This window comes from Nansenia antarctica, assembly GCF_963989245.1.
Source record: "Nansenia antarctica genome assembly, chromosome: 17".
Lineage (NCBI taxonomy): Eukaryota > Metazoa > Chordata > Actinopteri > Argentiniformes > Microstomatidae > Nansenia > Nansenia antarctica.
In genome coordinates this window covers 15,403,839-15,511,338 of record NC_137687.1, presented here as the reverse complement: position 1 = coordinate 15,511,338, position 107,500 = coordinate 15,403,839, and the positions used below count along the sequence as shown (strand labels likewise).

Here is a 107,500-nt window from a genome sequence, read left to right as displayed (position 1 = left end):
AGAACCGTCGGAAACCTCCGAAACCTCCGAACGTTGGCGCTGTCTGGCGAACGAGCCACGGTTCTTTGCCGGTGTGAAAGCCCCAATAGTCACCTGTATCTCACCCCCCCCCCCCCCACCATGATGAGGTGTATGAATCACTCTGCTCACCTGTACTGTCGGTGCAGCAGGTGAGTCTGGCTGAGGGGCTCCCTGAGACGCAGCTGGTCTCCCTGCTGGTCTCCCGGCTGGAGGGTGGAAGCTCCGGGGTGCTGGGGGAACCAATCACAGAGGCGTTATAAATGTTACACATCCCTACAATCAATCAACCAATCAATCAATCAATCAATCAGCACATGTTATACACAAATGCAACACAATGTGCTTCATTGGAACACCAACTCTCTCCTCCTCTCCTCCTCCCACCAGCAGGATGACCAGTGTGGGAGTTGGACAGACTGCTTCTGACACCCTCCTCCTCCTCCTCTCCTCCTCCTCCTCCTCTCCTCCAGTTCTACCTGGGAGGCGTCTCTCCAGGGCCGGTGTCCACTCCTCCTCCTCCTCAGAGTCTCTGGGTGCAGGAGGGGGGGGCATATGGCCCCTGCGCCGCTGCATAAATGCAGGTACGGTGGAGGGCACCCCTGCGACACACACACACACACACAAAATATTATATGACAGAGTGCACCAGTTTGGCTTGCACTGTGGCTATGAGGAGACTGAGTACCAGATTACACTATTAATGTACTTGATAATAAAAACATTTGTATAAAATAAAAAATTATAAATACATTAATGATATATATATCTTCATGCCATCCACACAGCCCTGTATAATATAATATATATATACAGTATATATCCATGCCATCCACACAGCCCTGTATAATATATATATATATATATATATATATATATATATATATATATATATATATATATATATCTCCATGCCATCCACACAGCCCTGTCTCCCCAGCAGCAGTCACCTAGAGCTCGCAGGGCCAGGTGGTTCCGCTTCATGCTCTTGTAGCGGACCTTCTCGTCTTCTGCCAGGCGGGCCCACTCCACCATGGAGAAATGTCTCCGCACGTCTTGAAACACGTCCTGCTAGCGGGGAGAAGGTGTGTCAGCCTCCAGCATAGGTGTGTGTCCTCAACACTTCTCATGCTTAACTACTACTAGTGCAGCATAGGTGTGTGTCCTCAACACTTCTCATGCATAACTACTACTAGTGCAGCGTAAACTAACATTCTACCTGACACAGGGCTCTACGCTAACCTTTTTCACTAGGAGCACATGTGCTCCTAAATGAAAAATGTTAGGGGCACACAAAGAAATTTAGGAGCACAGTGAAAAATGTAATTATAACACATTTTTATTAGTGATTTTGCAATTTTTGCACCAAAATCACACATTGGCCCATGCCTACAGCCCTACTAGACGCAGAGTTGATGGCATTGTATTATGGTAACTAGCTGTGTCAAGTTCTCCTGGTTAGCAGCATGTTCATTCATTCATCCATGTCATGCCTGTCAGCTAGCAGCTAGCAGCCCAGCCAGGCTTTAGGGCTAGGTCTGTCAGCTAGCAGCCCAGCCAGGCCATGCAGAGGTCTGTCTCCATGCTGCCCACCTCCCTGCTGCTGGGTCAGGCTACATCAGTCACACACGGTGGCCAGACAACTCCACATCTAGGGGTATTAAACTACCCCACATCCAGATGACCAGTCCCCAGCCCCATGCTGCCCGGGGTGGTGACATGTGGAGGTGGCCAGCCCAGCACGGTGCCTCTGCGGCGGCTAGCTGTTAGCACACCACCATCCCCGGGGGTCCCACCTCTCTGCCACACTCAAGTACAACATGTTGCATTTTCATGCCATTAGGCAACTTGCTGCCTAGGGTTTCCTAGGATTAGAGATGCATTTGGACTTCTGGAGTACCTCCACTACTTTCAATGGGTTCTGAAGGTCTGAGAGCTTTCTACTTTCTACCCTGGGTAGTTAACCCTGGTTGTAACCTTAGGTTCAAATCTGGAGTGTGTGGGACCAAATCTGTAGATGTGGTGAGCTAATGAAGCTAATGAAGCTTGAGATGAGAAAAGGGCGCTTGTCTCTTTAAGGCCCAGGAGGGAGTTAGCGATTAGCGATGTTAGCTTAGCGCCAGTTTAACAGAAGTAACTTCACTTTTAACATGACTTCCCGTGGTCGTAGCGGGCTGGCTGGCGGCTTAAAATGTGGCCACACGGTTCGCGCAGATTTATTTTTAGAATATTATTATTATTTTATTTTTTTTTAATAATAATCGGTACTCGCACGTGTGCTCGTGAATTTATTTCTCTAGTCGCACAGATGTATTTTTAGTCGCAAATGCGAGTGAAATGGTCGCACTGTAGAGCCCTGTGACATAACATGGCTGGCTGGCCTGCCTACCTGTAGCTCTCTAACCCTGTAGCTGCCCTGTAGCCCTCTAACCCTGTAGCTGGCTGACCTGCCTTGTAGCTAGCGACCACTCACCTCTGAACTCATGTTACCTATAGGCTCCGTCGCTCTGTTGCTCTTCCACTGTTCTGTGTTAGAAAAGTACATGACATCACATTTTAGACATGTAGCAGACGCCTTTATCCACAACTTACAACAAGTACCCTACATTTGTCTAAGTAAGTGAATCATCTATACATCAGTCGTCATGAGAAAAAATTATTCATGCTAGGACCAGGGGCCATTGGCAGTCACAATGCTAGAATAATTAATTAAAATATCACAGGTTTCCTTTACCATAGCATTGTGCAGGCTGATATTTAGTATCCACTGTTCATTAAAAGTCAGATCTATCCTTGAAATTCCAGAAGTTTTTTAAAGCAATTTGGCTGTGAATGTGAGTTGTCGATTGTTCATGTTTGTTGAGGCTACGTGGCTCCATACAGAGTATTGAATACGCGCCCTCAGTGAAGCAGACGACTAGCTGCCGCTCCTCTCTGGTGCCTTTACATTGCGGTTGTAACAGGCACGCTTATTGCCCGCGCTCCATTCAGTTTCTAAGGAGGGGGTGATGCGTTGCCGCACTTCTCCTCTCCCTGTATTTGGCGATTTTGACTATTAAAAAAAATATTGGAATCATACAGAAATGACAATTATAACACAAATTAGTGGAACATTTTTATACTGAATTTATTTTATTATTTTACTTTTCATAACAGCTATTTTCATTTGGAGTATGGTGAGGCTCTGCCTCCCCTGACCGCACGTGCCTGCAGGGCAGCAGCAACAGGGTTACCAGGGTTACCAGGGTTACCAGGGTTACCGGTATCTCGCTAGAATATCCATGGCTGCGGTCGTCCATTTACGTTGCAATTTAATTGATCAAAAGATAACGTCATAATCTTTCGTATAAATGAAAATGAGCGTCAATACAACATAATGTATGTGAACAATGTTTTGGCTCAATAAAAAACATTTGAAACAAAATATATCATCTCACTATTACTGCTAATACTGGCTAAACTACTAGTTGTAATTTATATTAGGCGTTATTTGTGTTTTTACCAGCAGTTTACCATTGGTAGCTATGTACTAGCTAGATACATTAGCTAGTAGTTAGCTGTGTGCTGTCAACCGTCGACAAGCTGACTAACTAGTAGCCTAGCCTTAGTAGCCCCATCACTAGTAATATTAACCTCTCTATATCACAGAAACAGTTCCCAAGTGCTTGGAAATCTGCTATTGTCACTCCCATTTTTAAGGCTGGTGATCCACGCATAATCTCCAACTACAGGCCAATTAGCATCACCCCCACAGAGTCGAAGGTGGCAGAGAAATGGGTAGCCAAGCAGATCATCTCCCACCTCAACAGTAGTTCTTTCCCCTTACATCCCATGCAGTTTGGCTTTAGGGCCAAACACTCTACTGAGACCGCAAACTGTCTCTTTATAGAGAAAATAAAATCTCTCATGGATAAGGGTGGTGTCGTAGGTGCTGTGTTCCTCGACCTTAGAAAAGCATTTGACACTGTCGATCACAAAGTCCTCCTCTCCAAGCTAGCCACTTTTAACTTCTCTGAGGGTGCTTTGAAATGGATGAAAACGTATCTCTCTGGCCGCTCTCAATCAGTCTGTGTAAACGGTCGCCTATCTGAGCCACTGAATCTATCTACCGGTGTTCCGCAAGGATCCATACTGGGGCCAGTCTTATTCAGCATGTTTATTAACGATCTGCCATCAGTGTGTCCTGAGGTTGATACACTAATGTATGCTGACGACACTGTACTATTTGTACAGGGTCAGACCAAGACGGAGGTAGCTGCTGTACTCACCAAATCTATGGCTCAGGTGACTACATGGTTGAACCACTGTCGTCTCCAACTTAATGTTTCCAAGACGGTCAGCATGTTTTTTTTACCAAAACAAACCGTTCTGCTGAAGAAGCATATGTCATTATCTCAGGGGAACAACTACAAGTTGTGAACGAGTTCAAATATCTTGGGGTGCTGTTAGATTCCAACCTCACTTTTAAGGCACATATCAAAAAGGTCTGTAAAATTGTCAAGTTCAATCTGTCCAACTTCCGCTTTATAAGGGACTACATGTCAACAGAGGCAGCTACCATGTATGTCCACGCCATGATCTTCACACACATCAACTACTGCATAACAAGCTGGTCACAAGCAAATCCCACAACCTGCAAAGCACTCGAGTCACTATACAAACAAACAATCAAAACACTAGACAAGAAGCCAAGACACTTTCACCACTGCACAATACTGAAGAAACACAACATTCTAAGCTGGGACAATCTGAAAACCTACACAAACCTCTGCCTTGTCTATAAAACTATCCACAATTTAGCCCCACCACCACTTAACACCTTCATCTCACGACCAGGAAGTACAGCACGCACCACAAGGGGTGTCACCAGAGGGGACTGCACCATCCCATTTAGGAGGAGTGCCTTTAGTCAGTCTGCCTGGTCAGTTAGAGGGGCACGTGAACGGAACCTGATTCCAGGGCACCTTAAAGAATTAGGCACCTTTAAATCATTTAGAAAGCACCTAAAACAGTGGATGATCAAAACACACACCTGCCAACATTGAAATGTCCTGTCCTATACTTGTATGTCATGTGTACCGCCTGTCTGTGTACCGCCTAACATGTCTTACCTGTACAGTCTGTGTGCTTGTTTTTAGTCTGCTTACCGTGCGTATATGTTGCTTGCTTTTAGTCTGCTTACCGAATATGTACCCTCCCTTTTACCGCCTATGATTAATGTATGCTCTTTTAACCCCCTGCTTATATGTACCCTCCTTTTAACCGCCTATGATTAATGTATGCTCTTTTAACCCCCTATGTTATGCCCTTAAGCTAAATGCTTGTCCTGTCTACTTTTTTGTGCCTAGGTCTACCTATATTTTATCTTTTAGATGTACTTTTTTCCTCCAGGGAGCCGTATACAACATCATGGCATAGGGACTGCGGATGAAAACTAGCTTTCGGGCTAACTCTGGCATATTTACAATTTATTTTTGTTTTATTAATATGCACTGTCCCTTGATAAATAAATGAATAAAAAATAAATAAAAAAAATACTAGATTTTGTTGCGGTCGTGATAAACACAGCCGGGCATTGCCCTTGTACAATGAATAACTATAGCATATTATTATTATGGTAACTTAGTTAGCTAGTCTAGGGAGTAACTCCCCGCGTCCATAACAGTCAAGTCACGTTTAAACCACATCTCATGTTATTTAAACAACATCTCATGTTATTTGGCTGATTAATTTACTGACATTTCAGAGGCTAATTAGCTTCAGATGTCAGTCCAGCTGGTTAACTAGCTCTAACTAACTGTGCCACATCCTCAAAGTCTTGACAATCGTATTTTCTAGCTGAACAACAACAACACCGTTTCAGAGAGCGGTTATTTCAGTGTGACGTTATTATAAGTATTATATTATTACCTGGTTAACATCGCGTGTTGATGCCGTGTATTGAGCCACTTGAGGTCGGTTTCCGTTCTTTCAGACAATCAAACGGAGACAGTTGACTTCTGACAGAGACAGTTGACTTCTGACAGAGACCATTGACGTGTTGAGGGTTTCTGACGCCGTGAGAAGAGGCGGGAGATGGCGGCCGTGCTGCTCCAGGTGCTCGAGCGGCCCGAGCTCAACAAGCTGCCCAAGGCGGTGCAGAACAAGCTCGAGCGCTGCCTCACAGACCTGCAGCGCGAGAACGGCGCCCTCAGAACGCAGCACGAGCGGCTCACCGCGGACTGTGGTGAGCTAACGGCTAGTTAGCATGTAGCTAACACGTCTGGCGGCCGAGAAACGAGTTTGTAAAAGTGATATCTAACCCTAGTTAACTAAGCCTAACCCTAGTTAACTAAGCCTAACCCTAGTTAACTAAGCCTAACCCTAGTTAACTAAGCCTAACCCTAGTTTTACACTGTAATTTAATTGATCAAAAGATAACGTCTCTATATTTGAAGATAAGTGAATATATTTTGTATCTCTTTCTTATAAATGAAAATGAGCATCGATACAACATCATGTATGTGAACAAGTTTTGGCTCAATAAAAAACATTTGAGATAAAAGATAACTTCTCACTATTACTGCTAATAGTATACTGGCTAAACTACTAGTTGTAATTTATATTAGGCGTTATTTGTGTTTTTACCAGCAGTTTACCGTTGGTAGCTATGTAGTAGATACATTAGCTAGTAGTTAGCTGTGTGCTGTCAACCGTCGACAAGCATATTAGCCTGTTTAATACATAATAATGTATAATAACTATAGTATATTAGCCTGTTTAATACATAATAATGCATAATAACTATAGCATATTAGCCTGTTTAATACATAATAATGTATATTAACCTTTTCTCCGTCGTCTCTGCTGTGCTGCTCTCAGAGTCTCTCTCCCGTTAGACAGACAGATAGATAAGAGGCTTTCTGAGGTAAACTTCTGAACGTTCTGAAGCGGCCCGGGTCACGTGACCACTTCTCATTGGCGCCGAAAGCAGAACGGCGAAGAGTCAATGGCTGCGTTCGTAAATTCGCTTCGATTTTTTTTTTTGTTCTCAACTCCAAAACATTTGTTTACAAAGCTCAACTTTCTTTTGCTAAATTAAAATATTTGTTTGCTAAACATGAGATTTGCAAAAAAAAGTTCAGAGTCCAGTCAGGGCGGGGCCTACAGCAGAAAGAAGTAACGCACGTCCCTATTGGCCAGTGACGTCATTCTACTGCTCTGCGCTTACTGCCACAGCAGATGAATGTGTGAATCTTAAACGGCGAAGACAAATGTCATCTTCTTGCACTTGAATAGCATTAAGGTTGATGCAGGCTCACTAGTCAGCTATGGCTGATATAATATCTAACATGTCATATGAAAACACCTGCTAGCATGCTCATTCCACACGTAATTCGCTCCGCTAACGTACGGAGTTGGCTAGTTAAATCACATCACAGTGATAAATATAATTCCATAACTACATACTACTAGCACACGCACACACGCACACACACACACACACGCACACGCACACGCACACACACAAACACACACACACACACACACACACACACACACACACACACACACACACACACACACACACACACACACACACACACAGAGGAGAGAGCCCGGAGCGCACCCGCGTCTCGGGCGGAGAGCTTGGTAAAATCATATCCCCCTGTCCAATTAAACAATGTTGGCAATATTCTCTATTGGTTAAGCGCTCCCGGTTTCAATGGTATCAGAATCTACAACCTCAACCTGTCTAAACCAGCCTCGACGGTGATATTGTAATCAAAATCAAATTCATGATTGATGAAAACGATGAATGTGTGGGCAAGTAGGCCTGACACACAACCGAACTGCCATTAATCCCCAACAACGTATGATATTGATTAGTGAAATACCTATAATGCAGTCAACAAGAGAAAGAAACGGAGGTCTGATCAGCAGATCATTTCTTATAAAGTTGCAAACGCAAGTTGAATAGAGGCGACAGAGGTCACTACACACAACACATTACAGTGTTAGAAAATAGCAATACACTTTATTATATTCAACAAAATCCCCCCAAAAACACAAACATACATTTTGACAAAGATCCAATTTGAAACCAATCAGAACATTTTTCCTAAGCTCGCCATAATCGAACAGGACGAGTTGCAGGGTTGAATTACAAACAACCGATTCACCATGCAGTGGGTATCGCCCCCTGGTGGAGCGTACGCCACATGAACACTATATCCTTTTATCCTGTGATCCTTGACAGCTCCACTAAACGGAGACCAACTTCTCTATAAGTCTCAGAGTGGCGGGAATGCTGCTCAGTCTGTGTACAGGCACTCTGGAGGCATCCTAGAAGTCTGTCTGTCTCCTCACCTTACATTAAGACTTTAGTCTGACAGAGAGACTTATAATGAGTACATTTACCTCATAGAGTAACCTTACATTAAGACTTCAGTCTGACAGACTTATAATGAGTACATTTACCTAGAGTAACCTTACATTAAGACTTTAGTCTGACAGAGAGACTTATAATGAGTACATTTACCTAGAGTAACCTTACATTAAGACTTTAGTCTGACAGAGAGACTTATAATGAGTACATTTACCTAGAGTAACCTTACATTAAGACTTTAGTCTGACAGACTTATAATGAGTACATTTACCTAGAGTAACCTTACATTAAGACTTTAGTCTGACAGACTTATAATGAGTACATTTACCTAGAGTAAGAACCAACTACACATCACAATCACCGCAAGACATTCTACCAGAATAAGAGCTGGAAGCCATCTTAGTGTTAGGAAAGGGGAAGAAAACTATTGTTAGTATTATTTTTTTGGGGGGGGGTCAAAAGTTAATGTTCAACACAAGTGGAGTATGAATGAATGAATGAATGAATGAATGAATGGACTTTATTGTCATTGCTACAGTACAGGTACCAAACAACGAAATTTAGTATATTGGAGTATGTTGGGGAGGGCTAGGAGGGAGAGAGGTCTGAGGAGAAGGAGCACACACTGCAAAGAGCAAATCTATGTAAGATGAAATATCTTAAATCAAGGCGATATATACTTGTTTTTTGTCTGACCGCACCAGTTTTAGGCAAGGCAAGTTTATTGTATAACACGTTTCATACAACAGGGGCAATTCAAAGTGCTTAACATATAGCATTAGTTTTCAGATATATTTGACTTGTTTTAAGAAAATCTTGGCAAGTGAAATTTTCCTGTTCTGTTGGAAGATCATGTTGCTTATTTTAAGTAATATTCCCCCATTTTAGTGCTTTTTTGTCTTGTTTTTGAGAACTGACTTTTTGCAATGCAAGGCAAGGCAAGTTTATTTGTATAGGCCTAGCATATTTAATTTCACAACAGGGGCAATTCAAAGTGCTTTACATATAGCATTAAAAGAAATACAGAAAAAGAAGTATGTAATAGAAAAAATATATATAAATAAAAATGGCAAGAATAGATACATATATCTAGAAAATAAATTGATAAACATTTAACAACATGATAAGACAATGAATAAAAAGATATAGATAAAAGTGTTATTACTGCAACTGTATTCAAGCGCTGTTCTTCCTGATACGGCGTGAGAGACTGCCGGTACTGCGTCTGTGTTTAGCCGCTATCTTACGCGATACGATGTGTGAGATCGCAGTGTACAATGACACATTTGCAAACACCTTTAGCCTATATTTGCAGCGAATTTATAGGCGGTCAGAGAGGCGGTCAGGGAGGTGGTCAGAGAGGCGGTCAGAGAGGAGGTCAGAGAGGAGGTCAGAGAGGGGGTCAGAGAGGGGGTCAGAGAGGGGGTCAGAGAGGCGGTGTGTCCAGGTCCTCTGGGACGGGGTCCAGTAAGGGAGGGGGCGAGTCTCTCTCAGGTCTACCTCCTCTGTGCCGCAACTGTGAGGTTAGCTTCTCCTTCTCTTCTAGAACAACGGTCCTGCCCAGAGACTGCACAGGATAGGAGACACAGACAAAAGATAATGCAAACATATGCTTTAACACTACAACAACCTATCTTACCCTCTAGTAGAGCCGCCTTGGGGGTCAAATAGACCCCCTTTTTAGAATGTAAATCTGCTATTTACACACAGAGATCACTAGAGGGCGCTTCTTTTTTTTAGCCTGCCTCCTACACAGAAAAACTGCAAAACAGCTTTATACTATCTTATCCTGAAGTGATTTTGAAAATGTAAGGATACTGGGGTGGTAGAACGCACATATCTAGGAAAAGTCATGAAAGGAGGGTCCTGAAATATGAGTGCAAAGATAGAATTTTCTTTTACTCACGGCTCTTCTAGTGTTAATTAGATTGGTGTTGTCCTCATGCATTCAGGCAATATTATGTAATGTGCCTTGAGTTGTGGAGCAACAGTAATTTCTACAGAGATACAACTAACTGTCTCACCTACTAACTGTCTCACCTACTAACTGTCTCACCTGGTTCTCGGCCAGAGCCTCCTTGGCCATGTAGTGTTCTCTCTTGATCTTGACCTCTACCTCCTCAGGGATGTCTGGGACCATCATGTCAATCAAATGGCCGATGAAGAACACAACATGCTGACGACAGACAGAGCAACGTTATGGAGAGTGACGACAGACAGAAGGAGACAGAGGATGTTTACTGGAACTTCAAACCTGATCTTATGCTGACTGTCGCGTTCACATATTCACAAACAATTGAATGAATTAATCAGAAAATCTGTCAGATGTTGGGTTTTTAACAACTCTGGAGGTAGAGCCGGTGTCTAATGAGGAGAAGTTGGCAGATCGGCGGTTCAAACCCCGGCTGGCACATGTCGAGGTGTCCTTGGGCAAGACACTGAACCCCAAATTGCTCCTAATGAGCGGGCCGGCGCCTTGCATGGTAGCTTGCCGCCATTGGTGTGTGTGTGAATGGGTGAATGAGAGGCCGTTGTAAAGCGCTTTGGAATAAGGCGCTATATAAGTCAGTCCATTTACCATTTAACGCAGGATAGTAAAGGTTAATTTATTTCTGTAAAAAGTCAGTCAGATGTTTGCAGATTTTAATTGTAATGGCTTGTAATCTCATCTGAACTCTATGAAACTTACCTCAAAAATGATGACAAAGCCCAGCCTGATAGCCAGAAGGTGGAAGTAATCTGGTAGGAAATCTCCATTTTTGTCTCTGTATCCTCTGTAACTACAGAATATATACACTAGATAACAATGCCACTTGCAGATGTAATAAGGGTTTGGAATAAATGTATCCTCAGGCCAAACCAAATCATGGTATCCGTTAACACTAGTGAACAGCCGTGCCTTTTTACCTACTAAAATGCTAACCTGCTATTTACACACAATGACCACTAGTTGATTCCCACACAGAAAAACTGCAAAATAGCTTTATACTAGCGTATCCTGAAGTGATTTTGAAAATGTAAAGATACTGGGTGGTCTTCTTCTTTTCGTGTCCACAAGAGAGTCAGTTACAAGGCTTGGCTAGATGTGGTTCAACCACAGCTGAACACATTGCTGTCCCTTCTCATTGAACTCTGCCAAGTCCGTTGATGTGCAGGGCTGTTCCAGCAGGGGGCATATCAGGAGGTGCTGCATGGTCTGTGGTTCAGTGCCACAGTCACACACAACGTCCCCGTCATTTAGGTATCCCCATTTGGCGAGAGTGGCTTTTGTAAGTCCAACACCAGATCTTATCCTGTTTAGGCATTTCCACACTGCGTAGTTGGTGTCTGCTCCAGGGGGCAGTGCCTCGCTCGCCTTTAGCTCCATTGTTGTTGCTGGTGGGAGTTTGTCCAGCCTTTCTTCCCAAACAACCGATTCACCATGCAGTGGGTATCGCCCCCTGGTGGAGCGTACGCCACATGAACACTATATCCTTTTATCCTGTGATCCTTGACAGCTCCACTAAACGGAGACCAACTTCTCTATAAGTCTCAGAGTGGCGGGAATGCTGCTCAGTCTGTGTACAGGCACTCTGGAGGCATCCTAGAAGTCTGTCTGTCTCCTCACCTTACATTAAGACTTTAGTCTGACAGAGAGACTTATAATGAGTACATTTACCTCATAGAGTAACCTTACATTAAGACTTCAGTCTGACAGACTTATAATGAGTACATTTACCTAGAGTAACCTTACATTAAGACTTTAGTCTGACAGAGAGACTTATAATGAGTACATTTACCTAGAGTAACCTTACATTAAGACTTTAGTCTGACAGAGAGACTTATAATGAGTACATTTACCTAGAGTAACCTTACATTAAGACTTTAGTCTGACAGACTTATAATGAGTACATTTACCTAGAGTAACCTTACATTAAGACTTTAGTCTGACAGACTTATAATGAGTACATTTACCTAGAGTAAGAACCAACTACACATCACAATCACCGCAAGACATTCTACCAGAATAAGAGCTGGAAGCCATCTTAGTGTTAGGAAAGGGGAAGAAAACTATTGTTAGTATTATTTTTTTGGGGGGGGGGTCAAAAGTTAATGTTCAACACAAGTGGAGTATGAATGAATGAATGAATGAATGAATGGACTTTATTGTCATTGCTACAGTACAGGTACCAAACAACGAAATTTAGTATATTGGAGTATGTTGGGGAGGGCTAGGAGGGAGAGAGGTCTGAGGAGAAGGAGCACACACTGCAAAGAGCAAATCTATGTAAGATGAAATATCTTAAATCAAGGCGATATATACTTGTTTTTTGTCTGACCGCACCAGTTTTAGGCAAGGCAAGTTTATTGTATAACACGTTTCATACAACAGGGGCAATTCAAAGTGCTTAACATATAGCATTAGTTTTCAGATATATTTGACTTGTTTTAAGAAAATCTTGGCAAGTGAAATTTTCCTGTTCTGTTGGAAGATCATGTTGCTTATTTTAAGTAATATTCCCCCATTTTAGTGCTTTTTTGTCTTGTTTTTGAGAACTGACTTTTTGCAATGCAAGGCAAGGCAAGTTTATTTGTATAGGCCTAGCATATTTAATTTCACAACAGGGGCAATTCAAAGTGCTTTACATATAGCATTAAAAGAAATACAGAAAAAGAAGTATGTAATAGAAAAAATATATATAAATAAAAATGGCAAGAATAGATACATATATCTAGAAAATAAATTGATAAACATTTAACAACATGATAAGACAATGAATAAAAAGATATAGATAAAAGTGTTATTACTGCAACTGTATTCAAGCGCTGTTCTTCCTGATACGGCGTGAGAGACTGCCGGTACTGCGTCTGTGTTTAGCCGCTATCTTACGCGATACGATGTGTGAGATCGCAGTGTACAATGACACATTTGCAAACACCTTTAGCCTATATTTGCAGCGAATTTATAGGCGGTCAGAGAGGCGGTCAGGGAGGTGGTCAGAGAGGCGGTCAGAGAGGAGGTCAGAGAGGAGGTCAGAGAGGGGGTCAGAGAGGGGGTCAGAGAGGGGGTCAGAGAGGCGGTGTGTCCAGGTCCTCTGGGACGGGGTCCAGTAAGGGAGGGGGCGAGTCTCTCTCAGGTCTACCTCCTCTGTGCCGCAACTGTGAGGTTAGCTTCTCCTTCTCTTCTAGAACAACGGTCCTGCCCAGAGACTGCACAGGATAGGAGACACAGACAAAAGATAATGCAAACATATGCTTTAACACTACAACAACCTATCTTACCCTCTAGTAGAGCCGCCTTGGGGGTCAAATAGACCCCCTTTTTAGAATGTAAATCTGCTATTTACACACAGAGATCACTAGAGGGCGCTTCTTTTTTTTAGCCTGCCTCCTACACAGAAAAACTGCAAAACAGCTTTATACTATCTTATCCTGAAGTGATTTTGAAAATGTAAGGATACTGGGGTGGTAGAACGCACATATCTAGGAAAAGTCATGAAAGGAGGGTCCTGAAATATGAGTGCAAAGATAGAATTTTCTTTTACTCACGGCTCTTCTAGTGTTAATTAGATTGGTGTTGTCCTCATGCATTCAGGCAATATTATGTAATGTGCCTTGAGTTGTGGAGCAACAGTAATTTCTACAGAGATACAACTAACTGTCTCACCTACTAACTGTCTCACCTACTAACTGTCTCACCTGGTTCTCGGCCAGAGCCTCCTTGGCCATGTAGTGTTCTCTCTTGATCTTGACCTCTACCTCCTCAGGGATGTCTGGGACCATCATGTCAATCAAATGGCCGATGAAGAACACAACATGCTGACGACAGACAGAGCAACGTTATGGAGAGTGACGACAGACAGAAGGAGACAGAGGATGTTTACTGGAACTTCAAACCTGATCTTATGCTGACTGTCGCGTTCACATATTCACAAACAATTGAATGAATTAATCAGAAAATCTGTCAGATGTTGGGTTTTTAACAACTCTGGAGGTAGAGCCGGTGTCTAATGAGGAGAAGTTGGCAGATCGGCGGTTCAAACCCCGGCTGGCACATGTCGAGGTGTCCTTGGGCAAGACACTGAACCCCAAATTGCTCCTAATGAGCGGGCCGGCGCCTTGCATGGTAGCTTGCCGCCATTGGTGTGTGTGTGAATGGGTGAATGAGAGGCCGTTGTAAAGCGCTTTGGAATAAGGCGCTATATAAGTCAGTCCATTTACCATTTAACGCAGGATAGTAAAGGTTAATTTATTTCTGTAAAAAGTCAGTCAGATGTTTGCAGATTTTAATTGTAATGGCTTGTAATCTCATCTGAACTCTATGAAACTTACCTCAAAAATGATGACAAAGCCCAGCCTGATAGCCAGAAGGTGGAAGTAATCTGGTAGGAAATCTCCATTTTTGTCTCTGTATCCTCTGTAACTACAGAATATATACACTAGATAACAATGCCACTTGCAGATGTAATAAGGGTTTGGAATAAATGTATCCTCAGGCCAAACCAAATCATGGTATCCGTTAACACTAGTGAACAGCCGTGCCTTTTTACCTACTAAAATGCTAACCTGCTATTTACACACAATGACCACTAGTTGATTCCCACACAGAAAAACTGCAAAATAGCTTTATACTAGCGTATCCTGAAGTGATTTTGAAAATGTAAAGATACTGGGTGGTCTTCTTCTTTTCGTGTCCACAAGAGAGTCAGTTACAAGGCTTGGCTAGATGTGGTTCAACCACAGCTGAACACATTGCTGTCCCTTCTCATTGAACTCTGCCAAGTCCGTTGATGTGCAGGGCTGTTCCAGCAGGGGGCATATCAGGAGGTGCTGCATGGTCTGTGGTTCAGTGCCACAGTCACACACAACGTCCCCGTCATTTAGGTATCCCCATTTGGCGAGAGTGGCTTTTGTAAGTCCAACACCAGATCTTATCCTGTTTAGGCATTTCCACACTGCGTAGTTGGTGTCTGCTCCAGGGGGCAGTGCCTCGCTCGCCTTTAGCTCCATTGTTGTTGCTGGTGGGAGTTTGTCCAGCCTTTCTTCCCAAACAACCGATTCACCATGCAGTGGGTATCGCCCCCTGGTGGAGCGTACGCCACATGAACACTATATCCTTTTATCCTGTGATCCTTGACAGCTCCACTAAACGGAGACCAACTTCTCTATAAGTCTCAGAGTGGCGGGAATGCTGCTCAGTCTGTGTACAGGCACTCTGGAGGCATCCTAGAAGTCTGTCTGTCTCCTCACCTTACATTAAGACTTTAGTCTGACAGAGAGACTTATAATGAGTACATTTACCTCATAGAGTAACCTTACATTAAGACTTCAGTCTGACAGACTTATAATGAGTACATTTACCTAGAGTAACCTTACATTAAGACTTTAGTCTGACAGAGAGACTTATAATGAGTACATTTACCTAGAGTAACCTTACATTAAGACTTTAGTCTGACAGAGAGACTTATAATGAGTACATTTACCTAGAGTAACCTTACATTAAGACTTTAGTCTGACAGACTTATAATGAGTACATTTACCTAGAGTAACCTTACATTAAGACTTTAGTCTGACAGACTTATAATGAGTACATTTACCTAGAGTAAGAACCAACTACACATCACAATCACCGCAAGACATTCTACCAGAATAAGAGCTGGAAGCCATCTTAGTGTTAGGAAAGGGGAAGAAAACTATTGTTAGTATTATTTTTTTGGGGGGGGGGTCAAAAGTTAATGTTCAACACAAGTGGAGTATGAATGAATGAATGAATGAATGAATGGACTTTATTGTCATTGCTACAGTACAGGTACCAAACAACGAAATTTAGTATATTGGAGTATGTTGGGGAGGGCTAGGAGGGAGAGAGGTCTGAGGAGAAGGAGCACACACTGCAAAGAGCAAATCTATGTAAGATGAAATATCTTAAATCAAGGCGATATATACTTGTTTTTTGTCTGACCGCACCAGTTTTAGGCAAGGCAAGTTTATTGTATAACACGTTTCATACAACAGGGGCAATTCAAAGTGCTTAACATATAGCATTAGTTTTCAGATATATTTGACTTGTTTTAAGAAAATCTTGGCAAGTGAAATTTTCCTGTTCTGTTGGAAGATCATGTTGCTTATTTTAAGTAATATTCCCCCATTTTAGTGCTTTTTTGTCTTGTTTTTGAGAACTGACTTTTTGCAATGCAAGGCAAGGCAAGTTTATTTGTATAGGCCTAGCATATTTAATTTCACAACAGGGGCAATTCAAAGTGCTTTACATATAGCATTAAAAGAAATACAGAAAAAGAAGTATGTAATAGAAAAAATATATATAAATAAAAATGGCAAGAATAGATACATATATCTAGAAAATAAATTGATAAACATTTAACAACATGATAAGACAATGAATAAAAAGATATAGATAAAAGTGTTATTACTGCAACTGTATTCAAGCGCTGTTCTTCCTGATACGGCGTGAGAGACTGCCGGTACTGCGTCTGTGTTTAGCCGCTATCTTACGCGATACGATGTGTGAGATCGCAGTGTACAATGACACATTTGCAAACACCTTTAGCCTATATTTGCAGCGAATTTATAGGCGGTCAGAGAGGCGGTCAGGGAGGTGGTCAGAGAGGCGGTCAGAGAGGAGGTCAGAGAGGAGGTCAGAGAGGGGGTCAGAGAGGGGGTCAGAGAGGGGGTCAGAGAGGCGGTGTGTCCAGGTCCTCTGGGACGGGGTCCAGTAAGGGAGGGGGCGAGTCTCTCTCAGGTCTACCTCCTCTGTGCCGCAACTGTGAGGTTAGCTTCTCCTTCTCTTCTAGAACAACGGTCCTGCCCAGAGACTGCACAGGATAGGAGACACAGACAAAAGATAATGCAAACATATGCTTTAACACTACAACAACCTATCTTACCCTCTAGTAGAGCCGCCTTGGGGGTCAAATAGACCCCCTTTTTAGAATGTAAATCTGCTATTTACACACAGAGATCACTAGAGGGCGCTTCTTTTTTTTAGCCTGCCTCCTACACAGAAAAACTGCAAAACAGCTTTATACTATCTTATCCTGAAGTGATTTTGAAAATGTAAGGATACTGGGGTGGTAGAACGCACATATCTAGGAAAAGTCATGAAAGGAGGGTCCTGAAATATGAGTGCAAAGATAGAATTTTCTTTTACTCACGGCTCTTCTAGTGTTAATTAGATTGGTGTTGTCCTCATGCATTCAGGCAATATTATGTAATGTGCCTTGAGTTGTGGAGCAACAGTAATTTCTACAGAGATACAACTAACTGTCTCACCTACTAACTGTCTCACCTACTAACTGTCTCACCTGGTTCTCGGCCAGAGCCTCCTTGGCCATGTAGTGTTCTCTCTTGATCTTGACCTCTACCTCCTCAGGGATGTCTGGGACCATCATGTCAATCAAATGGCCGATGAAGAACACAACATGCTGACGACAGACAGAGCAACGTTATGGAGAGTGACGACAGACAGAAGGAGACAGAGGATGTTTACTGGAACTTCAAACCTGATCTTATGCTGACTGTCGCGTTCACATATTCACAAACAATTGAATGAATTAATCAGAAAATCTGTCAGATGTTGGGTTTTTAACAACTCTGGAGGTAGAGCCGGTGTCTAATGAGGAGAAGTTGGCAGATCGGCGGTTCAAACCCCGGCTGGCACATGTCGAGGTGTCCTTGGGCAAGACACTGAACCCCAAATTGCTCCTAATGAGCGGGCCGGCGCCTTGCATGGTAGCTTGCCGCCATTGGTGTGTGTGTGAATGGGTGAATGAGAGGCCGTTGTAAAGCGCTTTGGAATAAGGCGCTATATAAGTCAGTCCATTTACCATTTAACGCAGGATAGTAAAGGTTAATTTATTTCTGTAAAAAGTCAGTCAGATGTTTGCAGATTTTAATTGTAATGGCTTGTAATCTCATCTGAACTCTATGAAACTTACCTCAAAAATGATGACAAAGCCCAGCCTGATAGCCAGAAGGTGGAAGTAATCTGGTAGGAAATCTCCATTTTTGTCTCTGTATCCTCTGTAACTACAGAATATATACACTAGATAACAATGCCACTTGCAGATGTAATAAGGGTTTGGAATAAATGTATCCTCAGGCCAAACCAAATCATGGTATCCGTTAACACTAGTGAACAGCCGTGCCTTTTTACCTACTAAAATGCTAACCTGCTATTTACACACAATGACCACTAGTTGATTCCCACACAGAAAAACTGCAAAATAGCTTTATACTAGCGTATCCTGAAGTGATTTTGAAAATGTAAAGATACTGGGTGGTCTTCTTCTTTTCGTGTCCACAAGAGAGTCAGTTACAAGGCTTGGCTAGATGTGGTTCAACCACAGCTGAACACATTGCTGTCCCTTCTCATTGAACTCTGCCAAGTCCGTTGATGTGCAGGGCTGTTCCAGCAGGGGGCATATCAGGAGGTGCTGCATGGTCTGTGGTTCAGTGCCACAGTCACACACAACGTCCCCGTCATTTAGGTATCCCCATTTGGCGAGAGTGGCTTTTGTAAGTCCAACACCAGATCTTATCCTGTTTAGGCATTTCCACACTGCGTAGTTGGTGTCTGCTCCAGGGGGCAGTGCCTCGCTCGCCTTTAGCTCCATTGTTGTTGCTGGTGGGAGTTTGTCCAGCCTTTCTTCCCAAACAACCGATTCACCATGCAGTGGGTATCGCCCCCTGGTGGAGCGTACGCCACATGAACACTATATCCTTTTATCCTGTGATCCTTGACAGCTCCACTAAACGGAGACCAACTTCTCTATAAGTCTCAGAGTGGCGGGAATGCTGCTCAGTCTGTGTACAGGCACTCTGGAGGCATCCTAGAAGTCTGTCTGTCTCCTCACCTTACATTAAGACTTTAGTCTGACAGAGAGACTTATAATGAGTACATTTACCTCATAGAGTAACCTTACATTAAGACTTCAGTCTGACAGACTTATAATGAGTACATTTACCTAGAGTAACCTTACATTAAGACTTTAGTCTGACAGAGAGACTTATAATGAGTACATTTACCTAGAGTAACCTTACATTAAGACTTTAGTCTGACAGAGAGACTTATAATGAGTACATTTACCTAGAGTAACCTTACATTAAGACTTTAGTCTGACAGACTTATAATGAGTACATTTACCTAGAGTAACCTTACATTAAGACTTTAGTCTGACAGACTTATAATGAGTACATTTACCTAGAGTAAGAACCAACTACACATCACAATCACCGCAAGACATTCTACCAGAATAAGAGCTGGAAGCCATCTTAGTGTTAGGAAAGGGGAAGAAAACTATTGTTAGTATTATTTTTTTGGGGGGGGGGTCAAAAGTTAATGTTCAACACAAGTGGAGTATGAATGAATGAATGAATGAATGAATGGACTTTATTGTCATTGCTACAGTACAGGTACCAAACAACGAAATTTAGTATATTGGAGTATGTTGGGGAGGGCTAGGAGGGAGAGAGGTCTGAGGAGAAGGAGCACACACTGCAAAGAGCAAATCTATGTAAGATGAAATATCTTAAATCAAGGCGATATATACTTGTTTTTTGTCTGACCGCACCAGTTTTAGGCAAGGCAAGTTTATTGTATAACACGTTTCATACAACAGGGGCAATTCAAAGTGCTTAACATATAGCATTAGTTTTCAGATATATTTGACTTGTTTTAAGAAAATCTTGGCAAGTGAAATTTTCCTGTTCTGTTGGAAGATCATGTTGCTTATTTTAAGTAATATTCCCCCATTTTAGTGCTTTTTTGTCTTGTTTTTGAGAACTGACTTTTTGCAATGCAAGGCAAGGCAAGTTTATTTGTATAGGCCTAGCATATTTAATTTCACAACAGGGGCAATTCAAAGTGCTTTACATATAGCATTAAAAGAAATACAGAAAAAGAAGTATGTAATAGAAAAAATATATATAAATAAAAATGGCAAGAATAGATACATATATCTAGAAAATAAATTGATAAACATTTAACAACATGATAAGACAATGAATAAAAAGATATAGATAAAAGTGTTATTACTGCAACTGTATTCAAGCGCTGTTCTTCCTGATACGGCGTGAGAGACTGCCGGTACTGCGTCTGTGTTTAGCCGCTATCTTACGCGATACGATGTGTGAGATCGCAGTGTACAATGACACATTTGCAAACACCTTTAGCCTATATTTGCAGCGAATTTATAGGCGGTCAGAGAGGCGGTCAGGGAGGTGGTCAGAGAGGCGGTCAGAGAGGAGGTCAGAGAGGAGGTCAGAGAGGGGGTCAGAGAGGGGGTCAGAGAGGGGGTCAGAGAGGCGGTGTGTCCAGGTCCTCTGGGACGGGGTCCAGTAAGGGAGGGGGCGAGTCTCTCTCAGGTCTACCTCCTCTGTGCCGCAACTGTGAGGTTAGCTTCTCCTTCTCTTCTAGAACAACGGTCCTGCCCAGAGACTGCACAGGATAGGAGACACAGACAAAAGATAATGCAAACATATGCTTTAACACTACAACAACCTATCTTACCCTCTAGTAGAGCCGCCTTGGGGGTCAAATAGACCCCCTTTTTAGAATGTAAATCTGCTATTTACACACAGAGATCACTAGAGGGCGCTTCTTTTTTTTAGCCTGCCTCCTACACAGAAAAACTGCAAAACAGCTTTATACTATCTTATCCTGAAGTGATTTTGAAAATGTAAGGATACTGGGGTGGTAGAACGCACATATCTAGGAAAAGTCATGAAAGGAGGGTCCTGAAATATGAGTGCAAAGATAGAATTTTCTTTTACTCACGGCTCTTCTAGTGTTAATTAGATTGGTGTTGTCCTCATGCATTCAGGCAATATTATGTAATGTGCCTTGAGTTGTGGAGCAACAGTAATTTCTACAGAGATACAACTAACTGTCTCACCTACTAACTGTCTCACCTACTAACTGTCTCACCTGGTTCTCGGCCAGAGCCTCCTTGGCCATGTAGTGTTCTCTCTTGATCTTGACCTCTACCTCCTCAGGGATGTCTGGGACCATCATGTCAATCAAATGGCCGATGAAGAACACAACATGCTGACGACAGACAGAGCAACGTTATGGAGAGTGACGACAGACAGAAGGAGACAGAGGATGTTTACTGGAACTTCAAACCTGATCTTATGCTGACTGTCGCGTTCACATATTCACAAACAATTGAATGAATTAATCAGAAAATCTGTCAGATGTTGGGTTTTTAACAACTCTGGAGGTAGAGCCGGTGTCTAATGAGGAGAAGTTGGCAGATCGGCGGTTCAAACCCCGGCTGGCACATGTCGAGGTGTCCTTGGGCAAGACACTGAACCCCAAATTGCTCCTAATGAGCGGGCCGGCGCCTTGCATGGTAGCTTGCCGCCATTGGTGTGTGTGTGAATGGGTGAATGAGAGGCCGTTGTAAAGCGCTTTGGAATAAGGCGCTATATAAGTCAGTCCATTTACCATTTAACGCAGGATAGTAAAGGTTAATTTATTTCTGTAAAAAGTCAGTCAGATGTTTGCAGATTTTAATTGTAATGGCTTGTAATCTCATCTGAACTCTATGAAACTTACCTCAAAAATGATGACAAAGCCCAGCCTGATAGCCAGAAGGTGGAAGTAATCTGGTAGGAAATCTCCATTTTTGTCTCTGTATCCTCTGTAACTACAGAATATATACACTAGATAACAATGCCACTTGCAGATGTAATAAGGGTTTGGAATAAATGTATCCTCAGGCCAAACCAAATCATGGTATCCGTTAACACTAGTGAACAGCCGTGCCTTTTTACCTACTAAAATGCTAACCTGCTATTTACACACAATGACCACTAGTTGATTCCCACACAGAAAAACTGCAAAATAGCTTTATACTAGCGTATCCTGAAGTGATTTTGAAAATGTAAAGATACTGGGTGGTCTTCTTCTTTTCGTGTCCACAAGAGAGTCAGTTACAAGGCTTGGCTAGATGTGGTTCAACCACAGCTGAACACATTGCTGTCCCTTCTCATTGAACTCTGCCAAGTCCGTTGATGTGCAGGGCTGTTCCAGCAGGGGGCATATCAGGAGGTGCTGCATGGTCTGTGGTTCAGTGCCACAGTCACACACAACGTCCCCGTCATTTAGGTATCCCCATTTGGCGAGAGTGGCTTTTGTAAGTCCAACACCAGATCTTATCCTGTTTAGGCATTTCCACACTGCGTAGTTGGTGTCTGCTCCAGGGGGCAGTGCCTCGCTCGCCTTTAGCTCCATTGTTGTTGCTGGTGGGAGTTTGTCCAGCCTTTCTTCCCACCGAGTGACTCTTTCACTGCTTGTGCTCGGTGTTCCGAGGGGCGGGACGCTCTTCAGGAAACGTTTCCTTGATTTAAGGCGGCTTTTGGCTGGCACATGGCCAAAGGGAGGATGTCTTTGGTCAGTAGACTGTTGTTGGCGCTCTTTTTTACTTGCTGCATTTCGTCGTATCTCTGGTGGGGCTATGCCTGCCAGGATGTACAGACGGTCTGTTGGTGTTGATTTCAGACAGCCTGTGATAAGGCGACAGCTAGCATTGAGGGCGGGATCCAGCTTCTTGGCATGGGCAGCTCGCTCCCATACTGGGCAGGCATACTCGGCAACTGAGTAGCAGAGAGCTAGTGCGGTTGACTTCAGAGTCTGTGGGTTAGCACCCCAGGTTGTGCCAGTGAGCTTGCGGATGATGTTGTTCCTCGCACTCACTTTACACTTGGTCTTCTCAGTGTGGGTCTTAAAAGAGAGGCATCTGTCCAGGGTTACCCCTAGGTAGACTGGGTGCTCACAGTGTTCAAGGGAGGTTCCTGACCAGCTGACCTTCAGTTGGCGCTTGGCTTCACGGTTTCTCAGGTGGAAGGCACACACCTGTGTCTTAGATGGGTTTGCACGTAGGTGGTTCTCTTCATAGTACGGTGTTAGCTCTGCCAGAGCGTTGGAGAGTCTGTCTTCCACAACTGTGAAATCAGTGGCTTGTGCACCTATGCCAAGATCGTCTGCATAGATGAAGCGGCGGGTGTCTGCGCTTTTTGGTTGGTCGTTGGTGTAGATATTAAAGAGAAGTGGTGCAAGCACACTTCCTTGTGGAAGGCCATTCTTGAGTTTTCGCCACCTGCTTTTCTTTCCTCCTAGCTCAACGAAGAAGTGCCTATTTTCAAGCATGCTTTCAATCAGTTCTGTCAGACGGGTGTCTCTTGTGGTCTCCAGGATCTTGCTGAGGAGACGTCTGTGATTGACTGTGTCATAGGCAGCTGAGAGGTCGACTAACACCACACCAGTTACCATCCCTTCCTCATATCCGTCTTCGATGTACTGGGTGAGGTTGAGTACTTGGCTAGTTGTTGACTTGCCAGGGCGGAAACCTGCTTGTTCAGGGATGAGGTGTTCGTCAACAAAGGTACAGATTCTGTTGAGGATCAGACGTTCAAAGAGCTTGTAGGTGTGACTCAAAAGTGAGATTGGTCTGAAGTTCTTAGGAGCGGATGGATCTTTCCCCGGTTTCAACAGTGCTATAATGTGGGCTTTCTTCCAGATGTTAGGGAGCTTGTGTGTTGTTAAGCACTCATTGTAGAGCTGTAGAAGCCTCGTCTTTGCCTTGTGACCGAAGTGCTTGATCTGTTCGGTTGCGATGTTATCCAGTCCAATTGCCTTTCCTGGTTTGAGGATAGAGATTCCCCCTTCCAGCTCTTCCATAGTAAGCTGTCTTGTAAAAGCAGGGTCCGCGATGTATTTCTTGCGGTTCAGCTTGGTCTTTTTCCTACTGGGTGGTAGAACGCACATATCTAGGAAAATTCATGAACGGAGGGTCCTCATGGCTGATTAAATGTTACAGATTGAGTCATGGTTTCTCGATGAGAGCCATCCGTTGACGGGCAGCAGAGTTGTCGAGGGTCTGTCCGTGTCGTTTCATAGGCTTTGGCAGTTTTTGTAACAGACAAAAAACAGTTTGAAGAAGTTAAACTTTCTACAGTCCGTTCGTCTGTTTAGAAAACAAGGTTTCGTATTGACTTATTGTTTCAAAAGACATGAATACCTGAATACCACGGATCAAATCCATCGTGTTTTCATGCGTATATATGTATATATATATATATTTTAATATCAGTTTTCTGATAGTTTGGTGTGGCCTGAGGGTTAGGGTTTAGGGTTTAGGGTTGGGTTGTCTCAAGGATCCCACTTAGCGCAGGGTTCGACAGTAACGCTTGCCCGCTTGCCTGGAGCAAGTCAAAAATTCTCCGGGTTTGTTTGCGCGAGCCCGACGATGCTGCTGGATCCTGGATATTTTTACCTGTGCGCAGGAAGAACAACAGACGGCGCAGGCGCCAGACCAGACTAGATGATCGTGGAGTGAAGATATTATCAAAGCGTATGCGATGCGACGGGTGATCGACAAGCACGTATGCTTTAATAATATCTTCACTCCACGATCATCTAGTCTGGTCTGGCCCCGTCTGCACACAGGTAAACATATCCATGATCCAGCAGCGTCGTCGGGCTCACGCAAACAAACCCAGCGAATGTTTTACTTGCTCCGGGCAAGCGCTACTGTCGAAGCCTGCTTAGCCTCTACCGTACTCTTACCGACATTGTACATGGCTGTTGGTGAAGTTGCTAGGGGACGTAGCCAGGGTGAAGTTGATGAAGCCCTTCAGACTGCCGTTAGTGTTGTGGCGGTAGTACAGGCGCGGCACGAGGTCAGAGGTGAAAGCTATCAGGAAGGCCTGGGGAAAACAGACAGAAAACTGAATTACCTTGAAGCCCACTACATACAGTACATATAAGCACACATAGAGACACATGTGCATGCTATCTCTCTCTCTCTCTCTCTCTCTCTCTCTCTCTCTCTCTCACACACACACACACACACACACACACACACACACACACACACACACACACACACACACACAGTTGAGAGAAGCTCTCTTACGTTGCTAATGACAGCCAGGTGGGTGATGACTTGCAGGATGTTGAGCCAGATCCCAATGTCCTGCGCCCGCTCCACCACAGGCCGGCGGTATTCACACACAAACTTCTGTGCGTCTAAACGAACCTCCACCCAGTTGTTGAACAAGGCGAAGAGGGGAGCCAGGGGACACGCTGCTACGAAGATGGTGATGAACCCAAACTGGAGCACTGCAAAGAAAACAGCACAGTCAGAGGACAGGAACGGTTTTTACAATGTCAAGCGTCTGTGTCTCAGGAGGTAGAGCCGCCGTCTAATGATCGCAAGGTGGGCAGATCGGCGGTTCGAGCCCCGGCTGGCCACATGTCGAAGTGTCCTTGGGCAAGACACTGAACCCCAAATTGCTCCCAGTGAGCGGGCCGGCGCCTTGCATGGAAGCTTGCCGCCATTGGTGTGTGAATGTGTGTGTGAATGGGTGAATGAGAGGCCGTTGTCAAGCGCTTTGGATAAAGGCGCTATATAAGTGCAGTCCATTTACCATTTACCAAGCCGATTCCCTATCCATCTAAATGTTATACATTCAGAGAGTGTATTATACAGAGCGCAAGTGAATTCATTTGGTAGATATGATATTGTAGTTTTATATCATTTTATACTGAGAATTGAAGTCTCTCTACATTCTGGGGAATCTAGCACTAAAGGAAGGCCTTCCCTTCCTGTAAGAGATGTGCCAAGAACTGTGGCGCAGATGATTATGATTGGTTAAGCAACAGTAGTGACCTCATCAGACAGGAAACTGCTATAAATGTGTGTCCCTCTGACAGGAGGGGGCTTTTTGACTCTTCTATTTTCTCTCTGAGCTCATGTAACTTTGCTTAATAAAAGGCCTCTTTGGAGTCAATTGATTTAAGCTCTTTGTGCTTTATAAGTTCTACTCAATCTACTAAGAATCAATTAAATCCACAACAATATCGTTTGACTTTCTCTTTTTCGTAAAGTTTCGTGGCAAGGTCTCTATGACCTACGTAGCACATGGATCTTTGGAATGATGGAACAATAACATTGACTAAGGGCTAATGTAAGAAGTGAAACAGTAAGACAGCATGTCAGTATTTCTCCCTTCAGCTGTGTTTCTCCATTGCTGGCCCAATAAAACATTGACTTTTAACACTAGAACAGCCATGAGGGGTCATTTGACTGTGAGTAAAGAAAAATGTTATATCTTTGCATTCGATCAAATTTCAGGACCCTCCTTTCATGACTTTTCCTAGATATGTGCGTTCTACCACCCAGTATCCTTACATTTTCAAAATCACAATAGGCTAATATAGAGCTATTTTGTAGTTTTTCTGTGTAGGAAGCAGGCTAATTTACAAGCGGCCAACTAGTGGTCGTTGTGTGTAAGTAGCAGCTTGAGTATTGTAAAGAGGGGGTCTTTTAATAGGTAAAAAAGGCACGGCTGTTGCAGTGTTAACCAAGTGACTCAGGCGTAGGCGACACGATGACCAAATGCAATCTTGGAGCCGATCTGATCTCTGGCCACACAAGCGTTTTCACACCGTCGCGCAAAAGGATCTCTGGCCACATGGAATCGCGTATTCAAGTACACTGGGCATGCGCGTGCTCTGCTGCAATGACGTGCACTGCGACCAATAGTTGGGGAGGCACTGGTTAATATCAGAGTGATTGACACAGATACCAGCAGCAGCAGTTTAACCATAGCCTTTATATTTCCTTTACGTTAATCACCAAGACCACTTAGATCAAGTTTATAGTCGTCTGCAATTTTCAGAAGCTGATCTTTAGTGCCACGATGCAAAAGCTCCTCACATGGAGCAGAGACAGAGTCCGTTCTACAAAAACACAACAGAACTAACAGACCGTGTTGCCAACATCGTCTAGTGCATAAATGTGACACGGTTTGATGAAAAGGTCTGCATGTCAGGAATTGTGAAACCTGGCATTCCAGAAAATTTAAGCGATGAAGAACCCACTCAATATCATAACCAACAGTTTTACATTCACTAAATACCTACAGTTAGTTAGCAAACTTGGGTGGGGGGGGGGTAGTATTCGTATTTGTGTGGGGGTGTATTTCATTCTAGTGTAGGTGAGAGGAAACACTTACCCATCTCCAGATACTCAGTGAACAGTCCCTCACACAGCAGGAGCTGGTAGTCTGTCTCCCAGGGTGTGGCGCCCTGCCCCCCCTCCTCTCGCGCCTCCCCGTCATCAGCTCTGACCTTAGGATGGAGCTTCCGCTTCTGCCACCACGCCTTCAGTTTCCTATGAAGAGACGAAGGAGAGAAATGGAGCCTGTTAAGAGGCGTTCTCTCTCTCTTTTGGGGCGGCTGTGGTTCAGGAGGTAGAGCCGCCGTCTAATGAACGCAAGGTTGGCAGATCGGCGGTTCGAGCCCCGGCTGGCCACATATCGCAATGTCCTTGGGCAAGACACTGAACCCCAAATTGCTCCCAGTGAACGGGCCGGCGCCTTGCATGGTAGCTTGCCGCCATTGGTGTGTGAATGTGTGTGTGAACGGGTGAATGAGAGGCCGTTGTAAAGTGCTTTGGATAAAGGCGCTATATAAGTGCAGTCCATTTCTTTAAGCATGCATAACTTGTAAATGGACTGACTTATATAGCGCCTTTATCCAAAGCGCTTTACAACGGCCTCTCATTCACCAATGGCGGCAAGCTACCATGCAAGGCGCCGGCCCGCTCACTGGGAGCAATTTGGGGTTCAGTGTCTTGCCCAAGGACACTTCAACATGTGGCATCATTAGACATCAACATCATTAGAAGGTGGCTCTACCTCCGGCGCCACAGCTGCCCCGAGCGTTCTCTCTTTAAGCACGCATAACTTGTGGATCTGTCTGTTTTTGTTGTCAACAATTAATAGGTCACTATAAATAAAAGACAAAAGTAGGGGGAGCTATGGTGCTATAGGACTACCCGATCACGTCTCTTCACGACACTGGCTCCCCGCTGGTGGAATGAGCTTCCCACGGCTGTCAGAGCTGCAGAGTCACTACCCATCTTCCGTCGGAGAATGAAGACCTCCATCTCTTCAGGTTACACCTTAACTGCTCCTCCTGAGACTTCTACTGCCCCCCAGCACTGCATCTCCTGAAGACACCCGCTTTTCCCCCTTTACTGTGTCCCCTAAAACTTCTATTGCACCCCTTGTACTGTTTCTCTGTTTCTCCAGTGTCTATATAATAATAAATAAATAAATAAAAAGTCTAGGTTTTTTAGAAGTTGATTTTTCCATCACAGAGACTGCCAATGGCCCCGGGCCTGAGCTGGATTATTCTTCCTGCTACGACTGGTGGATTGATGATTCACTTGCTGCAATGTATTGATTGTAAGTCGCTTTGGAATAAGGTGTCTGCTAAATGCCAAAAATGTAAATGTAAATGACTCACGGGCAAACAAACTCCTGGATGTTGTTGATGACCTGTTTGCCCACCATGATGATCAGCAGCTCCTGGGCCAGTTCAATAAGACATCCTCCAGCACCACACTGCAAATGAACAGAAAGACTTAACACTAGAACAGCCGTGCCTTTTTTACCTACTAAAAGACACAATGCTCAAACTGCTATTTACACACAACGACCACTAGTTGGCCGCTTGTAAATCAGCCTGCTTCCTACACAGAAAAACTGCAAAATAGCTTTATATTAGAGCTTATCCTGATGTGATTTTGAAAGTGTAAGGATACTGGGTGGTAGAATGCACATATCTAGGGAAAGTCATGAAAGGAGGGTCTTGAAATTTGATCGAGTGCAAAGATATAACTTTTTATTTTATTCACAGGGGTCAAATTACCCCTCATGGCTGATTAAGTGTTAAAGGATATCACTCACATCCTCGTTCCTTATTCCCAAGAGGGTGTAGTAGTTCCCAGGGTAACCAACAAACCTGAAAAAACACAAGGATATCAATGTGGGAGGCACTATTGTTGATTTGCATAATCTGATAAGGACAGGATCCTTCGTGGCCTTTTCTGATATTACTTACCTGCCTTTGAAGAACGCAATGTATACAGGGGAGGAGTAGAAGTTGACAAACTGGAAGATGAAGACCTTCAGAACGAACATATCCTCATATTTGCTCTGTGTCCGGTGCATCTCTGACAACACAGTAAAGCAAATAACGTGAGCAAACATTTGAGTATTTGAGTAGCCATTGACTATGAGTCATAATCTTCTGATCTGCCCAACTGAGAGTTCAACTCACCCCAGCGTGTCAGGATCTTGGCTAGGAACGTGTAGACGCGTGACAGCATTAAGATCACCAGCAGGTTCAACACAGACCCGGTCAGGCTGGCTATCCTCCCTGCCTGTAGTTAACGGGGGTTTCATTCAAGTTTATAATGCTGCTCTGTGTTACCATACAGTGTTTATCAATCCAGGGTTCCCACACCTTCTGAAACATCAAATTCAAGCACCTTTTAAGGACTTTCAAGCACCCTTCAAGGACTTTCAAGACTCAATTCCCTCAAATTCAAGGACCCAAAATAGCATAGTTTGAGACAGAACTAGTTGACGAGCTAAGTAAAACATTTTTGAATATATATATTATTTTTTTTAGAGAGAGAGAGAGAGAGGGGAATTCAAGCACTTTCAATGACCCATGTCTACTTTTCAACTTGTAAAAGCAAAATAACTAGTCAAAAGACCTTGATTTCTTTTTCTCAAATTCACAAACTTTCAAGGACCCGTGGGAACCCTGTCAATCTCACTACGTAGGACTCACAGACAAAATGAAGAAAGCATTGCCGGATTTGTGGATGATAATGCTCAGAATCGTCCGGTATAAGATGATTGCAATCAGGAATATTACGACCACAGCCACCTGTGAAAGACAAATAGTTCCAAATAGTGAAGGTCAGAGCTTCTGGGAAGGGATTAAGTATGCCATAATAAGACAACATATTTGTGGACAGCATAGTTAATTTGCATTGGTATGGTATACATGCTGTCTCATGTACAAGTATACAATCTCCTATAGCATCTACCTGTTCCCCCATGCTTACAACCTTCCCTACCCCTAACCATCTCCCCTAACCCTGCCACCCCCCCCCCCTCCCCAGACATGCATACAACCTCCCCTACCCCTAACCATCTCCTCTAACCCTGCCACCCCCCCCCCCCCCCCCCCCCCTGGACATGCATACAACCTCCCCTACCCATCTCCTCTAACCCTGTCACCCCCCTCCACCCCTCCCCCCCTGGACATGCATACAACCTCCCCTACCCATCTCCCCTAACCCTGTCACCCCCCTCCACCCCCCCCCCCCCCCCTGGACATGCATACAACCTCCCCTACCCATCTCCTCTAACCCTGCCACTCCCCCTCCCCCCTGGACATGCATACAACCTCCCCTAACCCTGCCACCCCCCCTCCCCGTTCGTTAACTATGTGCTCATGTTATCTATTGCTTGTTGTTTCTGTGTTTTCCGTTTCTCCCATATTGTCAGCGTCTTTGAGCCTCGGAAAAGCGCTATATAAATACAATGAATTATTATTATTATTATTATTATTATTATTATTATTATGATCTCACCATGGTGATTATGACCATGCAGCCAGTCAGGGTGCGGTTGAAGCGCCTCCGCTCGGGGAAGTAGGGTTCCTCTGCTCCGGTCACTGGGTTCCGCACGGTCATGGGCGCCATGGCGGTGAACTCTGGCCTCGGGCGCTCCTGCATAGAAGAGGGCGACGTAATCAACTCCTTGTTGCTGCTAGAGTTGTTTTCCAATCAGGGTTCCTGCACGTCTCAACAAGTCTAACCCTAACCCTTTTCTCAGGACCCTGTGGGAACCCTGCCATTCTTTTAGGCTTAGACATCATCTACCTCAATATCCTCAAACTCTGAGCAGTCCCAGTGGTGAGACAACACAGCGCTGGTACGCTTCCAGTACTCCAGGAAGGTGACGGCCCAGAGAGACATGAAGATACTGAAGAACACCGTCCCCCCGTTGTCAAACAGCAACCCTGCCTGCCAAGAGAGGGTAAGTAAGTAAGTAAGTAAAGCTTTATTTATATAGCGCCTTTCGTACATGAAATGCAACTCAAAGGGTGGTAATACAGTTAACAGTGACTAAAACATGCACACTCATACTAGAACATAATGAACGATGCAGTACACAGCACAGCAATTGAACACACACACACACACACACACACACATACATACACATACATACAAACACACACACACACACACACACCTTGAAGGTGTAGCAGATGCTGGACAGGTTCCAGTAGGAGCAGATGTTGCACAAAGGACACATGACGTAGTCCTGCCCGCTCTCACAGATCTCCTGTCTGCGGGACAGAGGACGTGCATCATGAGCTAAGACGTTTTTAAGAGGATGTACAGTATATGTGACACGTTCTAATGCTTTGCTTCTCATGTCGGGATCTGATGTAAAGATCTGACTTTTCTTTCAAAAAAGGTGAATACATTTCCTCGTTGAAAATCAACGACACCTAGCTAGTCAACTAACACAGCTTGTTCTGTGAGCCTGCTAACAATGTAAAGTAGTGTTCTAGTTAACTAGGTAGCAGTGGGGATTACTCACCCAATCCATTGCGTTGTTGTAGTATTTTGGCTTGACTAGCGAGTTTGTGTTGTGATTCTCAACAACGTTGAAACGTAGTTCCGTGTTTCAAAAGAAAAGTCGGAACATTTTGATTGGTTGCCGACATGCGGACCAAATGATCAGACTGTGTCACATATGTTGTTCCCTAGAGACCTCCCCTCCTCATACTCACGCTGGCACATCAGTGACCGTCTCCCAGATGCCAAACAGAAACACCAACGTTCCAACAACCGCTGCCGGGACCAGCCAGCCTGTGTAGAATCCTTCAAGAGATAGATAGATGGATAGATGGAGGGAGGGAGGGAGGGAGGGAGGGAGGGTGTGAGGGATGGATGGATGGATAGATGGATAGATGGATAGATGGATAGATGGATATATGGATAGATGGAGGGAGGGAGGGAGGGAGAGAGAGAGGGAGGGAGGGTGTGAGGGATGGATGGATGGATGGAGGGATAGATCGATGGATGGATGGAGGGATAGATGGATGGATGGATGGAGGGATGGAGGGAGGGTGTGAAGGATGGATGGATGGAGGGATGGAGGGATGGATGGATGGAGGGATGGAGGGGTGGATGGAGGGAGGGATGGATGGAGGGATGGAGGGAGGGATGGAGGGATGGATGGATGGATAGATAGTTGGATGGATAGATAGATAGATGGATAGATAGATAGATAGATGGATAGATAGATGGATGGATAGATGGATGGATAGATGGATGGATAGATGGATGGATAGATGGATGGATAGATGGATGGATAGATGGATAGAGAGAAAGAGAGTTGGGGGGTTGTCAGAGTCGGCCATGGAGTAGGGTACAATCCATCTAACAGTGGTAGAATGAACTAAAGCTTAGTAGGTAGTTGACATCAGTGTAGTTCAGTACCCTTATAGTAGTCAGTTCAGGGCAGTTGAGTATACGGGTTAGGGTTACATAGGCAGTGTCTAAATCTAGCCTTCAAGACACGGCCCAAAGCGTACCTAGCCAGGCGTAGTACAGTGCGATCTTCTCGCCGAAGTACTGGCGGATGTGGTCCAGAGGCTGGTACTTCCTCCAGCAGGCCCAGGTAGCCCAGTACCGGTACAGAACCTGCCTCTGGCTGAGGGTCTGGGGGGCGCCTGTCTGGGGGTCACCTGGAGCCTCCAGTGTATCAAAGGGGCCCTACAGGGTCAAAGGGGGAGAGTGGCTTAGGATGGCAACATCAATAATAATAATAATAATAATAATAATAATTCATTGTATTCATATAGCGTTTTTCCGGGGCTCAAAGACGCTGACAATACGGTAAAAACAGAAAACACAGAAACAACAAGCAACAGATAACATGAGCACATAGAACACAGAGTTAACGAACAGGCACAGGGAACAATTAACACAGCAATATCCAGGGGGGGAGGGGGGGGGGGTGGCAGGGTTAGGGGAGACGGTTAGGGGTAGGGAAGGTTGTATGCGTGGGAGAACAGGTAGGCCTTGAGGTAGGATTTAAAAGTGGAGAGTGAGGGTGAGTCTCTGAGTGGTTGAGGGAGAGAGTTCCAGAGGCAGGGTGCAGCTCGTGAGAAAGCACGGTCTCCGAAGCCTTTGAGTTTCGAGGGTGGGACAGTGATCGGAACAGTGGATGAGGATCGGAGGGTATGGGTAGGGCGGTGGGGGAGAAGGAGGTCAGTCAGGTAAAGGGGGTGCCAGGCTATGGAGGGCTTTGTAGGTGAGGAGGAGTACAGCATCATATTTAGATTCAATGTTCAGTGTAGGGGGAGGACACTAACCTCATGCAGGGGGTATGCAGCAGAGAAGGCGTTCTCACTAAGTAGCCGGTCGATGCCCACCTCTCCCCTCTTCAATACTCCATACGGTGTTCGTGCTAAGATCTCATAGAGCTAGGAGGCCAGAGGAAGGAATACAAGTACTTCAGATATTGCAACTCTGACAACAGGTCTCTGACAGACTCTGAAAACTGTGAAAACAGCTCTCTGAGAGACTGTCAAAAGAGAGTCTGAAAACAAAACGTTGATCACATTTCCACTATTATTTGTTGAGTGGATTTACATTACATTTACCTACAGTACATAAAGAAACCACTCAAACCATTACAAAAGTTTACAGTGCACAGTGGAAGTCAAAGTAGTGTTTGGCTATTGGCTCATGTTTCCATAAGTTATTCAGACACTGTTGAAATCTCAAGTTGAAAGCGTAATGTTCAACTCACCACTTGATGTCTCTGGGTGGTCTTGAAGAAAGTATCATTATTGTCACTACCCAGAAACCTATAGTCGTGTAAAAATAAGTGCAGTCCATTTAAGAATACCAAAAGATTTGTGAATAAAGGACTCAATCAAATCAATAAATGACTCACTCAATCAATTAAAGTTAAACATTGAATAAGTTTCCATGCAACTCGTCAAACACAAACACAACTCTTATGTGATTAAACATGAGAGCTGATTTAGTTTTAACTTAATTTTACACACTTCCAGCTGGAATATACTCATGCCTGAAGGTTTACAGTGTGATCTTACTGAAGGTTTACAGTGTGATCTTAGTGAAGGTTTACAGTACACAGGGTTCCTACAAGTTTCAACAAGTCACATTTAAGACTTTTTTAGACCTCTTTGAATATAATTTTAGACCTATTCGCGACACCATATGATAGCTTTTTGTCATCCTCGAGGTGATTAAATTAGGGATTTCACTGCCATACAGACAAAAAAGTCTGAAGGATAATTAATATAATTCCCATAAAAAAGTCCCATAATTACTCAAAAGTAAATTTCCATTTCCGTGTAAATAGATGTGGTCGGACTGATTTCCTAAGCTAATCTCATTCTTAATACCTAGCACCTAATTTTTCTGACCTAATAACTGAAATGTAAGACCTTTTTAGGCCTTATAAATCACATTGCTGGATTTTAGACTTAAAGGCTTTTTAAGACCAGCGCGGGAACCCTGAGTACAATACCTCTCCAGCTTGTTATTGCGGAACTGGCAAGTGTAGAAGTTTGGGGGCTGGTTGGGGACGTCCTGGGCCATGAGGTTTGGGACGCCCAGCCTCTCCAGCACCCTCTCTGACCAGTTACAGTTTGGCGTGGTCACCACCTAGAGGATACAATTAAGCAATATCACACGAGAGGTCGTGCTGTTATACTGCCGATGACTGCGGCCTCGTACCTACGACCGAATCACAGCCGTGCTGATATTCAGTATAACAGCACGACCTCGAGTGTGATATTGCTTTTATACAACAGTTCTACTGTACAGCGCCATTTATTAGTTAACAGTAATAAGCGACAACAGATTATGATTTGTTAGTTTATTTAATCATTTGTTTTTTATATTTCAACAAAAAATTGTTCTGCAAATGAACTTCAACTGGACTGTTGCCTAGTAACCTGAACACAAACATCCGCAGGCTAGCTACTTTGTATTAACGGTCATTTCATCAACGGAACACCTGTGCTGCGGAGTGATACATATAGTTAAAAGTCCCAGTGCTGTTATACTGTATATCGGCACTCATGGAATGCCTCTTGTCCAATCAAATTACTTGGTCGGAACTAACTGTTGTATAATAAACATTATCACTGTCCATGTCTCATATGTTACCAATGTATCTCAGTGACGTATCAAAACCTCTGTGTTTCTCCACAGCCATAACCATGTTCCCACATGGTCCAAAAAAATAAATAATAATAATAATAATAATAATAATAATAATAATAATAATAATAATAATAATAATAATAATTCAGTGTAGCCTATATAGCGCTATATAGCGCTTTTCCGGGGCTCAAAGACGCTGACAATATGGGAAAAACAGAAAACACAGAAACAACAAGCAACAGATAACATGAGCACATAGAACACAGAGTTAACCAACAGCCACAGGGAACAATTAACCCAGCAATGTCCAGGAGGGGAGGAGGGGGGGTGGCAGGGTTAGGGGAGATGGTTAGGGGTAGGGGAGTTTGTATGCATGGGAGAACAGGTAGGTTTTGAGGTGGGATTTAAAAAGTCAAAGCAGTTTCCAAGGTCCAAGGCTGATTCTCTGATTCTTGGCATGAGTCTAGGCATGTCTTTATGTGTGACAGGAAAACTACAGGGACCTGGGGACATGGGGACATGGGGACCTGGGGACATGGGGCCATGGGGACATGGGGACTGACTGACCTGCAGGGGGACTCTGAGACTGATCTCCTCGGCGTAGTAGCACAGCAGACTCCAGGGGGCGCTGAGGAGGACGTAGAAGATCTTCTTCTTTGTTTGCCGAACTTCCTTCTGATGGAACACAGGCAAACAGGGAAACATAAACCGTTGAATGTTTTGAATTTGTGCAGAAGAAGTGCAGAAGAAGTGCATACCTGAGTCATACCTGAGTCAAATCGCTAGTTTCTCAGTTTAGCGTGTGTAACCAAGTTGAGATGGTTAATACACTCCTCAAGCTGAAACACCCCAATTTGCGCCATTAAATTGGTTTTTGGTGGCGTATCGTAGTTGGTTTTCATCTGTGTATTTCAATCTCAGAAACATGTGTTGGAAATATAGAGTATGCAAGTTTGAGACTGGTAAATGGTAAATGGACTGCACTTATATAGCGCCTTTATCCAAAGCGCTTTACAATGGCCTCTCATTCACCCATTCACACACCAATGGCGGCAAGCTACCATGCAAGGCGCCGGCCCGCTCACTGGGAGCAATTTGGGGTTCAGTGTCTTGCTCAAGGACACTTCAACATGTGGCCAGCCGGGGCTCGAACCGCCGATCTGCCAATCTTGCGATCATTAGACGGCAGCTCTACCTCCTGAGACACAGCCGCCCCTGTAGACTTGTGTGAGCTTGGAGTGCGAGGAAGCAACACTGAAGGGAACCAACAGCTACTTCCCCCAGCCGATCAGGCTCATAAACAAGCCAACCGTAGACAACTGACTATCATCCCCAAGCACAGCCCATGTGTACGGACTACCTAACCTTAAGCACACAGTCTCTTTACTCAATACTACCTCTCATACCCACTGCCACATGTGCAAGTGCAATACTCGACATTCTACTTGTACTATTTTATTGTGTTTTACTATTTGTGCTGCTAATTGTATCCTGTCTTATTTGTCTATTTGTCTCCTACAACTTGTCACTTGTCCAAATGTCTCACTTTTGACCTCTACTATTGTCACATGTTTTATCTGGCCTTATCTTGCCTATTGCCTTGTTGTCTTGTGCTGCAATGCCAGGAACCAAAGCCTAGTATTTCTTTCTCTTACACTTGTGTAATGTGACGTGACAATACAACTTGAAACGTGTTTGTAGCAGCGTGTCACCTGACTAATGTAGCACCAAGAAATGTCCTGTGAGGAAGCAATATGTACAGAAACTACATGATATACTGTAGTATTTACTGTAGTTAATACTATTAATTCTACTACAATACTACTACTACTAGTAATAATACTAGTTATTATTGTGTACCACATGTACAAAAAATAATACTAGTTATTATTGTGTACCACAATAATTATTGTGGTACACAATAATACCAAATGACCATTTCCATAGATTTAGACAAAAGGGTTCTATACACTAAGAAAGTCTACAAGACACTCATCTTTGTTACGTAACATTAAATAAAAGTGTGAAAAATGAACTGTATCATATGAACTGTATCATATGAACTGTATCATATGAACACAGTTGTGATGACCATCTGATGTAAACAGAAACCTGACAGGAACGTGGCTTGTTGACTCTGCTGCCCTCAGAAAGGTACACAGCAAATCACTAGTTAGACAAGCTCCCCGAAGGCCGTGTTAAAGCACCTGTTCAATATTGACACAGTGTTCCTACACCTGTCTGGATTCTGGACTGTACACTGTGGAAGGCAAACCATTTGGTATATTGCATTTATTAACCATTTTGTATAACCAATGTTACATGTTAATTACAATTAATTGCATTCATAATTTTGCATAACCATAGTTGCATAAAGAACACAATGCAGAGTAATATGTACAGTTGGAAGTTTCTCAAGAAACTTTCTCTCCAATAAGTATTGCCCTTTTCTTTGTTGTTTGACGTCCTCTGGTTATCTCTTAGAGAGAGATAGTACTGTACACCTGCCGGCTTGTATTCAAACATTATTAATCATTGTTATTAGATTTGTACCTGTCTTCATTCACTGAATTTTGGAGTTCCATATCCAACCGAATTTATTAGGGAAAAATGTAGTCTTTCTCTACAACACCTCAGAGACAGCCTGTCTGGGAACAGTTAAGATGACAGTTGTGTATGCTACGTCTTTAATGTGTGAAGTGTTACGCTACATCTTTAATGTGTGACGTATTATGCTATTACGTGGGCCGGCTGTGGCGCAGGAGGTAGAGTCTAATGATCACAAGGTTGGCAGATCGGCGGTTCGAGCCCCGGCTGGCCACATGTCGAAGTGTCCTTGGGCAAGACACCGAACCCCAAATTGCTCCCAGTGAGCGGGCCAGCACCTTGCATGGCAGCTTGGCCGCCATCGGTGTGTGAATGGGTGAATGAGAGGCCGTTGTAAAGCGCTTTGGAGCAGCAAAAAAAGCGCTATATAAGTGCAGTCCATTTACCCTTTACATCTTTACTGTGTGAAGTGTTATCACAGCTCACCGTCTCCTGTTTGAGGCCTGCAGCCTGGAGGCGGGACATGAACTCTTCCCTCCACCTCCGGTGGGTGTCCCGGGTGGCATGGCTGGACTTCTGGTCTCCTTCCACCTCGTCCTTCTGCACGGCCAAACTCTCCTCCCAAACCAACACAAAGTCTGTCCGCCGAGGGGCCCAAGAGTATATTGTACATATTGGATACATACATACATACATACATACATACATTCATGCAGTTTCCACTTAGCACTGCAGATACTGTAAACATATTAATTCTGCTCAGTAACCTGACCATCCTTTATTAGGATAACTAGTGGTTTGTACCTTGCAGTGAAGTGTCTGTAGTTTGGCTCTGACATATTCACGCTTACTTCCTGGGGAGCGTTCCTGATCTGTAGGACAGCTGTTTTGGGGGGTTTCTTAGTTATGGTGAGCATTCACCCATTTCATCCACTGTAGAAGTCTGCCTCGGTCTACACTATAGAAGTCTGCCTCACCAGTATACATTTACATTACATGTTTGGCATTTAGCAGACGCCTTATTCCAAAGCGACTTACACTCAATACATTTGACTAAGCAAGTGAATCATCAATCCAGTTGTAGCAGGAAGAATAATCCAGCCCATGGCCCGGGGCCAATGGCAGTCTGTGATAGAGTACTTTTTATTTCTTTTTAATGATCCAAACTGTTGGTTTTGGCGCGCCAAAGGTTTTGGGCCTCATGTTGACAGACACCAATAGCAAACTCCAAAGGCAAATGCAAACTCTAGAATCAATACTAGACATGAGCAGCTCTCTTATGCTGCACACATGATGTGAGGGAACACACCTGACTTATCAGAAACACTTGTCAAACCAACTGTCTCATTGCTTTTGGGTACCATAAAATCGGGGGAACTATGCATAAAAAGTATTGTACTTTCTGTACTCATACTCATACCACATCTATACTCACACCACATTCAGCCAGCAGTACTCACCGATGCGGGTGACGCCATCGCTGAACACATTTCTGTCTCTGGAGCTGAGCTGAGACCTCTGGGGATATTAGGAAACATCTTATTTCAACGCACACACAGACACACTCACTAAGCACCCTCTTTTGTCAAGATAATAATAATTATAATAATAATAATACATTAGACTTATATAGCGCTTTTCTAGACACTCAAAGACGTACAAACTGAAAAGATCGAGGAGTAATAATAGAAGAAAAAAAAAAAAGTATAGGGGCCTAATTAAGGAAGTTCTGGGGACACAGGGGAAGGGGAAACAGATTGTTCTTGTTTCTACTTCCGTCATTAATTGCACTTTTCCTAAAGACGGAAGTCTGAGTCACTAATTAACCAAGTCATAACCGCGTGGTCGGACGCTGACATTCTGTACTGTACAAACACACACACACACACACACACACACACACACTTTCCTCCCTTACCCCTTCATCCAGACTCCCATAGTTGAGGTCTGGCTGACTGGTCATGGTGATGAGGGTGGTGCTGTCCTCCCTCTCCTCCCCTCTCTTCATCATGGTACCTCAGTCTGTCTGCAGTCCTCCCCTCAGCAGCCCTGGAGCACAACACCGACATGATGGCTGATCGATAACCAATCAAGTGACCACCGACCACATAGAGCCAAACTTTTTATTTTATTTTTATTTTTATTATTATTATTATTATTATTATTATTATTATTATTATTATTATTATTATTATGTAATATTTGATGTAATGTTTTTCTTGAGTGTAAAGTGTGACGTTTTTATTTCCTGTAGTTGTGTTTTATGTGATAATTAGTTCTGTAGTTCTGTTTTAAATAGTTTATAACACCTGAGGCCGTATTTCCCCTGTGGATTTACCTGCCCAGGGACTGCTGATGTCATTTAGCTACCCAGCTAATTCAGGGAGAGTCAATGACTGTCCCTTTTAAATAAACGAAATAAATAAAAAATAAAAAAAACTATAAGAAATCTTATGTACCTGTGGTGCAGATGCCTTGGGACTCACAGTACACTCTTTACAGTGGCTTTCACCAAAACACACAACAGTGCACAACACAAACTTAAAAAACACAAACATTAACACATTCATGATGGAATTCCCCATACCTGCATGTCAAACGTAAATTCCACAAGTAATACAATTATACTGATTAAGTTGTTAGCTTAGAGTCGTATAGGAATACTGTATGTCTCAGGAGCTAGTCAGTTACCCTTCTCAGGAGCTAGTCAGTTACCCTTCTCAGGAGCTAGTCAGTCACCCTTCCACATTGCAAATACAGCTGAACAACAGAACAGCAGTCATGTTCTGAATTCATTTGAGGCCATTAGGTAGCAAATTAATTCGGGGCCTAGAATATGGTTTCACAACAGTAACCGAAGACAGTTTGAGAGTAGCAACGAACATTGAGTAAAATTGAGTACATTTTTATTTTTATTTTCCTATTCACAACCTATCCAAACACTGTACCAGCCAGTCTGCTATGTGGCATTAGAGTGTAAGCACATGTTTCTCATCAGGCTGTGGTATTGGAGACATTCAGCCGACCAGCTGGCTCAGACCAACAGTGATGTCTTCAGGGGCAGCAGGAGGGCAGGGGGCTTTCTCTAGTTTAGTTTCATGCATCACCTCCAGATTACAACTCTTTCCTGTAATCTTAATTCTCCTTTTCAAGATCGTCCACACAACATGTATCTTGTTACTGTTACATTCTCAGAGGTGAAAGCAACACAGTTAACACTAGAACAGCCGTGCGTTTTTACCTACTAAAAGAGCTGCCTCTTTAGAATGGGAATCTGCTATTTACACACAATGACCACTAGTTGGCCGCTGGTAAATTACCCTGCTTCCTACACAGAAAAATGGCTAAATATCTTCATACTAGCTTATCCTGATGTGATTTTGAAAATGTAAGGATACTGGGTGGTAGAACGCACATATCTAGGAAAAGTCATGAAAGGAGGGTCCTGAAATTTTGATTGAGTGCAAAGATATAAAGATCTTTCTTTACTCACAGGGGTCAAATGACCTCTCTCAGCTCTCATGGCTGATTAAGTGTTACTCACCCTTTATGCAGTGTATGTTCCTGTCTCCTCTCTTCTCTAGAGCACCTTTCTCAGTCCAGTTTAGCTGTTCTGGTAAAGATCAAGACAGGTGCTTCACTCATTCACCATTACAACTCTTAAGGTGAAGTCCCTTGGTTCCAGAAAAGGTCAAAAAGATGGAGCCCCTGCAAGTATACTCCCTAGACTCTGGGTTGGTCATTGTGGTTTTACTCCAGCAACTCTACCTCTTCTACTGTAGCCCTTGTTGTGATTGCTGTAGTCACTGCAGGATACATCACTCAGTGTAACATACCCGGCAGAACAGATAAGAGAGGGAAGGAGGGAGAGAACAAGTTTGCTGTAAAGGGTGGAGCTCCTTCCAGCACCCTCCGCCCCATACACTCACACACACATCCACCAAGGCGGGTTGCCATTGGTGGAGGTAATCTTAGTAATATCCTGACTCCTGTGGCTGTCAACATTGGCATGAGAGCAGAGCACTCACTGAGACGAACTTCACTGAAGTATGAACTATTTAGCAGGAACTACTGATTGTAATAAGTAGGCTTGCTCCAAGTCCAACTATTTTTCTTTGACATACTAATTTATATTATTATTAGTGGGCTTGCTTAAGGAAGTCCAACTGTTGCTAGAATCATACCCAAACACTACGACTCCTTTGACTTTTAAGCTTGACAGTCCAATCCAACGTTAAACTGTATCCACTGCCCTCTGTGTACTACCTATGGGGGTGTTCTCACGAGAACATTTGCTTCCCTTGGAATTGGAGTTTAGGATAAAATTCGCTTTGCTCTGCGTCGTTTGGAGCTGTGAGAACGCGCATTCGAAGTCGCTCCCGGAGCAAACAACCGACACATGCTCCGCTTGAAAAGGGTGGTTTCGCTCCGGTTAGTTGCAATCTCATCTGAAACTCCCTTAACATTTCCCCATTCATTGTCATAGTAGGCTTTCCTATAATGTATTATATCTTCGACCACTGGTTGGTTTTGTGGCGCTGTTCCGACTTTCAGTACTTCAGCAGCAGAGAACAATGTTATAACCAGGGGTGCACATAACTTTTTGGGGCCAGTGCTCAGAGGAGCACCTAGGGATGCTGCTTGGTGCTCCCCGAGCTCGCGAGTCACGACCCGTCCCACAGGATGGATGAAAAAGGGATACATGGATAACTTATATTAGCAAAACGACATTTATTCATAAATAAAGATGAACGAACAAATGATTGCAAAACAAAAGAAACAAATGCAAAATCAAATGACTGCTCTTTAAGCATGAAAGTCTGTCAGACTCCTTTAAACACAATGAAATCAACTGATCTCTTTAAGCACTGCTCTGTTCTGTAAACACTGAAATCAACTTTTCAACAAAAAGTTACAGCCTAATTTCAACCATGGTAGAGGATGTTTTTTTTGTGATCAACTTTTTTATTTTATTTTTTTATTTTTTTGGGTGCGCAAAAGCGCCCTCATGCGGCTGATCTGCCGCGCAGCATGCATTTTGGCGACGCATGCGCACTGGCGCACCAGTTATGTGCACCCCTGGTTATAACGATGTTAGTTCAGTTATGGGTTTCTGCGCTCATAGCCTCCACAGGTTAAACGGGTAACCTTAAAGGCAAAGGCTCGCCAGTTTAGTCACCTACTGTATATCCAAGGTTTTATGAAAGTGCACGGTTTACAGCTGACTGCTATTTTTATAAAATGTTCAGACATTTTTGTTCACTGCCAGAGAATAGTTACACTCTGATCCTTCAGTCACGGACACAAGAAAATGACACACTTTCTAATATATACCTCCTTTATTTCAGTTTCATTCTTTTCTGTTTACAGTCTTGTACTACAGCAGAACGTTGTACTACGGGTGTGGTACAACCCTCCCCATGACAGATATATCTGGGCCTTTGCTTTCATCGAAAGAAAAGAACAAAAAACATCCAAACAAAATAACACATACTAATGAGTAAAAAGCACTTGGATTGAGTTTACCACCCAATTACAGAGAAATAACATACCACACACAGTCAGAACGAGAACTCTAAATTAAATAAGGCAAAATCCCACAACATGATTACACAGATACACCAACATAATTTACAGTGGCCAGTGACAAGAAACTTTAATACTGTAATTACATACTTACACAGAACAGACCGTCAGCTGTATGTTATCTGTGCTAAGACAGATCGATTTTGAGTGTTTTGCATGGAAAAATAACTGATGGTCTGATTTGTCACAGGGAGATGGGAAGCGTGGAGAGTCGTCACCAGTTCACTGGATGGTTACCTAGCGGGTATCTCTGTGTCACTAACAAGACAAATCTGGGCATCACACTGACGTCTGTTATCAGCTACTCATCTCCCACAGATGCAGGCCACCCAGCTGAGACAGTTGGCTGCATGTCGACCATGCTTTAAGACTAGTTTACACAGGCTGCATGGAGAAATGGCTACATGGCACATCAGTCCCAAGAGAGACAATTTTAGCTGGCTAATAAAGGCTTTTACAACAGTTTCAAGTTTTCACTTTGAATATACATATAGCGCCATGCATAAGTAATGGGGCAATTAAGTATGTTTTCTTATTTTGGGTCTTTTCTCCAAAAGAATTGATTAAAATTAAACATTATTGTAAGGTTAAAGCGAGATTCTCAGCTGTCATTTGATGGTATTTGTTTACATATTGGTTTCACCGTTTAGAAATGAACCAATATTATGTCCACAAATACCTTCAAATAAAAGCTGAGCATCTCTACTTTAACCTGACAGTAATTGTTTGATTTCAAATCCGAACATTTGGAGTGTAGAGCAAAAATAATTAAAATGCTTCACTGTCCCATTACTTATGCAGGACACTGTAGATCTATATTTTCTTGAGTACATTTTTAAGGCTAACTCCATTCCTCCATGTATACAGTGGGGGAAATAAGTATTTGATCCCCTGCCGATTTTGTAAGTTTGCCCACTGACAAAGAAATGAACGGTCTATAATTGTAATAGTAGGTTTATTTTAACAGTGAGAGACAGATTATTCGGTGATATTGTTACCATTTTATACAAAAGTTGTATAAGTCAAGAAATGTGTTTATTGAAAAATTCAATAAAATACTGATTACAAAAAAAACAGTGAGAGACAGAATATCAACAAAAAATAAATTGATTTGCATTTGATCAAGGGAAATTATTTCCGCCAGACCTTGAACTGTTTATGAACTAAGGTCCTGTTTGAACCTGCGTCAATCCTCGGCCCTTTCTTGAAAAGCAACCATACTGATCTTACTTGACAAAGCTAGTCTTGAACAATCTAATCATATTAGATCAGTGATTACTTATTAAAAATCAAAAAATAAGTACCAGTAGAATCTTTGTGGGCTTGTAAAAAGTAAAGTTTTGGTAAGGGAAACCTTTTAACCTTTTAAAGATGGGTAGACAATAGATAGATAGATTTGTAGGTAGTGGAAAGACAGTGAGATCTATCTTATTATGGTAGTGTTAAAGTGACAATTACTTTTTTTACAATTGCAGGGCACTGTATATGTGAACCCTCACTCAGAGGACTCAGAGGAAAAGGTAGACTACTTAGACCAGTAACAGAGGATGAATTAAGAAACAAACAACCAAAAACAGGACATAATCAATACTCTCTCATATTGGAGATACAGTTGGTCCATGGATGTCCATGAACACATGGTCAGTGACATTCCACCCTACCAAACCAATCTACTAAACCACCCTACTATACCACACGTGGCTATGCTGCCCACAGTCTAGCCAGGACTACAAAAGCTGTGAGCAAACAGCCAACAGGTTACAGTAGAGACCAAGACAGGCAGTTCATCTTAACACTAGAACAGCCGTGCCTTTTTTTACCTACTATAAGAGCCGCCTCGGGGGTCAAACCATAGTCTTTACAATGCTCAAGCTGCTATTTACACACAACGACCACTAGTTGGCCACTTGTAAATTAGCCTGCTTCCTACACAGAACAACGGCAAAACAGCTTTATACTAGCTTATCCTGATGTGATTTTGACAATGAAAGGATACTGGGTGGTAGAACGCACATATCTAGGAAAAGTCATGAAAGGAGGGTCCTGAAACTTGACATTTTGCAAAGATATAACACTTTTCTTTACTCACAAATGACCCCTCATGGCTGTTCTAGTGTTAATGGGCAGCCTGGCAGCGTCTAGATAGGTAGTCTAGAGGAAGAGGGGGATGGGGTACAGTGGTAGTAGAGGAAGAGGATGTTGGGGTACAGTGGTAGTAGAGGAAGAGGATGTTGGGGTACAGTGGTAGTCTAGAGGATGTCCCACCTCTCTAATAATGAAATATATTTGCCAAATGCAGACAGGAGCAAAGAGCACTGTATGTTTCTTATGGTGGTTGACGTAAAAACGTAACACTATTGTTTGAACAAGACCCCGACACCAAACGACAGCCTGCTTTGGAGAGGGGGGGGGTTTAAAACAAGGAATTATGTTCACATCCCTTCAACATATCTATTGTAAATGAGTGCTTTTTGGAACGTGAGGTGAAATTAATGCCGCAGACATGTCAGTTGATACGTCAACATAAGTGGAGTGGAATATCAAAGCAATACACACACACACACACACACACTCACACACTCACACACTCACACACTCACACACTCATACACACACACACACACACACACACACACACACACACACACACACACTTCAGCAAATATATCTCAAATACAAGGTTTAGTTTACAGAGAAACAATGAAAAAACTGAACACCAAGAACCAAAATAAATCTTTGGCAAAAAGCAGTTTTGAATGAGAATCTCAATGTCAACGTCAGAAAATGCAAATAACAACAACAAAAACACACACAGGTAAGCGAGTGGTGAGCGTCCCTGTGAGTCACAGCCAGTCTAATTCGGCCCTTTCTCAATTATCTTCTCGCAAAATTCATCTCCTCCTCTCCTCCCGTAGCTTATCTGTGTCCTCCTCAAAACGTCCCAGGGAAACAAGGAGGAAAGGAGGAATCTACGCCGTGAGAACTGAGATGTCCTCGTCCCCTCCTGCGTCATGCGATGCCTCATGCCATCGACGCCTCTCCCACCGAGCTGATCCTAACGTTGGGGTTCGATTACTTTACAAGCGCCCTCTGGACCTCACGACTCAATCATTTAGCCCACAGATGGGGAATGAGTGTCCCAATGATGATCTGTTGTGATTTTCCCCACTCCAAACTAACTTTTGGTTTATTGTTTAGCAATGTGTTATTAATGTAATAACTCCTAGAATGTATTTCATTGTAAGAAGTGTCTACATGCATGACGTACAGGTCTCCCGCACGGGCCACGTTATGGACAGACTTGTGTCCTTCAGCGGGGGGGGGGGCACCTCCGTAAGGGGAGGACAGGGAGGAGTCCACCTGTCTGACTGATTGATATGGTGGTGACCACTTTTTGCGGTTTCTGGGGGTCATGGGTCAAGGACAGGAGGACAGAGTGGAGCAGAGGACAGGTTTAGACAGGGCTGCTATGGGGGTCCCACAGGGAGCTGAGCTCATCCATACTATCAGTACTGCTACGTGGTTTCCTTTCCTACTGACTCAAACTGCTCCAACTACATTTCTTTTAAAGGTAACAGCAGTATAGCAGCAAGGCCTATGAGTAGGCCAGGCGGCCATACTACTTTTACCTGTCCAGTGCTTTAGTATCACTAGGCAGTTCGGACAAAAGGACATAGGAAGGAAGGAAGGCCGTTTCAAAGTACTGAATTATGATCCCCACGCCTCTGTGAGGTCACCGTGACTTCCTTTGCGTTCTTTGTGATGTCACAGAGGGAGCTGGACACTGGTCTGGGAGCTTCCCCAGAAGCTGGTGCACTTCCTGTGACCAGGGTTGCCAGATGGGATTGACCATTTCCAGCCTAACCACAGTCTAAAAACAACCGCTAAATCCACCAAAAACCACCAGCCAACCTACTAGGGTGTGTGTTTTAACTTAAAGAATTTTGTAACTTTCAGGCACTGACATTTTGATACCGCCTAAATGCTATTTATCCAGCCCAGTGTGATCGAAAGTAGCCCATTCGGGAGGAACCCGCCCCATCTGGCAACCCTGCCTGTGACGGTACAGAGGAAGCCGAGTCTAGAATGTAACATCACAGTGAAGTTTGTGCACTTCTACTAGTGAGGTGACAGAGGCAGCGGAACCCGTTCTGCGACATCACTAGTGAAGGTTCTATGCTTCTCAGGCGGTCCAGAGAGACCTGCACTCACAGTGGTTTCATTGAGAGGCCCTGTGTAGAAACAGGGGCTCTGGTTTCAACTGTACACATGGAGCACAGCCACAATGACAATGACAGAAGCATAGAAAAGGGCTTGTAGAGTGACGGGCTGTTGCGGGCGGCTCTGCTCCTCTTTCCCTCTTTAGTGCTGCGTACACTCAAATAAGACCCGTGGTGGTGGTGGTGGTGGTGGTGGTGGGGGAGGGGGGGTAGGGTTGTTACTGGGTTTCAGAGAGGGAGAAACACACCATACCCTAACACTGCACTACACACACTCTCTCTCTCTCTCGTTCACCTTTGAGTCCATCCAGACCAACCCACCCACCAGTGATCCAGTATGTTCTGTTCAACTACAAATAAGCAAAGCAACAAAAAAAACAGACAACAAAAAAATCTGTTAGAAGTCCAATGCGGGGGAGAGTAGCTCCTCCTCCTCTGGGTCCATACAGCCCTAACAGCAGCGCCCCCCCCCCCCCCCCCCCTAGTGGCTCTCTGACCCCTGACCCCCCCAGGGTCCCCTACCAAACCTCACAGCCGTGACCCGAGTTCATGGGCGTGCCGGTGGGACACTGGAAGTGCTGCGCAAAGTCCGGCGAGTTGGAGAGGGTGCCGATGACGCGGTACTTTGGTGGGCTGTGGGGGTCTGTCATGATCCCCTCGTGAGCGCTCTCTGGCGTTCGCACTGAACACCACACCTGCAGGAAAGGAGGGAGGGGGGAGAGATGGGAGACTGGTAGGTGATATCAGGGTTCCTACAAGTTTCAACAAGTCAAATCTAAGACCTTTTGGACCTTTTTTAGACCTCTTTGAATATAATTTTAGACCTATTAGCGACACCATGTGATAGCTTTTTGTCATCCTCGAGGTGATGAAATTAGGGATTTCACTGCCATACAGACAAAAAAGGAAGCGAATTGTAATTTTTGGGTTCCAGCTTGATTAATTTCTGCGTATATAGATGTGGTCGGACTGATTTCCTTGCAGGATCTAATTTTTAAGACGTAGCACCTCTAAAGTGCACAATTCCTCATAATATGAGAGCTTAGCCGCTGTACTACTCATTTTTAGACCGAATAACTGAAATGTAGGACCTTTTTAGGCCTTATAAATCGGATTGCTGGATTTTAGACTTTACGGCTTTTTAAGACCAGCGGGGGAACCCTGTAATATAGAGGTTCACTGGAGAATTCTCCTCCTCCCAAATCTTTTTGAACCCGAACTCTCCAAACCCTAACTTTTTCAAGGCAAGGGACTCTTAAATATTTTCAAGGCAAGGGACTCAGATTAAGACTGTGTTATTAATGTTTTATCTATTTATTTCTTACATTTGTTTCTCTTCTTTTATTGTATGTTATTTGTACCTTCTTTTTACTGTTTTATATACTTCCCCTGCTTTTATATTCGTTTGATGCTTGTATATGTTTTTATCCTGTTGTAAAGCACTTTGAGCTGCATTTCTTGTATGAAAGGTGCTGTATAAATAAAGCTTTACTTACTTACTTACTTACTACTCTCCTTTCTTCTCACAGGCAGTCAGTGATACATCAACTATGTCAACTCTAGAAGGATTTCGAAAAAATTAACACTTTAGGCACTGTTCATCACCTACCTGGGCAAATCCCACAAAGAACAGCTGGTCGTTGGTCAGATTGACCGCTGGCAGCCTCTTCTCCTCTCCGTTCTTCTGCACCCAGGTCTTGTAAGCCTGAACAGACCAGACACACATCCATCAGTACAGAAACACCTACCGCTGTGCTGCTCTTCATGTAAATGGTAAATGGACTGCACTTACATAGCGCCTTTATCCAAAGCGCTTTACAACAGCCTCTCATTCACCCATTCATACACACATTCACACACCAGTGGCGGCAAGCTACCATGCAAGGCGCCGGCCGGCCCGCTCACTGGGAGCAATTTGGAGTTCAGTGTCTTGCCCAAGGACACTTCGACATGTGGCCAGCCGGGGCTCGACTCGAACCGCCGATCTGCCGACCTTGTGATCATTAGACGCCGGCTCTACCTCCTGAGACACAGCCACCCCTCACCGTGTGGTGAGACTCACATGATAGGCTGCCTTCAGACCGCCGTTGTCAGCGATGTTCTCTCCGAGCGTCTGCTTCCCGTTGATGTGCTCCCCGTTGATGGTGTACTGGGTGTACTGGTCCACCATGCACTCTGTCCGGTTCTTAAAGGCATCCACAGAGGAGTTCTGCCACCATGGCCGGAGGTTCCCGTCTTGGTCATATTCCCTGCCTGGTCGAGGGGGAAAAGGGGGGTAACATTTAACACTAGAAGAGACCACTGTGAGTATATATTTTTTTTATATATATCTTTGCACTCGATCAAATTTCAGGACCCTCCTTTCATGACTTTTCCTAGATATGTGCGTTCTACCACCCAGTATCCTTCCATTTTCAAAATCACTTCAGGATAAGATAGTATAAAGCTGTTTTGCAGTTTTTCTGTGTAGGAGGCAGGCTAAAAAAATAAGCGCCCTCTAGTGATCTCTGTGTGTAAATAAAAGATTTACATTCTAAAAAGGGGGTCTATTTGACCCCCAAGGCGGCTCTACTAGTAGGTAAAATAGGCACGGCTGTTGTAGTGTTAAAAAAATATTAAAAAAATAGGAAAGTTGACATGTTCACCTATCTCATCTATGCATAGATTCAGACTCGTATGTATCTGTTTCGATGTTTATGTGTGAGCATAATGCTGTTTTCCCGTAAGTGTTGTGGACACTTACCCTGGTCGTCAAAGGCGTGTGTGAGCTCGTGTCCCATCACGACTCCAATGCCCCCAAAGTTCAGTGCTCTGCAGAAACGTACGCAACGTCAGTAACACACTCCAACATGCATGCACGGGCGCACACATGCACGCACACACTCACGTCAGTCTGATTACAGGTGAATAGTAGCATTACCCTGCTAACCTGTAAAACTCTGCTACTATTCACCTGTATAACCCTGCTACTATTCACCTGTATAACCCTGCTACTATTCACCTGTATAACCCTGCTACTATTCACCTGTATAACCCTGCTACTATTCACCTGTATAACCCTGCTACTATTCACCTGTATAACCCTGCTACTATTCACCTGTAAAACCCTGCTACTATTCGGCGGTAAACATTAGGTCCTTTCACACATTCGGCCGAATACAGAATGAGTACAAATTATTCGTCCCAATACATTGGGCGGCCGGACCTTGGGTGCATCCCTGTTACAAACACACAAGTTACAGAACGTTGACACAAGGAAGGCGCACACACTTACTTGGGGTGGTCTTGGGCATAGAAGGGAGCCTGAAGGATTCCAGCAGGAAACACAATGCCGTTCTTGGTGGGCATGTAGTAGGCGTTGACTGTGGGAGGCGTCATGCTCCATCTACAGGGGTGTGGAAGAGACAAGTCACAGTGTAAGAGTGGAACTCTTGCAGTCTTTGGGTCTGTTTGCTGTTTCGTGCTGAGTCACCAGGACGTAAGTGATGATTCATATTAATAAGCAATGAGATCTCCACAGTCATCTCCTCATCTTCAATCAGGTCTTCAAACAGTTTGCTCCTCCAGGTCCCCAATACCAGGCTCTGCAGCATGGGGGGCCAAGCCTTCTGTTCGGCTGCGCCACGCCTGTGGAAGAGCCTTCCTAGCCAGCTAAGGGCAGTACAGAGCCTGTGGAACAGCCTTCCTAGCCAGCTAAGGGCAGTACAGAGCCTGTGGAACAGCCTTCCTAGCCAGCTACGGGCAGTACAGAGCCTGTGGAACAGCCTTCCTAGCCAGCTAAGGGCAGTACAGAGCCTGTGGAACAGCCTTCCTAGCCAACTAAGGGCAGTACAGAGCCTGTGGAAGAGCCTTCCTAGCCAGCTAAGGGCAGTACAGAGCCTGTGAAAGAGCCTTCCTAGCCAGCTAAGGGCAGTACAGAGCCTGTGGAAGAGCCTTCCTAGCCAACTAAGGGCAGTACAGAGCCTGTGGAACAGCCGCCCTAGCCAGCTAAGGACAGTACAGAGCCTGGACTCTTTTAAGACAGGCCTAAAAACCTTTTTATTCAGACTGCTGAACCTGTGTTCATTCTTGTGATTTATTTTGTTTACTATGTTTTTAACTTACCGTATTATGTTTTTAGGTTGTTGTTTTTTTCTCTCTGTAGCACTCTGAGATTCTTTTGAATGAAAAGTGCAATACAAATAAAATGCATTATTATTAATATTATTATTATTATTATTATTATTAAGACTCACTGGTCTCGGTTGGGCGGTTTGCGCAGCTGGTCGGCCATCACCCTGGCAGAGAAGTTGTAGAAGTTCAGCATGTTCTGGAAGAAGTTGTCTTCAGAGACGTCATACTGTAGACAGAGAGAGAGCAGAGCGTTACTCAGATCATAGGGTTTATGGTACATTATCATCATCACTGAAATTGTAGAGTTAGCTCAAATCACATGTCCAAAGGAGTTGCCTGCGACGTCTAGTCTTAAGCCCGGTACACACATAAAGGTTTTCTAAATCTTAACAGATTTATTTGTCTGAGGATGGTGCCCAGATTTTTGCACCCCACTGTAACTGCACAAACAGCATTTCCTCACCCCATCATAAACATCATCCAGCTCTTTAGGGTCCAGGATGAAGTCAGGGAAACCGATCATGTCATAAATAGCGTCTGCCTGAGGAGGAAGAAAGGCACGCATGTTTAGTATTCGGTTAACAATCCTTTGCATGCAATAACTGCCTGAAGTCTGTGACCCACTGACCCACCAGACACTCAACGTTTGCAGTGTAGAGCCAAAAGAAGAACAAATGTTTCACTGTTCCATTACTTAAGCAGGGCACTCTGTGTACAGTATATAGATACCCTCTGGCACACACACTTTACACACACACACTTTACACACACACACACACACACACACACACACTTTACATGAACAGTAAATGGACTGCACTTATATAGCGCCTTTATCCAAAGCGCTTTACAACGGCCTCTCATTCACCCATTCACACACACATGTCATTGCCACCAATGGCGGCAAGCTACCATGCAAGGCGCCTGCTCACTGGGAGCAATTTGGGGTTCAGTGTCTTGCCCAAGGACACTTCGACATGTGTCCCCAGGACACTTCGACATCCCCCCACCTGGGGCTCGAACCGCCGATCTGCCAACCTTGCAATCATCAGACGGCAGCTCTACCTCCTGAGACACAGCCGCCCCTACCACAACAGTAAGTTCCATCTCTCACCTTGTCCTTGGCTGCCTGCCGCGTCTGTCTGTCCATCCACCTCAGGTGATCCAGAGCATCTTTGAACGCAGTGCGGATCTCGTTGATCATCCCTTCTGCCTGTTAGGAGGAGAGAGAGATCAGAAAGAGAGAGGGATTAGAAAGAGAGAGAGATCAGAAAGAGAGAGAGATTAGAAAGGAAGAATGAAGGCGGAAAGAGAGAGAGATTAGAAAGGAAGAATGAAGGTGGAAAGAGAGAGAGATTAGAAGAAAGGAAATGATGTGCTGTGGCCCAGGGGAAATCCCCGAAGGTCAAAGGTAAAAATATTTAGTAGAATGTGACATTACTCAACTACTTGGGGGCAGTCATAGATCATTCACCATGGTAAGAAAGTGTGAATGAATGAATGAATGATCTTTATTGTCATTGTACGGGTACAACGAAATTGAAATGCAAACCCTAGGTGCTAACAATCAACACTGTCCTAAGATAATAAAACACAGTCCTAAGATAATAAAACACAGTCCTAAGATAATAAAACACAGCCCTAAGATAATAAAACACAGTCCTAAGATAATAAAACACCGTCCTAAGATAATAAAACACAGTCCTAAGATAATAAAACACAGTCCTACGATAATAAAAAACAAGAATGAGACATAAATAGGGGGATAAGTAATCGGTAGGAGAATGTATCTATTATGTAAACTTATATACGTATATGGCCTATTCACAGGGGGTATAGTCAGGGGGTATATAGACAGGGGGTATATTGACAGGGGGGGTATAGACAGGGGGGTGTTAGCATGTAACTATGTACTCAGTAGTAGTAGTCTATGTAAAGTAGACTTGACTCTAACTTAGTTTGGTCCTATGGTAAGGCAAGGCCATGCTCCTCTGGTGGTACTCACAATCTCTTTGCTGTGTTTGTCAAACGTGGCTTTGACAAAGAGTGCTCCGAGAGCGAACCCTAGCGTGTCGTCTGTGTTCCCGATACAGGTCTGCCATCGAGGTGTGCAGGACTGCAGGAGACAGCAGAAGAGACAGAGGACAAGAGCAATGTATACACACTCTAAATGCAATGGTGAATGATGTTTGTGCGAATGTTTGCCTATAACAGCAAGTAAAAATATCTATTTGAGTTTTTGACTGGCAAACTAGTGAACTCTCATCAGATGTGGACTGTTACAGCATTCTCTCAGTAAATTCACAATTGAATAATTTCAACAGCTGTTTTTCCCTGCCTTAACATGGTTATCAAATCAAATCAAATCAAATTGTATTTGTATAGCGCATTTCTTACAAGATGCAACTCAATGCGCTTGTGTTATATAAGTAGCCTATGTGTTCTGGGATAGCAGAACATTTCTTATTACGAGCCCCAAATACAGACTCACACAGAACACAACACCAGGAGGGATATTCCATGTGTCAGTGTTTCATGACAGGAGAAAGTTCACAAATATCAAGTATTGCATGATGAATGGTAAATGGACTGACTTATATAGCACCTTTATCCAAAGCGCTTTACAACGGCCTCTCATTCACCCATTCACACACACATTCACACACCAACCTAGGTTCTAGGCCCTGGACAATCTAGACAATTTAATGGCAGCTACTAGATTGAAATCAAGTGCAACACTGAAACACAACTGTGAACATTTCAAACCTGCAAACTGCGACACTTTAAATGAATGTGCAATAACACTATGTGCAATATGACAACCCTCGGGTACATAAGGTTCAGAGATAGGAAATGTTAGAATAGGTATAGCATAGCATAGAGTACAGCACAGTGTTTTATTTGTATAGTATAGTATAGTGGATAGTGTACATAGCCTTTATTTATGTAAACCAGCTCTTTTCCCTTCTTGTTTTTAGTTTTTTTTTTTTTCTAGCACCAGGGGAGCCCCCCCTCCCAAATGTCGTTGTTTGGTACCTGTACTATATCAATGACAATAAAGACCATTCATTCATTCATTCATTCATTCATTCAATGGCGGCAAGCTACCATGCAAGGCGCCGGCCCGCTCACTGGGAGCAATGTGGGGTTCAGTGTCTTGCCCAAGGACACTTTGACATGTGGCAGCTTACCTTCTTGGTGCCATATAGGCTCTCCAGCAGCTTGTCCTGGGCGTTCTCAAAGCGCTGGTCCAGACTGGACGCTCCTTTCTGCACCAGGTTCCACATCATGTAGTTATTCAGCAGACTAGGGGAAAGGACGAGTTGGGTGATGAGCAACAAAGAGCTATGAAATCCCAAACACCTGCCATGTGATGTATCTGGGGAACATTGCTGATGTTGTAATGAGGGAAGACGTCTACCTGACTAAAGTTTTACTTGCAGCAAGTAAAAAAGCTATTACCAGAAACTGGCTTAATATTAACCCCCCAAAACAGGAACAGTGGCTGGAAATTGTCCAAGACATTTTTGTTATGGAAAATATGACATACCTTTTAAGACTCAAAATCAATATATTTGAAAAATACTCGGAAAATTGTAACATTTGTATGAAACGTGACACGTTCTAATTTAATACCCATTCAGAATATATGACCAGTAACATGTTTATTGAAACACCTCCGGACTTCTTATTTCTTCTTATTTTCTTTTTTTTCTTACTTTTTTTCCTTTCCTTTTCACTTTTTTACCCCTCTGTTTAGGGGTTATGCTATGTTTCTTTACCCTTTGTTTTACCATTCAATATGTAGATATGATGTTCTGTCCATGTATATGCTGAAACCCAATAAAAACAAAGAGCGACAGTAAACGCCCTGTTGCACTAACGGTGGTCTAACAATGATGCACGTGTAAGTAGCGGCCCTGACCTTAACACCTGCAGAATCACTTTGAAAACAGTTTACTGTGACTGTGTTTCACCACGCTGTCTGGAATTGTATCTAGCGCCCTGAAGCTAAACGTTATTTCAACAGCAGTGGAGTTTAGCAGACAGGAAGATTAGTTAGCTCGCGCATCATGTGACTTGGATGAGAAATAAAAACATTTTTTGCAGATCTACACGATTCACATGAATTACCTATTTTGAGGTAAAAACGGCTAATTTAGCAGAAAGGTGACAAGTTTGCACCCCTGGTTACAAGGCACTTGCAGTCCAACCGGTTAAGACGTACAGGTGTTATGTGTACAGGTGTTATGTGTACAGGTGTTAAGTGTACAGGTGTTAAGTCGTACAGGTGTTAAGACGTACAGGTGTTAAGACGTACAGGTGTTATGTGTACAGGTGTTAAGTGTACAGGTGTTATGTGTACAGGTGTTAAGTGTACAGGTGTTAAGTCGTACAGGTGTTAAGACGTACAGGTGTTATGTGTACAGGTGTTATGTGTACAGGTGTTAAGACGTACAGGTGTTATGTGAGGATACAGCGGACATGCCCAGGCCTGACCTGTGGTCTGTTTTGTTGATGAGGTCAGAGACCTGCTGCAGGTACTCCTTGGCATAGACCACCACAGGCTCTGTGTCGTTCAGGTCCAGAGGGGACAGCGCCGACGTCAGGTAGTCCAGCCAGTCCACCGACGGGGCCAGTAGCTAGCAGGAGGAGAAGACAGGGGAGTCAAAATGATCCACTAGAACAGCCGTGCCTTTTTTACCTACTAAAAGAACCGCCTCTTTACAATGCTCAAGCTGCTATTTACACACAACGACCACTAGTTGGCCGCTTGTACTGTAAACTAGCCTGCTTCCTACACAGAAAAACAGCAAAATAGCTTTATACTAGCTTATCCTGATGTGATTTTGAAAATGTAAGGATACTGGGTGGTAGAACGCACATATCTAGGAAAAGTCATGAAAGGAGGGTCCTGAAATTTGATCGAGTGCAAAGATATAACTCTCATTTTTACTCACAAATGACCACAAATGACCCCTCCTACCCCCCTCACGGCTGTTAAGTGTTAAGAGGCTTGGCCCATATACACCCTTGTTCATTATTGAATGAGCCTCAAGGACGTCATTGGCTCCCATGGGTGTGATCATGATACACTGCTCTTCCCTGACATCCACACCAGTAGAATGGTTGCTACATTGCATACACTGCACTTTTATATACTGTATGTAGCACTATCCAATGCACTGTTGTCTGTCCTGTGTTGTCCTGCTTTTTGCATTTGTTTTTGTTCATGTATAGACGTGAAAAAAAAGTATAAACGCACTTACTGTAATGCCAAAGCAAATTCCTATATGTGTATGCATAATGGCAATAAACGTTATCTGAATCTGAATACACATTTCAGTAGGACAAAAACAATGCCCAGATTTAGATCCATGCAACAGTTTCCATGTAGGAGACAATATTATAACAGAGAACCGCCTCTATTGTCAATAATGAATAGAGTATCCTCTACTTGCATTCCCTTCACCCTCTCCCCGTACAGTTCTGTTGCTGCCAGAGAGATAAAAGGACCTAGCAACGGCTCTTGACAACCGTCACTGTAGCAACCACTAGAGAATTCACAAACAAAAGGAGAGAGATACAGAGCGTTTCAGCCAGGGGGAGAAGATACTGAGGAGAAGAAAGGCATGTTTGGACACCTGTCGTGGGGAATTATTAAGAAGATGCAAGATTGACTTGATTCAAAGTAATTCCAGTGACATTGGGTCTGTGTCTGAATCTCTATTAGACAACGGATAGATCCGGTTCATTGTCTCTATTGGTCAGTTTGCGTTCCAGCCGTTATATACGATATCCATGATATAGCACGGCTTCTCGTTCCATAACGCTTAATTAAGGCTTCTGTCTGTCTGTCTGTCTGTCTGTCTGTCTGTCTGTCTGTCTGTCTGTCTGTCTCTCACACCTGCAGTTCAGCGATGGTCATCTTGTGGTAGATCTTCTCCTCGTCCCGGCGTTCGTCCTGTGGGACGGTGATGTTGGCCAGCGCCGTCTCAAAGTCCAGGATCTGCTGCATCTGGCCCTGCGTGCTGTTCTTATCCCCGCCCAGCAGCAGACCCAGCTCCACCATGTACTCCTGGTACGCCTTCAGAACCTGGGGGCAGACGGGACAGGGAAGACGTCACTACTGGGCCAGGTCACGTCTCTTCACTACCCTGGCTCCCCGCTGGGGAGCACTGTCCCTCCTGAGACATCTACTACCCCCCAGCACTGTCCCTCCTGAGACATCTACTACCCCCCAGCACTGTCCCTCCTGAGACATCTACTACCCGCCAGCACTGTCCCTCCTGAGACATCTACTACCCCCCAGCACTGTCCCTCCTGAGACATCTACTACCCCCCAGCACTGTCCCTCTTGAGACATCTACTACCCCCCAGCACTGTCCCTCCTGAGACATCTACTACCCCCCAGCACTGTCCCTCCTGAGACATCTACTACCCCCCAGCACTGTCCCTCCTGAGACATCTACTACCCCCCAGCACTGTCCCTCCTGAGACATCTACTACCCCCCAGCACTGTCCCTCCTGAGACATCTACTACCCCCCCAGCACTGTCCCTCCTGAGACATCTACTACCCCCCAGCACTGTCCCTCCTGAGACATCTACTACCCCCAGCACTGTCCCTCCTGAGACATCTACTACCCCCCAGCACTGTCCCTCCTGAGACATCTACTACCCCCCAGCACTGTCCCTCCTGAGACATCTACTACCCCCCAGCACTGTCCCTCCTGAGACATCTACTACCCCCCAGCACTGTCCCTCCTGAGACATCTACTACCCCCCAGCACTGTCCCTCCTGAGACATCTACTACCCCCCAGCACTGTCCCTCCTGAGACATCTACTACCCCCCAGCACTGTCCCTCCTGAGACATCTACTACCCCCCAGCACTGTCCCTCCTGAGACATCTACTACCCCCCAGCACTGTCCCTCCTGAGACATCTACTAACCCCCCAGCACTGTCCCTCCTGAGACATCTACTACCCCCCAGCACTGTCCCTCCTGAGACATCTACTAACCCCCCAGCACTGTCCCTCCTGAGACATCTACTACCCCCCAGCACTGTCCCTCCTGAGACATCTACTACCCCCCAGCACTGTCCCTCCTGAGACATCTACTACCCCCAGCACTGTGTCTCCTGAGACATCTACTAACCCCCCAGCACTGTCCCTCCTGAGACATCTACTACCCCCAGCACTGTGTCTCCTGAGACATCTACTAACCCCCCAGCACTGTCCCTCCTGAGACATCTACTACCCCCAGCACTGTCCCTCCTGAGACATCTACTACCCCCAGCACTGTCCCTCCTGAGACATCTACTACCCCCAGCACTGTGTCTCCTAAGACATCTACTACCCCCAGCACTGTGTCTCCTAAGACATCTACTACCCCCCTTGCTCCAGTGTCTAATCATTTAAAATAAATAAATAAATAAATATATATTTCTTTCTTTCTTCTTCTATCACAGAGACTGCCAGTGGCCCCTGGCCTGAGCTGGATTACTCTTCCTGCTGCAACTGGTGAATTGATGATTCACTTGCTTAGTCAAATGTATTGATTGTAAGTCACTTAGGAATAAGGTGTCTGCTAAATGCCAAAAATGTAAATGTAAAAAATGTGTGGAAAAACAGTCACATGACACTGACCGACACACAGGAGATGAAACAGGTAAAACACCTGGTAAAGCACAGGATATAGTACTACATGGAGCAGCAACAGGTTTATAACATTGTTTGTAACAGCATCTGATATCGACAACTACCGTTATTTCCGGACTATAAGTCACACTTTTTTTCATAGTTTGGCTGGTCCTGCGACTTATAGTCAGGTGCGACTTATATATCAAATTCACTTATATATCATATTCACGTATATATCATATTCATATTCATATTAATATATCACATTCATATTCATATTCATATATCATATTCAGTGATGTGGAATGAGATCGGGAGCTTGGTGAACTTGATTACTGGTAACTTGCTTGTTGGACTCGCTGGCTTGTTATGTTAATTTAGCCTATTCAGCCTCCCAGGTATGTTCTTTATGCTATTGTGTAGCTGAATAACTGTTAATGTGTTACGTTAACATACCGGACACCTATTCAGCCTGTTGTTCTGTGTGCTATTGTGTAGTTTAATAACTTGCCTTTCCAGATTAAATGTCTGTTCTTGGTCTTGGATTTTGTGAAATACATTTTAAGACTTATAGTCCAGTGCGACTTATATATGTTTTTTTTCCTCTTCATGGCGCATTTTTTGGCTGATGAGACTTATACTCCGGAGCGACTTATAGTCCGGAAAATACGGTATGCACTATCTGTTACGGCTGGGCCGTCACACACGCCCTCCCCCGCCCCCACAGCTCGAGCACCCGCCCCTACAACTCGAGCACAGCGTGCTCTCCGCCGCAGGTGAATCTCGTTCCCGGTGATTGGAGGGTTATCCAGCCACAGTCAAACCAACACACCTGTCTCCACTCCCAATTAACCCTCTGGCTACATCTACCCTGGACTCCCTTCATTCATCGTCAGTTCTTCCCTAAGAATGACCTGGCAAGTATCCTCTGTGATTAGTTATGAACTTTGCTCTTGTGCCTATTCTTGTGATTCATTGATATCTTCTGTACTGGCCTACCGTGGAGACTTACCCTGCTTTCCTGTTCCTCCACAGCCCATGCCAACCACTACCGCCATCCCGCCAGGTTGAAACCCCCAGCCCGCCAGGCTGAAACCTCCGGACTCATCATCTGTGTTTCCACCCACCTGCACTGTAAATAAATACCCTACGGGGCTAACACTGTATTCTGCCTCCGGTGTCGTGTCCTTGAGCTCCCTCGCCCCCGTGTCATAACAGAAGAACTGACCATGCAATTGGGCTCAGACGACACGAAGGACCGGGCACCATCTCCCACCCCTGGATCCGGTCCGACGGCTATCCAGATCCTCGCTGAACACACTCACCTCCTCCAGGCGGCCGCTACAGCGTGCCAAGCCCTGAACACTCGCATGACAACCCAGGAGGCTAACCAGGAGCACCGCGCCACCCAGATGCAGCACCTCATCTCTACGACCCAAGCGCTTACAGCACAGGTGGCCGCGCTCGCAGCCTTTGCCCCCCCCCCTGCTCTCCCTGACCCTGCCCAGCTACCGGCACCACCTACTGGACAGCCACGGGAGCCCCACCTAGCCAGCCCCCGCCCCTTCGACGGAGCCTTCGCCCAGTTCCGAGGCTTCATCCTCCAGTGCGAGTTGGTGTTCTCGCATCAGCCCAGCCAGTTCTGGTCGCCGGCAGCCCGGGTGGCGTTCATCACCAACCTCACCACCGGCGACGCCCTGAATTGGGTCCAGGCCACCCTCTGCGCCCGCCCTGACCTGTTCGGTGACTACGCTACCTTCCTCACGGAGTTCAAGAGGGTTTTCGACCACCCCACTGCAGGACAGGAGGACGGGGCGCGACTGATGTCACTCCACCAGGGGAACCGGACCGCGGCGGCCTACTCTACCGAGTTTCGCACCCTGGCAGCCGGAAGCGGATGGAATGACAGGGCACTGCGATCTGCTTTCCGCCAGGGGCTGAGTGAGGCCATCAAGGACGAGCTCGTCCGGGACAGACCCGCCGCCCTGGACGAACTAGTGGCCCTAGCCATCGACGTTGACGAGCGCTCCCGGGAGCGTCGGAGAGAGAGAGGGCGCTACCAGACCAGCTCGCCACGCCCCCAGGACCCTATCGTCACAGCCAACCCCTCCTCCGCACGGGAGTCGACCTACACCCCATGCACTGGCGAGGAGCCGATGCAGCTTGGTCGAGCCCGCCTCACCACGGCGGAGAAGGAGAGGAGAAGGGCCCAGGGCCTGTGCCTCTACTGTGGAGAGAAGGGACACCTCCGTGACACCTGCCCGTCCCTATCAAAAGGGCAGGCTCACCCGAAGGGGGAATCCGGGTGAGCCGTGTCTCTCAATCCCCACCTACCACCAGCCCAGCCAGGTTCTCTGTCACCCTCTCCTGGCAGGGGCAGAACCTCACGGTCGAGGCCATTATTGACTCGGGAGCAGACGAGAACTTTATGGACGCCCAGCTGGCCCGCTCAGCTGCCGTTCCCCTCGTTGCCCTCGAGACCCCCCTCTCCGTCTCAGCCCTAGACGGACACAGCCTGGGGCCTCTCACCCACCGCTCTACACCCCTCTCCTTGACCGTCTCTGGGAACCATGTGGAGGAGATCCGGTTTTACATCCTCAAGACCCCCCAGTCCCCGCTCATCCTGGGACGACCGTGGCTCGAGCTCCACATTCCCCATGTCAGCTATGGTGAGGGACGTATCCTGAGCTGGAGTACCGCATGCTACGCCCGGTGCCTCCGTGCCGCCCATACCCCCACATCGCCTCTGCGACCGCCTCCGGCTCCCCCTGACCTCTCCTCCATCCCAGAGGTCTACCACGACCTCGGAGAGGCCTTCAGCAAGGAGCGTGCTCGCACCCTGCCGCCTCACCGGCCCTACGACTGTGCCGTCGAGCTCCGCCCTGGCAACAAACTTCCGGTCAGTCGCCTCTACAACCTTGCCCCCCCGGAGAAGGCAGCCATGGACACCTACATCTCCGACTGTCTGGCTGAGGGGCTCATCCGTCCATCACACTCCCCGGTGGCAGCGGGGTTTTTCTTCGTGAAGAAGAAGGATGGAACCCTCAGGCCATGCATTGACTACCGTGAGCTCAATGCCATCACCGTCCGGAACACCTATCCTCTCCCCCTCATGAGCTCCAACTTTGAGCCCCTCCTTGGGGCCACCATCTTCACTAAGCTGGACCTCCGGAACGCCTACCATCTGGTCCGGATTCGTGAGGGTGACGAGTGGAAGACGGCGTTCAAGACCCCCCGTGGCCACTATGAGTACCTTGTCATGCCCTTTGGTCTCACTAACGCCCCCTCCGTCTTTCAGGCCCTCATGAACGACGTCCTCAGGGACATGCTGGACATCTTTGTCGTCCTCTACCTGGATGACATCCTAGTATTCTCCAGGAACCCTGAGGAGCATGTCCAACATGTCCGCCTAGTCCTCCAGCGCCTACTGGAGAATCGCCTTTTTATTAAGGCTGAGAAGTGCTCGTTCCACACTCACTCTGTGGAATTCCTGGGGCTCATCGTGGAGGGTGGGTTGACTCGCCCTGACCCCAAGAAGACTCGGGCCGTCGTCGAGTGGGGCCAACCTACCACCCGGAAACAGCTGCAGTCATTCCTCGGCTTTGCCAACTTCTACCGGCGATTCATCCGGGACTTCAGCCGGGTAGCCGCCCCCCTCACTGCCCTCACCTCCCCCCTGCGCCAGTTCACGTGGACACCAGCAGCCAGCGCTGCCTTCAGTGACCTGAAGAGGCTCTTCACCTCGGCGCCGGTCCTAATCAACCCAGACCCCTCTAGGCCCTTCATTGTGGAAGTGGACGCCTCAGACACGGGCGTCGGTGGCGTGCTCTCTCAACGATCGGAGGACCAGACCGTGCACCCCTGCGCCTTCTACTCCCGCCGTTATACCTCCGCCGAGGCCAACTACGACATCGGGAACCGCGAGCTGTTGGCGGTGGTGGAGGCGTTCCACGAGTGGCGGCACTGGCTGGAGGGCGCAGAGCACCCCTTCACCGTCTGGTTGGACCACAAGAACCTAACCTACATCAAGTCGGCCAGGCGGTTGAACTCCCGTCAGGCACGCTGGGCCCTGTTCCTCGGGCGGTTTAACTTCCACCTCACGTTCCGTCCGGGCTCCCTGAACGCCAAGGCTGACTCCCTTTCTCGGCTCCATGCCGCAGAGGAGGAACCCACCACTCCCGACACCATCGTTCCATCCTCCCGGGTCGTTGGAGTGGTCACCCTGGAGATCGAGGCGGTGGTCAGAGCTGCACAGCGCACCCAGCCAGATCCCCGACCGGGGTCCCCCGGCCGTCTCTTCGTCCCGGACGCCGTCAGGACCAAGGTGATGCAGTGGGGCCACGCCAGCCGCTTCGCCTGCCATCCTGGGGCCCTACGCACACTGTCCTTCCTGCGCCGGCGGTTCTGGTGGCCCACCATGGCCGCGAACGTCAGGGAGTTCGTCTCGGCCTGCCCTACCTGCGCTCGCAGCAAGGCATCCCACCGGCCGCCTTCAGGACTGCTGCGGCCTCTACCCGTGCCCGGTCGACCGTGGTCCCACCTCGCCATGGACTTCGTGACCGGCCTTCCCCCGTCTCTAGGCAACACGGTCATCCTCACCATCGTGGACCGCTTCTCCAAGTCCGTGCGGTTGGTAGCTCTGGCAAAGCTACCGACCTCGGCGGAGACGGCGGAGCTACTCACCACCCACGTCTTCCGGCTTTACGGGCTTCCCCAGGATGTGGTTTCCGACCGTGGCCCCCAGTTCACATCCAAGGTGTGGCAGGCCTTCTGTTCTGGGATTGGGGCCACGACCAGCCTCTCCTCCGGCTACCATCCTCAGACCAATGGGCAGGCGGAGAGAGCCAACCAGAGCCTGGAGTCGGCGCTCCGCTGCATGTCCTCCCTCCATCCATCCTCCTGGAGCAAGGACCTACCCTGGGTGGAGTACTCTCTGAACGCCATGGTGAATGAAGCCACCGGCCGGTCCCCCTTCGAGTGCTCCTTGGGGTACCAGCCACCCCTGCTTTCTACCCAGGAGGGCGAAGCGTCGGTACCATCAGTCCAGGCACACCTCCTTCGCTGTCGTCGGGTCTGGACCTCCGTACGCTCGGCCTTGCTTCGGGCCACCGCCCGAACTACCCGAAGCGCCAACCGTCGTCGCACTCCAGCTCCGGTGTACCAGGTGGGCCAGAGGGTCTGGCTCTCCACGGCGGATCTCCCCCTCAATGTCCCCTCCCGGAAGTTGGCGTCGAGGTACATCGGCCCCTACGCCATCGACCGGGTCATCAACCCCGCTGCCATCCGGCTGGCCCTCCCTCACTCCCTCCGTCGGATCCACCCGGTGTTCCACGTCTCCCGGGTTAAGCCCCATGTCGCCAGCGACCTGATGCCACCAGCCCCTGCACCGCCCCCTCCTCAGTTGGTGGATGGCCACCCCCAGTGGGCGGTAAGGAGGCTCCTCAGGGCTCGTCGCTGTGGCCGGGGTTTCCAGTACCTGGTGGACTGGGAAGGATATGGCCCAGAGGAACGGAGCTGGATTCCCCGGTCCCAGATCATGTCCCCAGTCCTCCTCAGGGACTTCTATCGGGCCCACCCGGAGGCTCCGGGCCGGTCGCCAGGAGGCTCCCCCTCGGGGGGGGGTCCTGTTACGGCTGGGCCGTCACACACGCCCTCCCCCGCCCCCACAGCTCGAGCACCTGCCCCTACAACTCGAGCACAGCGTGCTCTCCGCCGCAGGTGAATCTCGTTCCCGGTGATTGGAGGGTTATCCAGCCACAGTCAAACCAACACACCTGTCTCCACTCCCAATTAACCCTCTGGCTACATCTACCCTGGACTCCCTTCATTCATCGTCAGTTCTTCCCTAAGAATGACCTGGCAAGTATCCTCTGTGATTAGTTATGAACTTTGCTCTTGTGCCTATTCTTGTGATTCATTGATATCTTCTGTACTGGCCTACCGTGGAGACTTACCCTGCTTTCCTGTTCCTCCACAGCCCATGCCAACCACTACCGCCATCCCGCCAGGTTGAAACCCCCAGCCCGCCAGGCTGAAACCTCCGGACTCATCATCTGTGTTTCCACCCACCTGCACTGTAAATAAATACCCTACGGGGCTAACACTGTATTCTGCCTCCGGTGTCGTGTCCTTGAGCTCCCTCGCCCCCGTGTCATAACACTATCTCAGGAGGGAACCTACAGTACTGGGCTCCTTGACCCTCTCACCTTCTCATTGGCTGTCTTGTTGAGGTAATAGTCCCTGGAGGGAAGGAACAGCCCTGATTGGTCCACCTGGTGGAAGACATTGACAGGGGAGCAAAACGCTGTAATCCACATACATATGATCTCTCTGAAACATGGAGTCAACGGGGAAACCAGGGGCCGGTTGCATAAACATAGATTAAGACTGGTCTAAGCCTTAGACTAGTTTTATATTCTCATAAACATAGATTAAGACTGGTCTAAGCCTTAGACTCGTTTTATATTCTCATAAACATAGATTACGACTGGTCTAAGCCTTAGACTAGTTTTATATTCTCATAAACATAGATTAAGACTGGTCTAAGCCTTAGACTAGTTTTATATTCTCATAAACATAGATTACGACTGGTCTAAGCCTTAGACTAGTTTTATATTCTCATAAACATAGATTAAGACTGGTCTAAGCCTTAGACTAGTTTTATATTCTCATAAACATAGATTAAGACTGGTCTAAGCCTTAGACTAGTCTTATATTCTCAGGTTAGACCAGTCTAATTAAGACTGCCTGTTGCATAAAAAACAAGCCTGACTTATCTTGAGGTTAGAAAGTTAGCCTCCTTCCCCCCTGGCTAAGCTTGACTTAAGAGCTGTGTTGCTATGGGAACGAGTCAGGGCTAGTAGCTAGCTAACACTGTAACTCCAGTGTGGTAAACTACTTCAAGTATACTTTTCTCCACATTATATTCATCCAATATACATACGTCTTCAGCAGAAGAACCCCTCACCTGGATGACGTTGCTGTTGGAGTTTTTGGGGTCCACACTGACCCCGATAGTGAAGAAAGGTTGTGCTCGGTACGGCCCAGACACGGTCTTCAGAACCTCCATGAAGTTGTCCTTTTCCCAGGGCCCTGTGATATTCCAACCCCCGCTCTGCCAACACAGAAACATTCACATTTACATGTTTGGCATTTAGCAGACGCCTTATTCCAAAGGGATTTACAATCAATACATTTGACTAAGCAAGTGAATCATCAATTCACCAGTCTTATCAGGAAGAGTAATCTAGCTCAGGCCAGGGGCCATTGGTAGTCTCAGTGATAGTCTCTTTTTTATATATATATATAGACACATTAGAACAGAGAGACAGTACAAGGGGGGCAGTAGAAGTCATAGGGGACACAGTAAAGGGGAAAAGCGGGTGTCTCAGGAGACGCAGTGCTGGGGGGTAGTGGATGTCTCAGGAGGAGCAGTTGAAACACAACAGAGGGACTCTAACGCAGAGGCAGAGATAGGACATGTGTAAGGGAAGTATTTCAGTTCGAAAATCTGCAACACTGCAATTGCATATAGTCAGACAAATAGTATAGTGGCCTGTCAGAGGGGGTGAATGAGAAGATACTTTTCCAAAGCCTAGACACATGAAAGTGTAAAGAAAAACTTACTTGGGGGGAATAAAAAATAAAAAATAAAATCTGTCTCACTCTTAAAATGAACCTACCATTACAATTATAGACTGTTCATTTCTTTGTAAGGGGGTAAACTCCCAAAATCAGCAGGGGGTGAAATACGTATTCTCCCTACTGTATCTGTACATTGAGTATTCTACATGTATCATGCCAAGTCTTCAACCGAAACATTTTAAATTACCAATCTCCCCAAAATCTACCGTCTACCAATGACGAGACAGCAGACAGGTGACCCTGTGCTTCACGCTGCTTCTCACCAGGCAGAGACCTGTGTGTGTGTGTGTGTGTGTGTGTGTGTGTGTGTGTGTGTGTGTGTGTGTGTGTGTGTGTGTGAGTGTGAGTGTGTGTGTGTGTGTGAGTGTGTGTGTGTGTGTGTGTGTGTGTGTGTGTGTGTGTGTGAGTGTGAGTGTGAGTGTGTGTGTGTGTGTGTGTGTGTGTGTGTGTGTAGGGAAGGTAACCTTAGTGATGAGGTCAATGAGGGGCTGGGCTCCCAGCTCTTGAATGCGCTGCTCGTTCAGACAGGACAGGTAGTAGAACTGGGTCTTCCTCTCTGCCTCGCTGCTGGAGTTGAACGTGCCGTTCTCTAGAAGACAACACACAGGGAGGGAGGGGAGGAGAGGGGTGAGGAGAGGGGTGAGGAGAGCCGTGTGGAGCAGAGACAGACCTGAACAGGACAGTACAGTAAGATGACAGGGGCTGTGAGACACAATCTGGAGCATAAAATGAGAATGCAGCCTCACCAAATCTCTTCTTTTGTACTGTTCATGTGGTACACAGAGAAAACCAGCGTCAGAAGACCTGAGAGCTCTATTGGGCTGATGTGCTAGCAAAAGGTCTGAACATAATCTGAAACCAGTGTAGAGTTTCTAAAATAGGAGTTATTATATGAGCTCGTCTGCTTGTTTTGGTTAAAACTCTCGTTTAGACCTGATATCATTCACCTGCTAACAGCGTATTTCTACACCTGCATAAAAGGGCCAAAGCAGTTATATATCTATAAATCGAAGATCATGTCAGCAATCCGACATTAAATATCATATATAATGCTTGAGAGAAATCTATTTTCTCTAGCTGCCATTCTTCACTCCCTCTGGTTTGGCTTCATTGGCATGCTAGTCTTGAGTATGACACGTACAAATACACAGGTATAAAGGGTATGCAATACAGACATTTGAGATATCATAATTCCCACTCTCCCAAACCAAGGACACAAACTATGAAATGTGTGTGTGTGTCGGTGTGTTAAATAACACGGGGACCTCCATGTGAAGCCTGTTGCACATGAGAGGGCCCCCCAACACAGCCTCCCCTCCCGCCTGACTGACTGCCTCTGGGTCAATGACGAATAAGGCTTCTAAAAAGTTTTTTTTTTAAACTTTGTTCAAAATACATATTTTTTTTATTTTTGAGTATGTGACAATGTGCTTAAACATGACGCATTTGTTAATTTGTTTAAATGTTATTTGTAAAAGTATTTATATTTTCCTATTATTTATTTATTAAGTGAAATCTTTGTAATGTATCTATTATCTATATCTATCTATATCTATTAGACAAAATAAATAAATAATAATCATTGTTTTTGGGCTGCTTTTTCCTTCACTGATAGTGGCATCTAAAATGATTAAAATTTAAGACATTATAATCGTGAAATGTTTAAAAGTGTTCATATATATTTAAGTAGACACAAATACACATTTTAGAGCATCTTGGAGCTTTAAATAACATTATTTATTCCATATAGTGGCATTAATTGTGGTTGTGCCAACTGACATACCGGTTGCACCACCTGACTTTTGCCACTGATTTCAAATTAAACAGGCTTCTACTTGGACACCTGCATTAGCTTTGACCTATGCTAGCAATATCATACAAATCATTTTAAAACAGAATAGTAGTTTTATGATAAAATAACATTTTCCTAGTTTTACATTGGTTGTACCACCTGACATGGAAAATATACCCTCCTACCTCTGAGGTGAAACTATCTATTTTTATCAATATTTGAGAGCGCTCTACAAATCTTTTCACTCAGCCACAGATGTCAGACAGGGTCGTCTGGATGATGAAACATTTGGCTGATGGAATAGTCTCTTGATTTCAAAATAAAAGTCCCATGTTTACGGTTGTGCCACCCTGACATTTGAGGAAAACATTTTACGGGACAAAAGTTCCTCAATTATCTCAATAGCTTTAAAACTATTGTTATTTGTAAATGTGTGTTTATTTGAAAGGTTTCAAACATAAAATCATGCCACAGTATTTTATATTGAATATATTATTATTAAAATACCACTTTTAACAGTGTTCTTAATCTGTTCCTTTGTTGAGACGGTTGCGCCACCTGACATTTTGGGGGTTTGAAATGCTAAAACACAAAGTAATCCATATTATTAGAATGTACTGACAATACATTCAAACTAACCATGTTGTATAGAATAAAATCATATATGACTTGAATTGATTAATCTATTTTTAAATGGAAATAATATACATGACACAAAAATATGTACGTCACGTCATTGACCCCTCTACTGCGGTAACCTCCAACAGCCTTCATACGTATCGATGGAACAGCAAACACAGCAGGCTCAGAGAGAGATGTGGCAGAATAACATGGGGATAGAACAGACAGAAAGGTGTCGAGAAGGAGAACCAGGATAAGGAGAGTCTGACACAAGTGTCTCGTCCTTGCACAGCTGCATGTTTTCATTTTCCGAGGTACCGCTGTCACGGCAACGCACACAACCACTGAAATATGTCCACTGCAGATAACAGATAAACGGATTATACAGAATACAAAGCTGTAACTCACACACCGTTATTGTCAACAATAAAATATATAAATATGGGCATGGTGACCTCAGAGGACAGCTCTCAGCTGCAGGTCTGAGGGTCCTGGCCCATCTCACGGTGATGGTTTGGGGGTTTAATTAAATGAAGTGACTCAAAGACGGAATATTCCGGCAGTAAATCGTCATGATCAGCAGCAGCAGAGACAGTCGGGCTGGTCAGTCTCAGTCCCTGAGAGGACAACTGGAGCTGCAGACTGTCCACATGCAATCATATATAACACAGTTCATCTAGTTGTGTTTGGTTTGTCTCGGGTGGTAAGGCAAAAACAGAAATTAACGCTAGAACAGCCGTGCCTCTTTTACCTAGGGGGGGGTCAAATCTCTTTATCAGATAGATAGATAGATAGATAGACTTTATTTGTCATTGTTACAGTACAGGTACCAAACAACGAAATTTAGGAGGGGAGGCTCCCCTGGTGTTTAAGAAAGGAAAAAGAAACACATTTTGAAAAAGCATAGATGCATAAAATCACAAGAAGATAAAGAGCTGGTTTACATCAATAGAGGCTATGTACACAATCCACTGTACTATACTGCACAGATAGTCAACTAGGGTTGTCATATTGCACAAGAAAGTATTTTTTCACATTTTTTTAAAGTGTCACAGTTTGCAGGCTTGAAAATGTACATGTTTGTGCCTCAGCACTAGCTGCCTGAATCAATCTCTTTATTTACAATGCCAAGCTGCTATTTACACACAACGACCACCAGTTGGCCGCTTGTAAATTAGCCTGCTTCCTAACATGCAAAAAATGCAAAATAGCTTTATACTAGCTTATCCTGATGTGATTTTGAAAATGTAAGGATACTGGGTGGTAGAACGCACATATCTAGTTAAAGTCATGAAAGGAGGGTCCTGAAATTTGATCGAGTGCAAAGATATAACATTTGTCTTTCCTCATGGCTGTTCTGGTGTTAAGGAAGAGCTTTAATTCACCATCCAATAGAGCATTAGGTTCTGCCTGCTCTGGAGGCAGGAATATCTTCATCTACACTGGTGCCTAAGGTGTACCCACTCAACTTCAACCTAAGGTGTACCCACTCAACTTCTACCAACTGGCATAAAAAGACACACAGCACCGCCGTCTAATGATCGCAAGGTTGGCAGAATCGGCGGTTCGAGCCCTGGCTGGCTACATGTCGAAGTGTCCTTGGGCAAGACACTGAACCCCAAATTGCTCCCTAATTGTGAGCGGGCCGGTCGGCGCCTTGCATGGCAGCTTGCCTACCTCGCCATTGGTATGTGAATGTGTGTGTGAATGGGTGAATGAGAGGCCGTTGTAAAGCGCTTTGGATAAAGGCATAGCTATATAAGTCAGTCCATTAAACATGTTTTACCATTTGTTTCTAACTCACCCAGTAGGTGTTTGAGGACGGCCTGGTTCTGGTCCCAGATGCTGTTGAAGGTGCTCCAGCGAGACCGCCCGTCAGGAAGCGGGTTCTTGCGGACCCACCCTCCGCAGGCGTACTGATAGAAGTCCTGGCACGGGTCGGCGGAGCGATCCAGCGCCTCTACGATCTTACTGGCAACGGTGATACAGGCCTCAGTCAGGCACAGACTCCGTGCTGGGTCTGGGATCACCATATGAAAACCAAAATCGATGATGCTTCATGCTAGTGGTTATTAGAGCCAGATTAGATCGAAAGTGCTGATGATTTTGTCTTCACATGCACACTTTATCATTATCATGCAACATATCAATAGACCTATCACTAAGCCACGCCCCCCAAAATAGAAATTTTCAGAAATGATCATATCACAGCAAAAGTCGCTACAGGCAGAAAACTCTGACAAACAACTCGCTAATATCTGATGGGGAAAAGCTTCTAGACTAAATATTCTTGTCATCTTTAAAAAATAACATGCCTGTTACTTGCTGTGGTAAATCAGAAATCAGAAATTTGAACTCCCGCCATTGTAAGTCATTGAATGTCGTTCAGTCACGGTCGGTCAGTCAGTCACTGTCAGTGAAGAATTTGAGCGTTGTTGGTTTGTCCGAGTTTTCAAAGGGGGCGTGGCTTAGCGATAGGTCCATTCCTTTGAGTGTGTGTGAAGGATAGGTTGCTCACCTCCGTGGTAGTGCATGCCCAGGGTGAAGGCACAGACAAACAGGGCCAGGAGCGAGGCTAGTAGCAGGCCAGACAGAACCACCTCTAGCTGGGTTCTCCTACCGAACGGACCCAGGAGTTGAATCCCGCCCTTCCGGAACCCGACCTGTGGAAAGAAACGGGTCAGACTCAGGCGTAACCACAAGTACCACAGATACAAACAACTGTTTTCACATGCAAACTTTATCATTATCATGCAACATATCAATAGACCTATCACTAAGCCACGCCCAAAAATAGAAAACTCGGACAAACAACTTTCTAATATCTGATGGTGAAAAGCTTCTAAACGATTTATTTAATCATTTATTTTGGCTGTGCCAACAAAAAATTGTTCTGCAACTGAACTTCAACTGAACTTCGCAGGCTATATCCATCTTTGTTTGAAACCAACACACTGATACATAACGACTGTTATGATGTAATATTGATGTAATGTTTTCTTGAGTATAAAGTGTGATGTTTTTATTTCCTGTAGTTCTGTTTTAAATTGTTCATAACATCTGAGGCCGTATTTCCCCTGTGGATTTAACCTGCCCAGGGACTGCTGATGCAATTTAGCTACCCAGCTAATTCAAAAATAAATAAATATATGGATATTTGATAGGTTCAATAATATTAAGTAGATTAACTTCAAGGATAGGTCTACTTGTCTTAGCCCCTCCTTTGTTTGGATTGCCCCCTGCCCCCCCGCTACCTCAACCAACGACCTCAGACTGACCTCCACGCTGTCAGGTGACATGCTGCCATCGGCTGGGATGTCCGCCTCCTCCTCCTCAAAGGTTTCACGCTTGTAGCTGGACATCTGCAGGCCGGGGGGCAAGAAGTCGGTTAGCAAAGTGAATGATAGGAGACAGAGAACATTTACATTTTTGGCATTTAGCAGACGCCTTATTCCAAAGCGACTTACAATCAATACATTTGACTAAGCAAGTGAATCATTTTTTTTTACATTTTATTTAAACACTGGAGAAACAGAGAAACAGTACAAGGGGGGCAAATAGACGTTTTTAGGGGACGCAGTAGAGGGGAAAAGCAGGTGTCTTCAGGAGATGCAGTGCTGGGGGGCAGTAGAAGTCTCAGGAGGAACTGTTAAGGTGTAACCTGAAGAGATGGGTTTTCAGTCTACGACGAAACAAGAGCAACACTCCCACCCAAGAAGAAAGAGGGAAAGCACTAAGAAATGAGACGACTTTATATCAGTACCGTCTCTTAGCGAGGGGATTCATTACAGGAAACAACCACAGCACCCCAGGGGGGGAGGGGAAGCTAGATAAAAGCAGAGGGGTGGGCGGCCCCCTGGAGTTCCTCATCTCTGTCCCCATGCACTAGCCTCCCCTCACACACTAGGGCTGCGTTCCTAAATTCGGTCTGGAAATCTGATCAGCACTCATGGAATGCCTCTTGTCCAATCAAAATTACTTGGTCCCTTTATGACGTTGAACCCAGCGTGCGCTCCGGCTCTCTCAGAGCGACTTTACGAACGCAGTCTAAGACTGAGCAGTGATGGAACACAGAACCGAGTTAAGCAATATCACACGAGAGGGAGTGCTGTTATACTGAATATCAGCACGGCTGTGATTCGGTCGTAGGTACGAGCCCGCAGCGCCATTTATTAGTTAACAGTAATAAGCGACAACAGATTATGATTTGTTTGTTTATTTAATCATTTATTTTGGCACCGCCAACAGGAAATTGTTCCGCAACTGAACTTCAACTGGACTGTTGCCTAGTAACCTGAACACAAACATCCGCAGGTTATATCCATATTTGTTTGAAACCAACACACTGATACATAACGACTGTTAATGTCGTCTAATTAACGGCCATTTAATAGAACACCTGTGTGGCGGAGTGATACATATAGTTTAAAAGTCCCAGTGCTGTTATACTGTATATCGGCACTCATGCAATGGCTCAGTCCAGACCTTGCATGTCAGTATGTGACGTTAGAATTATAAGGTTCTATCTCCATTTTTGTCAAAATTGAGTTTTTTACATTATCTGATCCATTAGGTGTTTAATAATGCCTGTGTGGTGTTATTTCTAAAATGTTGACATTTTTTAGTAAGTAATTAATAAAATACAAAGGTTACATCTCACAGAACATAATGGAATGTAAAAACTTTGACGCTCAATATCTCTGAACTACCCTAGACGGAGATAGAACCTTATCATTCTAAGCTCACGAGTAGTCAACCTCACAGTGTATCCCACTACCTTTAGTGGGCGATGGCTCGTTTAGCCTAGCGAAGCTACTCTGAACTCTGGGCCAGTCGACACCCCCACCTCGCCCCAAGTCAAGCCAACAGAGCAGCAGACTAAATACAGGAGCACCAGGGGTTGGATCCAAATCCCTGTGTTTATAAGGCCTTCTCAGGTTGTAATATACACATACCACACACACAGCACAGGCATAAACACATGAATTCATTCTCTAACACTCTTAAAAGCACACACAATTAATACCACAGAACACATACCTAGACAAACAGTAAATAGTGCATCACTATCCACATAATACCAACACAATTATTCTTTGCATACAGTTCACATCTGCGCTTCTCTCCATGACAAAAGCTTTTAACATAAAACATACCAAACTCGGTTAAAAGCACTCTCCTCTCGTCCATAGCAGACTCGATGACAGTTTGTTTGGGAACGCCTTGATGTTCCATGTCTAAGTGCAACCATCAATAAGCGAAGACGTTCTAAACAATGACGACCAATTCATCTAAACATCCTCTTAAGTGTTAAATGTTAAATTCCTTCTACGGCCTACGTGACTCGTACCCTTCTAGATTCTGCAGAGAGAAGAAGGGTAGTAAGGCGTTATCTCCTGGTGAGAACATCCCTCCTCTAACTGCCCAGGGTTAGGGTTAGGCTTGGAAGCATTTCTCTTAAAAGCCCACCCGACACATTACTCTCATATCCCTTTTCATTCATTTTCACTTCATCTTTTCTTCTGTTTTCTTCTTAACCAAGAGGGAAGAGCTGTTCCTGTCCATCTGATTATTACAGCTATATTAGAGCTGTTCCTGTTTATCTGAGCGTTTGCACCTGTTTGTTGATACTGTATGTTCACATGACCAGTGCCAACAGGAGATCCATCTGTTCAGCATAAATATTTCTGCACTTAAGACACTCTTTATCTTGGTCTAGTTCCCTCCCAGGACCTCCCTGTCAGACGTCTGCTACGACGCTCAGTTCTACGTTAACTGACCCACCTGTTTTCTGTTGTCTACATGTATATGTCATAGCCTGTGTATTTGTGCTGTGAAATTATGTGTGTTTTTAAATTGAAATAGTTTTTTTAAAATTGCTTTAAATTGTTGTTTACCTATTGTATTTGTGCTGTGAAATTATGTGTGTTTTTAAATTGAAATAGTTTTTTTAAATGGTTTTAAATTGTTGCTTACCTATTGTAAAGCACCTGATATAAAGTGCTATACAAATAAAGTTATTATTATTATTATTATTATTATTACGTCTTCACACCTGACAGGATCCTGAATGCTCCGTCCAGAAATGTTAGAGCAAAGGCAGATATCTCTGTGTATGTGTCCCCATTACTTTGTCACTTCACAGTTTTAACGTGCCTCACCAGAGGAATTATCACAACACTGTCATCTCATCCGTTTAGAGAGGCCCTCGACAAAACACACTTGGAAAAGTCGTGATGTTCAGTTTTGCATAACAACACCTATAATGATACAGAGTTCAGATGCTAGCTGCTAGCAGTCCAGAAAGGTGAACAAAACAGTGAGTCATGGCAGAATATTAGCTCCAGCTAATTATATTATTATATATATAATATACATATATTAGCTAGGGGGTTCTACATCCCCTATAGGTAAAGTGGTTCTGTTAACACACATACACGATAAACACATGCAGCAATAGTAGAACCATCCACTGTTCCCCTCACTGTCCCACCCTCGAAACTCAAACTTTCTTGCGAGCTGCACCCCGCCTCTGGAACTCTCTCCCTCAACCACTCAGAGACTCACCCTCACTCTCCACTTTTAAATCCCAACTCAAAACCTACCTGCTCTCCCATGCATACAACCTACCCTACACCTAACCATCTCCCCTAACCCTGCCCCCCCCCCCCCCCCGGACATTGCTGTGCTAATTGTTCCCTGTGCCTGTTGGTTAACTCTGTGTTCTATGTGCTCATGTTATCTGTTGCTTGTTGTTTCTGTGTTTTCTGTTTTTCCCATATTGTCAACGTCTTTGAGCCTCGGAAAAGCGCTATATAAATACAATGAATTATTATTATTATTATCATTATTATTATTAACCATAATGATGTTGTTTTGTTCAACAACCACTGTCCAAAACAGACAAGATGAAGCAGAAATATGAATCAATACCCTGTTGTTGTTATTATGAAAGGCAAGCAAATGACGAGGGCTCATCTCCTCTCTCCGTCACATGACCTCTCTGTGGAACTTATACAATCCACTGCACTGTCTCCACGGCAACAGCCAGAAGACTTGTGTGTCATGTGACCCAACGCTGCTCACTGCTCACTCAAAATTAAAGCAATGTGTTCTCTCATGGGCTCTCTCAAAGAGACTGTCTCGATTGGCTCAGCGGATGGTCAAAACAGCTGTGGCCAGAACCAACCAGACGCCCACCCCCCCCTTTAGAGGAACAGCTGGAGGGGTCACATGGGGGCGCTCCGGAACTGGGAATGACGGGGAACACGTGTGGCTGCTTTACTGGAAATGAGAGCGCGAGGGTGGCCCGACTGCTTCCACTGCGTCGGTGCAGATCTCTCACACATTCTGTGGCATAAACGATAAACGGCCCACAGAGCCAGAATGAAGCTGACAAACACAGATAGTACAGCAGGCGAACAAACCAGTTGTGCATTTTAGGACTAAAGCAGCGTGACCCTTTCAGCGTATCATCTACATACCCCAAAAGAGGCCCAAACAATAAGAGGCCGGAAAGGCGGAATGACGTTACTGGTCCGATCGGAGTAGAGAGCTCCAATCAGACAGTTACCGATTAATTTCTAACTCTTCACGCCTACACTCGTTTTCTACTCCGCTCTCTCTCTAGTTTCTACGTCTAATCAGACAGTCGTCACAATCTTCTATTCTTTGACACTGATATCACAAAGGATATACTGTATATATAATCTGTAACCTAACAGAGAGCATAGAAAGCTCACCTGTACTTCATGGTAATGATTCTAACATTTTGCACATTTACTGATCTGTCTTTTTACCAGGTCCTCCTTTTTTTGTCATCAATTATTTATTTCAAAACAGTACACACAAAAAAACGCACAATTACAACACCAAACTAAATAAGTGTCTGTCCTGACTTTTCTTCTTTATCTTACACACCCCCCCCCCCCACACACACACACACACACACTATAAACACCCAAGTAACCCCCCCGCCCCCCACTACCTCATTCATTGTTGACTAGATGTTTGTGTCGGTCAGTTTACATGGGTGAGTAAGAGGCCCCAAAGCCATTCATTGCAGACAGAGGGCTCCCATGGTAACTCAAACATAGAAGTGTTCTCATGCAGCATGTTCAGTCTGAAAATGCAGATAACATCATTTGTGTTTTATTCTGTGGACATTATTTTAGTTAAAGACATCAATCCATGCCATTCACTAAGAGTTAGAGCCTGGAAACTCGCTTTTTGAAATCTATTGAATTGGGTCCAAAGAATGCTTCTGGTTGTCTGTAGTATGTGTGTTGGTGAGAGAGAGAGAGAAAGAGAGAGAGAGACACAGAGAGAGAGACAGAGAGAGAGAGAGACACACAGAAAGAGAGAGAGACAGAGAGAGAGAGAGAGAGACAGAGAGAGAGAGAGAGAGAAACAGGGAGAGCGAGAGAGAGAGAGACAGAGAGAGAGAGAGACAGAGAGAGAGAGAGAGAGAGAGTTAGAGAGAGAGAGATAGAGAGGGAGTACCCGTGCTTAGGGGGGCGAGGGAAAGGGAGAGAGAGAGAGAGAGACAGAGAGAGAGAGAGGGAGTACCCCTCTCTCAGGGAGGCGAGGGGAAGGGAGAGGTTTTCCCAAGCTGCGGGAGTGGTGCGGAACTTTCACTGTGCGGAATGTGATTGTTTGAAGTGGTTTCCCGTGGAGTGTTTTTGAAAGGAAGCGGCATGGCGAAGGCTGGCCCTGGCACAGCTCAGCCTCTGCCCCCAAGGGCTGGAAACACAGTCATCCCCTCCTCACCTCCCCGCGGTATCACTAGAGGGGTCAGGGCAGCGCCACAACACTGAGGTGATACACACACTACTACGGAGGAAAAGACTAGCCTTCTTGGCTAATTCTGGTTGTAAATTCTTTGATGTACATTGTCCCTGGCCAAATAAACAATAAATAACATCAGTAGAAACACACACACACACACACACACACATACTGTATATAAATGGTTGTATGTAATATTCAAGCAAACATGGAAGTAAAGACATGGAAGTAAATACTCACACACACAGGCAACGAGAGCTAGGGAAACAAAACCTGCTTTGACTAGGGCATGAAGAGGACCCAGTGACTAGAATACTGAGCAACAGAGAGAGAGAGAGAGAGAGAGATAGAGGGAGGGTGAACACACAGAAAGAGAGGTGGGAGAGGAAAATAGAAAGAGAGAGAGCGAGGGAGGGAGGGAGAGCAAGAGAGAAAGAGAAAGATGGTGAGGGTGTGTCAGCCTACGCCAGGGTACAGTGTAGGTGCTCAGACACGCAGACGCCGTGACACAAGGATGAGGTCCACGCTACCAAACACAATCACCAGAACTACCTCAGCCCTACCAAACACAATCACCAGAGCTGCCTCAGCCCAACACACAAACATATTTAACACTCACAAGAAGAATTCACATAGGATATACCAACACAGTTTGTCTCTCTCTCACACACGCACGCACACACGCTCATTACAGAAAGTAGTGAGTGACACGTCGTGGTGGCTCATCCCTGTCAGACGTAAGAAGAGTGTCGGTGCAGAGTGCAGACGGTGAAGGGCTGGGACGCATTCTTAGCTCCCACAATGCCGCTGGTGACAGAAGCCCTCATTGTTCCTCCGAGAGGATCTTGAAAGCCGAGGTCAAGGGTCAACCAACCCTCCTTAAATCACCAGGTCACCAGGAAACCGCAGTTCCTCTCCGTGCGATAGGTTTGGTTTAAACAAACACCCGTCAAACAGCTGCACTGACAGACACCGCTCTGCAACAGCAGGATAACAGCCAGGCACAGATCACCCAGGGAAAAGGCCTTTGAATTAGGAACTCTCTCAGGAGACTGACCTTTTAAAAGGGTGCTCTGATGGGTGCGTTATAGATCTCCTATGTACAGGGTTCCTACAAGTTTCAACAAGTCCAATTTAAGCCCTTTTTAGAGCTCTTTGAATATCATTTTTGACCTATTCGCGACACCATATGGTAGCTTTTTGTCATCCTCGAGGTGATGAAATTAGGGATTTCACTGCCATACAGACAAAAAAGGAAGCGAATTGGCATTTTTTTGGTTCCAGCTTGATTAATTTTCGTGTAAATAGACGTGGTCGGACAGATTTCCTTGCAGGATCTCATTTTTAAGACCTAGCACCTCATTTTTAGACCGAATCACTGTCTAAAACTGAATAACTGAAATTTGAGACCTTTTTAGGCCTTGTCAATTGGAATGCTGGATTTTAGACTTTAAGGCTTTTTAAGACCAGCGTGGGAACCCTGTATGTATGACAACTGCCAACTGGCCTTTTGAACATATCTAAGTCTCAGCCCTCAAAACTGGGAAAAAGGCAAAGTCTTCAGATATAAATAAAAACATATTAATATGTTTTTATTAACAATAACAACTTAATAATAAGCAACTTAGGAAGATCCTTAACTATTGCAGTTGCCTACAAAAACAACAAATGTACCGGTGACGCTGTATACGCTTCCTACACCGTTTCTTCCTGTGAGTTTTGATGTGTTGTTTTATACATTGGGGTTGACAGTTATGAGAAAAAACACAGTTTTCCTAATATGCCTTCCCTGCCACTACCAGCCTGAGAGGCAGGGCCAATCCATGTTGTCCCGGAGGCTCAATATATAGGTGATTGCAACCTTTCCTCTTTTCTCTCTGAAAATGAGTCTCAGCAGAGCCTGAACCAGACTCACAACACACACACACACACACACACACACACACACGCACACAATTTGTTTTGCCTCAAGCAACAGCCCGACGCACATCGCTGTGCAGCCCAGCATAGCTGTCAACTTTTATGGGCAACAGGCAAATTAGCTTAAACAAAGCAAAGGACGACTCTTCAGTCAGTTAAGATCATACGGTAATAAAAAAAGAAATAAAGAATTAGCAAACCACAGCATCTGGGTGTTCTCTCTCTCTCTCTCTCTCTCTCTCTCTCTCTCTTTCTGTCTCTTTCTGTCTCTTTCTGTGTGTCTCTCTCTCTCTCTCTGTCTCTCTCCATGTCTCCCTGTCTCTCTCTCTCTCTCTCTCCCCCTCTCTCTCTCTCTCTCTCTCTCTCTCTCTCTCTCCCTGTCTCTCTCTCTCTCTCTCTCAGACATGCAGCATGAGGCGGAGGTTGAGAAGAGAGTGAACGAGGGCCAGGCAGGAGTGGGGGTTGGGAGAGGGGCAGACAAGAGAGGAGGATTGAGAGAGAGTGAGTAGAAGACAGACAGAGGGTGAAACCTGATGTGACAGGCATCTTAGACCTGAAATAAAAAGGTGAGACAGAAGTGTTTTAAGCAGTTGAGGGGGAAAGGGGAGGGCAATCTTTCTTCTTTGGCAATCCTGCTTGTGTGTGCATTATTTATTTTTTATGTACAGCAAGTTCCAGAAGACCCAGGGAAACACCCATCTCTTAAACTGAGCGAGAGAGAAAGACAGAGAGAGACAGAGAGAGAGAGAGACAGAGAGAGAGAGAGAGAGAGAGAGAGAGACAGAGAGAGAGAGAGAGAGAGAGAAAGACAGAGAGAGACAGAGAGAGAGAGAGACAGAGAGAGAGAGAGAGAGAGAGAGAGAGAGAGAAAGACAGAGAGAGAGAGAGAGAGAGAGAGAGAAAGACAGAGAGAGAGAGAGACAGAGAGAGAGAGAGAGAGAGAGAGAGAGAGAGAGAGAGAGAGAGAAAGACAGAGAGAGAGAGAGACTTCAACAAAGAGACAGAACGTGAGAGAACGGATATCTCATCAAATAATCTCCCTTTCCTGCAATGAAATGATGATTTCACAACTTGGTAAATCACATCTGTTCTCCATCAATCATTCATTCAAGGTCTTGCGAGCCTCCCGTCCATTCATTAAAACACTGTTGTCACACCCTTCCCCACCACTGCCTCTAGGGGGCGTCCTCCAGCCCCCTCCCTGGGTATGGTTAGCCCAGTACAGAGAGGTACTCTGTTTGTTCAGGAAGCACAAAAAGGGACATTCTCTTCTCTGTTGACAAACAAAATGCTGCCCTAATGCAGTTAGCCACTCCAGCGCACATCACAAGAGCACACTTGAAGTGCTGTGAAATGAACAAGCACAATAAACACAAACAGGAAGCCCTACTGCTCGCTCTCTGGTTATGTAAATGTTACATAAGCATTTTAGTCTGGTTGTAGTCTACATTTTAATTGAGAAGCATCTGTAAAAAGATTAAGAATAATGCCTACTCACACGCACATGCAGTGTAACACACTGGGTCTGCCGTTTTCCCTGACAGACATCTGTTTATTTGAGTATGTACAGTTTAAAAAAGATGTGTTCTCTCTTTCTCTCCCTCCCTCCCTCCCACCCTCTCCCTCCCTCCTCCTGTTTCTCCTCTCCCCTGCCCCTCTACTTGTCCCCCTCCATGCGTCACCAATTAAAGAGAACAGAAGAGAGAGGGGGGGGAGAGGGGGGAGTGGGAGGGAGGGGGACAGAAGAGTCTTCCCCAGGGGGACGGAATGACGTCACGGATTTGGGCATCAAGGATACTCCTCTCTCTCTCTCTCTCTCTCTCCGCAAAAAAACAGACAGACAGAGAGGAAGGAGAGAAGACCAGAGGAAAGGGAACGATACGACAAGAGGGAGAACAGTACGATAAAAAAAAAAAAGTTTCAAGGACATCTCGACATCTGCTGCTCTTTTGCAACTTTAATTGGACATAAGTGCAACGACCTCACAATAATCAGCTTAGAGATCTCAACTGCACCGATGAGACACACACAGGCAGCCAGGCGCAAATGAAGACATCCTCCTCCCACACACATTATGCACTGACATGTACACATATGAGGGGTCAAGACAAACAGACAAAAACAGCGGCAGTTCTTCCTATTGGCTTCACCCCTCGTACCCCTACACCCTCCCCCCCTCCCTCCCTCCCTCCCTCCCTCCCTCCCTCCCTCCCTCCCCCCGCTGGGTGCCTTTCAGGTGCTGCTGCAGTGCAGATTTGGCAGTATATTAAACAACCAGAGCAGGAAAAACACAATGAGAGAGAGAGAGAGAGAGAGAGAGAGAGAGAGAGAGAGAGGAGGGGGGGGATGAGTATGAGTAGCAGAGAGGAAATAAAACTAAATGAGGAGGTAAATAGAAAGCAGAGGAAAAGACAGATGACACATCACTCAATATGATGACGTAGGCTAAACTACAGCGGATGTCTGCAAATCACTTAACTGTCTGCTTACTGTAGATGTCTGCTTAATGACGTACAAAACCATAGTGTTCCTCTCTCTTACTTCTGCTGAGGTAAGAGAGGTTGACCTCTCCCCTCTACTACACGAGGAGCCAGTACAGATGGAGTCTGAGCTCGTTGTCTAAGCATAAGAGATGTCTGCTTTAATGACATACAAAAGCCTAGTATCCCTCTCTTACGTGTGGTCCGCTGAGGTAAGAGAGGGTTGACCTCTCCGCTACTACACGACGAGGAGCCAGTACAGATGGAGTCTGAGCTCAGACAGGAAGTAGCTCCACCGTCCTGAGGCAGGATATGCTGCTGCCCAGCCCTGACCAACCCTGAGGTCACAGAGGGGTCTTAAACTGTTAAACACGACTCCTCCTCACACAGAGCCTTGGCCTTTCCCATCACAACCACAGAAACCCCCCCCCCCCCCCCCCCCCCTCCTCACACTATCCAAAGGAGTGGATGTCATTAAACTCCCTTTAAGATAGACTTGATACTAGTATACAGTCAGTCCACACTCACAAATGCATACCTGTGTGAGTGAGAGCATGCTACTCATCAATTAGCATTAGCAATTATCCAGCCTGGCCTGACGCGGTAAGACTAATAATAATATCTTAGATTTATATAGCGCCTTTCTCAAACCCAAGGACGCTTACAAGCTAATGTGTGACCAAACCTATGGTAAGATCCCATACAAGCTAATGGGTGACCAAACCTATGACGCAACGTAAACAGCGGTGATCTGAGTTCCAAACTGCAGAGAAGTCACAGTTCAGCTTGTGGTGAGTCATTATGTTTACCACTGTAAAGTGGTCGGGGTCTTTGGGACTTCTCTTCTTACCACAGACTAATGTTCAGACGTCCAGGCTGGTTGTTACAATGATAACAATTAGTCTTGAAACAGGAAGTGACACCACTAAAGCTGCATACACTGATAAAACAAAAATAAAATAATAATCATAATCATACATTAAATGAGGAGGCTTTCATTTAACAACTTCAACGTAGAATATAACATCTGAGGCTGTATTTCGCTTGTGGATTTACCTGCCCAGGGACTGCTGATGTCATTTACGGTAGCTACCCAGCTAATTCAGGGACAGTCAATGACTATCCATTGTCCCTTTTAAATAAACGGGAAAAAATCAATCAACGTTTTGATATTGATTGGGAGGTTGCCGACCGTTGCGGGGCCTGTAGAACCCGTTCGGAGAACCGTGAATATTACTCACAGGGTTCCTACAAGGTTCAACAAGTCAAGAATTTTAGACCTACTCGCGACCTACTCGCGACACCACAGCTTTTTGTCATCCTCAACTTGATGATATTAGGGATTTCACTGCCATACAGACAAAAAAGTCTGAAGGATAATTAATATAAAATAAATATTGGTTCCAGCTTGATTAATTTCCACGTAAATAGATGTGATCGGATTGATTTCCTTTCCTAATCTCATTTTTAATACCTAGCACCTCATTTTTTTACCGAATACCTGGAATTTAAGACCTTTTTAGGCCTTGTGGGTCGGGTGGCTGGAATTTAGACTTCACGCCTTTTAAGACCAGCGCGGGAACCCTGTACTCAGCTTTTGTCCATATGTCCAGAACTTCCTAGGGAACTTTAATACGCATCCTGATCAAGGAATTTATGGCAAATATCCTGTATAATGTGAAGGAAGTTTAAGTAAGTGTAAAAGCGGTATTAACCCTATTTGATGACTTTGATGTCATAGTTCACATCAAGCTGAACCCTGAAAACAAATAATGTCATATAAAATCCAGTCAGAACACCCTATAGATGTTTTTATTAGGAGCACTGACTTTAACGTGACTTTAAGCTTTAAGCTTTAAGGTCTCCCCTACACGGTCTGTTCCCCTCCCTATGCCCCCTGCTCCTTGCAGTGCAGCTGTATTGTCCTCTCTCTCTCTGAATAGACGCCCGTGTGTACGCGTTTCATAACATAAGTCCATGTGTTTCGATGAGAATTATACAGTAGCAGCATACGCTAAAACAGCCTGTGTCATACTGGAATCCACTAGCATCATCACACCTATTCCTGCAGGGCCCAGGCTCCTACGGCTGTGTGGTTGTTATGGAAACCTTGTTCTGATGTAAGCCTGCCTGGTCTTTTCGCTGGTGTCTAGTCCTTGTTGCCATACAGTGCCTCAATCAAGTTAGGCTTATGCTAAGACATACATCTAAAAAAGCCTCGGGCTACACAGACTACCTAGAACCAAAGGGGTTATTCAGCCGTCTCTGGTAGGATCATGTTGTTGTCGGTCCGTGTAGTAGCCCTTCCACAGAGTCTCTGAGAGACAGTCCAATAACGCTTTTGCGATGCTTCTTTTTCTAAGAGTGGGAGTTCTTAATTCTGGTGTAATGAAAAGTCTATGGAGACAATATTAGCTACAAAAGGGAAAAACAGCCTATTTTATGAGTTATCCACCAGAGTCTGGGGTAGTTGCACTGTCATTTCATGAACACATTTAGGGCTGGTTTCACAGGATTAAATCACGTTTGCAATGGAACAAATCTCCATTGAGGACGTTTTTTTTAGTCTAGGATTTGTTTTAACCTGCGTCCATGAAACCAGCCCATAGTCTCTTCATATTGAAAGATGCAGACAGACTGTTTGACAGAGAGAGAGAGAGAGAGAGAGAGAGAGAGAGAGAGAGAGAGAGAGAGAGAGAGAGAGAGAGAGAGAGAGAGAGAGAGAGAGAGAGAGAGAGAGAGAGAGAGAGAGAGAGAGAGAGAGCAGGGCACAGACCAGGCCTGACACTGTTTCCATCATTCTGATCACACAACCCTCAGGATGGACAGACTACCTGAGCCAGGGGGGCTGGGGGGGGGGGGGGGGGCATGGACATGGACATGGGTGTACCGGTGTAAACGAGTGCGTTGCGCGGAAAACCAGAAAATGGATTATTATTATTATTATTATTATTATTAATATTCATATTAATATTAATATTATCATTATTATCGAAAGGTGACTGCGAAATAGGTCCACTACAGACACAGTAAAACCAATATGGACAAAAAAAATATGCTAGGACAATAGACTAATTGCAATGGGTATGCGGGTTATTACACCGTACGCTTCAGTTGATGTAGTAAGAACAAACTGATTGAAGGCTTTCTTATTGTAATGAAACATCCCAGGGAGACTCACGTTGTTCCGCAGATCCTGCAGAGCCACACTCATCGTGCAGAAGCAGGCGGCGACATCAGAACAGACCGTCTACCTCTGCTGACGATCTGCCATCTCTCTCTCTCTCTCTCTCTCTCTCTCTCTCTCTCTCTCTCTCTCTCTCTCTCCAACCCTGTGGAACAACAAACAATAATATTATAACCTCCTGAACACCCGAACACCCCCCGATCCAATGCATTCGCAACGGTGTAGCTCCGTGCGATCAAAAGCGTTACCTTATCTCAGAGGCAGCGAATGTGTTTTCCAACAGTCACAGATCAGGTTTCCATCGTCGGGTGTTCCAACAGAAAACAGAAGGGATGGACGAGAAGGAAGACAGCGATCACCCACCCTGAGCAGACTAGAGGATTTACCCCGCCCTCCCTCTCTCTCTCTCTCTCTCTGCTCCTTCCTCTCACTCACCCAGAGGGACATGCATCCATCCCTTTTTTTCTTTAGTCCAGACGTATGTTGTGGGTGTCAGGTTGGGGGTGCTGGAGGTACATTCTCTGAAAAGGAGGGTGGGGTGAGATTAGATACACATGGGAAAGCAATGACGATGGTGTGTGTGTGTGTGTGTGTGTGTGTGTGTGTGTGTGTGTGTGTGTGTATGTGTCACTCACCTTAGCATGTATACACTGCATCAATCAAATCCTGTAAAGTGGCGGGCCCAGTAATTGAAGAGAGCTAAACTGGCCACGAACCAAAACGAAGATACATTACATGGACTGACTGAGGACCAGCACACAGGTGCAGAACCTCTGAGATTGCAGCCCATTTCTGGTCCAGAAATCCCAGAAGGCTAACATTTGGAGGTCATTACAGTTATAAGGAGAGAATAATAGGAACAACTGTAACAACTCTCTCTCACACACACATAAGAAGATATGTTATTAGTTGAGTAGATGCCATTTTTGTGGGTGGTGTTTTGTGCGTTATTATTATTATCATAGAATAAAATGTCAAATGGATCTTGTCATAAATGTTCCAAGGTGTCAGGTATGAATTACACAGAATGTGTTTTCACATTCTAGATGCAAAACAAAGTCGCTGAATAAACCTATTAATCTACTGAAATCAGCTTTTCCCACTACAAGTACATTGCTGACATTTAGCAAATCAGTCATCACAAGAAAAATAGCAGTCATAATGTTAGAAGAAGGAAGGATTACTCTATAAAAAAAAATAAACAATGTTTTATTATTCAAAATAGTGAAAATACCACCACTCCTCCATGATCAGACTGAGCTGAGGTGCTGGAGGTGAATAGTATCAAATGGACTGAAAAGAAGGATTATCTGCACACTCAAAACTGTTAAAAAATCTATGTTTTATTGCGAGCTGTCAGTCTTTCATAGACCTTCTTCAGACATACCAGGTATACCATGTAGGGGCCTGAACAAGGTCTGTGAAAGATCAAAAGCTTGCAATAAAACTTTTTATTGATTTTTGCACAGTTTTGAGTGTGCTGATGTTGCTTCTTTCAGCAGATAGGTCCTGACAGCAGATAGGTAGAGACTCTGCAGTCCTGACAGCAGATAGGTAGTGACTCTGCAGTCCTGACAGCAGATAGGTAGTGACTCTGCAGTCCTGACAGCAGATAGGTAGTGACTCTGCAGTCCTGACAGAAGATAGGTAGTGACTCTGCAGTCCTGACAGCAGATAGGTCCTGACAGCAGATAAGTAGAGACTCTGCAGTCCTGACAGCAGATAGGTAGAGACTCTGCAGTCCTGACAGCAGATAGGTAGTGACTCTGCAGTCCTGACAGCAGATAGGTAGTGACTCTGCAGTCCTGACAGCAGATAGGTAGAGACTCTGCAGTCCTGACAGCAGATAGGTAGAGACTCTGCAGTCCTGACAGAAGATAGGTAGTGACTCTGCAGTCCTGACAGCAGATAGGTAGAGACTCTGCAGTCCTGACAGAAGCTAGGTAGTGACTCTGCAGTCCTGACAGCAGATAGGTAGTGACTCTGCAGTCCTGACAGAAGATAGGTAGTGACTCTGCAGTCCTGACAGCAGATAGGTAGTGACTCTGCAGTCCTGACAGAAGATAGGTAGTGACTCTGCAGTCCTGACAGCAGATAGGTAGTGACTCTGCAGTCCTGACAGCAGATAGGTAGAGACTGCAGTCCTGACAGCAGATAGGTAGTGACTCTACCCTCCTGACAGCAGTGGGAATCTCGTTCCACCACCGAGGTGCCAAGACAGTGAAAAACCTTGACTGAACAGTGCGACTGCTGCTTCCTCGTAGAGGCGGCGGTGCCAGGCGGCCAGCCAGGGAGGAGGAACGGAGTGATCAGGCAGCGGGTTTGGAGGCTGAACATAACAAGGCCTGCCAGTTCCACATTACTGAGACTCAATCTTGATAAACACACACACACATACACACACACACACACATATACACACACACACACACACACACACGTAGCCTAGGCTACTCACACAACACAAATACTATGTCCAGAGGCAGTTGAATCTGATGGATCATGAGAAGCCTGTTCTTCTTCCTTCTTCCTGTTTTATTGCGAGCTGTCAGTCTTTCATAGACCTTCTTCAGACATACCAGGTATACCATGTAGGGGCCTGAACAAGGTCTATGAAAGATCAAAAGCTTGCAATAAAACTTTTTATTGATTTTTGCACAGTTTTGAGTGTGCGGATGCTGCTTCTTTCAGCAGATAGGTCCTGACAGCAGATAGGTAGTGACTCCGCAGTCCTGACAGCAGATAGGTAGTGACTCTGCAGTCCTGACAGCAGATAGGTAGTGACTCTGCAGTCCTGACAGCAGATAGGTAGTGACGCTGCAGTCCTGACAGCAGATAGGTAGTGACTCTGCAGTCCTGACAGCAGATAGGTAGTGACGCTGCAGTCCTGACAGCAGATAGGTAGTGACTCTGCAGTCCTGACAGCAGATAGGTAGAGACTCTGCAGTCCTGACAGCAGATAGGTAGAGACTCTGCAGTCCTGACAGCAGATAGGTAGTGACTCTGCAGTCCTGACAGCAGATAGGTAGTGACTCTGCAGTCCTGACAGCAGATAGGTAGTGACTCTACAGTCCTGACAGCAGATAGGTAGTGACTCTGCAGTTCTGACAACAGATAGGTAGTGACTCTACAGTCCTGACAGCAGATAGGTAGTGACTCTGCAGTCCTGACAGCAGTGGGAATCTCGTTCCACCACCGGGGTGCCAAGACAGTGAAAAACCTTGACTTGAACAGCACGACTGCTGCTTCCTCGTAGAGGCGGCGGTGCCAGGCGGCCAGCCAGGGAGGAGGAACGGAGTGATCAGGCAGCGGGTTTGGAGGCTGAACATAACAAGGCCTGCCAGTTCCACATTACTGAGACTCAACCTTGATAAACACACACACACATACACACACACACACACACACATATACACACACACACACACACACACACACACACGTAGCCTAGGCTACTCACACAACACAAATACTATGTCCAGAGGCAGTTGAATCTGATGGATCATGAGAAGCCTGTTCTTCTTCCTTCTAAAGTCACATGACATTGTGTCAGAGTTACCTGTCTCTCTGTCTGTCTCTCTGTCTGTTTCTCTGTCTGTCTGTCTGTCTGCCTCTCTGTCTGCCTCTCTGTCGGCCTCTCTGTCGGCCTCTCTGTCTGTCTCTCTGTCTGTCTCTCTGTCTGTCTCTTTGTCTGCCTCTCTGTCTGCCTCTCTGTCTGCCTCTCTGCCTGTCTCTCTGTCTGTCTCTCTGCCTGCCTCTCTGTCTGCCTCTCTGTCTTCAGGTCAGAGACTGTGCTATGGGACAACATTGAGTGTTTTCAACTGCAGGGGGTATAGGGGTCTGTGTACCTTGTGATAAACCACATAACAGAAGCAGGCATGGAGCGAGTGCGCACTAAAAGTCAGGATCACCTACTGTAGGCCTATTGTTCAAAGTACATTACAACGATAGAAAATGCTACACAGTAAATACTAAAGTGGAAAAAAAATAATGTGCAACGTGATAAAGCAAACTGAAGTGTTCAGCCATAAGAGTCATGTATACAACAGTTAGTTCCGACCATGTAATTTGATTGGACAAGAGGCATTCCATGAGTGCCGATATACAGTATAACAGCACTGGGACTTTTATGTATCACTCCGCCGCACAGGTGTTCTCTTGTTTGTGTTCAGGTTACTAGGCAACAGTCCGGTTGAAGTTCAGTTGCGGAAATATTTTTTGTTGGCGGAGCCAAAATAAATGACTAAATAAACCATAACCAAATCATAATCTGTTGTCGCTTTATATATTGAGTCCTTCAAATCAAATCCAGTTCAAGTTAGAGCAGACTGTGTCCCTGGGTCAGATGGTGAACACATGCTGGTAAGACCCCGGAGCAGAAGAAGAGAGAAGAGAGAGAGGAGAGGAGAGAGAGGTAAGATTCCAGGCGGTGGGGGCAGAGAAGAGAGAGAGAGTTTGGAGGGAGATATGGGCTACGGTATGGGGCATGAGACATGAGAGGGAGGTAAGGGGTAATGTGTACATTAATATAATTGGTAGTGTTCTATATTGTAGTCATCGAAAATATAATATCATATGAATTATCTTTATTTCACCATTCCGCTTTAAAAGAGGTGGGACCAGAGTTAGTAGAACAATCTGATTATATAGCCAAATTAATTGCTGCCACTATTGGCGCTTTTCCACTATACGGCCCGGCTCGGCTCGGCTCAGCTCGCTTCGGCACGCTTTTGAACAGTTCTGGGTATTGGCGCTTTTCCACTATACACAAGAGACCAGGAACGAGTAGGAGGAGTTGGAGATAGTAGGCGGAGTTACGCGTCATAACAGTGTCATAAGATTCCCCCCGCTATACAGATCAGCAGGGGGAAATGCGATAAGAATATTGTCAAAATGCAGCACTATCGTGCACAGATCAGCCTTACAACATGTAATGTTAAGTGCCTGTAACTTGCCGCTTTCAGTTCTAGTAGACTAGTTTAGATCTCGCAACCAGGGAAATGCCGACACGATTCTATTTTTATTTCTCTTGACACGTTGAGCACTGTGCTTTTTTTGTTGGTGAACTACCGTAATAAGCCTAAAAAAGTTCAACTGTTCAAAAAGTGCAACTTCTCTGCTTTCAGAAACTGTTTGAATTTTTTAGGGCATATAGTTCAAGAATTACGGTAGTTCGAAGTGTCATGCTTCCTCCATTGAACGGAAAGTCCTATCTATCCCATTCAAAGTGTTTTAGTCTTCCCCTTTCCACTGGTAATAAGGAATTGGCAAGAATAGATCGATATAAATAGATCAACATAATGCAGCACTATCATGCACAGATCAGCCTTAAAACATGTAACGTTAGATATATAACGGTGCGACGTATTTCTACGGAAAGGCTGACTGACGCGGGGCTCACTCAATCTCCGCATTCGTTATAGATACGCTTGCAGCAGCGGGTGAACTCCCGGTTCATTGAGTTTACGGTTAAAAGCATATCTTCTCGGGGTGTCAGCGCGGTGGTTCAGGGCTCAAAATGACTGTATACCGATGGTGAAGTTAGCAAAGGAGTATTGTGATTTTACCACCTTCATAGCCGGTGTTATTCACGGGCAAAGACGGTGCCCGGAGGCACCCTTTGCGGGTTAATAACTGTGGTTTCCCGTGGGATAGGAGAACAATTCAAACGTGTCCGGATAGGGGAGAGGACAGGGAATCCAAAACCATTTGAATGGTGTCGATACGACACTGCTATCACGGTCGACACAGACATTATTTATATATACAGCATATGGATGTTACCTGCCTGTTAACTGCCGCTTTCAGTTCTACAGGACATCGCCATAATAGCGATTTTTTGTTATGCTTGTTGTAAATAAAAGTTCTATGATGCATTGAAATGACATTAAACTAAGATAATACGATGGTTATCATATTTTTTCAAATCTTTATTAATACGTTATTACAGAAACAGAAGTGACATTTTCCTAGAGCGAAATCTGTTGTGGTATTTAAAAATGGCGGTTAGTGATGAAATCTATGAACATGGGATGACGATTTCCATTGACCAATCAACGGTGTGCAGCGTCACACGTCACACGCAGCCTGGCAAAAAGGTTCCGGCTCTCAAAAAGGTTCCTGCCCTCGAAGGGTAGCTAAAGAAGCGCGCCGTACCGCGCCAAAGAAGCAGGCCAGCCTGGGCTGACCCGGGTCAGCACCGTAGTGGAAAAGCACCATTAGTCACCTAAACAGCAAGGGTAGAGAGGAAGAAAGGAAAGGAAGGCCATTTGCGACACAGTCTGATCATTTGGTCCGCATGTCGGCAACCAATCAAAATGTTCAGACTTTTCTTTTGAAACTACAACGGTTAGTTGTCGCTAGTCAAGCCAAAATACTGCAGCGAAATGGATTGGGTGAGTAATCCCCACTGCTACCTAGTTAACTATAAGACTACTTTACATTGTTAGCAGGCTCACAAAACAAGCTGTGTTAGTTGACTAGCGATGTGTCATTGATTTTCAACAATGCAGAAATTGATTCACATTTTTCGAAAGAAACATCCAATCATTACATCGGATCCTGACATGAGGACCTAAGCATTAGAATGTGTCACATATGATTGATGGAATAAAGCTTAATTCATGAAGGGACCGAGGGAGAGGAATAAGTGAGTTACAGGTGAAAACAGATGGGGCAAAGTCATAGCCACCCCGTGCTTGACTGTGTCCTACCTTGGCCTAACTCTGCACCTGCGGGCTGGACCTACAGACCACCTGTCCACAAGCCGAAACTGTTCTACAAGCCATACCTGTTGTCAAGCCGGACCAACATCATTTGCATTACTTCACTGGATTTGGGATTCTAAGGTTCTAGAATCTAACTGCCTTGATTAAGCCAGAGGTTATTAGGCCTGGACTACACGTATATGGATATTTTTTTAAGCTGATATTTTCATACACTTAAAAAAAAAAAAACTCAAACACAAAAATATCTCTGTCCATATACGAAAAGCCAAAACTGAACACGATCTGTCAAATACCGTAAAAGAACGTTATGGGCATGCGCAGTCAGTTATAATCAAACTGGGCAGTTACTCAAAACGTAAACAGACCAAACTCTTTGAAACAGACAGAAAAGCAAGTTATGGCGACCAAGAAGAAAGCAAACTGTAATTCACCTGCTGTAATTCACTTACTGTAATTCACCTGCTGTAATTCACCTACTGTAGTTAACCTACTGTAATTCACCTACTGTAATTCACCTACTGTAACTCGCCTACAGTAATTCACTTCTTGACCAAATCATTTTTAGAGACTTGACAGATGTCCCACACCCTTGAATGGTAAATGGTGCAGTCCATTTACACACGCGTTTCCAATTAAATAATTATCAGTTACACTCTAACTTAGCCTCATAGACAATGCAGTATAATGATTATTGTCTCGTAAGACTTTTCACTTTTTTTTTCACTGGGCGTTGCTTGTTTTCCCCGCTTCTCAGCCCAAAATCTAGATATACTTGCAGTATACAGAGTAGATAGTCGTACAAAGACACTTAGATTTAGATTTAGTAATATAATAATTAATTAGACCCCTATACTTTCTTTTATTTATTTTTTGGTTTCTTTTTATTTTACTACTCGATCTTTTTAGTTTGTAAAGTGTCTTTGAGTGTCTGGGGCATGGGATAAGTGACAGAAAGACAGAGCATAGAAATAGATGGGTAGAGGGAGGTAGACATGATATCTGTCAACAGTTAATAGTTACCAATAGCTATCGAGTAGAGCGATGTGAGTGGGTATAGAAATAGATTACGCAGAACTGGTTGAACAGAAAAACAGCAACCAAGTAGCCTTGAGCAGAGTGGTATGTTAGAAGAGTGGCGCCAATCAGAATCAGAATCAGAAGACTTTTATTGCCATGACATGTGAACATGTTAGGAATTTGGTTTGGAACAATGGAGCACGGTTTACAGCAGGACAGGTGCAAGACAGGACAAGACAGTGCAAACCAACATCAAAGTGCAAGAGTCATAATTAATATAAATATAAAGTGCAGAGATCAAGTGTTCAAGTGTTCATATCCAGACAGTCCAGTGGGGGTGGAGGGAGGGTAGATAGATAGGGGGTCAGGTCGGGGGGGGGGCCAGCGGCATTTAGGAGCCGGATGGCTGTGGGGAAAAAGCTGTTTGTATGTCGGGCCTTCACAGTTTTTAGGGACCGCACCCTCCTGCCTGAGGGGAGCGGGGCGAAGAGACCGTGTCCTGGGTGTGCGGGGTCAGCCATGATCTTCCTGGCCCTCCCCAAAGCCCTACTTTTAAACAGGGCCTCAAGGGGGGGCAAAGGGCAGCCAATCACCCTCTCCGCCGAGCGTATCACCCGCTGCAGCTTGGCCTTGTCCTTGGCCGCTGCAGCGGGGAACCAGATGATGATGGCGGAGGTGACGATGGACTCAATGATGGCCGTGTAGAAGATCACCAGCGTGGTCTTAGGAAGGTGGAATTTCCTGAGCTGCCTCAGGAAAAACAGTCTCTTCTGGGCCTTTTTTGTGAGGGCGTCGATGTGAGGCCCCCACTTCAAGTCCCGAGAGACTGTCACCCCAAGGAAGCGGCATGACTCCACTGTGGTGACTGGAGTGCCTCCCAGTATGATTGGAGAGGGAGGGGGTGGGTTCCTCCTGAAGTCCACTATCAGCTCCACTGTCTTAAGAGCATTCAGCTCTAGGTTGTTCCGGGTGCACCAGGAGACCACCAAGTCAATCTCGCTCCTGTAAGCAGATTCATCCCCCCTGGAGATGAGCCCTACCAGGGTGGTATCGTCCGCGAACTTGAGGAGCTTGACCGACTGGTGGCTGGAGGTACAGCAGTTGGTGTAGAGGGAAAACAGGAGGGGAGACAGGACGCAGCCCTGCGGGGAACCGGTGCTGATGGTCCTCAGCTCAGAGATGGACATGAGCTTCAAATAGTTCCACATAGCTTCCTGGTTATACTGTCCTGATTTACTCAATATTTACTTTTTATTGGACTAACAACCAGTTGTCAGGCAACATGCTCTGTTGGTATCATGTAAAGGAACTATGGTGTTTGGGCCAATAGAAAGTTGACCCCTTCATTGGTACCACTCTTCTTCATAGAACACTCTGACCTAGAGCAAGTACCTGACCTGTGAACAGCTTCCAAATGCAAATGCCACACTTGGAATCAACACAGACCTTTTACCTGCTTAATTGATTAACAAATAATGAAGGAATAGTCCACACTGGCCCATGAAACAGCTTTTGAGTCATTTGTCCAATTACTTTTGGTCCCTTGAAAAAGAGGGAGCTACAGAGCTGTAATTCCTAAACCCTTCCTTCAATTTGGATGTGAATACCCTTACCCTAAAGCTGAGAGTCTGCACTTTAAACCCATATTCATTATATAACTGTAACTGGAAAATGTTTTGGTAAACAGCTAAAATAAAAATAAATCTGTCTGTGTCCAAATATATATGGACCTAACTGTACACATATGTTTAACTCGGTTACACCAGTACATACATTCTGTGCCCCCCACCACCATCCAAGTTGCCCATCCGTATGTTAGACCATAGACCGTTACCGTGGTAACCGGGTGTCAAGCTTGTTAGCTAGCCAACAAACAAACGTCAAACGGCCAGAACAGAAAAAAAACTATTAATGTTATGGCTTAGATATTCAGATGTGGAGTGACAGTGTGAAGAGATGAACATGTTGATGTAAGATATCTGTGTATTGTTAAATCTGTAGAAACAGGCAAACATGTTTTGTGTTTTTCACGTTTTCCACGTGGTCTTGTCTTGTCAGAGAAAGGGCTGCCAGTTCCCGTGTCTCAGTGGTGCTCTTAGACCTGTCGGACACGTGTATATAGTCCTGGTTGACTTTGCCTACAGCAAGCACACTAATTACTGACTTTTGTAATGAAATCTCACATAAAATTGGAAATGAAGTCTCACATACATTTTTTTAGCACGCTTTTATTGAAAAGATAGAACTTCTGGCATGTGTGTGTGTGTCATTCAAACACTTTTAGTTTTTTTCAAACACCATATAAATATGCCAAGTAACCCAAAAATATGTTAACGAATTAAATGTGCTAACCCAAACCCTAAGCCTAAACATTTAAAGAAGGTAACTTTGGACTTCTTCTTCTCCTCTCTCTTTTCTTCTCTCTTTTCTTTTCTTTCTCTAACCCTAACCCAATAAACGTTTTAACCCAAAGCCTAACCCTAACACTAACCCAAAGCCTAACCCTAAACATTTAAGATTTTTGGACTTCTTCTCCTCCTCTCTCTTCTCTTCCCACACGGCGTCCAACTCGTCGCCAACCAACGTCAGGTCGTCCAGCTCCTCCTTCCTCTTTGTTAGAGCCTGGTCCTCTACCTGCTGCAGCTTGGCCTGGTCCTCTACCTGCTGCAGCATGGTCTGGGAAAGCGAGAGCTGCTGACGAGAGGTGACCAGGTCCGTCTTCAGCGCGTCAACCTCCGCCCTGCTCCTCTCCTCAGCCTCAGCGGTGAGCAGATTGGTGGCTGTGAGGGAGGCCTTCTCCTTCCCCCACCGGTCTCTGTCCTCCTGGAGCTTCGTGCAGGCCTCATCCCTGCTCTTCTCCAGGTCCAGCAGGGCAGCAGCTCTGGTGAGGACCAGAGCCTCAGCTGCCTCACTCTCCAGGGCCCTGACGTTGGCCTGGCTCCTCTCCTCCTGCTCCATGACGTGGACTTTTTGTTGGAGGTCTCTCTCTCTCAGTCTGCTTTCCTCCGCCTTTTCAGCTGCCGCCAGCTTGTCCTCCAGGGCCTCACTCTGCAGGGCCTTGATCTGGTCCTCTGCCTCCCTGGCGGCGTCGGTGGTCTCCAGGAGGGTCGCCCTGACCTCCGTCAGGCTCCCCTCAGGCTCTCGCTGGGCAGCGAGGGCCTGGCTCCTCTCCTTCTCCAGGTCAGAGATGTTGTGGAGGAGGCTGCCCCTCTCTTGCTCCATATCGTGGAGGAGGCCTTTCTCTCTCCGTCGGCCCTCCTCCACCTCCGCCCTGCTCCTCTCCTCAGCCTCAGCGGTGAGCAGGTTGGCGGCTGTGAGGGAGGCCTTCTCCTTCCCCCACCGGTCTCTGTCCTCCTGGAGCTTCGTGCAGGCCTCATCCCTGCTCTTCTCCAGGTCCAGCAGGGCAGCAGCTCTGGTGAGGACCAGAGCCTCAGCTGCCTCACTCTCCAGGGCCCTGACGTTGGCCTGGCTCCTCTCCTCCTGCTCCATGACGTGGACTTTTTGTTGGAGGTCTCTCTCTCTCAGTCTGCTTTCCTCCGCCTTTTCAGCTGCCGCCAGCTTGTCCTCCAGGGCCTCACTCTGCAGGGCCTTGATCTGGTCCTCTGCCTCCCTGGCGGCGTCGGTGGTCTCCAGGAGGGTCGCCCTGACCTCGGTCAGGCTCCCCTCAGTCTCTCGCTGGGCAGCGAGGGCCTGGCTCCTCTCCTTCTCCAGGTCAGAGATGTTGTGGAGGAGGCTGCCCCTCTCTTGCTCCATATCGTGGAGGAGGCCTTTCTCTCTCCGTCGGCCCTCCTCCACCTCCGCCCTGCTCCTCTCCTCAGCCTCAGCGGTGAGCAGGTTGGCGGCTGTGAGGGAGGCCTTCTCCTTCCCCCACCGGTCTCTGTCCTCCTGGAGCTTCGTGCAGGCCTCATCCCTGCTCTTCTCCAGGTCCAGCAGGGCAGCAGCTCTGGTGAGGACCAGAGCCTCAGCTGCCTCACTCTTCAGGGCCCTGACGTTGGCCTGGCTCCTCTCCTCCTGCTCCATGACGTGGACTTTTTGTTGGAGGTCTCTCTCTCTCAGTCTGCTTTCCTCCGCCTTTTCAGCTGCCGCCAGCTTGTCCTCCAGGGCCTCACTCTGCAGGGCCTTGATCTGGTCCTCTGCCTCCCTGGCGGCGTCGGTGGTCTCCAGGAGGGTCGCCCTGACCTCGGTCAGGCTCCCCTCAGTCTCTCGCTGGGCAGCGAGGGCCTGGCTCCTCTCCTTCTCCAGGTCAGAGATGTTGTGGAGGAGGCTGCCCCTCTCTTGCTCCATATCGTGGAGGAGGCCTTTCTCTCTCTGTCGGCCCTCCTCCACCTCCTCCCTCGCTCTCTCCAACTCCGCCTTTGCCAGAGCGCTGCTGGCCTTCTCCGCCTCCAGCTCAGAGTCCTTGGCCTCCAGCTCAGAGTCCTTGGCCTCCAGCTCAGAGTCCTTGGCCTCCACCACGGCCCTCCATTTCTCCTTCTCCTCCTCCAGCTTCCTCTGAGCGCTCCCTCTCATGACTACGATATAAGAAACGGAAGGAAGAGAATATGAAATTACGTATTTTATATTTATATATTATTATTATTATAGAATGACTTGTCCCCTATGAGTTCATGGATGTCTGTGAGGCTGTTTGAACTTCAAACGTGACTGACGTATAGATATTGCGCGACATTGTGATCGAAGCATCAGTTGTAAGTAAGTAAGTAAGTAAGTAAGTAACGTGCCAAGTAAGTAAGTAAGTAAGTAACGTGCCAACGTGCCAAAAATCTGTATCCTTGTTGTATTTCTACCTTCCTAAATGATGGCTAGGACGTTGGGTTATAAAGCAAGCTTTCAAACAATAAACGAGTTATTGGATGTTCACTTTAATTCTGGACGTTACAATTTGCATTTCTCAAAAACAGTTACAGAATTACCGATTGTCGATCCAAACAGAATTATATGGTGCCTATCTTTTCCATTCATTTGGAGTTGAAGCATGTACAGCAGGGTTCGAGTTATGTGGGAGCCAATGGGAGCTGAGCTCCCATAAGGAAGGTCTGAGCTCCCATGAAAGCAGTAAAATCATACATCTGTCAGGGTCGCTAATAATACATTACCACAACCATTATTTGATCAAAAATGTCAATGTAATGAGTATTATTTATATTTATTTATATGAGAAATATTCTAAAATAAACATGTTTTCCAAAAGAACTACGCGCACCAGCATTAATCTCCTGTGAATGACAGTAGGCCTTTGACTGCCTGCACTTTACCACCAAGACACTATGGGGCGCAGTAGAATATTGTGCAACAGCAGAATATGATCGTTGAGCGCTTGCGAACGTGAAAACACGATTATTGAGAAGAAAACATTCAGTAGCTAGCTATCATGCCGCCCCAAAAAAGGCCACTGCTTCCGACCGAGTCGACAAGCCTGGAAAGTTTCGTGTTTTCATCCAAGAAACCAAACTTGAATTCAGCTGCCCTGTTATGACACCTAACGTTGAAACTGTTGAAATAGCAGAGCTCGAACAAAACCAAGTGCTTCCGAAGAAAGTAGCAGAACTCACCTTCCAGTATGTATAAGGAGACAGCTAGTTCGTTCAGAGCAGCTTATACTGTCGCTAAAGAAAGGATGCCTTATACAAAACTGAATCCAATTATGAAACTTAATGAGATGAATGGCGCGACAGTTGGCCCCTGCTCACCGATCATTCATGTGCCCAGATTGTAGCACATTGCACAAGAGATGAAACAAATTCATTTCTAATGTCAAATCACTTGATTCCCGTAGTAGCATAACATTAGATGAAAGCACAATTCATGGACGAGCATACATGATTATTTATGTCAGGTGCGATGTCACTGGAAATGGAGATGTGGACAATGTGTCGTGCTAACAGGAAAAGTGAATGGACTGTATAGCAAAAACAACAAAATTATTGGCAGAGATACCCGTGACTATCACTTATAGCTGTTGTTTCATGTGGTGCTGTTGATGTGGTGAAATGAGTAGCCTATGGCTAATTAAAACTTGTAAGTCCCAACGCTGTGTGGGCATGATTCGCGCGCGTGCATGAGAACATTTCGCACTGTTATTTTGGAGACCCCCACAAAGCTCAGTTTATAACACGAACCCTGGTAGAGGCACTTCTTTTCTAGCTCCTTATCGTGGAGCAGGCCTTTCTCTCTCTGTCGGCCCTCCTCCACCTCCTCCCTCGCTCTCTCCAACTCCGCCTTTGCCAGAGCGCTGCTGGCCTTCTCCGCCTCCAGCTCAGAGTCCTTGGCCTCCAGCTCAGAGTCCTTGGCCTCCACCACGGCCCTCCATTTCTCCTTCTCCTCCTCCAGCTTCCTCTGAGCGCTCCTGCTCATGACTACGATATAAGAAACGGAAGGAAGAGAATATAAAATTACGTATTTTATATTTATATATTATTATTATAGAATGACTTGTCCCCTATGAGTTCATGGATGACTGTGAGGCTGTTTGAACTTCAAAAGTGACTGACGTATAGATATTGCGCGACATTGTGATCGAAGCATCAGTTGTAAGTAAGTAAGTAAGTAAGTAAGTAACGTGCCAAGTAAGTAAGTAAGTAAGTAACGTGCCAACGTGCCAAAAATCTGTATCCTTGTTGTATTTCTACCTTCCTAAATGATGGCTAGGACGTCGGGTTATAAAGCAAAAGCTTCTTTATATTAAAAAAATCTGTTGGCATACACTTTTGAGCACTTTCAAACAATAAACAAGTTATTGGATGTTCACTTTAATTCTGGACGTTACAATTTGCATTTCTCAAAAACCAACAAACTAAACAGTCAACTTCTATGATGTCTTGCCGCAAGGCCTTCTGGGACCAATTACAGTTAATCATGTAACCTATAAAGTTAATCATGTAACCTATAAAGTTAAGACAATCTAATACAGGCGGGCCGTCAAGCCCATAGACTTTTACTTGTCAAGGCAAACTTTTAAAGCGAAAATCTGTAATTCAAGACTCTCTGGTAGCTTACACACAAAACCCACATTGATCTCTACTCCACACACACACACACACACACACACACACACACACACACCTCTGGGTTGGTCCCCCGCGAACGCACGCACGCACGCACACGCACACACACACACACACACACACACACACACACACACACATACACACACCTCTGGGTTGATCCTCCGGGCTGGCTGCTCCCTGGGCCTTGTTGTTGTCGTGCAATTCATTTTCAAGCTGCCAAGCAGACTGGAAATTGAAGACATCTCCCTGGTTCTTCTTCTTAGTTGGCATTTCTACAAACAACTGAACAAGGAAGAGAATGTGAAATGACGTATTTATATATTTATATATTATTATTCTAGAATGACTTGTCCCCTATGAGTTCATGGATGTCTGTGAGGCTGTTTGAACTTCAAAAGTGACTGACACGTTGATATTGCGCTGTGACATTGTGATTGAAGCATCAGTTGCATGTGCAACGTGCCAAAAAGCCATTTATCCTGTTCGTATTTCTACCTTCAAAAAATATGACTAGGACGTCGGCTTGTAAAGAAAAAGCTTCTTTATATAAGAATCTCTGTTGGCATACACTTTTGATCACTTTCAAACAATAAACGAGTTAGACATTGACACTCAGCGCGCGCGCACGCGCACACCCGCGCACACCCACACCCACATCCAGACCAGGGACGTGCCGTATAAGCAGGGTAAGCAGTGCTTACCCAACGAAAAAAGAAAAAAGGAAAATATTAAAATAAAAGTGCATGTTTGTTTTCATTAAAAGAGTCGTATTTTAGGTCCCAGGGCAGCAGGAGTCATTCATTTTGACGTTGCATTTTTAGCGCCACCTGTAGGAGTAAAGCACTCCCTACTCTGCTTTGCATATAAGCACTCCGCTCTCTGCTTTCCCTCGCGTCCATTCGAATGCGTGAAAATGTATTTTTTATTTTTTTCCAATGCCTCAGCCAGCTGTTTAATGTGACCAGGGTAAGCATGCTTACAGCCAATCAGAGTAGGTCTTTCATTCCGATAAGAGCTACTGATTGGCTCTTATCACTTTCAAGTTCACTTAACATTTCACCTCTCGCCCGGCAGAAAAGCTTATGCCAGCTAGCTCAAACGATCTAAATAATAATAATCAATAAGGATAACTTGCTTGATTTTGTGAATATGGACATTACTGTCAGCTACCTAAAGGGATTTCGTAGACTGGACTGGACTGGAAAAACACAACTATACTGGCTAAAGGCCGCCCGGCCGCTCGCTCACCGATGTTCACACACAGAAAGGGAGAGTCGCCAGCGGCTACAGCAAGCCTGGTATGAGCGGTTTATATGATGTATATGATTCGCGAGGCTGGTGGCGATCTGTGCTTGTTTATATGGTTTGAGTACTTTGAGAGGGAGGGTCTGTGATGTGATGTCAAGTGCCTGTGTGACAAAGTGTGAAAAGAAAGTGTGTTGTGTTTACTATGGAGGATGGAAACGGTGTGTGTCTGTGTTGTGCGTGTGCGTGTGCGATGTTGAAACTGGATTTCAGTAGGTTGGCTACTTGAAAAGATCTTTGAACAATGAGCACCCCTGATATAGTCGAAACTGGCAACTGTTTTTTTTGTTTTTGGTAATCTGATCACAAAGTGACACTACAGTTTATTAGCGGGTTCTAGGGCATCAAATTTGCATTTCCTTGAAACTGCGTTCACTGATAGCGTGTATGTGTAATTACGTGTATTTCTATATCTTATGCTTACCCAATCTAAAAGCTCACGGCACGTGCCTGATCCAGACCCACACACACACAATGCTCCATCTCCAAAGGCGCTTACCTTGTGATAGCGTGTTGATCCTTGTGATTACTGACATCAAACTGGCTCGATTTGAGGTCGATCACCTTTTAGAAGCCCACATTTTGGTTGTGACGTTATTATGCCATCTCGACTGTTGTGATTATGACGTCATCCGTCAGAGTTTTGTCTGCAGCCCAGCCTGGTCTCAGGAGCTCCAAAAAAAATGTTTAAGGGAAGGGAATGTATAATAGGCTCAATTTAAAATTTATAATTTAGATAATAATTTAGAAATTTCTGCTAATTTATTAAAGTTGAAACACAGAAATGCCTCATATGCATAAGTCTTCACATCCTTTGCTATGACACTCTTACAGTTCTTATTTATTTTATTTTATTTATTTATTTATTTTAAGCTATGCTTGCTAATTGAAAAGCAATAGGTGTTTGCCCATATGAGGAGTGTGATTGTGTGATTGGTGGTTTGAGTTTAGCATTCTGAATGGTAGTGTTTTCCATGTGAACATGAGATTTTATCAAGGAAGATTGTGCCAAATGTAGAGAATTGTATTTAGTGTTTTGTTAACTGTGTGGTTTAGACTTGCAAAATGAGTGATAAGCAAGAAATGTGTTTGTCATTGTGAAGCATTGGTGTGAGATAAAATACATAGCTTTTGGTCGTTGTGTTTGAGGTTCCGATGTTAAAGCGATAGAGAAAAACTGTAATTGTTTGCATCTTTCTATACCTCCCCTCTCTCATCTATTCATCCTCTCATCCATCTACCATTCATCCATCCATCCATCCAATCGACAAACCTCTCTCACTTCCTTTCAACAACCCAGAAAACCATCATCAACCCTGATAAAAGCTTTCTGATCCCCATTAAACATTTAAAATGATTAAAACAGTTAATAATGGGGATCAGAAAGCTTTTATCAGGGTTGATGATGGTTTTCTGGGTTGTTGAAAGGAAGTGAGAGAGGTTTGCCGATTGGATGGCTTTTTGATAGGTGGTTCTTCTGATTAAAACAGTTAAATTAGAGTTAGATCCACGTCACTTAGTTCAATTCACATGCCAATTGACATTTACACCACTGGATCACACTGCATAGACCAGTACCATAGACCAGTACACTCATAGACCAGTACACTCATAGACCAGTACACTGCATAGACCAGTACACTCATAGACCAGTACACTCATAGACCAGTACACTCATAGACCAGTACACTCAGACCAGTACCATAGACCAGTACACTCATAGACCAGTACACTCATAGACCAGTACACTGCATAGACCAGTACACTCATAGACCAGTACACTCATAGACCAGTACACTCATATACCAGTACCCTCATAGACCAGTACACTCATAGACCAGTACTCTCATAGACCAGTACACTCAGACCAGTACACTCATAGACCAGTACACTCATAGACCAGTACACTCATAGACCAGTACACTCATAGACCAGTACACTCATAGACCAGTACACTCATAGACCAGTACCATAGACCAGTACCATAGACCAGTACACTCATAGACCAGTACCATAGACCAGTACCATAGACCAGTACTCTCATAGACCAGTACACTCATAGACCAGTACCATAGACCAGTACTCTCATAGACCAGTACCATAGACCAGTACTCTCATAGACCAGTACACTCATAGACCAGTACACTCATAGACCAGTACCATAGACCAGTACACTCATAGACCAGTACACTCATAGACCAGTACCATAGACCAGTACACTCAGACCAGTACACTCATAGACCAGTACACTCATAGACCAGTACACTCATAGACCAGTACACTCATAGACCAGTACACTCCTGGACCAGTACCGATTTTGGTAGCGATCAGTTGAAAAATGTATGCATGATACACTAATCAAAACATTAATATAATATCCAAAATATTTAATGTAGGCATATTAAAACAGGTGTGAATACAGGTCACTTTGTTCAATTCCCATGGAACTTGTCATAGGCTTCAAGGACATCACCATCAAGGACATGAAGATGTTCGTTGTGTATCGACTTGGTGTTCACATGTAAAAAAATAAAAAATAAAATAAAAGAAGCAGTGGGTTTTGGGTAATATCACCAAGTGGCCAGAAGAGGGAGGCAGAGTCCATGAGTTGCCTGTAGACGTTGGTCTCTGTTCAGTTCACCTGACTCCTGCTAACTGTGAGTCAGTGTCAGTTATCCCCTTCCTTACCGAATACCCTGACCAAAACCAGCTGTCTATGTTGCCTAGCTTATTGATCTTAAGCCTTTTGACCCTAATGCAATTTGATAACCTTGATGATGAGGTGTACATTGCTGCTTGCAGCTATATTTAGGGCTTCAAGCCTGAAGGCATAACCCTATTGTAGGCTACTTTGTAGGATATTTGTAGGCTATTTTGTAGGAATTATTATATAGCACTCTGGCTATATCAGAAGAACCACCTATCAAAAAGCATACATATGCATATATCACCTATGTTCAAAAAGTAGACAAGGAAACACATGGGTACAGCAAACTTGCTGTACAGTGACACTAGGTGGTGACGCACCGTAGATGGAAATGTGTAGTCCCTCTCTAACATGGTTGTAATTTGTTCTATTTAACTAGATATTTAAGTGTTTTATATTATGCCAAATGTAAAACTGTATAATGTAAGATATATTTTAATGTTTGATATTTGTAATTTAAGTATGTTTTATATGTAAACGTTATTTGTAATGTATGTTTTAAATGTGGACCCCACTAAAAGTAGCTCATGCCTATGGGTATAGCTAATGGGGATCGTTCCAATAAATAAACAAATAAACCTATCAATAATGCTCTTTTGGTAAGGCATTGGTCCTTGTCATCACCTTTTGTCCCTGATGCAGTTTGATAGCCTAGGTGATGCTTACATGAATTGAACCCTGTTTCAAACCCTTAACATATTTAAATCTAAAAACCTCTGGAGCAGTTAGGTTTAAACACTAACACTCTATCTATGCCTTTTATCCATTAACTATTATCTTATTAAACATTTATCTTTTTACTTCTTATACCTGCAGCAGTTATGAGTTTTATGATCCATAATCCAAGCGCTATACATTTTCTGTAAATATAGGCTAAATGTGTTTGATTGGAAATTACAGTACAGTGATTGCATATGTGACACAGTCTGATTTTGGTCCGCATGTCGGCAACCGATCAAAATGTTCAGACTTTTCATTTGAAACATGGAACTACGTTTCAACGTTGTTGAGAATCACAACACAAACTCGCTAGTCAAGCCAAAATGATGCAACAAAATGGATTGGGTGAGTAATCCCCACTGCTACCTAGTTAACTATAACACTACTTTACATTGTTAGCAGGCTCACAAAACAAGCTGTGTTAGTTGACTAGCGATGTGTTGAAACGCTGAAATGTATTCAGATTTTTCGAAAGAAAAGTCCGATCATTACATCAGATCCCATGAGAACCAAATGATCAGAGTGTGTCACATGTGTTTTTTGTCCCAGCTGGACAATGATCCCACAACCGTAGCGTTTCAGCATCATGCTCTACCTCTAACGGGGCGGCTGATGGCTGAGTCGCCGTCTAATGATCACAAGGTTGGCAGATCAGCGGTTCGAGCCCCGGCTGGCTACATGTTGAAGTGTCCTTGGGCAAGACACTGAACCCCAAAATTGCTCCCAGTGAGCGGGCCGGCGCCTTGCATGGCAGCTTTCCGCCATTGGTGTGTGAATGTGTGTGAATGGGTGAACGAGAGGCCGTTGTAAAGCGCTTTGGAGCAGCAAAAAAGGCGCTATATAAGTGCAGTCCATTTCCCATCATGCTCTACCTACTGAGCCACAGAGGACCACCAGCTTCCCCCAGGCAGGACAACGGCAGGTCTGTCATTCCTTTGGGATATTGACTACCTTGCTTTAGGTGCCCTCTTATTTTTCATTCTCATCAGAGAGAGAGTACAGAATGAGAGTGAGAGGAGCTCCCTTCAGCTCATTTGAACCGTCTCTGGTTCCTGTATGTATAAGCTCTTCCATGTTGGACAAAAGCTCTTTATGTGGAGTGCTGCCAGGGGGCCCCAGGGGGCCACAGGGGGCTATTGTGGGCTGAGATGTGGGCGGCACCGGCCTCTTCTCTGAGTGTACTGAGTGCAGCATCCCTGTCCGACCCAGCTAGGCTCACCAGCTGTCCACTCGGAGGGCTTCCTGGGGTCCTCAACACGTGGACAAAGGCCGGCGCTCACACGCTCAGAAGGCCTTTAACACTACAACAGCCGTGCCTATTTTACCTACTAGTAGAGCCGCCCTGGGGGTCAAAACAGCTTTATACTATCTTATCCTGATGTGATTTTGAAAATGTAAGGATACTGGGTGGTAGAACGCACATATCTAGGAAAAGTCATGAAAGGAGGGTCCGATCGAGTGCAAAGATATATATTTTTTTATTACTCACAGGGGTCACCTCCCCAAAGGTAACCTCCCCAAAGGTAACCTCCCCAAAAGTAACCTCCCCAAAGGTAACCTGCCTAACCTCCCTAAAGGTAACCTCCCTAACCTCCCCAAAGGTAACCTCCCTAACCTCCCCAAAGGTAACCTCCCTAAAGGTAACCTCCCTAACCTCCCCTAAGGTAACCTCCCTAAAGGTAACCTCCCTAACCTCCCCAAAGGTAACCTCCCTAACCTCCCCAAAGGTAACCTCCCTAAAGGTAACCTCCCCAAAGGTAACCTCCCTAAAGGTAACCTCCCCAAAGGAAACCTCCCTAACCTCCCCAAAGGTAACCTCCCTAACCTCCCCAAAGGTAACCTCCCTAAAGGTAACCTCCCCAAAGGTAACCTCCCTAACCTCCCCAAAGGTAACCTCCATAAAGGTAACCTCCCCAAAGGTAACCTCCCCTAACCTCCCCAAAGGTAACCTCCCCTAACCTCCCCAAAGGTAACCTCCCCAACCTCCCC

General features: G+C 45.1%; 3 protein-coding genes across 4 annotated transcripts in view; 1 reads left to right on the top strand and 2 right to left on the bottom strand.

Moving 5' to 3' along the window:
- Positions 1-21,848: 21,848 nt before the first annotated feature.
- On the bottom strand, positions 21,849-40,045 carry ano7 (anoctamin 7; the record flags this gene model as incomplete). Its single annotated transcript, XM_080547645.1, has 21 exons — positions 21,849-22,035; positions 24,957-25,096; positions 25,306-25,511; positions 27,410-27,567; positions 28,707-28,804; positions 29,150-29,204; positions 29,304-29,415; positions 29,523-29,625; positions 30,042-30,140; positions 30,853-30,990; positions 31,144-31,287; positions 31,520-31,616; positions 32,067-32,157; positions 32,874-33,054; positions 33,657-33,767; positions 34,097-34,154; positions 34,847-34,983; positions 36,055-36,162; positions 38,521-38,672; positions 39,495-39,552; positions 39,953-40,045. The coding sequence occupies 21 exons, from the start codon at positions 40,043-40,045 to the stop codon at positions 21,921-21,923; spliced, it is 2,454 nt and encodes an 817-aa protein (XP_080403771.1). The 3' UTR covers positions 21,849-21,920.
- An 8,313-nt stretch (positions 40,046-48,358) lies between these two features.
- ece2b (endothelin converting enzyme 2b) lies at positions 48,359-86,054 on the bottom strand (the record flags this gene model as incomplete). 2 transcript variants are annotated; one of them, XM_080547464.1, is made up of 19 exons in its annotated part: positions 48,359-48,535; positions 49,450-49,545; positions 49,903-50,089; positions 50,580-50,651; positions 51,115-51,225; positions 52,076-52,179; positions 52,417-52,494; positions 53,068-53,166; positions 53,959-54,069; positions 55,145-55,259; positions 56,454-56,596; positions 57,862-58,050; positions 65,803-65,868; positions 66,564-66,710; positions 67,705-67,829; positions 71,458-71,673; positions 72,172-72,316; positions 72,932-73,007; positions 86,005-86,054. In XM_080547464.1, the coding sequence occupies 19 exons, from the start codon at positions 86,052-86,054 to the stop codon at positions 48,359-48,361; spliced, it is 2,307 nt and encodes a 768-aa protein (XP_080403590.1). The 2 variants fall into 2 exon arrangements, with proteins under 2 accessions (XP_080403590.1, XP_080403591.1); XM_080547465.1 differs by having other exon boundaries at positions 72,932-73,015; positions 86,022-86,054.
- Positions 86,055-105,064: 19,010 nt separating this feature from the next.
- Positions 105,065-107,500, top strand: part of tfdp2 (transcription factor Dp-2) — a gene marked incomplete at both ends in the record, with an annotated part of 15,522 nt that continues 13,086 nt past the window's right edge. The window contains 3 exons of the mRNA XM_080547326.1: positions 105,065-105,068; positions 107,215-107,376; positions 107,481-107,500. The exon at positions 107,481-107,500 is cut by the window's right edge and continues 136 nt beyond it. Of these exons, the coding sequence (XP_080403452.1) occupies positions 105,065-105,068; positions 107,215-107,376; positions 107,481-107,500 (186 nt within the window). The remainder of the gene's footprint in view (positions 105,069-107,214; positions 107,377-107,480) is intronic.